The sequence below is a fragment of the Gopherus flavomarginatus genome, chromosome 2 (genome assembly GCF_025201925.1).
Source record: "Gopherus flavomarginatus isolate rGopFla2 chromosome 2, rGopFla2.mat.asm, whole genome shotgun sequence".
Lineage (NCBI taxonomy): Eukaryota > Metazoa > Chordata > Testudines > Testudinidae > Gopherus > Gopherus flavomarginatus.
Window position 1 is genome coordinate 218693787 of NC_066618.1, and position 121896 is coordinate 218815682.

The window sequence follows — 121896 nt, forward strand, 5'->3', positions numbered from 1 at the left end:
GGGTAGGTTTAGAAGATAAAATAAAAAAAGAGCAAGTAAAAAATCACTTAGAAAAGTTAGATGCCTGCAAGTCACCAGGGCCTGATGAAATGCATCCTAGAATACTTAAGGAGTTAATAGAGGAGGTATCTGAGCCTCTAGCTATTATCTTTGGGAAATCATGGGAGACGGGGGAGATTCCAGAGACTTGAAGGGGGCAAATATAGTGCCCATCTATAAAAAGGGAAATAAAAACAACCCAGGAAACTACAGACCAGTTAGTTTAACTTCTGTGCCAGGGAAGATAATGGAGCAGATAATTAAAGAAATCATCTGCAAACACTTGGAAGGTGGTAAGGTGATAGGGAATAGCCAGCATGGATTTGTAAAGAACAAATCGTGTCAAACTAATCTGATAGCGTTCTTTGATAGGATAACGAGCCTTGTGGATAAGGGAGAAGCGGTGGATGTGATATACCTAGACTTTAGTAAGGCATTTGATACGGTCTCACATGATATTCTTATAGATAAACTAGGAAAGTACAATTTAGATGGGGCTATTATAAGGGGGGTGCATAACTGGCTGGATAACCATACTCAGAGAGTAGTTATTAATGGCTCCCAATCCTGCTGGAAAGGTATAACAAGTGAGGTTCCGCAGGGGTCTGTTTTGGGACCGGCTCTGTTCAATATCTTCATCAACAATTTAGATGTTGGCAGAGAAAGTACACTTATTAAGTTTGCGGACGATACAAAACCGGGAGGGATTGCAACTGCTTTGGAGGACAGGGTCAAAATTCAAAACGATCTGGACAAATTGGAGAAATGGTCTGAGGTAAACAGGATGAAGTTCAATAAAGATAAATGCAAAGTGCTCCACTTAGAAAGGAACAATCAGTTTCACACATACAGAATGGGAGGAGACTGTCTAGGAAGGAGTATGGCAGAAAGAGATCTAGGGGTCATAGTGGACCACAAGCTTAATATGAGTCAACAGTGTGATACTGTTGCAAAAAAAGCAAATGTGATTCTGGGATGCATTAACAGGTGTGTTGTAAACAAGACACAAGAAGTCATTCTTCCGCTTTACTCTGCGCTGGTTAGGCGTCAATTGGAGTATTGTGTCCAGTTCTGGGCACCGCATTTCAAGAAAGATGTGGAGAAACTGGAGAGGGTCCAGAGAAGAGCAACGAGAATGATTAAATGTCTTGAGAACATGATCTATGAAGGAAGGCTGAAGGAATTAGGTTTGTTTAGTTTGGAAAAGAGAAGACTGAGAGGGGACATGATAGCAGTTTTCAGGTATCTAAAAGGGTGTCATCAGGAGGAGGGAGAAAACTTGTTCACCTTAGCCTCCAATGATAGAACAAGAAGCAATGGGCTTAAACTGCAGCAAGGGAGATTTAGGTTGGACATTAGGAAAAAGTTCCTAACTGTCAGGGTAGTTAAACACTGGAATAGATTGCCTAGGGACGTTGTGGAATCTCCATCTCTGGAGATATTTAAGAGTAGGTTAGATAAATGTCTATTAGGGATGGTCTAGACAGTACTTGGTCCTGCCATGAGGGCAGGGGACTGGACTCGATGACCTCTCGAGGTTCCTTCCAGTCCTAGAGTCTATGAGTCTATGAATCAACAGCACAGGAACCTCAGGAGAGAGAAACCAGTCACACAGAAGACCCCTGAGCAGTCTTCTTGACACTGCAAAGGCACTCTTTCCCCCCATCTTCTCTCTATCTAACCAGTTCTGATGTGTATACAGTTATGGTGGCTTCCACAGTGTCCCTGGATGAAATCTGGGTAGAAAGCATATACAAAAGTAGCCATATTTTCCCCTGTTCCCCAGCAGGTGTGGGCAAAGGTTCTTTTCCCCTCTGGAGCTTCTGTCCATCTTGAGTGCTGGGCAAATAACTTAGGCAGATGAAGCAACTCTGAATCTATTCTTCCTCCTGTTCATCAACAGATGGGAGCAGAGAGCTCCTTACCCTCTACAGCTTCAGGCCACTCAGCTTACAAATATAATGTGATAGATATGGCAATTCCCTGCAATATCTTTGGGAGATCTTACAGTATTGAGTTTCTGTATCATTGTGGGTCAGGGATTCCTTGGGGGAGGATGACCGCAGTGCCTCCAGAAATTAAGGACTGTAGGAGGTGACTAAGCAAATTCACTCAGGTTCTAACACCTCCAGAGAGATACCCCCACCTCAAGAGGCCAGCGTATACTGGTTCAATCTGGTTTCTCCAGAGACCAACAGACAAAGAAAGGACTTTTGGATAAATAGCCTGAATTTAAACTGACTCAGGGCCTTCCTTCTGATCCAGCAAATCGACAATATCTTCTGTCTAAGAAGGACCCCTCCGGTCCTTCCTGGGAGAGGTTGGAAGGACTTTGGCCTGCTGAGCCCCCATAAGACTGATGGTTGACCTCTGGTAAGCTTTTTGCATGCATATAGGATCTTTTATTGATTTTAATATGTTTTAATAGATTCATATATTCAAAGCCCAGAAGGGACCATTGTGATCATCTAGTCCAGGAATGACCAACCTGAGCCTGAGAAGGAGCCAGAATTTACCAATGAACATTGCCCAAGAGCCACAGTAATATGTCAGCAGCCCTCCATCCGCTACCCCACTCCAACCCCCAGCGCCTCCCGCCCACTGGCAGGTCCTCCAATCAGCACCTCCCCCTTCCTCCCCACGCCTCTCTCCCGCCGCAATCAGCTGTTTTTAGTGTGCAGGAGGCTCTGCTGGGGCGGGGGGAGGAGCGAAGGCATAGCATGCTTGGGGAAAGGGGAAGAGGCTTTGGGGGAAGGGGTGGAGTAGTGGCAAGACTGGGGCAGAGCAGGGGGTTGAGCAATGAGCACCCCACAGCACATTGGAAAGTTAGCATCTGTAGCTCCAGCCTCGGAGTCATGCCTATGCAAGGAGCTGCATATTAACCTCTGAAAAGCCGCATGCCACCCCTAATCTAGTCTGACCTCCTATAAAAAACAGGCCTCAAAATAATTCCTAATGCTTATCTTTTAGAAAAACAGACAATCTCAATTTAAAAATTGCCAGTGATAGAAAATCCACCGTGACCCTTGGTGAATTGCTCCAATGATTAACTACTCTCACCTTTAAAAATGTATGCCTTGTTTCCAGTCTGAATGTCTCTATAATTCTTTCAGTTTAAGAATAAATGTGCTTGCTTATAAAGAGCTGTGTAGTAACTTATAACTGCAGCAACTACATTGTTCATAGCTTTCAAAGAGGAATTAAATCACAGGTGCTGGCCTATTTAGGCAATCTAGATTGCTGAGGATATCACTGTATAGACTCATAGACTTTAAGACCATCATGATCATCTAGTTTGATCTCCTGCACATTGCAGGCCATCAACTTCTATAGTTGGCCATTACCTCTGACTGAGTTACTGAGGTCCACAAATCTTGATTTAAAGACTTCAAGTTACTGAGAATACATCATTTACTCTAATTCAAACCAGCAGGTGATCCATGCCCCATGGTGTAATAGAAGGGGAAAAGCCCCCAGGATGTCTGCCAATCAGATCTGAGCAGAAATTCCCTTCCAACCCCAAATATGGCAATCAGTTGGACCATGAGCATGTCAGTGAGACCCACCAGCCAGACATCTGGGAAAGAATTCTCTGTAGCAATTCAAGAACCCTCCCCATTTAATGTCCCATCTCCAGCTATCGGAGATATTTTTGCTAACAGCAGTCACAGATGTGCCACATGCTATTGTAGGCAACCTCATCATATCATACCCGCCATAATCAAGCTCAATCTTAAAACAAGTTAGTTTTTATGCCCCCACTACTCTCCTTGGGAGACTGTTCCAGAACTTCACTCCTATGATGGCTAAAAATGTTCATGTAATGTTAAGCCTAAACTTGATGGCCAGTTTATATTCGTTTGTTCCTGTGTCAACTTTGGGCCTTAACTCAAATAACTCCTCTTCCTCCCTGGTGCTTTTCCCTCTAATATATTTATGGAGAGCAAACATATCTCCTCTCAACCTTCATTTTGTTAGGCTTCTTCCACTCTATATGGAGTCACATAATGATTTCAAACTTCTTGGGAAAAGTGACTGGACAGTATGTGGCTCATTTTCAGGGCACTCAGAGCTCCAGTTGAAGTTAATGAGAGTTGTGAGTGCTGAAAATCAAGCCCTTGGAGGCTATAAATGCAAAAGCCCTTACCCAAATCTCCTCATTTTTACCTTTATTTCTGACATGGACTTTAGTGGATCCAAAACACCACATTGTTGGAGCATTGGAATGACCCTTCCACACATACTAGACTTCAAGCATTTTAATAAGTGTAAGTTCTTATGATGTTTTCTTGCTTGGATGTGTTTTTAATAAGGTTCTCTCTAAGAGACATATCTGTACCCTTGCTGACACTGAATATTTGCATTATTCTGTGTGTGGACCCACTGAATGGATTAAATTGCATCCCAAAGACTCAGCCAATAGCAAGGGACAGCACCTTGCCACTTCACCTCCAGAGCATCCTAAAGAAGGAACTGTGGTCCAGCGAGCCACAATTTATTCCTTTCGTCCCCCTGCTGATAGTAATTTCCTACTAGCCCATACCAACAGCAAATTCCTACCACTACACCCATCCCTAAGCCTGCACAACTTCCCCAATTCTCTCCCAATTCTTGCCCACATTGTCTGGAGCGTTGGGGATGGGCAACAGAGGATAGATCAATTGATAATTATCTCTTCTGTTAAATTCCCTCTGAAGCACCCGGCATTGGCCACGGTTGGAAGACAGGATACTGGGCTAGATGGGCCATTGGTCTGACTCAGTATGGCCAATCTTAATTTCTTATGTACAAAGCATTCCTCTCTGTATACCCAGACTCTAGTGCAGGAAGGATGCCCAAGTTCATAAGGAGGAGGAAAATTTATGCCCCATCATGAGACATCCTGCCTAAGTCGAAACATAGTCCAGTGAAACTATTCACAGATTAAAGGTACTACTTAGTGTGAGTTAGGATGCCAGATTCTAGTCCTCAGACTATGAGTTTCTAGGGGCGGGAGCATGTTTTCTATTGGATCTTGTACAGTTCTTTCTGGTTCTTAACAATTAATAATAATTTCGTAAAGTAGTCGAAAGTAATTATTAAGGAAAAAAGGGAGTAGACAATCATGAACTGCTCACATATTCTGAAATGTATACTGACTGTGCTAATTAAGCATGCAGAAGATGTTAAGATTATGAAATTACTTGTACTAAGGGGTGATCAGATTTTGTTGGGGCGAGAGATTGTGCTTTGTTTTGATTATCAATCTTTAGGCTAACTACTGGTGTATCTTAAAAATACGGAGACAGAAGTGTGATAGACTAATCCAGATTCTACAAAAGACATGCCACAATAGCATATGCAAAGTACACAGAAAAATGAACATGAGCAGTGCAATTAAAAGACAGCATTTTTAGAATTGTTAATTGTATGGTAATTAGAAGTCAAAGCAGAGTCTATTTAAAAATCCAAGAAGTCTATTAGGAGTCCACAGAACCAACAGCATGTCAACAAAAATTAGAAAAGGAGACCAGATTTTAATTGTAAATGGGATACTAATCATCAGCAGTTCAGTTTCCCAAGTGTAAGTCAGAGATAGTTGTTTGACATTTTACATTTTACTCTTCATTTTAAAAAAAGCACACAAGTGGCCTGCAGATGGGCAGGTTTCTATTACTTGGTTGCTAATATACAGTTAACCCAGATAAGGAAAGAACAAATAAGGCCAAATTTTCAGTGTAGCCTTTGATTGCGTACACCCAAATGCTGTAATCGGGGACATCATTGCATGTTGCATGAGTTTGGAAGCATGCAGTCAGAAGTTAAATCCAGGTGAAGATTTTTGACCGACACCCCACCCCAAGAGCCATAGGCAGGGACTAAAGTATTATGTGTAAGCAGAGTCAGGATAAGCTCTACCCTGACATCTGGTGGAAAGAATTTCAGAGAGTGTATTTGCATAGGCACGCCTACCCTATCCCAGACTGCTGAGCTGTGGGACTGCCTGGTGACAAATGACTCACCCTCAGTTGGGTGGTACTTGCTAGACAAGGGACATGGGTTCCAAAATCCAGTGAATTGAGAGAGGCTGGGGACAGGTATCTGTGCCTGGTGGTGCAGTCTCCTTGTGGAGCCAGAAGCACCAGTTCCACCCCCTCCTCTCTCCACTGTGGAATGTCAGAGTTGATTCTTTTTTAATTCCCTCAAGAATCTAAATACAGGTTACTGAGCTGAACTCACTTTGGGCTAATGGTGCACTAGCACTGGGGCTCCCCCACTAAGAGCTGAGATCACTAAGAGTTGAAATCACTAAAGAGCTGAAATAATTGAGCTGAGAGCACTGAGTACTGTGCTAACTAGTGGGGGAGCCTGAAGTTATACTGTGGAACAGAGCAGCTGGTGGAGTGGAGCAGTTGCGGGGACGGCTGGAGCGGACCACGGGACAGCTGATGGCAGCAGAATGGCTGGCAGAGCGGAGTAGCTGTGGGACGGGTGGAGCGGCCCACAGAGCAAGCGGAGCCGAGCAGTTTGCAGAGCAGCTCATGGAGCAGAGCAGCTGGTGGAGCGGAGCAGTTCCTGAGGACGGCTGGAGGAGCAGAGTGGAGCAGCTGGTAAAGTGGAGCAGTTCGTGGAGAAGGCAGAAGCAGAACCCACGGAGAGGCAGGGCAGTTGGCCCCGGACCACGTAAGGTGCCCCTTTCTACCCAGGCTGGGGGGAGGGACCTCTACAGATAAACTCTCGAACTCTGGGGTGGCATTGACCAGAGACTTTTGGGTTGTTGGACTTTGGGGTGATTGGACTTAAAACCCTAAGGGGAAAAAGGACAGTGCCAAACGTACTTGGAGGTGGTTTTTTGTTTATGGTTTGTGTTATAACCCTGTTTGTGGTGTTTCTCCAATGGGATGCCGCATTGATTCCTTCCTTTATTAAAAGATTTTGCTACACTCAGACTCCGTGCTTGCGAGAGGGGAAGTATTGCCTCCTAGAGGCGCCCAGGGGGGTGTGGTATGTGAGTGTCCCAGGTCACTGAGTGGGGGCTCGAGCCGGTTATGCATTGTGTTACTGAAACGGAACCCCTGGATACTGAACCCGACCCTTGTTGCTGCCAACTCAGAGGGGCAGAAGGGTTACATATGTAACACACTAGACCTTAGGTTCCACAATGAAAATGCCTTCTTTTTAGATAACTTTCAGATATTCATCTAGGTAAGGTGCAGATTCAGAAATGATTTAAGGTTGTCAAGGCAAGAATACATTCCTGCATTACAAAAGTGTTCAGGATAGTGACTTTTCCTGGTAAAGGTTACCATATGAGCACTTTGTATACCATATTAGTCTTCTGAAATAATCACTCAATAAAGATGGTGTTTCTCAGGTGCTAATTTATTTTTAGCATATGTAATGATGTCCTATGTGGTTATTGGCAGGGTTTGAACCCAGGATCTTCAATTCTATAGCACAGACTGTTGCCACTTCGACCAAATGAACAATTACATTAAGTTACAACAGTAGCAAGTTGCTAGCCTTGATATTGATTAACATTAACTAAAACCCAATTCACCGCAATAGGCAGGTGGCCGGGGATGAGTCTTTAGCCTGTTTTTAATTCTCCTTGGCAGGTCTTAGTTTAACCTGTGAACCAGGAGCATCTTCTGCGGGTGTGAGGCCCTTAAAAGGTTATCCCCAAGCTGCTTGTCAGTCTGCTGGAGAGAACAGACCCTTCCCTCGACTTCATTGTCATACCCCAGTGCCTGGTTGGGGCAGTTTGGGACTTCAGCTCTGAGTAGAGGGTGGGGGTTGGGACAGGTACTTAAGGCTCCCACAGCTGACCCTTAGGAAGAAATCCTCATCAGATTCACTTAAGCTTATGTCGGCAGAGAGTCCATCCAGACAATCCAGCTCCAGTAGGCTCAGACTTCAGAGGCAGCAGGACTGAGTATTTGTCCCTGCACCTGGAAATTCTAGCAAGACCATGAAGCTTCAGCAGACTTCACACCACAAAGCCATAAATGGTAAGGATTTCAACACCAAACACTTACATAGCTAGCAACACATTTTTTTCTAAGGTTGCATTATAACTACCACTTCTGCAGCTTGGCTCAAGTACTGTCAAAGCAGTGTCTGTGGAGCATTCATTCGCTCAGCTTCCATTTGGCTGCACAGATCCATCTACCTATATTGAACCTACTCACAAACATTTGTGCCAAAGGGATTGTAATGCTGATGGCTCTTAGGGAAGGGGGGCCATTAGCAGCCACAGGGATTGTACCTACATCCTCTAGATCTTAGTACACGAGCTTTTACTGCCTGAGCTAAAAGACCCACCTGTTTCTGCCAAGGTTGTAGCAAGTACATCAATCTTTACCTGGCTACCACTAGCATAAGACAGAGCACCATGTCACCTGGTCATGGCTTATTTACTCCCCGTGGCTAGGTGAAGTGCATTGCAAGCCTCAGATGTTTCCCAGTTCAATTCCACATGCAGAATGCCACCACCTTGTATGCATAGTCAGCAGCAGGATCTAACTTGGCACCTCGTGACTTTAATGCATGAGCCTCTATTGCATAAACTAGAAGACACAGCTCTCTCAGCCAAGAATGTAGCAGACTCATCAACCTCTACGTGGCCTAGCTATCATTAGATGGATACATCATGCCAAGTGGGTATGTTTTTTGGATTTTGTTCCCTATGAACATTTGGGGAATGGCTGGTCTTCATACAAATAGCTATATCCACATGCTAACAAAGGAATATGTGTGCAAACAATAATCATCATATTCAGTATCTGCTATTTATCATTTATACCTCTCCTGTTCAAAATGTTTCAGTCATGTAATCATGAGAAGTAGGTGACCAGTCACATAGCACATATAGTGAAAAGTCAAAGGCAAGCCTTACAGATCATGTACACATTTGAAGGCCACTGCCTAACACAATTGAGCACTGATCCTTGAGGGGGATTCCTAGGCATTACAGTAGTACAAAGGATGATAATAGAAATCAGGATTGGCTCGAGAACAAGTTTGCAGACATAAAAAGGACTGCATTCATCAAATAACTGATTCCAAATGTAATTGGCTTGTTTGTATAAGTGAGTTATGTTTGCTTTACTATTTCAAATAAATTTTCTTAATAATGTGTTATAAAGAAGTGAATACAATATTTCAAACATATGAGGAATGGGTTCAAGATGTAGACCTTTAAAATGTAATACTCATTTTGAATGATTCATACTTAACCCAAAATTTTCAAAGATGGGTGCCTAAAGCTATGCTGTTAGGTTCTGGTTTAGACACCCAAATATGTGACCTTATTTGTATAGGTGCTGAGTTTCCTGCAGCTCCCAAATGAAATCAGCAGGAGCTGGTAGGTGCTCAGTACATTTGAAGATAAGTCAAAAATATTGGTTTAGGAGCCTAACTTTAGGTTCCCATTTTGAAAATCTTATCCTAAGTAAACGTCTGGAAACTGGCTGTGATCTAAATGTAAGATCTAAAGAGTGCAAAACCCTGGTCAGATTTCTAAGGCGTGAGTACCCATGTCAAAACTAGCAAGAGAGAACAGAGCAGCAGTAGAGCAAATGGAATGAACTGGTTCTAAGAGATAAGGTTCATGGAATCCACTGCGGTACTAATATACCCTAATCTACGCAGTCATAGAAATGAGATGCTGTGATCACATGTGTCAAAAGCACAATAGATACTGAGTCACACAGGAAAGCTGCCATGTATTAAGAAGAAATTGTATGACTATAAATAGCCCTATAAAACTAGATCAGGGGAGAATGCAATAAGAGATACCTGCATATTTGTGTGTATGCTTCCTTCACAAGATATAAAACTAACACACCATCTGTTTGTTTGACTAATAGTGATTAGAGTCTGTGAATTAGTTTAAAAGGTGACTTTCAAAAATATTTAGCAGGAGGAAATGTTTTTCGGAGATAGCGTCTATCTTCCAGAGTTATTAAATTTGCTGTTAGGCTGTTGCATGGTCTCCACAGTCATCCAAAGTGGCAAATGTTTCCCAGAATTCTTAGGGAAACCTGACATACTGAACTAGTCTTTAATTTATTGATGTACTACTTCACTGAGAGATGTAGTATATCAATAAATGGCTTTAGTTAAGAAGCTCAGGTCTAAGAAGAAGTGGTAGGAGCTTGCAAAAGTAGATCAAGACTTGCAGAAAATGAAATCAAGAGCTAGTGGGAGAAAATTGATGTCTGAGAAGGACACAAGACCAAACAAATAGCACAAACTTTTAAGATCCACAGTAATGGTTTTCTATAAGGCAGCACTGTTGGAAATTTAAAATGTTACACTTTTTCATTCTTTTACATCCTTATCAATTGTCCTGCTTCTGTGAAAATACTATAATGGATTAATTAACAAACCAACTGTTGTCACACCAAAAAATAGGAAATAACTGCAGCACCGAGGACAATGTAGTGTGGTTAATGGGAGCTATTTAATGGAGGTCATTGGTGCATTACTACATTGTTAACATCCCACCACAATTGGCAGCACTTAGCAGCACCCTTGTTTGACTTGGTAACTGGCTCGGCAGAAAGGACAAAGGTTAAGAGCAAATCTGAGCTCACATATGTGAGCACATAGGACAATACTTGTGATGACACTGTTATCCCTTCATTTAAAAAAAAAAGTAGTGAGGGGCAAAAATACATGAAAATTCAGAGATGCATCCACAGAAACAATAGGAAAAATTGAATGCTAGGGTGACAAGGACTGTCCAAATATTTACACCTTTGCATTAATCTGAATTGTCATGAAACTCAGAAGACAGTCAAGCGGCATTGAGGAGCCCAGTGCCACAGCAGCAGTTGTGGGTCTCAGGACACCAGCTAATTACTGTGCAAATCAACAAAGGACACATAGTCATGCATAGTGTGGCCAAGGATATATCTTTCCTATGCACCAACGAGGGGGAGGGGCTGTCATAAGTTGATAGCACTGGCCTGTGTGTTTGAGGAAGTCAGTTTAACTTCCCTCAGAATAGCACAGACAGAGAGGTTAACAGAATGACATAGCGCTGGGATGCCAACAGGCCAAAAATTTTGCCAAAGAAACTTCTCAAAAGAAGGGACACATGCAGTACTGATGCTTAACAAAAACTGAAGAGAGGCAGCCATGGAAGAAGGATATTGAATAAGTCCCTTATGCAGATCGGGTGGGTGAATGTCAAGGGGTTGTGGCTGCAGCAGTATTGAAGCATCCTCCCTGTGGACTTTGTCAATTCACCCTCTCTCTGAGAAGTCACCTCCTATGATTCCAAGAGTGGAATTTGTTGGGAAAGGAACTGATGAAACCCGAAAATTTGGCAGAATTTCCTTGCTATAGACCAGGGGTAGGCAACCTATGGCACGCATGCCAAAGGCAGCACGTGAGCTGATTTTCAGTGGCACTCACACTGTCTGGGTCCTGGTCACCAGTCCGGGGGTCTCTGTATTTTAATTTAATTTGAAATGAAGCTTCTTAAACATTTTAAAAACCTTATTTACTTTACATACAACAATAGTTTAGTTATAGACTTATAGAAAGAGACCTTCTAAAAACTTCAAAATGTGTTACTGGCATGCAAAATCTTAAATTAGAGTGAATAAATGAAGACTCGGCACACCGCTTCTGAAAGGTTGCCGACCTCTGCTAGAGACAATAATAACACCACAACATCAATGGGATTAACCCCCTCAGGCACAGTACAAAGCTACCCATGAAGGTAGGGGAGTTTGGTGGTGGCTGGACGGCCACTGGAAGGCAAGTGAAGGGTTTGTACTGTCACTCCAGTAGAAGTCCTTGCTATGAGTACTGAGTGATGAGGTCTGTGATGATATAGTTTGCACATTAGGCCTGTAGGCCGCCTTGAGGCCTGAGGTAAACCTATGTGCAGAATAGCACCCAGGGCAATGTAAATTGTGCAACATCATAAAGCTGTCATGATAACACTGGCCTGTGTCTATGGGGAAGTCAATTTAATTCCCCTCAGAATAGTGCACAGAAGGGTCAGCAGAATGACTTAGCACTGGGATGGTCCATAGTTGCCAACAGGCCAAACATTTTACCAAAGACACTTCACAAAATAAGGCAGAAGTCTGGAGGCCATCAGGCTCCCACCCACAGTAGGGTCTTATATTCACCTTGTGAAGTTTTAGGCTATTATTTGAGAAAGGTGAGAGAAAAATAAACAGAGAAGAATGACCTAAAATTCCTCCACAATGAGCATAGACTATCCAGACTCCTAGCTTATTTGAAAAAAAATAATGCCCCCTCATCTCCTGTGATGACCCACATGTTTTCTCTGGCTCCTGCTATGCCCTTTATGATTTTTTTTAATTTCTCTTTTCTGCCCTTGCACTCTTCCCCATCACACATAGCTTCTTCCCCCAGAACTAACTCTCTCCCCACCCCTTAAAGTTCCTTCTCTGTCAGCAGCCAACTTCAGGTTGCCTCCAAAACAACAATTCCAAACCCATCAGCCAAGTGGGAAAGAATGTATGTTTGTCCCCACATACCCCTTAAAAATGGCTTGGTCAATGTGTCCTTGCAATATAGCTGGGGTGTGGAAGGCTCATACGTGGTAACTGCTACTGGTGCAAATTCTGGCACATGTTGTTTACACTCCAATGATTCCTTGAGCTCAGATATGGCCATTTAAAAATTCCTTGGTAGGTGCATTTTATAGGCTATACACATCTTGACAGATGCTCCCAGTTGCATTCTCCTTTGAAAATACTCAGCAGATGCAAACTCTGCTTATGCATAACTGTTACTGCCCATACTACAACCTGAATTAGTGTTGCAAATTCTTTGAAAATGTAGCCCTAAATGCGCATCGACAGTGGACTTCCCTCTTAGCCCCACAGGTGGTCCATCCATAACAAGACTGAGGCAATTGGTAAGACAGGAAGCTTGCTATTAATACAACACAAAGCAGCATGTGGAATCTTGCTACTTCTTTTGTACTTGTCCTGTGGATAAAAAACTACTTTGATCTCCCAAGCTATCATGTGCCTTTTACAAGTACTAAATTCATTTTAATTGTATTAGAACTCACTTTATCACTTTAAATCATTCCAACAATTAACATGTAGTACTAATTTGTACTAACTATAGGTTCTTCACAGTAGAGCCCCAACCTGGTACTTACTCAGGTAAAAATGCCCCTAAAAGCCAATGAGAGATTTGCCTGAGTAATGAATATCAGAGTAGGGCCTAGGTTAATAATATCATTGTTGAAGAAAGATGACAATAACCAAGTAGATACAGCACTCCTGTTAGCTCCCTGTCAAAAGAGTAAATATTTTATTCTGCAGATCTTTTAAAAAAGCCCCCTATCTTAAAATTTTCTCTGTAAAAAATCACAGGTTTAATTTGGCTTTTAAAAGAACAACAAAGAGGAAACTTTCAGCATCAGATTTGTTTCTGAAATGTATATTAAACAGAACAAATCTGAATCTTTCTAGTTCAGCCTTGATTGGGGCTCTGATTCCGAATCAGCGAGTATTTCAGAGCACTCATATTCTGCTATTTCCTCCAAAGTTTATGTTTTTTAATCTCAGGTTCCTCCACTAGCCTCTTTTACCCCCTACTCCTTGCCTCTCACTTGCGGTCAGTGTTTCTGTCTGATTCTATTCACAGACAACACTTGCGAAGTTTCAAGTTTGTGTTGAGATTTCTCAGTACAGCCTCAAAACCAGAAGTCTTAATATAACCTGGAATCTGAGCAAAGGCAGCTGTGAGTGACTGGAAGAGAAAGAAACACTGACTGTGAGCACTGAGGACTCATTATGTATTTTATAGTTGGTGTGCTAACCACAGCTGTAGTGAAAGGTGACCTGCAAAGACGAGGAAAATGGGTTTGTATCTTTATTTGCTTCTTTATGGCGTGCAAAGTAGGCCTGAAAATCATCTATGTTATTTAAATTTGCAGAGAGGGGGAGAGGTCTTCCTATTTTTTACATTAGAAATGAAGCCGTGTTTTTTTCCAGGAAGATTTGTGAAGAGCTAGTAGGTCACAGGTTCCAAAGAAGTGAAATTGAGCAATTAAGAGTGAGAAGGATTTTTAGTCGGACTATTTCAATTTTTTTAGTTTTCTGTTTTTATTAAAAGCTATTTACCAGGACTCAAATGCCTGATGAAGAGTTGGGAGAAAAGATCTCTTTGTTAAAGCTTTGTTCAATTAAGTGCTGAGAACTATGCCACTGTTCTACATAGGCCTTCTAGGGAAACTCCAGCACGAATAAGGAAGACAAGATTTTATACTACTGACATTTTTAAGAATGAGCAGAATAATATGGGAAGATTAAGAAAAACAAGATTTTTCATTTATTCTTTATATTTGATACATCACAAAGAAGGCCACAACCCTGCTCTTTCCATTTTGCAGGTCACCTTTAAGGATGCCAAAACATTTCCATTTAAAATGCCCGGTTTTCAATCACTCATTACTTTTTGAAGGTAGCAGGTAGAAATTTTCCAGGCTTTGCCTGCTGAGAAGTAAAAGTCTCAGCAAAACCCATTCCTATTTTTTGTGACAAGGCTAGTGGAAAACAATATATTTTCCCTATTATAAAAAAATAATAATAATGTGACCTTTATTTTTGGAACAGCTCTACCACTGAAATGGCTGGGAAAGAAAGCCAAAATCCAGAGTCCTGCTTGAGAAGTGCCTATGAGTGTTCTGCAGAGAAATGGTGGAAATTTGAATTATACTGCAATATACTGCGAGTGGAGTAAATGTTTAACAATGATAGTGATCTGCCAGCATTCAGTAAGGTAGGATGCACTGTGCATCCTGTCCAGTGAATGTCCACATCCCCAGAAGGCACAAAATGAGTGGGTCAGGGCTCAGAGTGATGTGCTTTAACCCAGACACAGACAGGCTGTCTTGAGGAAGGTAGCTCAGTGCTGTGGACGTTCATTATTTTTCCTATCTGCTCAGGCTGTCTACTAAGGTTCCAGTTCTGATTGAGGCTTTTGGTTTTTTATTACATGAAAACTAGTCCAGTTTGAGTTGATCCAAGGAGGGGAGAAGATAGCTCAGAGATTTGGTAAAAGCCCATAGAACATTTTGTGTAGTGAGTCCTGGTTACATCCAGTCCACACAGGCAGTCAGTGAATGATATCAACTATTTTATAGATGTTTAGCAGCTTTACAAAATGAGTGGGTGATGGTCTCAGTGGTCCCAGTTCCTACTGGAGACAACTGAGTGTCCTTATATTAAAACACCACCCCATTTTGTAGTCACAGAAAGAGAGGCCATAGGCTGAATGGGATTAAACAGCTAAAAGTGATTTCTTCATGTAAAAGTTGAGGTACATCTCCAGAGTATTGAACATAAGAACGGCCACACTGGGTCAGACAATTGGTCCACCTAGCCGAGTATCCTGTCTTCTGACAGTATCCAGTGCCAGGTGCTTTGGTAGGAATGAACAGAACAGGGCAATTAGTAAGTGATCCACCTTCTGCTGGCCCTCCCAGCTTCTGGCAGTCAGAGGCTTAGGGACACCCAGAGCACGGGGTTGCATCTCTGACCATCTTGTCTAATAGCCATTGATGGACCTACTCTGCAGGAACTTTTTTAATTCTTTTTTGAACCCAGTTATACTTTTGGCCTTCACAACATCCCCTAGCAACACAGTCCACAGGTTGACTGTGCGTTGTGACCGGAAGTATTTCCTTTAGTTTGTTTTAAACCTGCTGCCTATTAATTTTATTGGGTGACCCCTGGATCTTGTGTTATTTGAAGGGGTAAATAACACTTCTTTATTCATTTTCTCCATGCCATTGATCATTTAATAGAGTCCCATCGTATTCCCCCTTAGTCATCTCTTTTCTAAGCTGAACAGTCCCAGTCTTTTTAAACTCTCCTTATATGGAAACTGTTCCATACCCTTAATAATTTTTGTAGCCTTTCTCTGTACTTTTTCGAATTCTAATAAATCTTTTCTGAAATGGGGCAACTAGAACTGCATGCAGTACTCAAGGTGTGAGTGTACCATGGATTTATATGGTGGCATTATGATATTTACTGTATTTTTATCTATCCCTTTCCTAATGATTCTTGACATTCTGTTCACTTTTTTGACTGCTGCTGCACATTGAGCAGCTGTGTTCAGAGAACTAGCCACAATGACTCCAAGATCTCTTTCTTGAGTGGTAACAGCTAATTTTGACCCCTTCATTTTGTATGCATAGTTAGGATTATGTTTTCCAATGTGTATTACTTGCATTTATCAACATTAAATTTCATCTGCCATTTTGTTGCCCAGTCACCCAGTTTTGTGAGAGTCCTTTGTAACTTTTCACAGTCAGCTTTGGACTTAACTATCCTGAGTAATTCTGTATCATCTGCAAACTTTGCCACCTCACAGTTTACCCCTTTTTCCAGGTCACTGATGAATAGGTTGAACAGCCCTAATCCCAGTACAGACCCTTGGGGGACTCCACTATCTACCCCCTCTATTGTGAAAACTGACCATTTATTCCTACCCTTTGTTTTGTGTCTTTTAACTAGTAACTGATCCAGGAGAAGACCTTCCTTCTTATCCTATTACTGCTTAGTTTGCTTAAGAGGCTTTGGTGAGGGACCTTGTCCAAGGCTTTCTGAAAGTTCATGTACACTGAATGCATTGGATCATACTTGTCCACCTCTTTTGACCCCCACTCAAAGAATTCTAATAGTTTAGTAAGACATGATTTTTCTTTACAAAAGCCATGTCAACTCTTCCTCAACAAATTGTGTTTATCTATGTGTCTGATAATTCTGTTCTTTACTGCAGTTTCAACCAATTTGCCCATTCCTGAAGTTAGGCTTATCACCCTGTAATTGCCAGGATCGCTTCTGGAGCCTTTTTTAAAAATAGGTATTACATTAGCTACCCTCATTATTGTGGGGAGACTTACACTGCTTGTGCTGTACTGTTTTGGGGCTGTCAATATTACATGCTATTCAAATTCTAAAAATGTTACATTATAAATATACATCTATATTTTTGCAGTAGGTGCTGGGTTTTTTGCAATTATTTCTCTCATATGTGGAACATGCTTCCTGCTTATTCAGAATTCTCAGCCTGGGTCAGTAATTAAAGAAGGTAAAAGGTTTTTGGGGAAGAGGGGGTTGTTTTGTTTTCAGGAGGACGGATTTCTGTTGTGTTTGCTTTTAATCACTGATGCTTCATATTGCTATATGGTACAGTATCTTGCTCTACAACATTGCCAATTTGCTTTGTTGTCTCAATTCTTTGTCCCCATTTTTAAATCAGAACTAGATAAAGGCAACCAAAAAACCATCAGAGGCAACTTGTTCAGAAAAAAAGCAAATCTGGTCAATCTTGAGTTAGAAGTTTAAAGCTCTCTGGCCCACAGCCTCAAAAGTATTTAGATACCTAATTCCCATGGAAGTTAGGTGCCTAAACACCTTTGAGGATCCTGGGTTTTAAGCACAAGGGGCCAAATCCTAGTCCCACAAGCAAAGTAAATCTTCATCTCTTTTACCTCCTATCTGGAAGTAGAAAAGAGGGAACCAGCACAACTATCTACGCTCCATAGCTATGTCCTATGGGCAGAAGTAGGAGTAGAGTAGAAGTAGGGCAGAATTATGCAGCCTTTCGCACATCCTTCATGCAGTGTTTTGTGAGTTTGTGGTTCTGTGCTTTGTGCCACATCACCAGCCCAGCTTGAAAAAAAACCCTTGACAGTCATGTGCAGACAGCCAGGGTGCAGCTTGTGTCCATGGCACACAGAGAAGTGTGGAGTCACTTTGCTCAAGGTCTCTGTTGCCTGTCCCCTTTCATAATTTTTTTTAAAAGTGTTTCCACTATATATTGATCCATATTATAGGTGAGGACCTGCTTATTATTAAGACTACCCAGCATGTCCCATTTCAGTTGCTTATAACTTCGTCAAACTTTAACCCTTTGGGCTAAAATTTTCCATGATAAATGTCTGCCTTTGGCTGATTTTTAATTATTATTATTATTATTTTAACCGAAACAGTTCCACTGTTTCCAGGAATCACAGGGAAAAATACATTTTGCCCATGTTAAAAGATATTGGCAACTTTTTCTTTGAAATGTTCCAGCATCTCTATGCTTTCAAGCAAGGGCTTGAAATTTGGCAGGAAGGTGACCTTTGTGTCAGAGATGTGCCTTTTGCCTTCCCCATATAAATTCCCCAAATGTAGCAAAGTTATAAGCCTTTGCAAAATTGCAGTTCACACAGGCTCTGTAAAGATTTGCTAGACCAAAACTGCTAAAATCTTCAAAGATTCCACCCTCACTGAGCATGCTCAAGCCTCTCACAGCTCCTCGTGCTGACCAGACTGAGCATGTGCCAAACTCACAGAGCAACTGAGTATGCCCCGGTTCAGAGCTACAGGGGGCACAGTAGGACTGTCCCTGTAATTTATGAGACTGGGAATTGGAATATAGAGCAGAGAGTCTGTCTTTCCTATGCTCTCAATGACCCCACCACCCTACTGGACCCAGGCAGCTGTGCCATAATGCATATGCACAAGGGGCCCAAATTAAAGTTCCATGGACTACCTTAATTTTTTTTTATTTCTAGGGTGACCTGGACAGGCAGGGACCATCCCTTTTTTAAGCCCTGTCCTGGCTGTCCTAACTTTTTTTGGCAACAGTGAGCATTTGTCAAAAAGTGGGGTACAGAGAAGTGTGTGGGGTGGGGGGCGAGTGGCTTGGGCCAGCCCTGCACAGGTGTGGGAGGAGGCAGGGGGGGTTCAGACAAGCAGCTAGGGCCAGACCAGCATGGGGGTGGGGTGCAGGCTAGCCCCACACGGTTTCCCATTTTCCCTGTGGGAAATATGGTCACCCTATTCATTTCTCAACTTTTGAGTGCTTGACTTTGCAACCTTAATAATCTTCTTTTATCATAGTTTTTTGTGTGTAACATTATTTATGCTGTATTACATTAATATCTAGAGACACCTATTCAGATCAGGACTCCACTGTGTTAAACACTGTTCCAACACACAGGAAGAGACAATCGCTGAAAATCCCTGAAGCGCTTACCATTTAAATATACAAGACAGGCAAAGAAAGGATGGGAGGGGAAACAGAGATAAAGAAATCACCCACATACAAGGTTACTAGCAGAACCAGGAATAGAGCCCCTATTTCACACATTTCAAGTCAGCACCCTCTCTATAAGACCATTTAGCTTTTTACAGTGCTCTATAGGGAAGAGGATAATTACCATTTGGTTCTGTGCGTCCTTCCTCTGGTTCATCATAGTAAAGCTGATGCCTAGAGAGTAAGTTTTCTCCTGGTTTCTTTCGTGCATCTGGATATACTTCAAAGATGGATTTAATATTGATATTTTTGTAACTGAGACACATAAAAGTAAATCTGATGATGATGGATAGGGCATGCCCTAAGCCTAGTGTATTCAAAAAGAAACAAATCAGAAGGAAACCTCATCTAAGCTCTTCTTTCAGTGTATTCATTTCTGCAGCTGTAAAGTAGGTTTATGAACGAACTGAACCTATGACCTAGCAGTTCATCAGTGGAGGTGAGGTGGATGAGATGGAAGGAGAGCAAAACCTGAAAATAAACTTGAAATTATATTAGCAATGATAATACTTTGCATTCCTATCATGCTTTTCTTTTTTTAACCCCTGGATCTCAATGTTCTTTAAATCTCGGTGGCAGAAGGAAGTATTATCCTCCTCATTTTTCAGATGAGGAAAAAGAAGTGCCCAGAACTTCTGGTACTTGCGCAAATGTACATAGGCAGTCAGTGGTAAAAAAGGGGACCACAACCCAGAAATCGTAGTAACCCACTATTCAGTTATGCATCCTTCTCCCTCCCCATATGCGGCTGATGCACAGAGGATAGCAACCTGCTACTGCTCTCTGCTAAAGGCCTTTCATTCCGATGGTAGAAGTTTGCACTGCAGCACTGACCATCCCAAAATTCAAGCCCTGTCATCAGCTTTTGGTGGGGGTTGTTACCTGATCATCAGAGTCACATTTTAAGTAGGAGCCTGTAAAACAAAAGCCTTTCCCGCAAACCCAGAGTGATCAGGAAAAACATCCTGAGCCATGCAGTGTAGCTCCAGTACTAGCTGGAGGACACCTCATTAAAGAGCTGACTTAGTAGGTGATGCAGACAGGGTTTTCTCTTGAGGGGTCTGGGGGAAGGATCTTCTTATGTTCCTTTAGAAGGAGGAATAAAATTCTAAACAATGTTAAGAACATTTAGGTGTCCCCATTACAAAATAAGGAGTGAAGTATTTAAGTGTCCCGCCTCAGTGCTTTGTATATGAAGGAGTAAGAGAGCTGGGATTGTTTTTCGGAAGACAGTTATTCAATACTTCTTACGCTAACAGTTTGCTGTTCCAGAGAAAATCTTTGGAGACAGGAGAAGATGCAGAAAGACCAGCAGCAAATGTACTAACAGCAACAGACTCCTTACGTCTAGCTGACAGTTTTTGGAAAAGCAAAAGACCATCAGGGGTTAGAATGTCATCAGCTATTTCTGTTTGTTTATGTATTTATTTATTTATTTTGCATTTTTGCATTTTGAACAAGAAGAGAGACTAACAGCGTCTCATTATATACTATACGATGCATTTTTATCACTGTCATGTCCTCAACTCAGGCTAACCATTAACAAGAGCAGTGTGCATAAATTCCCTTCCCTGTTCCACACTCAAACTCCGCTCTTCCACAAGAGACACTGTTCCTGGGAGTTGCATATTATTTGGAGGGGGGAGCAGTGGCCATTTTTCTAGGGGAGAATCAAGATGAGTTTGCTCACCCGTTTGACTGGCATTGACTGACCTCCCATTGACCTTGTTGCAGAGTTGCAGACCACCGCTGAGATATACAAAGTCACCCTTCAAAATAAGACTGCTTGGGGAAGATCTCTGGAGGGAAAAAAATCACTTCTTGTCAGGTTTTTAACATTTTACAAACTTGCTAGAACAAGAAGAGAAGAGAAACTAAGTTGAGGGAGAGTGTCAGGCTGGTTTTTGTTTCCAGTGTCAACATGTATCAATTGTTTGTTAGCTTTTTAGTGTAAACTTTAAAAAAAAACAGTATTGTTCCAAAATTGAGATGGAAATTCCAGAGAAACCGAGGTGTCATTTAGTCATTGATACACTCAGCAAAACGGAGCATTCTTTTATACTTACATTTTTACAATGGAGTTCACAAAATCACTTGTCCTTACACAAAGTCTGGACAGACATGCTGATGATTTTTCCCCCATACTGCCCGAGACAAATTTGCTCACTCATTGAAGCCAGTTGGAGATCCATCACACTGAATTTGGTCCTCTGTATCTTAAAGCATCAATTACTCCCTTCATGATGGTAGGCCAGTATTCCCTGAATGACTGTCTCTTTTTAAACACCTGTTCTAGACAGCTTTATATGAAAATGTATTGTTTTATAATATCTTTAAATAGTTCCCCTCCCCTTCATTTCACACACACCCTGGTTCACCTTTCTGATAGCCAGGGACAAAGTGAGACAAATGTACTGAGCATATAGATACCCAGGAAATAGTTTCTATAGCAACAGCACCTCCATTAAAGCATTCTGAACTTTCTTCCTATTCATGATATTTTAAGGTTGCAAATATTACAATTATTGATACCAGACAAACTCAATGTCCTTTATACAGATCTCTGCCCTACTCATACACTGAGGCAAATTCTGCTCATTTACAGCACTATCAATCCAAAGTCCATTGATTGTAGTTGACAGCAGTGTAACTGAGAGCAGAATTTGATCTCTTGCTTCTGAACTATAAGACATGAAGCTACAGTTAGACTATTGTTAGAACAACACTTCTTTGCAGTGCCAAGGCTGGCTGCTGTTTCTGGCATCGCAGCAGGGTTGCAATGTGTGTGTGGTGCACAAAGATTACAGCCAAATTTAGCAGAACAGATATAAGACTGCTTTGTAAGCAGTTATCCTCCCCTGCCTATGATTTCTCTTGTTCACTGAGACCCTACATTCTTCTCCAGCCTCTCAGGCCATTTCTATGGGGGTATCTACTTCTACCACCTGCAAATGTTCACTCGCAATGTTAAGGACTGAGAGGAAGGAGAATTATTAAAAGTGATAACTAGGAATAGTGGCAATTAAACTCTAAAAAGGAAAATTTAAGCTGAAAAATCGGGGAAAAGTTCCCCAAAAGTGAGAACTAATAGGTCATGAAAGACTCCCAAAGAGAAATGGTAGAAATCTCATCACTTGGGACATTTAAAATCAGAATTGATAAAAATACCAGTAAATATACAAGAGGGAACAATTCTGCCTGGGTGGGAGCATGGGACGGGGGGAAGTAGATTAGAACAACCCAAGCAATATATTCCATCTTGAGGTACTAAAAGGCTGATGTTATTTGAAAATGCCCCATACTCCAGCATGAATCTTCTAAGGAAAGAGAAAGAATGGGCATTTGTGTAACTTAATATCTTACATTTGAGTACCATGGGTTTTTATTTAAATACTTTATTGTTCCATCTGTTTAGTAGCTGTACTGTATACGACAGACTAATAAACACAAAATAATACAAAAATGGGTATTTTATGTGGCATCCTCCTCCTTCAAAATCTTGCAGATGTTTCGGTCCCAGTGATATTTCTTACAGGATGGAGTTTGCAACTGCTATAATTAAGCAATACAGTACCATTAAGTCACTCGAGAGGAAATTAGGAACTAAACTAGCGTTATGTACCGAAGAAGCCAAGCTTGTGAGCTGAGATCTTTAGTCAGTACATGAAAGTCTGCTCCTTTCAAGTTTATTTTAAGATAGAAGTTATTCCTATTACACACCATCAGAAGATGTAAAAGGTGAATTAAATCTGTATTCAATGTTTATTTTACATGTAAGTTGGGATCTTAAATTGTGGGAAAAGATGTTTTTTGTCAACAGTGCTCTCTGTTTTGGTATTAGTTTTTAATGGGCAGGAGAAATGTGCAGATTTGGAGTTTTTCCAGGAATCTGACTGTATTCCACTGAATCAGCACTGAGTTAAAAAAAAAAAGATCTTAGTCCTTCTTGTTGCAATAAGAACTGGATAACAGTAATATCATTTCTCCGAGTTGTCCTTGCAAAACTCCATCTAAAGAGAGAGAGTTAGACCAAAAGAATCACAGTATGCTGTGTGGAAACGATATATGATAGCATATGAACTCCCAGTACCCTGCATAGAACACTGATACTAATACTCCTTATAAAAGTCAGTTTCAACAGCAAATATTCCACCATAGTCATAAGTGTCATATCTAATGGAACAAATGACTGTCTTACGGATAACACTGAACGATTAGATCTTGATTAATCCACTATCAAAAGTGCCTCACATCAGACAGACTGCTAGACCATATGGAGATTTACAAAGCCAAGGAAAGCTGTTCTGATTGCTGTTTCTTCACCTTTGATTTCATCTGCTTTAAGATACAGGAGGAAGCCCACCTTCACACAGACCTGTCTATTCACTCCCCTCTTCTTCATATCAAAAGTACAGCATCCCTGCTATATGACCATTTTCCACCTTATCCACTGCCTGCATCTCCTTCAAGGTTTTTGTTTTGGTTTGGTTTTGGCTGACAATGGGACACTTATCAAATGAAACTTTGACTTTGAAGATGTTTCTGTCCCTCAAAAGTCACACTCTATTTTGGCAGACTCCAAGAAGTCTTTGCAGACATTGACTTGTCAAAAACTATTGAATTTCCTCTCTTCTTTCAAGATGAACTGCCTTTACTCAGCTCTGTACTAAAACATCAACAAGATATTGATGTTGTATGTTTTCAATTTAGCCGTTAGACTAATCTTTCTGCACTTGAATTGCTGCTTCAATGAATTGCTCTTCTCCCCAGTCCTGACATGTATCTCCCCTGATCTCACAATCTGCTGCATTTTGGCAGCCCTAGTAGATGAAATTTTCTATTCTTCCAGTTTCTCTCCTAGCCATTTTGCTCGTTTTCCCTCCAATTGTCTAGCTTTAATCAGTTTTGATCTGGTAGGACTTACAAGCAGGGGATGTTATCAGTTGTTCTATAACTACAAAGTCAATAAATAATTCCATCTTCCAAAGTTTTTTTAGTTAACCATCTGCTGCATTTGTCATAGGCCACTCATTAACACACCATAACAAGACAATAGTTTACAGCAGGGGTAGGCAACCTATGGCATGCGTGCTGAATGAGCTGATTTTCAGTGGCACTCACACTGCCCGGGTCCTTGCCACTGGTCCAAGGAACTATGCATTTTAATTTAATTTTAAATGAAGCTTATTAAACATTTTTAAAATCTTATTTACTTTACATACAACAATAGTTTAGTTATATATAATAGACTTATAGAAAGAGACCTTCTAAAAACATTAAAATGTATTACTGGCACGCAAAACCTTAAATCAGAGTGAATAAATGAAGACTTGGCACACCACTTCTGAAAGGTTGCCAGCCCCTGGTTTACAGGATGCACCTCACTAGCTTACTGTTCCTAAGATCAGACTTCAGACTCTGTCTATTTTATTATTATTATGTATTAATTGTAATACAGTAGCACCTAGAGGCCCTAATTCAGATTGTTCCATTGTGTCCAGCCATGAAGACCTTACAATCTAAATTGGCAAGACTGATGAAGGGTGTTAGAAAGAGAGTATTGTTTTCCCCACTTTACAGAGGAGAAACTGAGGCACCAACAGATTAAGAGATTTGCCCAAGACCACACAATGAATCTGTAATAAAGTTAGGAATGGAACCCATGTTTCCTAAGTCTCAGTTCAGTCCCTTAATCGAAAGGTCACCCTTTCTCTCATCTTAGAGGGTATATTCATTTTAACTTCAAAAGAAAATAAAAACTTGTTGGTCATATTCTGCCATGCATGAGAGGATACAAACTACTGTTGGGTTTTTTTGTTGTTTTTTGTTTTGCTTTGTTTTGGTAAAGGTAGATTAATCACTTCGGTTATTGGAATGCCAAACACTGCTCAGGGATTCTCAAAAGGCACATCTGCTTTGTTTTTACAAATTCTCTGCAAGAAAAAAAAGGCGTCTGTTTGTCAGCTGCCTCCGTGATTATGTTCAATATGAGTACACAAGGATGGTTTATTTTCACGAGGCAATTTCTGTGTTGCTATGACTTCCCTAATCTTCAGTCCATAAATCATTTGAGTCAACAACACACCAACAAGCTAAAATCCAGAGGAAATTTCTCCAAGGCTACTTTTTTCATCTTTCTATTTCCATTCAGAACTCAAGAGGCTCTGCCTACATGGGGTGTCACCATCAGAGAAAGCTTCTGAACATTTCCCAGATATAGCCTTAAATCATATCATTAAGTGAAGATTTTAAGTGAATCAGGAATAGTGTTCTTTGGTCAGATTAATCTTTTCATTCTGTTCTCTCTTGACCCTTACATGAGGATCCTTCTGTTGACTAGAGGATCTCAGTTCCTCTTCCCACTTCAAAAGCCTTCCTCCTAGCAACAGAAAAACTATTGACATATGGAGGCTTTTAAGGCAGCCCAAGGTTGTGCTGTCTTGAATGTCAAAAGGGGTAGGGATCACAACTACAAATCAACCGTCATTTTAGTTAATAATATATTTTCTAGTGGTCTCAATCTAGTCTGTGTTGTACAGTTGCCCATATATCCTCCAGGGTTTTAAGTAAAATGGCTGCCCAGTGCCAATAACTCTGGGATTGTGAAAACATGCACCAGCTTCATATCACAACTTAAAGTACGGTTATCTCAGAGGTCAGAGGTAACATGTTATAGGAATCAAAAGGTGTTGGGGGAAAGAGCATGCAGAGATTTAACACTGTGATCTGTGAGGTGGGCCTAATTCTCCATAGCCTTTCACCTTCTTTGCCATTGACAGTTGTGCAAAATGAGTTCAAATCACCTGTAAAATAATGCCATATCAGAAGAGTATGGTTTTATGCTCATTTTTCCCAAGTGTGAATGACTATACAAGATATAAGTGACTGAAAAATCAGACCCAATCTAAACACCTAGCTAGGTGATGGACTAAGTTGCAGAAAGTGTGGTTTGAGGCTGCCAGTTACATTTTAGAATTCCTCCATGCTCATTGGTGTGGGCAGTATATTGCCATTTTATCATTTACATCCCCAGAAAAGAGATCTCTTTTATCTGTACATAATGTGTAAATTGGCAGGAAGGGACTGTGTCTGATGATTAGAGCATGGGATTGAGAGTAGAACTCCTAAAATTTGTGGCTGGCTCTGACACAGATTCACTGCATGATCTTGGCTCTCTGCACTTTACTTTACCTGTCTGTAAAATGGTGTTACAACTACTCATTGCAAAGCCTAATAAATAACATTTTTCTAGATAAAGTGGATCATGTTTTACTTTTGTTCCCAGTAGTTTCAGTAGAAAATACTCTGTAGATATACTGGGGTTATCGGTTGCTTCCTGACCTACACTGGATCCCCAGTTACTCACATTACAGGACCAGACCTCTCCATTTTCCTAGCAGCCTGTTAAAGCTTGATGTAGCAGGCAACAGCCTCAGAAGTGATGTTTGAAAGCTTTTGTTTTCAACTCCTCTGCTTGCATCTATGGCTCAAAAATCCCTTCATTCTCTGGCATAAATTCTTGTTTCTCTTCATCATGACTTCAGGCTTCCCATTTAGGGGTGTAGAGACTTTCCAGTTTGTCAGTTTTAGTGAGAATTTGCGCATATATCCTTGAAAGATTACTCTCTTCATTCTAGTCATGGAGAGGAATTCCTCATGCATGACAGTTCCAAGGACAGTAACAGGGTGGAGACCAACATTGCAGAAGCTCTAATTTTTAAAAATCCACAAAACACCAGTCTCTGGTTTGGATTTACTTTTAGGCTTAGATCCACTTTACTTTCTTTATTACATTGCTATCCTTTTTTAACATCCGAGATGATCTCGCAGGTAAAGTATTCTTTAAACTATCATCTGACGTTCATGCATCTCCTGTTGTCTATACCCAACAATAGAATTTGGTGCCATATTTATTATTTTCCTCTGTTGCCCACAATTAAACTGTTGGGCTGTTGTGAAATAAAGGTCCAGCTTTTTCAAAGTGCTTTCTGAAGATGAGTAAGCATTACCAGTCCCATTTACACATGGGGAACCGAGAGGTTAAGCTACTTACATGAGGCCACACAACAAGCCTGCGGCAGGGCTGGAGCTAGAACCCACATCTGACACCTCGTCCTGTGCTACAACCATTAAGATCGCTATCAAGTCTACATATTACACAAGTGTGAGTAGGAAAAGTAAAGATCCAGACCCAGATTCTCAAAGGAATTTAGGCTCAGGAAGTTAGGAGCCAAAACACCTCTGAGGGATCTGGGCCTCAGCCCTTAAATGTTTACTTTGCAGGTCACAACAATATCCTTGGAATCAGGTGATCCTTCAGTACTGTAACAAGTTCTCTCTCTCTCTTCTTTCACAAATATGAGACTGCATTGATTGAGTTGCTCATTATGATTTTGGGAAGATATTTCATTGAAACTTTCTTTTACTAGAGTCAACATTCTGTTTCTCTGAAAATGTCCCAATAGACACCTCTTTTGCATGTGGTAAGTCTTCTGTTGCAGGAGACTTCGCAGCTAAGCTCAAACAGAGCTCTGTGCAGCCTCTCCTAGGGAGTCAGTATAAGAGAAAATGTAAACATAATTATAATATTTAGACAGACTTCCTGCATCAGTAAAACTAAGGAAGAAATTAAGATTTAGATAAAAAGGTCTAACATTAACTATATCGTTCTGGAGCACTCTGTGTACTTTGTACATCTTATATACCCTTTCCTTGACCTCTCTCACCTACTTCCTAATTCCTCAAGATTCTGCCTCCCCCACCAAAACAGACATTTTAAAACCAAATTACCTCCTGACAGAGAAATGACAACTGATACATTCACAACACCCCCAACAAATAATATCACAACATTGTGTTAAAAGACATGCATAATAATCAGCTTCAGAAAAGTCTTAATAAAAGAAAAGTATTTTTCTACTTTAAAACAAAGTGTCCAACCTTTAGGCTAGACATGTAAAATATTTACAGTTAATTGTTTTTGTTAGTAATATAAACTTTGATCTGCTCCACCACCAGTTTGACACTGATATAATTTCATTCAGGTGAAAAATAAAAAAAACCTCACACACAAAATTCATATGTTGTATAGATTTTTAAAATAATTTTCTATTAAATTTTTATTTAAAAAAATGTTTATTTTCTGTTTTCAAAATGAATTTTCAAAAGTGAACATTTTAACATTTTAATTTTTTTTAATCACTATGTGATTAAGAACAATTCATTCATTTTTGAAAGTGTCATTTCAAAACTAGAAAATGATAAGCAATGAAATGATGAAAAAAATTTTAAAAATCAAGAAACTTTATTATAATTTCTAAAATGAACGATATACTAAATGAAAATTTGATAAAAATAATAATTTTGCCCATCACTGTTAAAACCAACTGTGACGTTCCCCCCCTCATGTTATCTGGACCGGTGATCTGGTAGGTCACTCCAATCCTTGACTCTGGGAGCCAGCCTTACCTTGCTCTACTGTGAGAACTCGCACTCCTGGGTGGGGGTTCTACTGCGAGAACCCCCACCCTCTGGCATGTAAGCTGCTCCCAGCTACTTGAAACTGAATGATGCTAGCCAATATCTCCGGTCCCAGACACAACCCTAGGAACCTCCATCTTGCACTGTCCAGTCATGCCTGCTGGATGCTGTAAGCTTATACAAGTTTGTCAATTTAACAAAGAAACTGATATCTCAAGGAGAGTCTCTGACATGCTTCAAACCAAACACACTGTTTCAGGTAGAATAAACAAACAGCTTTATTAACCATAAAGATAGATTTTAAGTGATTGTAAGTCAAAATATAAGAAGTCAGATTTGGTCAAATGAAATAAAAGCAAAATGCATTCTAAGTTGATTTTACCACTTTCAATGTCTTTACAAACTTAGATGCTTCTCACATTCATCCAGGCTCTCCCTTTTGATCAGTGCTTCAGTCGCTTGGTGTGGTGTCTGTAGGTGGAGGTGGAAGAAAAAGAAAGAGCAGGGCAAATATATTTCCCTTTTATCATGTCCTTTTTTCCCTCTTAACTTTGCCCTCCCCCCTTCAGAGGTGAGCATTACCTCATTACAGTTCAAACTGACCAAAGGAAGGGGGGTGACTCCCTCAAAAGTCCAACAGATTCTTCTGTTGCTGTCTAGGCCAGCATCCTTTATTCCTACACACCCTGATGAAGTGTGAACTGCCTCTCAGCTCTTGGAGAGTTTTTGCCTAAGCTTATTTTAAGCCATGAGGATGGATTTTCAGCCTCATAACTATATACATAGAATCATAGAATTATAATCTATAACATTATTATAACAATACTGTAACAATACTGTCTGAAGACACCTGACATGACAAACTTTGCACTGGATACTACACAATCATTTTACAAGGATGGACATGAGGGGGCTGGGTGTTCCCCCGAGGTACAGAGCATCACACCAACAATTTTAAATGAAAATATTGACAAATAAAAAAGACATTTTATGGCAAAAAATTATTCAAAAATGTTCAGCCAGCTCTACTAAGTACTGATTTACACTGGTGTAAGTAGAATCAGGCCCACAGTCACGGAAAGTTTGATTCCTTTACAGCAGTGGTTATCCTTATGCAAGCCAACGTGGCTTATCAGTATTTGTTGTTTACACAACCCTATGAGGTGTACATAGTGATTTACAGTTGGTCAAATGTACCCAAGAATAACTATGAGCAACCATTGAAATCAGTAGCATTATTACTTAGGATAGTAAAGTTAGTAATAGTACTAATAAAGTAAAGCACGTGTGTGTTTGCCTGAGGGCCCACCTCAGGAAGGCATATTCTCAACAAAACTTGAGAACATGCTTAACTTCAGACACATGTTATAATGAAATTTAAGCACATGCCTAAAGGTAAGCACATACTTAAGTGTGTGTTGAACTGGGGCCCAAAAAGCAGTAGATGGCACAATACACAATAGAAATAGTATGGCTTAAAAAGCAATTGCTGTGAAGGCTAACAGAGAGTGGTGAGCAATCACTGGCTTATAAAGTGTGTTTAGCTGTATCAAAGTCTTGTATAATCTAAACACAAGCACCAGAAACAATGGGCCTGATCCAAAGTTCATGAAAGTCAGTTAGAGGACTCCCACTAAGTTTAAGTGAGCTCTAAATCAGCAACTGAAAAAACCAAACACTGAAAACAATCTTAAAAGTACTAAGAGAATTACAGATCTGAAGATTGAATGGAAAGGCATTCCACCAGCTGGGAGCCAGAATCAAGAAAGCTCTGGTCTTGGATGTCGTGCAGGGTTCAGGTGGCATAATATGAAGTAGTTATCAAACATGCCCTTTGGTTGTACAATGAATGACACACACACATGCTTCACAAAGAATGACAGTGTTCTGCTTGGTATGCTCCAAAATTTGTTGCATGCCTATGTAGGGTGTCCAGATGTCCCGATTTTATAAGGGCAGTCCCAATTTTGGGGTCTTTTTCTTATATAGGCTCCTATTAGCCCCCACACCCTGTCCTGATCTTTTACATTTGCTGTCTGGTCACCCTATGCCTATGAGGTCCTAATAAAAGCAGTCTCCAATGTGCTTTTTTAAAAAGCTATCCATGCATCAAGAATACTTACTGTTATTAGGATTGCCAGCTTTCTAATGGCACAAAATCGAACACCCCAGCCCTGCCCCTTCCCCAAGGCCCAACCCTGCCCTGCCCCTTCTCTTAGGCCCCGCCCCTGCTCACTCCATTTCCCCTCCATCCGTCACTTTCTCTCCCCCACCCTCACTCACTTTCACTGGGCTGGGGCAGGGGGTTGAGGTGCAGGAGGGGGTGAGGGCTCTGGGGTGAGACCCTGGGGTGGAGCCAGGGATGAGAGGTTTGGGGTGTGGGGGAGGGCTCTGGTCTGGGGAAGGAGGTTGGGGTGCAGGGGAGGGATGTTGGGCTCCGGGCTCTGCATGCAGACTCCGGGTAAGGCCAGAATGAGGGGTTCAGGGTGTGGGAGAGCACTCTGGCCTGGGGCAATGGGTTGGGGGGTGAGGGGTCCAGCTGGCAGTGTGTGCTGTGGGGTGGGGCCGAGGATGAGAGGTTTGGCATGCAGGAGGAGACTCAGGGCTGGGGGAGGGGGTTGGGTGTAGCGGGCCTGGGGTAAGGGCTCTGGGAAGGAGTTTGGATGTGGGAGGGACTCGGGGCTGGGGAACGGGGTTGGGATGCGAGAGGGCGGTTGGGGTCCCAGCGGCACTTATTGAAGCTCCCAGGAAGGGACCACCAAGTCCCTGAAGCCCTTAGGCACATGGGTGGCCAGGGAGGCTCCGTGCACTGCCCTCGCACCAATGGGAGCTGCAGAGCCAGCACTGGTGGCGGAGGTAGCACACGGAGCCTTGCTGGCTGCCCATGTGCCTAGTGACCTCAAGGACCTGGCAGCCACTTCCAGGAGCTGCATGCAGCTAGGGCAGGGAGGGAGCCTGCCTTAGCCCCAGGCCCCCGCTGTGCCATCAACAGGACCTTTACTCGCCCCATTGGCAGTGTCAGTTGGAACCACCAAGGTCCCTTTTTGACCAGGCGTTCCAGTTGAAAACTGGATGCCTGGCAGCCATAACTGTTATTGATTGTTTACAGGGCACTATAAGTACACATGGCACTTCCCAAAACCCGTAATCACGACAAATGTGCAGATTTCTAAAGGTATTCAGGCGTTCCTGTGCTCAGTGTCACAATGCCTGACTGATTTAAAAGCCAAAATCTCATTTTTAAGAACTGATGTAGGCACTTAGTAGCCTAAATCCATCAATTGTCAATGGAATTTTGACGGCTAAATGCCAAAATCCCTTTTGAAAATGAAATTTAGGCTCCCAAATCAGTTAGGTGTTGCAACACTGAACACAACAATACCTAAATACCTTTAAAAATCTGGGCCAACATCCATGACTCACAAAGCTTGGCCACACAAATTCAGCACACAAGATGAAAATACACAGCAGTTCAAATGGCAGAGGCGATGGGGAACCTGGGCCAGATTTCACTTTTCGTGCGGCACATTACAAAAAGCACAGCCCAGGGAAGAAGGGACCAAAGCCGTCTTTACGCCTTTGTGCAGTCCCCACTAAGTTAGAGCAGCAGCTACGCATTGCGCCTATGCAAGAGGAATTCCCTTGCTGGCTGCTTTCTTCACTTTACAGCCCTGGTCACTGCTGGAGTGGTATCAAGGGGGCATGGCTGGGGCCAGAATCTTGCCCACTGTTGGTGATTAGTTCATGGCAGAAAATAAATGGTATTTAAAGGATTGTACTGTTCAACACCTTTGTTGCTTAAGCTGTCTCTAACAGATGACTCTGCTGCAGACTGCAGGACAGACAGTAACTCCACTGAAGACAATGGAACAACACCACTGGGAAACTGGGCCAGGCCCTTGCTGTCTAAACGGTCAAACATTGGTCCAGAACGTTCGGAAGGCTGAAGCTTCACCTACACTGAGTTTAAACTCTAACCCACCTTCCTGTTCCTGATATTGGCCAGAGACCATAACCAGTTAGGCTGGCTGCAGCAGCCATTTGTTGCCTCCTCCCAGTACTCTCCCTTCCCTTCCCTGGATGGGGAGGAACAGGTGCCATAGTGCTGCCTACGCTGCCTCTACACTACTCAAGGACTCCTCTGTGTCAGTGGGAATCCTTTGCCACCCATTTAAGCCAGCAAACCAGCCAGATCCCCCCTGCCTTCTTACAGTAACATTTTCAAAGACGTGCCATTTTCAAAAGTGATTGAGGGACCCATTGACTTTCAGTGACACTCCATCTCTTAAATGTGACTTAGGACTTAGGCTTGAAAATTAGAATCATAGAACCATAGGGTTAGAAGGAACTGCAAGGGTCATCTAGTCTAACCCCCTGCCAAGCTGCAGTATTTGTTGTGCCCAAAATTCCATTCTAGCTATCTGCAGTCTCACTGTAAAACTGTGGTTAGTCATTTAAGGCACTACTACATAAGGCACTTTACCCTTCAGATTGGGAGGGCATTGCCAGATTTCTGCTGAACTGCACTATTTCAGCTTTGTTTCACTATGAGGCCCATTGGTCCTCACAAAAAGTAAATTCAGATGGTGCGAGAGAAACTAAAGTGCAGATCACAAGCAGTAGTCTGTAGAGGAAAATACAATAATTCATTCTATTCTAGAAGGAAAAATACTGGTATCGGATTTTGCAAATAGAATTGCTGTAAACTAGGACAATTAACTTCTGTGTGTGGACCAATTTTGGAGAAATTTTTTTTAAAGATCATTAGTGGAATCGTACCATTCCCTAGCTGGCTGCTGCACCTGGAGAAACTTCCTGATATTAAAGATAATCACTTAGTCTCCTGGAGAATGAGAGCATTGAGAGTGAGGCTTGTATAACCTTAGCAAAATGAAATCAATCTCTCAAGTAATGGTTTTCCTAACTCTCCACTTATGATCCTCTCCAACTCAGAGCGTCTCTTTAAACCAATGTAAGGGGATATCATATATAAGTCCCGAAGGACAAGCATTTCATAAGTGTATTTGTAATTAAAAATTTGTCCAGATTTTATAAAAGCCTGTTGCATAGCCCTACCCCCCCCTTGCCCCACCCAAATGACTATAGGAATGGTTATATCACATACTGGTTTTACAACTGATGTCACCACATTCACTTCACTGGGAGTCGTGTGTGCTCGGTGCTTCTGAAAACCAAGCCAACTTTCTTTAGATGCCTACATATGGAATTAGGTGTGTAACTTTAGACAACCCAGTTTCAAGATTTAGGGCTTTCAGTCTGAATGAACACGTTCTAAACTAATGGAAATAGACTATGTGTTGAATGATGTCCTTTGCACATAGCTGAGATCCTGGATCTAAGTGCCTACTTTTTGATGTAGCCAAGTGTTGTAGGATTCAGTGGTCAAAAAATTCCATTTTAATTTACTGTTTGACTTCCCTTCATGAAGTCCCATGATGGCTCAACCCTGCCATAATTCCAACGTGAACTCTTCCCCCCCACACACACACAAAAACTTCATTCAGATGAGCTTAGGGCTGCAGGTGTATATTGTTGAGTGCAAATTATCTCCCAAGAATTTTAGAGTTTAAAGAAATAAAAACCCTTAGTTAGTGTTAGTGTCACGGAGTCACAAGGCTGAGTGCTATGTCCCCATCTTTTAACAGTCTCTTGGAGGAACCCCTTTGATGTGCCAGTCCCTGCAAAATGTCTCATGCTTCCTTTGGTCTAAGCCATGTAGCCTCACCACCTACTGAGCCTGAACCTCTGGGGCTTCTGCGTTCCTCCTGCAGCCGTGAGCTCAGCTCAGCAACTCAGACAGACTCCTGATAAAGAAGTGTACACTTGTCAGGGACTAATGCACCACGGCCAGTATTTGTGGTGACATCCCAAACAGCGTATGATTTATTTGTCATGTGGAACACAGCACTGGAAATCCTTGGGCTCGCATGGAGCAATGCAGGTTAAAGCACAGCCATTCTGGTCAGCCCAGTGAAATTCATCAGCCAAGTTGCAGTGAACACCATTGTCAGGCCCTGCGTCTCTCCCTCTGACTTCCTTCCTTAGTCTGTTCCCAAGTGAGAGCCCCCAGCTTCTTCCTGAAGCCAGCTCTTATCCCCCCACCTCACACTTCTCAGTCCTTTGTTCTTGACCTGGAGTCTCTGTTCTGCTTCCCTGCTGAGAGGCAGGGAAACCCTCCTCCCTCTGGGTCATTGGTTGCTAGGGGTCAGTGTCGTGGTGACTGGGTTTTCTATTCCCTTCTCAGATTTTCCACTGCTATGGATCGGCCTCAGTCAGTTCTTTTTTAATGACCAATTCAGTCCGGTCAGACAGCCAGTTGACACACACACTTCTGTGTATCTCAGCCTGCCCTGAGAGTAAACTTAATCCTTTTTCCCTCAGTGGGTAGCAATGTGAAGTATGGGGGAAACTGACGGGCACATCGGATTCATAAAAATAATTACAAAAAATTCCCACTTTGTTACAGCTAGAAACACCTGAAATGCAGAATCGGATTGCATTTCTCAAACATGGCACCCAAACAACATTAATTCTGTCTAGGGTTGCCAAGCATCCAGTTTTTCACCATAATGCCCAGTTGAAAAGGGACCCTGGTGGCTCCGGTTAGCACCACTGACCAGGCCGTTCTGATTCCAGTTGGAAGCGCAGCAGGGCTAAGGCAGGCTCCCTGCCTGCCCTGGCTCTGCACAGCTCCTGGAAGCAGCCGGCATGTCTGGCCCCTGCTGGAGCCTGCATCCCCTCAGCTGGAGCCCACAGCCCCTCACACACCCTAACCCTCTGCCCCAGCCCAGTGAAAGTGAGTGAGTGTGGGGGAGAGCGAGCAACCGAGGGAGGGGGGATGGAGCGATCAGGGCAGGGCAAGCATGTTCAGTTTTGTGCAGTTAAAAATTTGGCAACTCTAATTAAACTTTTGGGCACTCAGAAATAAATAAATACTATGGTATACCCTGCCACAGCTCAGGGAAAATGTTTACGGTGGTTGAGGGAAGACCAGACTCTCAGCTGCTAGCAAATGCATGTGTGAACCCAGAATTGCCTGATTTTGAGAGACTACCACCATCGTGGAAAGGAAGTGGAAGTAGATGTTAGTTGGCACCCTCAGTGGCAATCTCTCCTCCTACTGCAGTCTCTCCAACCTTTCCCAAGCCAGCAGGCCAGGGCTTGGGAGAGAAAGAAGCTCCTGTTCCCTCAGAGTGGCCTTCCCACATCCACCTAGTCTATTTTTTTTCTGGAGGAGCCTGGTGATGTCTAGAAGCAAGGATGTGAGGGCAGTGCCCTAGGCCTTCAAAGAGTAGCATACTGTTTATCCCTGATACCAGCAGGAGGGGTCGAGGTGCAGGAACAATTTATATAGTGGGGATGTTGGAAGCCATTGAACACAACTGTAAACCCTGTGTATGATGGAAACCACTTCAAGCCAGGGGGTCCTGCTGCACCCCAGGACCGCTAGTTCCAGTCCCCTGGGAGGGGCAGTGTTAAAGAGTCTATTGTGGGTGAGGAGTCTAGCAGTGAGGGCAAAACAACATGTAGCTTCCAGCTCTCGTGAAGGCCTTTCACCTAAATCATGCTGGCAATGCCCCATAACCAGGCAGCCACAGTGCAGGTCCTACCCACCATTTCATTAGCAAGTGACTCTAGACCAGAGGTCGGCAACCTTTCAGAAGTGGTGTGCAGAGTCTTCATTTATTCTCTCTGATTTAAGGTTTCGCGTGCCAGTAATACATTTTAATGTTTTTAGAAGGTCTCTTTCTATAAGTGTATAATATATAACTAAACTATTGTTGTATGTAAAGTAAATAAGGTTTTTTAAATGTTTAAGAAGCTTCTTTTAAAATTAAATTAAAACGCAGAGCCCCCCGGACTGTGGCCAGGACCAGGCAGTGTGAGTGCCACTGAAAATCAGCTTGCGTGCCACGTTCGGCATGCGTGCCATAGGTTGCCTACCCCTGTTCTAGGCTCTGCCCTTACATTGCGGATTTTACCAAGGGACTTTCTCTTATTTCAGAGCATTAGGGCTGGTGGAACCCTCTATGCTCTGCTCAACCCCTCTCATCAACAGAACAGCAGCTCCAGCCCCCACCTTCAATCTGGAAAGGAGACAGCAGCTGGAAATGCAAAACTCATTCTCAAACTTAAATATTATTTTCATACAAAACAATAGGGGAAATTGGCAGGATCCACACTCTAACTGCTACTCTTTGCTCTTCCAAGCATGAAGATGGTGTTTTTATAGGCTTTTGCGTGGTACTCATCACAGTAGTAGCTGAGTGCTTTCTGCTTTTCGGTACTGTTTCAGCTTTGCTTTCCATCCCTAACCTCAACCCTGGCACTATGAGCTCCCTCTCCTGCATCTGATCAGACTAAAAATAAACCATAAAACCCCCAGACAACTCAAATTGGAAATAAAATAAACTATTTTATCTCTTTGGACCAGCTGTTCCCTTGCAAACGACAGGAGAAGCATGATTCACAGAACTATGGTGAAAAACTTTGCGGGAAAATTGCCATGGATCTTTATACTGTTCTGCGCAGCGTTAGCTCCCCCATGGCGGCCTGTGGAGGGGGTTGTTATGCACAACTAGTCATGGTAGGGAAGACAATAGCATCATTGCATAAGATCCAGCCATGCCATCAGGGAAGGTTATGATGGCAGATCATTCAGAGAAATATTTGCTCCATGACTGAGGTCCAGGATGCAAGAGTTTGAGGATTGTGGATTCCATACATGATCAGCTTCCCCCCAATCTCATTCGGACAGGTCATACAACTTTCCTAATTCAGGGGGCAGTAAGTGGAATAACCACAAAAGGACAGTCACTCGTCTGTTGGAGTAATTTCCCCCTTCTGCGGTTATTTATGTCAAGGGGAATGATCAGGAGTATTATAAATAATATTGATTTGACCATAAAGAAATCAGCAGGAAATCTGCTCAGGTCCCCTGAACTCAGAAAACAACCGCTCGTCTCCCACGTAGTAGCTTGCAATGGGTAAACAGAGTTAAATGAAGTCTGTGAAACTGGATGCTGATTGCAAGGGCACAAGAGTTGTGAATTGTTATCCAAGTTGCATATTTGGGGGGTAGTCTGGCTTCATTTCATGCACGCAGCTTCACTAGTGGACAGTACAACCCTTAAAATATGTCACTGTTAAAGGTCTTCTGCTGCTTGTGGGAAGTCTTGAAAAAATATTCTACCTAGAAGCAATTTTGCTCCCACATCATATTAGCTGTATTTCCCTTCTGTGAGTGCTGTTCACAAGGATGTTGACATATAAGTGGCTGTTTGTTTTGTTGAACTCATCTTCTCTTGCTACTTTTCCCCCCATCTGAACTCACTAGGTGAATAACTTGCACTGAACAGTGTATTTGACTAATTTACTCATTTTTCCTTTTCACAAATTATCTATGAATGGACTTCAGTTTCTTAACTTTGTTCATTATCAGCATTCTTTGCCAAACTGTTTATAATGATATTTCAGCCTACAGATTGCGTCCAATCTGTCTGTTATTATTTAATTTTGCTTTTGTTCTTGTAATTTGTGGCAATGGCACCTGGAGTTCTCAATAGGCAGCCCTTTGTATCATTGCATAAATCTAAAGAAATTATTTATTTGCACGGCAGTAGTGACTAGGAGTCCTAGATGGACCAGGACCCCATTGTGCAAGGTGCTGTGCTGGCATAGAGCAAGAAGACAGTCCCTTCACCAAGGAGTTTACAATCTAAGTATAAGACAAGAGACAGCAGATGGATACAGAGAGACCAGGAAGCACAAGGAAACAATGAGGCAACATTGGTCATGTGCTGCCTAAGGCACATTGCACATACACTAAGAAGACACACACCAGCAGCCTAACCTCTGTCAAGCTCTTTTGTAGGTATCATGGCAAAGGAGAGTTTTAAGAAGGGAAGTGGAAGAGAACAAGTAGCTTATACAAATATGTAAATAAATAAAATAAATATTGTTATGAGTATTTGCTGTTCAAATTCATTATTCATCTCGTGATTGGCCACCTAAATACGTGGTATTGGTTTGTGCATCCAAGACCTTTTCGAATGGCCATGAGGACACTTCTCACATCCATACACAAGAGGGGGAAAAAAGACATACAAATATTTGTCATACTCTTTTTTAACAATTTTTAGAACAATATTTGCAGGAAGTGAAAAAGGATACAAATACAATCAAAGCAAACGTGCGGGGATTTTTGTTCAAAGGAAGTTTTTACAAACAATTTTGCAGTATTTGCTCATCAGTCATTCTCATAGCAACCTTGATGTCACAGAAGGCTATGGCTGTACCTCCTGTTTAAAAACAAGTGTGTCTGTTTTCCTACAAAATATCCTTAGCAACAAAGACAGTATAAGGAAAGGTTCAGAACACATAGAACAATGTTTTCCAATAAACAGCAATTCAATATATAAAATCAAGCATATAATATGTGGTTGTTGGGATTATATAACGGAGAAGCTCTCATTGATTTTTTTATGAAGTATTGGATCCTGGAGATTTTAAAATTAGGCACTGAGGTTGACCCAATTTGGGTGGAAAAAGCTTATAGAATCCCAGGAAAGAACACAGTCCAGGGAAAAGTCTCTGGAGATACAGTTATTTTTAACCTTTCAGACCTGCACGACAAAGAGTGAATTCTGAAAACTGAGAGTAGAAAAGAGAGATTTAGTTTAGGAATGTTAGTATCCTTTCCCCTCAGAACTGCCCTGGCACAGAATTTGTAAGGCAAACTTTACTTCAGATTAAGCAGGAATTTTTTTACTTTGAGATCGAAGATGCCATTTTATTCCCAGCAAAACAGTGTAAGAGACCACAGTAAAATGTATGTTCTGGAGCATGGCTCAGCTGACAAGTAGCTGGACCAGATCAAAAATACAAAGATAGAAAGTAAAAACAGTGATCTAAGATCAAGAAATTTGAGATGAAAAAGTCTTCAGCTGAGATCGTAATTGAATTTTCCTTCCACCGATTGCATGTTTCAGCTTTTTTTTAATATATGTAAAAGGACCAATGGCTAGAGAGATTTCATGATACTGGTTGGAAAGCATTTCAGATACATTGGTGGAGCAAAGCTAAACAGACTTCCCAATATTAATGGAGAGATAAGATCAGGCACCAATGTAAGTACCCTATCATATTGCCATATATATTTTCAGTTACTGTGTGAAATGCCAGGAGAGTTGAGTACAAATTCTTTTGAAGTCTATATATGATACCTGACTCTTATGGGGTGTGATCCTCACTATCGCTTTGGCCCCTTCATGCCAAGTTAAAGGGCAAGAGTTGTTAAAAAGGCTCTAAAAGCCCTTGATCTGGCCCAGAGTGGGAGTTCTCCCAGCACAGCACTGTAGAAAACAGACATAAGTTTGCCTTCTGAGGGCCTCCTCAAGCACCCTGGCATAGGTAGAACTGAGGCGAGGGAGGTGTGTCTCTCCTTAGGTTGAGTGTTATGCTGTACCATCACAGAATCTCATCCACAGATTTTAGGTCTGCCTTCTCTTTGGTGGGTACAGTAACTTTGCAGTACAGGGCTTTGTATTACTTCCACTGGCATGTCCAATTGCAACTAGGGGTATGTCTACACTACCCACCAGATGAACGGGCAGCAATAGATCCAGCAGGGATCGATTTATCACATCTAGTCTAGACACGATAAATCAACCCCTGAGCCCTCTCCCATGGACTCCTGTACTCCAGTGCAGCGAGAGGCGCAAGCAGAGTCAACGGGGGAGCGGCAGCAGTCGACTCACCGCAGTGAAGACACCACAATAAGTCAATCTAAGTATGTCGACTTCAGCTACGACCCCTGCACCCCAGTGTAGACCAGGTGTCATAAACAGATGGCTAAGGGTTAATGTCTCTTTTACCTGTAAAGGGTTAAGAAGCTCAGTAAACCTGGCTGACACCTGACCAGAGGACCAATAGGGGGACAAGATACTTTCAAATCTTGGTGGAGGGAAGTCTTTGTTTGTGCTTTTGTTTTGTTCGTTGTTCGCTCTTAGGGCTAAGAGGGACCAGATGTACACCCAGGCTTTCCCAATCTTTCTGAATCAGTCTTTCATGTTTCAAAATTGTAAGTAATAGCCAGGCAAGGTGGATTAGTCTTATGTTTGTTTTCTTAACTTGTAAATGTGTCTTTTTGCTGGAAGGATTTTTACCTCTGTTTGCTGTAACTTTAAATCTAAGGCTAGGGGAGAGGTCCCTCTAGTCTATAGAATCTGAGTACCCTGTAAAGCATTTTCCATCCTGATTTTATAGAGATAACTTTTACTTTTTTTCTTTCTTTAATTAAAAGCTTTCTTTTTAAGAACCTGATTGATTTTTCCATGTTTTAAGATCCAAGGGATTGGGTCTAAACTCACCAGGGATTGGTGGGGGGAAAGGAGGGGGGATGGTTAATTCCTCCTTGTTTTAAGATCCAAGGAGTTTGGATCGGTGTGAAGCCTCTCAAGGCAACCCAGGGAGAGGAAAGTCTGGCGGGGGGAAAGATGGGGATGGTTAATTTCTCCTTGTTTTAAGACCCAAGGGGTTTGGGTCTGGGTTCCCCAGGGAAGGTTTTGGGGGAACAGAAAGTGTGCCAGACACTAAATTCTGGCTGGTGGTAGCGTACCAGATTTAAGCTAGTAATTAAGCTTAAAAGTGTTCATGCAGGTCCCCACTTTTTGTACCCTAAAGCTCAAAGTGTGGGAAAAACCTTGACACCAGGGCTAGGAAAATTATATCTGGGTAATGAGTTCTTTCCTTGTGTGTTCCTCTTTGAGTCTCTCTTGCACCGTACCCCCTTAGGAAGTGGGCAGATTGTAATATTAGTACACTGCATCAGAGTGGCTGTGCTGCATAGAAAAAGAGCCTGTATCACAAAGCTTTGCATAATAATCTCTCTGATAAAATGAGGGGTGTATTTGTGAATTATGTACAAAAAAACTGTATTCAAAAATAAAACAATGTAAGTCTTTAGAACCTACAAGTCCATTCAGTCCTACTTCAGCCAATTGATCTGACAAACAGGTTTAGTTACATTTGCAGGAAACAATGCTGCCCGCTTCTTGTTTACAATGTTACCTGAAAGTGAGAACAGGCATTCATATGGAACTGTTGTAACTGGGGTCGCAAGCATAGGCGCCAACTTTCCTCAGTGCCAGTGGGTGCTCGCGCCTCCCCCCACCCCACCCTGACTCCACCCTTTTCCCACCCCACCCCCATTCCAACCCCTTCCCCAAAGTCCCTCCCCAACTCTGCCCCCTCCCTGCCCCATTGGACCCCTTCCTCAAATCCCCACCTCGGCTCTGCCTCCTCCCTGGAGCGCCGCATTCCCCCTCCTCCCCAGCTGTGTGAAACAGCTGTTTTGTGGTGCAAGCACCGGGAGCTAGGGGGGAAAAGCAGCACGCAGTGCACTCAGGGGAGGAGGTGGAGGCGGACCAGAGACAGAGGTGAGCTGGGCGAGGGGGAGGTGCGGGAGCTGCCAGTGGGTGCAGAGCACACATCAATTTTTCCCCATGGGTGCTCCAGCCCTGGAGCACCCACAGAGTCAGTGCCTATGGCTGCAAGATATTTATGTGCCAGATGGGCTAAAGATTCATATGTCCCTTCATGCTTCAACTACCATTCCAGAGGATGTGTCCATGCTGATGACGGGTTCTGCTCGATAACAATCCAAAGCAGAGAGGACCAACACATGTTCATTTTCATCATCTGAGTCAGATGCCACCAGCAGACTCTTTTTTTGGTGGTTCGGGTTCTGTAGTTTCCACATTGGAGTGTTACTGTTTTAAGACTTCTGAAAGCATGCTCCACACCTCATCCCTCTCAGATTTTGGAAGGCACTTCAGATTCTTAAATCTTGGGTCGAGTGCTGTAGCTACCTTCTTTGCATTTTGTCAAATCTGCAGTGACAGTGTTTGTAAATCAGACGTGCTGGGTCATCATCCGAGACTGCTATAATATGAAATATATGGCAGAATGTGGGTAAAACAGAGCAGAGGACATACAATTCTTCCCCAAGGAGTTCAGTCACAAACGTAATTAATGAACTATTTTTTTAACAAACATCATCAGCTTGGAAGCATGTCCTCCAGAATGGTGACTGAAGTATGAAGGGGCATACGAATGTTCAGTATATCTGGCACATAAATACCTTGCAATGATGGCTACACAAGTGTCATGCAAATACCTGTTCTCACTTTCAGGGGACATTGTAAATAAGAAGCAGGCAGCAGTATCTCCTGTAAATGTAAACAAACAAGTTTGTCTTATGATTGGCTAAAGTAGGATCGAGTGGACTTGTCAGCTGTAAAGTTTTACATTGTTTTATTTTTGAATGCAGTTATGTAACAACAAAAAATCTACATTTGTAAGTTACACTTTCACAATAGAGATTGCACTACAGTACTTGTATTGGGTGAATTGAAAAAATACTATTTCTTTTGCTTATCATTTTTTCAGTGCAAATATTTGTAATAAAAACTAATATAAAGTGAATATTGTACACTTTGTATGCTGTGTTGTAATAGAAATCAATATATTTGAAAATGTACAAAAACATCCACAAATATTTAATAATTTTCAATTGGTATTAAGAGTGCAATTAATCACAATTAATTTTTTTAATTGCAGTTAATTTTTTTCAGTTAATTGGGTGAGTTAACTGCGATTAATTGACAGCCCTCCTCAACATATATAATATAATCTCAAGGGAGTCCTGCGGGCAACATAATTTGGCTTTGCAGAGGTTGATCTCAAACAATATTTGGGCTTGTTATTACATTTTCTTCCCTCAAAGAACAACTTAGTTCTTATCATGAAGTGATGTGCCGAGTCTTCATTTATTCACTCTAACTTAAGTTTTTGTGTGCCAGTAATACATTTTAACGTTTTTAGATGGTTTCTTTCTCTAAGTCTATAATATATAACTAAACTATTGTTGTATGTAAAGTAAATAAGGTTTTTAAAATGTTTAAGAAGCTTCTTTTAAAATTGAATTAAAATGCAGAGCCCCCTGACTGGTGGCTAGGACCCAGGCAGTGTGAGTGCCACTGAAAATCAGCTTGCGTGCCACCTTTGGCATGAGTGTCATAGATTGCCTACCCCGATCAAATTAATCCTCACAAAACCACTACAAAGTTGCTAAAGGCCTGATCTACAGCCCATGGAAGTCAATAGGTACCTTCCCCAGGTATGAAACATTGACCCCATTTTATACATTGGAAACTGATACAAAGAAGTTAAGGGACTTGTCCAAGAGCACACATGAAGCCAGTGTCAGAGCTGGGATTAGCATTCTGATTCCCCCACCCTGTGCACTGGCAACTAGTCCATGGCTCTCTCCATATTAAATTGAACAAGAATCATCCTGGTTTGATGTCTTAGAAATTAAAATACAGATATCATGAAGATTATAATACTAGCTCTTATATAGCACTTTTCCTCCACTGATCTCAAAGTGCAACATTCATGAAACAGAGAAAATTGCAATCCTTTTAACACACAATCCCACTGATATCCAGCCTCATTCCATTAAAGATATTTAGAAGAATATCATGATATGCAGCACATGACCACAAAAATGAGCTTGGGAAGATTTCATTTGGAGGCATGAAAAGGAGTCAAGTTTCATTGATCTACAACCTCACATTCAATTCTTGCAGAACGAACAAGACATTTATAACTATTAAAAATCCAGGCTAGTTTTAGTCTTTTTGTTGGATAAGTCAGTCTCTCAGAATAACCTGAGAGTTGTGAATAAAGAAAAACTTTGCTGTGTTTATTTAGAGAATCTAACCCCTTGGAGCCAGAGTATACACTAATGCATTTTACATTAGTGGGCTGAATCAGAAAATCTTGATTTTTACTGCCAAGGGGGTAATTAATATCAGATCATGTTTGCAAAATGGTTGTGTTTATGTGGGAAAGAGGACTAAGCACTAACTTGTAGGGTTTTGATGTATTCAACTTTAATGTGGAGCTAGAGCTGGGTGAAGAGTGAAATACCGAAAATAAAGGACAGGAAGTAGGATTTCAATGGCTAGAAAATGCATTTCTGCTGACGGGGTGTCAGCCTTGGTGCTCTGCTCTTTCCCAAGGAATTTTGTATACACAGAGGATTGGTAGGTAGAAGCTAGAAAATGGTTCATGTGACCTTAGCAACATTTGTATACTATGATGCTTTCCTAGAGTGTCACCTCATAGTACACTGTTTTCCAAGTCTGCATGCTTATTGTTCAGCCAAGGTCAATATATGCTCAGAAAATATTTCTGTTAGGTGTGAACGATGTGCGTTGCCACACCATATAGCCATGGAGAAAACCCAACCTTCTGCATGATCTGATTCAGACACTGAGGAAAGTACTATCAACAAGGCATTGCTCTGAACTGAAATGTGCCTCGTTTATGTCTCCCAAAGTTTATAACAAACTGAACTAGGAACCTCAGCTCAACTTCCTAACACCAAACATTAGGTTCAGAGCTGCTCAGTCAGTTTTTCAGAGCACCAGCTGTGCTTGAAATACAGAAGTGCCGGCTTCCTTTCCCCAAGCCTGCCTTTAGTGCCTCCATCCCTCAGAAATACACCCATCACTGCCTTCTTACCCAGCCTGATCCCGGTGATGCCATGCTCCACAGACCCCACCCCTAAAAGAAACATCGGCTTCCATTCCCCAATGTCTCCCTTGTCTCTCTCCACATACTGCCCGTGTTCCCAGGAATACACCCTCACTCCCAAATCTCTCTCTCTCCTTCCCAGTTACACTTTTCAGGAATAACTCCATCCCCTCAAGTCCCTCCTTCATCTGCCACTATTCCCCAGCACTGCCCCCCAAATCAATTAAAGTCTTTTACTGAGCCCCCACAATCTCCCTAAAATGAATTGCTGCCGCCTCCGACTTTTTTTTTGTGGGGCTGCTGCTGCCCCACTTCCTAGTGATCTCTGTCCCAGCAGTCTCAGTTCCTTCTCGACTAGCTGCTGTACTGTTTGATTGCTCCCATCGCCCAACCCCTCACCATGAAGACTACGTGACTCCAAGCCCTGTGTGCTCTCTCACTACCTGCTCCTCCCTTCTGAAAGAAGCAGGAGCTCAGAGGCTGCTTTGCTCTTTATTGGGGAACACGTATTGAGTTTGTAATCACTGCACAAATACAAATTTTCTTGTTAACACAGATACCATTAGAGGCAACAGTGTTGGATAGCTCCAATTTAGTTTTACACATTGGAATGATATTGGGTTAAACAAACAGAGAAACTAGATAATTGTTCCTAAGTGTCCAATGAGTGTCAGGTTTTCCTTATAAAAAAGGACCTGATAAGATAACAATATTATTCAGTATTTATGAAGGGCCAGTTTAGTAAGTCTTGGGGTATCAGAAGCTACCTAGCGCATACCTAGTGATGGGTGGGGGGAGTGTCCACATGTGGATACCTCCAAATAATAAAAAAGGAGCGATGAACCTTATATTGTGCATGGGGCTGGTAATCCCACCTCATTAAGCAAATTTAGTACAGAAATGTATACCCAGAGTCATATCGTTACGCAGCAGGTTTGAACAAGAGACCAGCTTCAGGAAGAATATGATAGGCAACCCCCTAAGAAAGCCCAGGTCCTGAGAAGTCCCTAGCTCAAAGCCAGATCAACAATAAAAATTGGATTTTGGAATTTGAGAACAATATACAAAGCTACTAAGACTGCTCAAGTAATTATCATCTTGATGTCCTTGGAATCAGTGAATGTAGATGGGCAGGTTCAAATGAACTACACTTTAGAGAAACAAATAAGACCATCATCTACTCCAGGAATGCGGATGGTAGACATGAAGGTGGGAATCAGTCAAGCAAAGAATTATTAGAGTTTGCTTTCAGATTAGAGTCTTCAAAATAACAGTCATATCATACTATGCGTGAACCATTGAAAAGACAGATGAGGAAAAAAAGGTTATTTTTATGATTTATTAAAGAATGTGTTAACCAAGGTCCCAAAACACAATATCGTGACTAAACAATTAGTAGAATTTTGCAGTGTGAACAATCTAGTGGTAGGTGGAACAATATTTTCTCATAAAGTGACATGGAACTCCCCAGATGATAGAAGACAGAACCAGATAGATCATTTCTGCGTTACAAGAATGTTTCTCAGCTTGCTGGCAGATGTATGTTTGTACAGGAGAGCAGATGTGGCCAGTGACCAAATTTGTATAGCCAAATTGAAGATTAAGTTAAAGAGGATGAAGAAAGCTAAAAGAATACCATGCATCAATAGTGCACAATTAAAACACTGAAACACAAAAAGGGCTTTTCAGCTTAAACTGAAAAACAGGTTTGGTGTTCTAATGGAGTTAACTGAAGAAATCCAAGACATTGATATTCTGTGGGAAAATACCAGAGAGTGCTATCTAGAAAGGGCAAAAACAGCTCTTATAACAAAGAAATCTAAAATGGAAGAATGAATTAGTGGTGCTACCAGGGAAGCAGTGGAATAGAGAAGATGTGTAAAGCGATAACTCATGAATGCTAAGACATGTGAAGAGACAAGCAAGTAGAAAGAAGAATACAAGCTCAAGACAGAGAGGTAAAAAGGAGGGCTAGAGATAAAAGGACATATGTTGATAGAAAATGTCAAGAGACTAAAGATGCCAGCCAAACAGGTGACTTTATAACTTTGTATAAGACAATAAAACAGCTAACAGGAAAATCTGGCAGTATTGAAGGGCCTATTAAAGATGCAAACAGGAAGACTCTTAGTACAGAAGAAGAACAAAGGAAAAGATGGGTAGAACATTTTCAGGCTGTTTTAAATAGACCAAGCCCAACTAAACTATTAGAAATACATGAAGACCTATCACTAGAGCTTGAGATTGATGAGGTAGATATTACAATGGAAGAAGTTGGAAAAGCCATCAGTAAATTCAAAAAAGGGGAAAGCAGCTGGAGAGGATAACATTACTGGAGAGATGCTTAAAGCAAGAGATGAAAGAGCCCTCTAGACTTTCCCTGTGTTTTTTGATAGAATATGAAATGAAGAAAAGAACCTAACCCAGTGGAAGAGAGGCCTTATAATAAAATAGCCAAAGAACTGCAATAATTGGAGAGGAATCGGTGCCTGGGAAAATCATGTGCAACATCATCCTGGAACATATCAAGAAATTCATTATAGAGTGGCTTTTGAAGGGTTAAAAATAGAACATTTCAGCTAAATATTGGCAGGAGCTTGATACTGTCATGAGCAAGGAATTCACCTACATCCCCCAGCTTTATCCCTCCCTCCCCCCTGTTTCAGTGGAAGAGGATGGTTGGCAGGATGTTCTCTGTGAGGGAGTCTTCACACTGGAATTTACTCTGACCCATGCTCACACCTGTATTCTTAGCTGGAATTTCAGGGATATTGGGTGGAGGGAGAGGACTGAAGGCAAGAGATAGTCTGGTAAAGGGCCTGCGTGCCCTCTCGCACTCTTTCGGGCCAAGTGTGGCTCTGCAGCACCCTGCCTCAGTTTCCCCTTCTTTCAAGGCCCCTTAACAACTCCACACAGTCCAAAGGTATAATACCAAATCCCTTTTTGGGGGTTCTCCTTTATAAAGTCTAAATAAAGTTGAAATAAAATCTTTTCCACCCAGAGTAAAAATAATCCTTCAGTGCCTCCCTGGCAGGTAGCCTCCCCTTGAATTTACACAGCCCTCCTTTCTTGGGGCCTGTGTTTCTGGGCTTTCAGCAGCACCTTCAGCCGTTTCCTCAACTTCCTCAACTTCTCCCTTCCTTTCAGCAGCTCTCATGTAATATTTTTCCTTACCTCCCTGGGCTAATAAAGGTCCACAGCTAGCAGCCTGATGCTGTCTCCCCCTCTTTATATGGCCTAGGTGCCTTCCCTCAGGGGCGGCTCTAGGTATTTTGCCGCCCCAAGCATGGCAGGCAGGCTGCCTTTGGCAGCTTGCCTGCGGGAGGTCCCAAGTCCCAAGGATTCGGCGGCAGCCTGTGGGAGGTCCGCAAAACCGCGGGACCAGCGGACCCTCTGCAGTCATGCCGCCGAAGGCAACCTGCCTGCTGCCCTCATGGCAACCAGCAGAGTGCCACCCGTGGCTTGCCGCCCCAGACATGCGCTTGGCGTGCTGGTGCCTGGAGCTGCCCCTGCCTTCACTTAAGCTCTGTTGGGCAGCAGGTAATTAGTCACAGGTGCACTGGTCCTAGCTCCCTCATAAAGGAGCCAGTCATCCTATAACAGTCAGATATGAGATTGTTGTTATGCTAGGCAAGCATTATTGTGGATCACGTGGTTAGCCCGGTCCATATGATACATATTGTGAATTTTATGTTTTATTGACTATCTTAAAATGAATAAAGGGGCCTTGCTCCAGAAATCTGTGTCTAAATTATAAACTAACATTAATAAATGAACTAAATAAGTGAGAAACTAATTATGCCAACTTCTTAACCACTGGAAACTAAGCAACCTTGACTACATCACATAGGATAGCTAATTTCACATGAGCAGGCTTCTCTGAAGAAAGTGAACAACAGGAACCATTTTGTTTTGTCACAAGATACAACAAGGAGAACATTGGTGATGCCTGTACAGAAGTTCACTCTTTAAACCATGCCAGAAGGAAAATGATATTAAAATGAACTGTAGACTGATGCAAAAGATACCACTCTGAAAACAGCACAAGTGGGACAAAACACACACAAAAAGTAAAATTTAAACAAGTTCTATGTTAAGACAGTAAGGAGAAAATTGCATAAACTAGAATATGTTCTCCTTGACAGGGATGCAAAATGAATGGTAAGGTACTATATGTAGGGTGACTGTATTTCCCTATGCTGAATACAGACACCTGGTAAAATTACTTGTATTCAAGGGAGTTCAATGGTAATCAAACAGAATGATGCAGTACAAACATTCAAATTAGCATCAAGTTGACTGAGCCCCAGTTAAAAAGAAATACTGCATAGTTGGATTCTTTTTATTTACCATCTTACCTTTAATGCTTTAGTTTTCACACAGGGAGAGGTGACGCAGTGACACACACACACTCCTGTACATCCAGGGGTGGCTCTAGCGTTTTTGTCGCCCCCAAGCACAGCAGTCAGGCAGCCTTTGGCGGCATGCCTGCAGGAGGTCCCCAGTCCTGCGGATTCGGTGGTGCGCCTGTAGGAGATCGCCTATCCCACGGATTTGGCGGCTTGCCTGCGGGAGGTCTGGCAGTCCTGCGCCTTCAGCGTATCTGCTGCCAAATTGCCGCCGAAGCTGCGGGACGGGCGGACCTCCCGCAGGCAAGCCGCTGAAGGCTGCCTGACTGCTGCCCTCGCAGGGACCGACAGGGAGCTTGGAGCGCTGATGCCTGGAGCCGCTGCTGTGTACACCTCTCTCACACAGAGGGCATGATCAACCAATCGACCTGATCCTCCCTGTCCAGGTCTCTCCACCCTCCATGTCTGGCTGGGCCCCCGGGACAGACCTGCTGTCATAAAGAGATAGTTAAGGGTTAATGTCTCTTTTACCTGTAAAGGGTTACAAGCAGGGAACCTGAACCACCTGACCAGAGGACCAATCAGAAGACAAGATACTTTCAAATCTCGGTGGACGGAAGTCTTTGTTTCGTGTTGTTTGTTTGTCTGTTGTTCTCTCTGGGTTCTGAGAGTAACCAGACGTACCTACAGGCTCTCTAATTTTCTATTCAAATACTAAGTACCAGTAGAAGGCGGTTTAGTCTTTTTGATTGTTTTCTTTATTTGCAAATGTGTATTTTGCTGGAAGGATTTTAATTTGTATTTGTGCTGGGGGGAAGGCTTCTCTCTAGTGTCTATAAGCTGAAAGACCCTGTAACCCTTACCATCTTAATTACAATGACAACTTTTACTTTTTCCTTTCTTTTATTAAAAACTTTTCTTTTTTTAAGACCTGGTTGATTTTTTTCCCCTTGTTGAGGCTCAAGGGAATTGAGTCTGTACTCACCAGGGAATTGGTGGGAGACAGGGAGAGAAAGAGGAGGGGGGAAGGTGCATTTCCCTTTGTTGTAAGATTCAAGGAGTTTGAATCACAGTGATCTTCCAGGGTAACCCAGGGAGGGAAAGCCTGGGAGAGGCAATGATGGGGGAAAGGGTTTACTTTTCTTGTGTTAAGAACCAGGGGGTCTGGGTCTTAGGGTCCCCAGGGAAGGTTTTGGGGGAACCAGAGTGTACCAGGCACTCCAAATCCTGGTTGGTGGCAGCACTACAGGATCTAAGCTGGTAATTAAGCTTAGAGGAATTCATGCTGGTACCCCATCTTTGGATTCTAAGGTTCAGAGTGGGGATTGATACCATGACACCTGCCTCTCCTGATAACTGGTGCCACGTCTTCCCATAGCAACATGGGGTGGGCAGGGGGCAAGGAGGGTCACATTCCCTCCCCACCCCACCGATTTCTGCCAGGGTTCACACCAGAATGTGACCAGCAGCAGCCTTTCAGCACAGTGCATGAGGGAATGGATGGGAGCTGCTTCAAGTCGTAGAGGAGGAGGGTGGTCAGGAAGGGATGGCCTGGCACATGACTTTACAGAGCTCATCTCTTCTTCTCCCCCCACCCCCCGCAGCTGGAAGCAGCCTGTTACTTCCTGTCCGCACAATATGGAAAGGAAGCTAACATCTCCAGGCTGCTGCTGGCCACCAACGTAGCCCAGCTGCCTCCTGTCCCATTCCCCACCACCACCTCCCCGCACAATTACAGCATGGGCAGGAAGGGGTTAAGCCATAGGGGTGCCTTGTGCAGCAGAGCCCAGGGAACCTGACTGCAGGGGCTTCAGTGAACCCAGCCAGAGAGGTAGCTCAATGGGTGAGGGTGCCTAGGGGACAGAGCAGCCCCACGCTTCCTGGGGGCAGGACTTAGTGCAGGGGACTGGGTGCTGAGGAGAGTGCTAAGCCCCTGCCCTGGGCAGGGCCAGCTCCACCATTTTTGCTTCCCCAAGCAAAAAAAAAAAGCCGCTTGGACTGTGCCACCCCAAGATTGAACAGAATGCTGCCCCTTAGCATGTGCTGCCCCAGGCACATGCTTCCTCCACTGGTGCCTGGAGCCTGCCCTAGCCCTGGGGTCTGCTGTGGAGCCTGCAGGTTCAGGTCATAAACAGGATGGAAATCGCTTCCCCTCCCCCACCCTCCTCCACTCCAGAGCTTAGCTGATGGGCAGAGAGGCTGCCCGGTGTCATACTGTGCGGGGATTTAGCATATGCAGGTCTCGGCTTCTCCTGGCCAGCACCCTGGGACAGAGGGTCTTGGGCTTTCCCGGGGCACTGGCTCAGATAGAGGTGGTGGGGGAAGGAAGGAGCCTGCTGGCCAGGCTGTTGGTGAGCTGAGCGCTCTGACCAGGGGCTGGCTCTTCGAACAGTGGGGATATGGAGGAGCAGCGGGTCTGGGGAGACGAAGGGGCAAAGCAGGGAGAGGACAGTGAGAGGGGAGCACGTAAAGGGCCAATGGGTGGGCAACAGAAGCGACACGCAACTGGCTGCTGCCTGGAGCCTGCCTGCACTTACCGGCCACTGCAGCTCACGCACCAGCAGTGGGAGCGCCAGCCCTATGCACTGCCTCTTCGCCCCACCACCAGCCTTGCACATCCACCCCCATCGTTGGCCACTAGACCCCCCCCACTCACCACTGTGGGGAGCACGGCTGGCGAGCAGGGATCTAGCCAGTAGCAGGACCTGCCAGTACTGATGGGAGGGAGATGGGAAAATTTGCCCATTTTAAAGAAAAAGCCAGGACACCTGAAGGAGGACTTAAGTATGAGACTTCCCTTTAAAAACAAGATGTCTGGTCACTCTAGCTGTATGACATTGGGCAGAATTGGGGCTCTTGAGGCCATATGGAGCAACAACGGAATTTTTCAAGACTGTCAGACTTACCAGAACAGTCACTGTCCATGACAAAGTAATGATGGTGTTCATATCTGCCATTGTACGTGTGCTCCAGTGAATATAAGACAACGTTTGACTTGTCAGTGCACAGATGTGATTGCTAAGACTGATCAAAGATTTCCAGTTGCCTAATGGGAATCCATTTTCAGGCCTGAAAACAGCCATCTACCAGCAGTCAAAACCACACAGGACGTAGCAAAGGTTTCCAACTTTGCCACATATTTTGCTCTGTCTTTACATTACTCACTTCTGGGAGTACATGGATGTCTGAGGAGAGGACAAAAGTGCAGATTACTGCCAAGTTGGTTAGTAATTTGCTACACTTGGATGAAATAGTCCTCTGGTACAGAGAAGTTAAGAAAACCTTGTGAGAAGTATTTATAGCTGATATCCCTCTCCATGAACATTAATTATTTTTTTATATGCTATCTCATGGCAAAAGACAAATATTTCATCCGAGCTGAGGAAATGGCCTTGGGAGCAAACAGATAAGGGCAGTTATCTAGGCTCTCCAATAAAAACAGCTGGCTCTCAAAGGATCTACATCAGTGAGGAGGGGAACAACAAAAAACCAAGACACACAGCTCAGAGTTGGACACCTTGGAGACTGACATCTGATCCACATAACAATTTGACAAGAAGGTATCTCAAAAAGTAGGGCCATAACCAGAGTTTAGAAAGATACTGTAAGAAGCAGTGGCCCTTCATGAATGGTACTTCATGAAAAGGAGCAGAGCAACAATCTGAAGACTGTGTGCTGAGAATCAGCACTCAAAAGAGCAACCTTTACAATTGCATATCTAATTTTTTCTCTGGACTTAAAATTAGTTGAAAAACAACAAGGAGCTGGTGAATCCTAATGTACTGCAATTTCATAAAAATAAAATGGGTACATCCACTACTTAACCCGCCCCAACAAATTATCTTTTTCTATAAAATATTTTCAATGGATCTATTCATAGATTCCAGCGTCCTGGCAACACCCTCCTGAAGCAGTAAATTAGAAGTTATTAAGCTTAAAATTAACTTTTAGCCAAAGTAAAAATGATTTTAAAAAGTTTCTTTTTTTAAAAGGCTCCAAAGTGTGATTCACTTACACTGGTTGCTTTAAACAACAACCGCAAGTCAAGCAAACACAATACACTGTTCTGAAGTTTTCACAAACTGTAATAGCTTTGGTTAAACTAACAAAAAAGAGTGAGCTAATACGTTTCTATAATATTTATGAAGCTGCTGACATTCTTCATTTCTGATGAACAAGCGGTAAAGCAGTAGCAGCAGCTTAGAAAAAAGTTATGGGTTATTTTGCTTTTTATTTGCTGGGCACTGAGAAAAAAGAAAAGACCTACTTAAAAATGATTAAATCCCAGGCATGTATAAATCGCACATTCTGTTAAAATAGTCTAATGTTTTTCTTGTAAAAGGATATTTTTTCTCTTTTTTCAGGGAAGTTTCTCCATGGTCAAAAGAAAGCGGCACCAAACATGGATTAGAGCTTTTCCTCTCTTCCTGACTAAATTAAAAGTAGATGTTTTGTTTGCATTTAAATGGTCCCAACAAGGAGCTGGAAACTCTTCCCGGCTACACACCTCTCCCTTGTCATCCCCTTATAGGCTCAATTCCTGCAAGGTGCTGGGCACTTTGGCACTTTAAGCACATGAGTAGACCCAGGGGTTCTCAAACTGGGGGACAGGACCCCTCAGGGAGTCGTGAGGTTATTACATAGGGGGTCACGAGCTGTCAACTGCCACCCCACATCCTGCTTTGCCTCCAGAATTTATAATAGCGTTAAAAACATTTTTATATATTTTTAAATTATAAGGGGGGGGGTCGCACTCAGAGGCTTGCTATGTGAAGGGGGTCACCAGTACAAAAGTTTGAGAACCGTTGTGTTAAAGTTAATGAAACTCCTCGCAGGCTTGCTGGTCTGGGGCCAGCACGCTGGGCACCTTGAAGACTGGAGTCCTATGTGGGCCATAAAGGAGAGGGGGAGGGAAGTAGCTCTGCAGTTCATGCCTCTCTCTGTGAGAGACCATGGAAGCCTCTCTATGTGATCACTGCATTGTGAATTCTGAAGAGCGAAAGCTGAGACAATGGCTGCTCCAGGTGGCATGTTACCCCTCCAGAGAGCCCAATCCAACAGCAACTATAATCAATAAAGGTATTTTCACTGACTACAGAGAGCACTGGATCAAGCCCTAAACTAGCTAGTGTGACCCCACAGTGGCTTTGGCAAATAGCAACATGAATCCTCAGTAATCTACTGCCCACCACCCAAAAAACAAAACAAAAAATCTCCCACCCCCAAAGAGCTGCAGTTTCCAGAGCCCCCAGTGATCAGAGATTGAAATAAAGAAAAGACAATCTGCACATTATTAGCACGTTTCACAAAATGCTAGAGTTGGAAAGGTAATCATATACTTAAGAAATACTTAAATTTATCCTACAAAACTAATTAATGAGTTTTTGTAAAGTTAGAATCAAATATAAACTTACCGTTATACACATATCCACATCTACAGTACAGATTTCGCTCTTGTAGATTTACATCAAATCTGTACTTTATCATAAAAGCCACAAAATGATGTAAGGATTTCATGTTCAGAAATGGGTAAGAATTGCCATACTGGTTCAGAAATGGCCGGTACCAGACACGTCAGAAGAAGAGGATGAAAAAATAAAAAGTAACCCAAACCCACAATGGACAATGAGGGAAGTTTCTTCTTAACTCTAGTGGGTTAGTTGTTGTCTTATTACGACAGAGCACGAGGCTGTATATCCTTCTAAATAAACTGTTCAATCTGATCTAATGTAACTGGGGGTGTTCTCATCCATATAAAAATCTAATTTTTTTTTTTAAAAACCTACTAAACCTCTGGCCTCCGTGATATCTTGTGGATTGAGCAGTTATGCATTTCCTATTACCTGTTTTAAATGAGTTGCCTTTCAGTTCCATTGACTATTCCCCTTGTTCTTGCATTATCAGAAAAAAATGAGTGGGAATGCTCAATTTGCTTTCTCTTTTCTATTTATAATTTTATATACCTCTATCATATGCATCTCCGCTCTAAACTAAACAGTCCCACGCTTTTCAGTATCTCCTTATATTGAAGTTTTTCCCATACCTCTAATCACTTGTTGTTCACCTCTGGACCCCCTCCTATTTCTGCTATCCTTTTTTTGAGATGGGGTGATCAGAACTGACACAGCATTCCAGGTAAGGACAGAAAATGTAATATAATGGCAATCCCCTTCTTGACATTTTTGTTTGCTTTTTGACCCTGGCTGCATATTGAAAAGGTTTTCATTGAACTGTGCACAAAGGGGCTAGGAAGGGAGGGATAGCTCAGTGGCTTGCGCATTGGTCTCCTAAACCCAGGGTTGTGAGTTCAATCTTTGAGGGGCCTACTTAGGGATCTAGGGCAAAAATCAGTACTTGGTCCTGCTAGTGAAGGCAGGGGGCTGGACTCAATGACCCCAGGTCCCTTCCAGTTCTAGGGGATAGGTGTATATCTCCTGTTATTATATCTACACAGCAACTAGACACCAACAGCTGCCCATGCCAGCTGACTTGGGGTCATAGTTCACTGCTGTGTAGACTTCTGGGTGCAGCTGGAGCCCAGGCTCTAGGATCCTGCAAGGTGGGAGAGTTCCAGAGTTCAAGCTCCAGCCTGAGCCCAAAAGTCTACACTTAAACTGCCACACAGCCCGAGCCCCATGACCCCAAGTCAGCTGGCACAGGCCAGCCACAGGTTTTTCTTTGCTGTGCAGACATACCCAAAGGGGTCTAGGCCTTTCTCCTGAGCAGTTAACATAATGTATGAGTAGTATGTTATTCCTTCCAGTGTGCATTACCTTGCTTTTGTCAACACTGAATTTGATCTGCCATCATTGCTGCCTATTTGTTAGCTTCATTATGCCCCTATGAAGTTTCCCAAAATATCTAATCTTGATTAACCTAAATAATTTTGTGTATTTCAAAGCTGGCCACCTTCTTGGTCATCCCCTTTTCCAGACTATTTGAGAGATATAATAAACAGTCCTCTCAGAGAATCTTGGTGCACTCCAATGTTAAACTTTACCATGTTAAACATTTACACCTACTCTTTGTTTTCTCAATCTTAGCTAGTTTTCAAACTATGATGGTACTTCTTATCTTATGACTGGTTTTCTTAGGGTGATCTTTGTCAAGGTAATTTTTTTGAAAATCCAAATAAATATCAACTAGTTATTTATCCACTATATTGCTGAAACATTCAAAGAATTCTACTAGGCTAGGGAGGCACAATTTTCCTTTACAGAAAACACGCTTGCTTAGCATATCATATTCATCTAAGTGTTGTATAATTCTATTTTTAAATTACCACTTCAGCCAATTTGCCTGGTACTATAGTAAGGTTCATTGGCCTGTATTTCACAAGATCAGGCCTCCAGTCTTCTGGCACAGTAGCTGATGTTAATGAGAGAGCATATAAAAAGCAGCTCACAGTCACTTTATTCTCAAATTCCTTCTGAGCTATTGAATAAATTCCATGTGGGTCCTTGTGACTTGTTACTCTTTAATTCATCTAGTTTATTCACCCTGAAGATCACCTGAAAGTAATGGGTAATTCCTCAACATCCTCTGTGGCAAAAACTGTAGAGAAGCTGAAGGATATTTTTTTGCATCCATGTCCTTAACCTTCTTTACAGGAGCACCATCTATTTAAAAGTCACATCTACATGATTTTTAATGAACTTTTATTACAAGTAATATCTGAGATTACTTTAACTGAGAGCCTTTAGAGCAAAAGTGTATTCTTTCTCTATTTTTTCAGTTTGTTTACTTTGTTTATTTGACAGAACTTTGTATATGATCAGTTTCACCATTTTACTCCAAAACAATTAGTCAATTTTCTGTTTCTGAGACTCTCTCACACAGCAGCAAGGGAGAGAAAACCATTTTTTTTTTTAAAAGAGGAAAATGGTTGTTCAAATCAATCAATCACAGAAACTGTCCATGGACTAATGTGGAATCCGAAACTGCTTTTAACTCATTAATTGTCCTCTTTACTCTCAGGACATATTCTTTCACAGGCTTCCCGCATCTGATAAACTAATTATTTTTATGTTTCAAGTGGATGTTCAAATTCCTTATCAGCTCTCATATTTTCAACAATCCATTCTAAATCCAAGCTTAAGATCCTTTCTGTTGGCTTTACATGGGTTGGATTTCCATTTACTGATGGATACCTGACTCAAAAAATCTCTTGCACCTTGCCATTTTCATCTCCTCCTCTCCCACCCCAGCCCCCCCATATCTGGCATGCCTGCTTCCATTTTTGTTTAAGGGGATGTGAATAATGTATAGGTATAATTTAAATGGGAATACTAACTTTTACAGGGAACTACCTCCTCTCAAGTTGTTCTTCTAATGTGGTACCAGAGGAATAAAGTAATTTTTGTCATCATCAATTAAAAACTTTTACGAAACAGGACCGTTATAAAACAATTAAACTTGCAAATGCACTAGTCTCTAGGAGGAAACCCTGGAGGAAATTCTGCTTATTAAAATTGCAATTTTAGTTTCCATTAAAAAGGAGAATAAGACAACAGAAGATGGGTTGGCAAGACAAATTATTTCTTAATGTCAGTTGAGCTTATTTCAAATGAGATACCGTATCTTTACCAGGTTGGGTTCAGCACATTTTTTGTCTCTTCAACTCATTTATCTAATTCAGTCATCTTGATTATAGCCTCATGGACCTTCATTTTCAGAAGAAGAATTTTGTAACAAACAGCCTACACAACACGCTGATTACTGAACAGTTAATTCTAATTAACTTGGCTATGGCAAGAGAATTTTGATAAAGTCCTAGAATGCAAATATATTTTGGTTATCCTGGACCAACGTCTATAAAATAAAAACTCTCAGCAAAGGCCTCCAGATGAGACATCAGACTGATAGAAATCTAATTTAAAGAAACAAATGAGAAAATTAAAATCACAAATAATTTATTCTTCCTTTAGAGTTGATGGAATACAGTTTTAAATAGCAATGAAGTACACGGCGGTGGAAAATTGGCACAGAACCTACAAGCGTTTCATTCATAATAATGCTCCTCACACGTTATCTGTTCAAACCTTGATGTGCATTTTCTACCGATCAACTTTAAGCTTAAAAAAAAAAAAAGTTCTCCCTTTAAAAACAATGGACAAATGAAAAATTTGTTTTCCGTGTTTATTTTGCTCATTCAAATACTATGTATTACAATTGCTTTCTCCCTGTTGAAATATTATGGCCAACTGTGAAAAAAATATTATTTTACTCCTGGGCTAATTTTATTTTTAAGTTATGTCCTTCATAAAGGTTGCATGTATTCTTGCACAACAGAATATCCCTTTACATATCTGAACTACAGTCGCAGGATGGTCTCAAAACCAATTTGTCTACTATGTTATTGATCAGCGTGCTGCCTTTATCTCACATGCAACACTATAAGCATCAATGCAGTTCACAATAAAATTTGGCATTTACCTCACCAGCAGGTTTATATGTGATAATCTAAAACATACCTTGCTCTCATATTAACCAGTAAGAAAAATGGATACACTCAAAAAATGCCTCATTTCTAAGGGTATTAATTCCCAGTTAAGAAAGTTTAGATAGAGGTTTACAAATTCTTCTATGCTAGTTTGTTACATACAAATTATCCAACTAAAAGTTAAAATACACGTATACAATACAGTTTGACCTGTCTTCAGTATTAGTTTTTTAATTCTTCGCATATTCAAACCAGGTAAAATTAACATTGTCATATTCTTTGTTACTGCAATTAGAAAGGGATTACGGCTTGGTTTATGTTACGCTGTGACAAAACACCTACAGTTTGAACAATTTTTCCGGGTACCAAACCATGCTGCAAAAAATTGTCAAACTACATTAGAAACCTTCTTTACAAAAATGCTTCACTCAGAAAAATTGGAAAGCTTAAAAAATTAATTCTTTGCACAAGACTATATCATACTGTTTTTGATTACCTTCCTGTTTAGGTAACTGGGATTCAATTCTTTGTACAAGAGCCTATCGGTAATGTACAGTATACTATGTCTTTAGTCACTTTTATTATACACCATTTTGAGACCAACACAATCAAGCATTTACCATGCCCCCATCCATATTAACAGCAGATTTTTGATCCTGCCCAGTGAGTAGTGTACTGTCTTGCATATTCACCACATGAAAAACATAATATACAAAATATTGCTGCTGTAAAAAGTGTACATTTCCCCCTTCCCCTTACAAAAGAATTTGTGGAAAAAATATTAAATTCCCATAACCTTCATAAACATATAAAGCTGTTCACGCCTTTCAGTCTGTAACAGTCTGTTTGATGCACAGTTCCGAACTCAGAAAATTGGTTATGTCAATGCATTTTCTGTCCAATATTGCCATCTAGAGTATGGTTGTGAAATGAGAGTTTTTGAGAGGCTACAGCCTTTTATAACGAGCCCATACAGACTGTATATTGTAAAACAGCCATTTATCCACAATATTTTTCCAAAAGCTAGATGGAATGGGAGATTCTCTTCACAGGGAGATGTCCACAGTGCTGAGGAGACAATATGGCTGCTAACAGATACTGGAATGTAAGTACTTTTTCACTGCTGATAGTTTCCATATTGCCCCTAAAAAAGATAAAATTAAAAATATGATTAGATAATGATTTTGTTTTTATATAGTAAAAGTTGAAACAAGGCAGTATCCAAAAAACTCATACCACTAAGAATCAAACACACTCGAAAACATTCATTTATTGATATACATGGTATAGTGTTTCACCTCAGAAGTTCTCTAAATTTATCTGTAAATTACACTGCTGATTAAATGTTTATGGCCTGGAGTTTAATTCTGTCTGAACAATTTTTCTTGAATTGGCATTGGTAATTAATAAAAGATTAAATAAGAGACATTAAAAATTTAAGACAGATTATGGTAAAACTGTCTCTGTAACAAAGAATATAACAGAATGGCTGAATGCTAAATTGGAATTTGAGCAGCACTGCAAGAATTCAATTACATACAAAAGCACAGAAATTCAAAGTTAAGGTATCCACTCAGCCTGTAACTCATAACTATTGTCCACATATTTTCAGAGCACCACAGAATAGACTAACACATGTAGTTCAAAACTCTGTGTGTGATCCAACGCACATCTAGGCAATCATAAAGATATAGATGGCCAACTTGTCCTATAGGAATCATAGAATCGTAGGACTGGAAGGTACCTCAAGAGGTCATCTAGTCCAGTCCCCTGCACTCATGGCAGGACTAAGTTTTATCTAGACCATTCCTGACAGGTGTTTGTCTAACCTGCTCTTAAAAATCTCCAGTGATGGAGATTCCACAACCTCCTTGGGCAATTTATTCCAGCGTGTAAGCACCTTGAGTTAGGAAGCTTTTCCTAATGTCCAATCTAAACCGCCCTTGCTGCAGTTTAAGCCCATTGCTTCTTGTCGTACCCTCAAAGGTTAAGGCAGAGGTGGGCAAATTACAGCCCGCAGGACCGTCCTGCCCGGCCCCATAGCTCCTGGCCTGGGAGGCTAGCTCCCGGCCCCTTCCCTGCTGTCCCCTCTCCCCTGCAGCCTCAGCTCACTCGCTCCGCTGCAGACGCAATGCTCTGAGCGGCAGGGCTGTGAGCTTCTGGGGCAGCGCAGCTGCAGAGCCTGGCTTGACTCAGTGGGGGACAGTCAGGAAGGAGGGAGGGTTGGATGGGGAAGCAGGGGGTAGTCAGGAGCAGGGGATCCGAGGGAAGTCAGGAGACAGGGAGAAGGCATGGTTGGATGGGGCAAAGGTCCCAGGGGGGCCGTCAGGAATGAGAGGAGGGGTTGGATGGGGCGGCAGGAGGCCGGGGGCAGTCAGGGGACAGGGAGCAGAGATGTGTGGATGGGGCAGGGGTCCCAGAAGGGCCATCAAGGAACAGGGGAGGCTGGATGGGGCAGAAATCCTGTGGGGGGGAGATAGGAGGTGGGGGCTGGGCCACGACCCCCTCCCCTAACTGCCCTCCATACAATTTACGAAAAGTTTGCCTGCCCCTGGGTTAAGGAGAACACTTTTTCTCCCTCCTCTTTGTAACAACCTTTTATATACTTGAAAACTGTTATCATGTCCCCTCTCAGGGCAGGTCTACACCAGAAGCGCTACATCGGCGCAGCTGCACTGATGCGGCTGTGTCTCTGTAGTGTGTCTGGTGAAGATACTCTATGCCAACAGGAGAGTGCTCTCCCATCAGCATAATTACTCCACCCGCATGAGAGGTTGATGCTATGTCGGCAGGAGAACATCTCCCGCAGACACAGTGCTAGAGTGGACAGCGCTTAATTCGCTGTAAATTGAGTCTCTCAGGGGGGTGTCTTTTTCATACCCCTGAACAATATAAATTACATCAACTTAAGCGGTAGTGTGGACCTGCCCTCCATCTTCTCTTCTCCAGACTAAATAAATCCAATTTTTTCAATCTTCGCTCATAGGTCATATTTTCTAGACCTTTAATCATTTTCGTTGCTCTTCTCTTGACTTTTTCCAATTTGACCACATCTTTCCTGCAATGTGGTACCCAGAACTGGGCACAATACTCCAGTTGAGGCCTAATCAGCATGGAGTAGAGTGGAAGAATTACTTCTCGTGTCTTGCTTACAAAAGTCCTGCTAATACATCCTTAATCCACAGATTTGATGCATATGATGCATGGAAATACTGGCTTCATTACTTTCCTCCAATTCCTCTGATGGAGGAGATCTTTTGTGAACGGCAAAGGTTGGAGCAGAGACATCAGTAATGCTTCTCATGATCATTCACAAGCTCTCTGCATGTATACCATGGCGTTCAGGATTTGCAGAAAACGAGAGGGCATGTTTGGGAATGACCACTCTAACCAGCATTGTCACCCCTCAATCCCACCAAGGTAATGCAGCATAAAACACTTCTGATAATGCCACATTATACACATTAGCACAGTTCCTAAGGTAGTAGTGCTACTGTGGAGAACAGGGGAAGCCTTCCACAAATGGATTCCCATTGGGACTCGGATTATCAAGAAACTGGAGGACGAGAACCTTTGCAGAGGGAGGGAAGTTATCCCTGGCCCACACCAAAATGATCTGTAGGAAATTCAACAAATTAAAAAAAATTTTCCCCTCTGTTCCCCCTCCCTCTCTCTAAGCATTTTTCTATGCCTACTTCTTGCATTTGGAACTATGGCCCTTTGTACACTAAATTATTTTTGAAGACTTGGGGCTAAAAGGTAGTTGCACTTCTCAGGTTACCGAGTTTAACAAGGTTTTGTTGCATTCCCTGCCCTTTTTAACATATTTGTGCACAGAGAGAAATCTGTTCTCCCTGAAGGTACTCTAACCACTGTTACTCATGGGAAATATGTTTTTCTTGTTCAAAGTCTAAATAGTTGCTTATGGACAAATTATTAAGATTTTATTGTTAAAAAACACCTATCTGCGTAGTAATATTATTCAGTCATAACGTCCAGCTTCCTTATGCCCAGGAGAGTAAAGGTGTCTATTTTAATAAAGTTTACAATATAACATTCAGAGAGATATTAGGCAACATTTTCTGTTTTGTAGCTTGTAACACACAAATAGTAACTAGGCATATGTACAAGGAACAGAGAGGAAGAAATCAATTCTCCCTTCTCCATGGCCATTAAGCAGCTGCTGAGCCACTCTGGTCCAATGGCTGGAATAGCCTCTACAGGCTCTTACTCAGCTTCCTGGGGATCCTCTGCCTCCCCCTGTACACTGTCATGCAGGAAACCAGTACAAACTGAGCCTTCCAGTCTGCATGGGTCCCTCCCAACATCTATCCCAACACCTATACAGCATAATCACACTGCTTTGGGAGGCAAGGTGCCCTTTGCAGATGCCAAGGATGGGGGCTGGATTTGCCCCTAAGGGAATGCTTTTTAAACAAAAAAAAAGCATTCAGCCATGTTCAATACAGAGCAATAGTAAAATGTGATCCTGCAAGAGGCTTAGTACCCTCAACTTCCACTGAAGTCACTCTCATCACTAGGCTAAAATGGTTCACATTAATTTTGATACAATAGTGAGCTGTTTATAACACAAGAGCTTTGCAAAGTTTAGTATAGTCTGGCCAAATCAGAGAAGAGTGATATAGACTAATCAACTCTCCTAGCTGTATGTGAATAATTCCAATGGAAATAAAAGCTATGAGAGTTACATATTCCATCCAGGGGACACAATTCCCCAAAATTCATTAATAAAACAGTAAAATGAACACACAAGAATTAGTACATTTTACTAAACAAAGTTGTACCTGGTCATATCCATAAGGCCTCTGTTGTGGTGGCTGTGGTGGTCCAGGCTGTGTGGGCCTGTATGCTGCATACTGCTGGCCTTGCCCTTGTGGATAGTTAGGATACTGAGGTCCTGGACCACTCTGTGAAGGACCTACAAATCATTAAAACAAATCAAGAAAGGGGAGAAGTGAAGAACAGAATTGTAAATGGGGCTCCATGCCTGCAGACGCTGCAGGTAAACAAAATGACTATGTATTAGATATTCAATTCACTGATTCCATAGAGTGTAAAATCATCAAATTTTGGTGTAGACCTGTTTGTAAGCTGACCCCCGCTCTTTGATGCGTCACTTTTTTTACCAAAAATATTCGGCTTATGAACGAGTATATACAGCATTTAACAAGCTTAAATTAGGTCACCACATACATCAGGCAAATACAGAGAGTTACGTTATTTGGTGCCCGCCACTGGATCCCCTGAAGACCAGAAGGAGCCATAAAGTTCTACAACTGATGAACAGGTGCTTGCTCTTACACAAACAGGCAGATCTGTTTCTGGGGCGAAATGTGACTTGCGTAGACAGTAACTTGATTCAGTGCTGACAAGTGCACATTTTATCTAATCCCATTGATCACTGAGCAGCTATCAGATGGTAACAAATTTGGTAATTCTGGATCTGTGAGAGGTTCAAAGTGATTATCTTGAGGATAAAATCTTCATATTCCATTACCATTCTCCTCAGGCATCAAATCCACCTGAACTATGCTGCTTCAGCTCTCTGTGCTTCTCCTGGAGTGGGACAGATACCTGAAGATTCATAATAATTACTGGGGCGCTGATTGCAAATAATTGATTTTTTGCAAATTAATGAGTAAGCAGATAAATATTAAGTAAAGCAGGATACTACATCCCAAAATGTACTTTGTTCATCTCACAAATGTAGTTCAGTTTTATTTATGATAATTCTTTATGGTTTACTAGTAAACGTTCATAAGAGATTTTGTAAAAAAAGAGTTAAATATATTAATTTAAGACTTCATTATCTGCTTAAGAAACTGTACTTGAAAAGTGAGCTAGTTTGGGTGGGCAAATCATGGTGTGTGTGGATAAGGAGTTCTATTGTATTTGTTTCACCTGTTTCTTCTAATGTTTTTATTCTAAACCCCAGGTTTTGAAAAATGAATATATGGAAAAAATGAGTCAAATTTGTCAAATTTTATTTATTTACTTTTTTAATGCTTTGGGTACACATACAAATATTTCAAAACTGTAACACTCCAGTCCCAACTTCAAAAACAAACTCTCCCAAATCTAACTAGATCCTTTACAAAGCACTACCACTAACACAGCTAGGTCAGATGTGAAACTAGTATTTTCATGCACAATCATGATTGCATACACAATCTCACATACAAATTATGGAACTGGTTTTCACTGTCTCTTTTTGAGAGGATGTTTATTTTAAGATGAATGTGTAAGTATTTTTACAGTATGACAGCAAAGACAATTTAAAATGTATACTATGCTCTGTTCTGATTCAAAATCTTCAGAAAAAAACCACATCCACTCTGTGCTCATTGTTATGGAGCACGTCCTTGAATCCAAGGGGTTAACGTCCCTAATAATAATAATGTGGTTTCCCAATGCTACAATACATTAGTGTGGGGAAATTCTCAATACTAGCACAACATTATCTCTTAAGATTACAACTGTGCAAGTATTTTTTGTTACAGTAGTGGTACAAATATCATCAGAGAAAGTAAGAACTTAATGATCCAAGCTCGATCCCAATAAATAAACGTTAGGTGAGAGTCTATGCTGAGTCTCTAAGAGGTGAGAGTCTATGCTGAGTTTCTAAGAGGTGCAACACAGAACTGGAAGCTCAGCAGTACAGGGAGTTAAGATGGCTTCATGGTGTTAAGATGGCTATCTTTGCGCTCTCCTGATCCTAGGGTCCTGTATGGACTGGAAAGGCCCCCAGTATAACTTAGCTCTGGGACCAGCCTAAGTTACATATACCGCTCCTATGCGCCTCAACATAGTCTAGAATCTCTGCAGTGCTATATTCTGCCTCAACATCCCCCTCCTGGCCCCAGCTCCACCCCCTCAGGAACCTGTATTCTGCAGAGTCTGTGCTGGGGGACTTCTCCCCCAGCTGAATACAGGGATTTTAGGGCCCTGTTATATTGGTCCAGCCATTTCACCCATCATAAAGAGGCTGAAGAAGAGATGAGGATCTCACCCATAGTCTTCCTTGTGAGAACTAGCTTGTTGTCAGCTACTTACCATAACCCTGCTGTTGTCCTGGATAACCTTGCTGGCCTGTGTACTGCTGCTGTTGTGGAGGGTAACCCTGCTGCTGAGGAGGTCCTTGATATGCGTCTTGCTGCTGACCATACTGAGAGTTTCCTGCAAAATGGTTGCAAGAAAAAAAAACAATTAAAAATGTTTACTACACTTCTGTTTTTCTCTAAGATGGACAGCCAACAACACATGAACAAAATGAAAATGCAATCTTGAATTCAAAAACTTAATAAAACAAAGAAAACTCAAACCAAACAGAAGGAATTCGGCCAAACAAACTGCAGTTAAAGCCAAGTTTGCAAGGTTGAACTGCAGCTTTTTCAGCATCTCTGCCAAACAAGCAGTACATTTACTGGAACATCAGTCATAGGATCATGACTATGCTAAATAAAATAAAAAAAGACAAAATTAAAGACATCTACGAGAGCACAGACTAGCTACACAAGATCAGCAAGCTGTTTCCTAATGGCACTATATTTATATATACACATATATATATATATATATATATACACACACACACAAAAATATATATATATATACACACAAATGAACCAATGGATTTATGTTTAAATAAAAAATTTCCATTGGAAAAAAAAAGTTCTCTAACAGTGTTTTAGTCATTTTACTGTTGTTAGAAATGGCAAATTATGGTTATATATTTTAGATGTTTGCAAGAAATTATTTTGAATGCTTCAAGTTCCCTGCAATTTTCAAGACAGCCAGCAACTAGTATTCTACAAGAGCTTTGCATGGGCATAAATTGTTTTGTGCAAGAATTTTCGTTCCCATAGGAGGTGGGGGAGGGAAGGGAATGTATGTGCGTATGTGTGTGAAGGTATATAGATACCTCCTTCGTAGTAATGTTGTGAGGAATCCTCATAAGGCCTATCGTAGCCTTGTTCAGGATACGACGGTTGCTGATAACCGTAATCATTATGACCTACATCAATTCGACAAGAGACAGGAAGAAACGTTAATGGCCTCTGAGTGAAAACCCTAAAAATATTTCATCTTTCAGAAAAATCAAAAAAAAAGTCAACTGGAAATACATAAAAAAGATTTTTCAATTTTATTAGCCAAAGATTTACCAATATGATTTCCTTTCATGTTGAATTAACATGTGACAGGGAACAAAAGCTTAATGCATTCGTTTTAGCAATATCACAGCAAGGGATGGTCTTAACCTTCTGATAATCTTTGTTGGTGGGAAAAAGTACTTTATCTTTTATTTTTAAAAAATGAAAGCATTTAGGCCTTTCACATGTAAATAACCTGAATTAAATTAGAATGAACAAAGGAAGCAATTATCATACTTTGTCTAACACCTGTTCGGCTGATCTCCAATTCAAAAGCATATGCTAAAAGCAGTGTGAAATATAACAAAGCTCAATGAAGTTATGAATCACATATTTTTGTAGTAAATTTTGCTCTGAAGTGTCAAAGGAAAAACTTCTCAAGGCTGATTTTTTTTTCCCCCCACAAACACCATTCCTAACAATCTTAAGAAGACATTTTCCCTGGAGAATCTCATTCATCAGCACAATCATTAAAAAAGAAGCTTCAGTTTCAGAGGCTATGGGCCCCTCTGGTTTAGAAACCAAAACATGAGAAAAATAGCCTACCTGTTTGTTGTTTTAAGACTCAATATATTTCTCCTGCAGATTACTAAAATGTACTACATCATAGTGCCCTCTTGTGAAACTCAAGTCATGAGAACAAGCTTTCATTTTGTTAAAATTTTAGCACAAATTTTATGAAAGTGCCTAAATAAGGCAGAGAGCAAGAAGTTCTAAAAATAAATGGTCTTTGGTACAAATGAAGAACTAGACCCAAACTTCTTAAAAACTTACTCTGATGCTCCTACATTATTATTAGTTCACATTTTATAGATTATTATTTTAACATATCCACTGCTGTTTAACAATAATACTTGCCGAAGTTAACAGAATATGGTGGATCTTTGTAAATTCATCTATACTGTCATATAATTTTAACTGATAATGTTCAACTGTATGCATTAAATGCATGAATTACCTTTAACTATTTGAAAGTTATGAAAGTCATACAGCTAACTCTTTTTTGTACAGAGTAAATGAGGTCATGTGTATAACACAATATAAGTTTCAGAATTAAGACTGTATGTTATGATTTAACATAGATTGTGAAATATCTTTGAATGTACACAAATGAAAATCAGATGCCTACACCTATTTATAACAGCTTTAAGCCTGGCTAAAATATTGATTTAAAAAAATTAAAACTTTAAATTCAAAAAATAATTCATTTCAATAAGTATTTACAAATTTTGCTCTGAAATGTTGATAGGATTTGAGGGTTATTGAGCTACGAATGTTTTTTAAATTGTTACTATTACCATGTTCCTTGGACTTCCCAAAACACATCATTAAGTGGCAAGCAGGCTATCACAATAGCTATGAGTCAGCCAGTATTTTTCCACAAATACAGTTTGTTCACCTAACCTCTCCCTCAGCAAAACCAAAACAAATTCAAAAAGGAACCCCATCTTCTAATTTATAGTATAATCCCGATTCCCCTTGTTCAAATACACTATATACAGATCTCTTACTTCAAAGAGGAAGAAGGACTGATTTGTGTAATATTAATTTAGAGTCTGATCCTGAGAGCACTGAGAGAATTCCACAGGACCATGTCTTTCAACAAACAAGCTTCTCAGGACTGGGACTATCTTAGGGTATGGCTACACTAGAAATTTCAAAGCGCTGCCGCGGTAGCACTTTGAAGTGTGAGTGTGGTCGGAGCACCAGCGCTGGGAGAGAGCTCTCCAAGCGCTGCACGTAAACCACATCCCTTACGGGTGTAGCTTGCAGCACTGGGAGCCGCGCTCCCAGCGCTGCGGCACTGATTACACTGAGGCTTTACAGCGCTGTATCTTGCAGCGCTCAGGGGGGTGTTTTTTCACACCCCTAAGTGTGAAAGTTGCAGCACTGTAAAGTGCCAGTGTAGCCAAGCCCTCATGCCGTTATCAAACAGTATGTATGCTTAAGGCCCACACCACAGCAGCAACAAAACATTTGTGCAATTTGTTCTTAAAATCAAAAATAAATTATGTTATAGGATAAGAACAATCATAAAAAACCAAAACATTATGCTTATAAGCAAGTTTTTTTATTTCTGTATACTAGCTATAAAAAAATATATTACTCTGTCTCTTTCTACACATACAGTATCATAAAGCAGATGTATAACATGACTGCTTTAATTCAGATCAGATGTTCCACATACACTGAAGAACCCTCCATACTTGTAGCTAAATGAGAGGATTCTCATTATAGGATATGAAAGCCAATATGAGAATGTCAAAGTAGAAGTATTACAAATGATGTACTTTGAGCAAGTTGTAAAATTAGTTCTCTTTAGCATCTTAAATTATAGTAACAATTCTGAATTTAGAAGCTTTTATAAATACAAGATCTGTTATGGTGATCAATTACTAACTATTTTCACCCCATTCTATAGTTTTTGAGTAGCTCTCTACATTGATATTGGGCAGGTATAGAAAATGGGAAAGTTAACATTATGAGAGATTACCATCAGGGTAATATTGCTGGTTCATGCCTTCTGGAGGACCTTGTCCACCATGACTGTATTGGTCCCCATAATAGTCTTCCTGGCCTGAGTACTGCTGTGGTGGGCCTGAAAAACCACAACCAGTCAATACGTAAGTATCTTGTTTTCTCTGTTAACAAGCTTACTAATTTCTGGTTTTAGTATGAGAAATATTTCTCAAATGTACTCCCCACCCACCCTGTTGCATTTCAGACAACATATTTAATCTACTTGTTCAGTTGCACTAGACTCCATACAGTAGAATCTCAGAGTTACGAACACCTCATGAATGGAGGCTGTTCGTAACTCTGAAATGTTCACAACTCTGAACAAAACATTATGGTTGTTCTTTCAAACATTTACAACTGAACACTGACTTAAGATAGCTTTGAAACTTTACTATGCAGAAGAAAAATGCTGCTTTCCCTTTATTTTTTAGTAGTTTATGTTTAACACAGTACTGTACTGTACTGCCTCTGCTGCTGTCTGATTGTATACTTCCGGTTCCAAATGAGGTGTGTGGTTGACTGGTCAGTTCGTAACTCTGAGGTTCTACTGTATGTGAATCTAGCTCAGAGTTCATTTTAAGAACACATGTAAAACAGCAACAGCACTAAGCTATGCATCAAGAAAAATACAGACTATCTTTTAAAAAAGGACTGCAGTTAAGAAAAAAATTACAAGATTGTGGAATATAATTCTATTTTCTCTCACTTTCCTCTAGTGGTTGAGCAATTTTAGAACCAAATGGGTTATTTAATTATTTTCCATACATATCTTTGTGACAACAAACTGAATTCTACTTCATACAGCAGGTTCTCTGGGGTGTAAACTTTTTGGACACCCTTTTTATTCAGAAATGAGCTTGAAATAAAAGAGATATAAATCTCAAAATTCATGTCCAAACTAGTAGCTTTTCTGCTGCAAGAGCTACCTTTAAGAAGGAGGAAAAAATATGCTGGAGACAAAGAAATCTGAAATTGTGCACATAGCAATTTGGTTCAAATATGATGTAGACAAAAAACTATTTATAAAAATTTCCAAGATGGTTATTTAAACTAATCTAAGAAGTTCAATGTAGGGTCTTACCTTGCTGTGGTGGCCTATACGGAGGAATCTGTCTCTGACCCATCATGTGATTTCCTTGGTTAACTTGGCCCATCATTCCCATTGGTGGCTGCTGTCCCTGGTAATGTTGCCCACCTCCCTGTGGCATATTATATTGCTGGGAAGGAGGTGGCTGCTGGTGCATCATTGGACCTGTAGAAGAAAAACAAACAAACTATAATATCTTTTCTAAATTGTAATCTGGATTAAAATCCTTTAAAACACATAACAAATCAAATCTTAAACTATTAATAACCAAATCCACACAGATACGTCAAAAGCAGTACCATCAAGCATTGCTTAATTCTGGACCTATGCAAATTGGGGTAACCAATTCAGTCACGAATTTACAGAACAGAACTTCTCCAAAAGGATGAAGATAGTTGCATGAAGGTGTTGCGGCTTTTTAAAAAAACAAAAAAATGGGTATATTGTATTTTTCATTCCTATTTTCCTCATGCTCAAAGTTAATGGAACCATTTCCACTCTATTTCCATACTGGATCAGACCAAATGTCCATCTAGCCCAGTATCTTGTCTTCCGACACTGGCCAATGCCAGATGCTTCAAAGGGAATGAATAGAACAGGGCAATCATCATGTAATCCATCACATAGTCCAGTCTCAGCATCTGGCAGTCAGAGGCTAGGGACACCCAGAGCATGGGGAGGCATCCTTGAAATTCATGGACCTACCCTTCATGAACTTATTTAATTCTTTTTTTAGTCCAGTTATAGCTCTAGCATTCATAACACTCTTTGGCAACGAGTTCCACAGGTTGACTGTGCATTGTGTGAAATACTTCCTTTTGTTTGTTTTAAACTTGCTGTCTATTAATTCCATTGGGTGACCTCTGGTTCTTGTGTTAAGTGAAGAGGTAAATACACTTCCTTATTCACTTTCTCCACACCATTCGTGATTTTATAAAACTGTAACTGCAGAGGTCACTTTGCTCCTACAACAATACTCTCAGATTAAAACTACACTGCAGTTAAGGTGGAATTACACATCAGTTATTATGGTAATTTTTTTAAATGTATGTTACTTAGATTAAAAGCTGTCTAGAGCCAAGACAGTATTTTGGTTACATGTCTAGCACAATGGGGTTCTAGTTCACAACTGGGCCAAAAAGGCACTACCACAATACAAATAAATAAAAATAATTTTAATTATCCTAAAACAAAGCATTATAAACTGAGGAAATTCAGAGTCAAGGCTAAATTTGTAATAGCATTCAAACTTAACTTTGCCCTGTACTGACAATAACCATATGATTACGGTTACAGATTAGATTCAACTACTTTTTAAAGAAATATTAGAATCCCTTCTCCCTTCATGGTGTCATCACCGGGAGGTTAAGGTACCAGATTTCACTAAATCTTAACAAAATGTAAAATGTGAAGAGTCTACGTTATTCCACTATTAAGAGCATTAGGGCAAGAAAAGTCTAGCAAGGTGGTAAATTGTTTGTATGTCTGTTTCTTTTTCTTTTCTAAATCCTGACCTGTATTGAAATCCTTTAAAACAGTGCAACAAATCAAAACTTACACTATTACAAACCAATTTTTTCTCTCTTTTTTTTTTAAATGGGCAGGCGCTAAACTAGGAACAAATAGTATCATAGCAGAAATTTAATGGCGGAAAACTAGCTAAAAGCAGCCAATTTTAAGGATGGACTTATAAGAGGAGTATTACATGGTAACATTCAGGAAAGTTAAATCAAATGAACTGAAGATGTGATTGTACAGTGCATTAAACCCTTGTATGCATGCTCTCATTCAGAAGTGGCCAGACTTCAGTTTAGTTTAAACAAATTGTAATTAAATAAATTAAGAGCACTAGTAAGAGGGAGGCTATTCTAAGTGAGTTAGTGGGGGAGGTAACCAAAAAGTTTTCAACAAGAGGAGGCAAAAAAGCAGCATTATGGAGAAAACAGAGATATTCAGCATTTTCTTTTGAAGATAAATATAGATCATTAATTAAGATCACGGAATTCAAAATCCTACTTCTGTTCTCTAGTATGACAATTTCTATGTTCCAATTTTAAAGTACTGAATAAAAGCATTAAAATGAAGATGCTGAAATTATTTTCACTTAACTGAAACTGTATTTCATATTCTGGATTTTCTGAACAATTGGACAATTCAGACCATTACATTTCACTACAGCTCTGTCTGAACGTACTGAGAACAAGAACACAGTCTTGAAGAAACAAAAACTAGTTGCCATAATATTCCTAGATCTCAGGAAAGCTTGTTAATTAACAATATTAATATTAGTCACAATATAATGTGATAAAATGTGTTGGCTCCCCATGGTGCAATGTAGAGGTTTTCTATTTGCTTTTTTAATTAGAACTTCATTAATGCTTTGTAGAGCCACAATGAGAATCCACTACTCTGCATCAGCCTAACCGTCTATAATATTAATAACAGAGCACTTGGCTTCTTTCCAGTTTAGTCCAAGTCGCCTTTATGAGAATGGCACCAAGATGGTGAGCCATGAGTTCTATCAGTTTTCAGAATGGAACCATTTCATGCAGCGGGTTGGGGAGGTGTAGTTTTTTTGTTTGTTTTTTAAAGGGGTTGGAGGGTGGGGTCCAGTAGTGGTTTTTTGTTTGTTTTTCAGTTACAGTTTTATGCCATATTTAGTTTCACACTTAGTCAGAATACAAAACTGAATAAGACTATAACAAAAAAACAACCTCCACTCCACAAAAAAACCAAACTAAAATATTAGATGACAGGACTCCCATTTTGATGGGGTTTTCTTGCTATTGTTATTAATGATTTATTTACAGCTCATCAGCTCTAGAATATATTCCAATGACTGTGAATTGTTCATTTTGAAAGAGAAGCCTAGAATGGGGATGTCTGTAAGGACTATTGCTGACAGAGGTACAAGCTTGAGTTCCTTTAGTATGTTATACTTTAATTCTCAAAGACAGGAAGACTTAAGAATTTTTGAAGGAATAGTTAAAGACGCAGTCAACACCCAATGCTGCAATGGTTTCATCTATAGTTGCAGATAAGAGGTTACTTCACGGAAGAGGCCACAAGATTCCTTAGGGTGAAGAAAATCACGCTGATCTTTGTGGGCTCTCTTTCATATAGCAATCATAAGAATATTAGGGTTGGAAGAGACCTCAGAAGGTCATCTAGTCCAACCCCCTGCTCAAAGCAGGACTGATCCCCACACAGATTTTTACCCCAGTTCCCTAAATGGCCCCCTCAAGGATTGAGCTACACAACCCTGGGTTTAGCAGGCCAATGCTCAAACCACTGAGCTATCCCTCCTCCCACCTATAAGTGTTCCCTGATGCAAGAGGAATACTTGCATGCATGTTGTCTCCATGACCAGATATTTGGTGCTAAAGAGAGGCTGAAGGAAAATAATTTAAATTGGTAGAATTGTGTGTCTCATGGAAGAGCACAGATAATTTTGGTGAATCAGTCTGAAAGTCATGTGAAAACATGCACCTTTTAGGCTGACAGCTCCAAACCAGTTTTGCAGGGAAAAGGATTGGATGATGGAAGCCAGTCAGCATGTAGCATTTGAACTTTTTACTGAACAGTTCAATTTCCTTAGGTCCACAGTAAAATAACAGTGGTCTCTCTTTATTTTTGGAATTAGAAATAGTCTTATTAGAAGCCTCTCCCTCTTTACACTACTCTGGCAAGTTTTCTATGGCTCCCATCTTTGAAAAGGAACCCATCTCTGCTCTGAGCAATATCTCATTACATGGATCTGAGATGAAATGGAGGGAAGGGAGAGATGGAAGTCAGAATGGAATGGAATTAGATTGCATATCTGAACCAGATTATCTCCAACAGCCAATGATCAGTGGTAATTCCATGCCATGCCCATAGGAACTGACAGACTAATCTTAAAACATATGGGAAAAATGAAGAGTAAGATAAATGCAGACTGGAAGTGTGCTCCAGGACAACCTAACAAATTTAAGGCCAGGTGGGTACTGAGGATGAACAAACGATAGAAAAATTCAACTGTTTAAAGTGTTTCCTCACAGTTTTGTCTTCCACCGCTTCTTAGATATCAAAGTGAGAGGGTACAATATGACAAGAATACAATAGCTGCTGACATGGTTGAGACTGCTGGAGGAGAGATAAGGGAAAGAGGAACCAGAAGTAGGGAACTGTCTTTGGACCCAAAAAGACAACACCACTAGGTGAAACCCAAAGCCCATGCTGCAAGATGTAGTCTCTCTTCCATCTCCAGAATTTAATCAGTTTTGCTGCTCAATAAACCTCTGTTATTAAAGGGCAGATCTTTCACCTTTGAGCCTGAGCTTTAATAGGAAGGCCAGATGACCTAAGCCAGTGGTTTTCAACCTCTATTCATTTGCGGACCCCTAAAAATTTTTGAATGGAGAACTTCTTTTGAAATCCAACCTGCGGTCCAAGAAACTTTATTTGCATAGTCACCTTTCATGGACCCCTTAGACACAGTCTGCAGATCCTCAAAGGTCTGCAGACCACAAGCTGAAAACCACTAACCTATGCTAAGAATACCATCAGAAAGTGATCCCAGATGTCACAGTTCCGGACAGTGTACGCAGGGCATTATATGAAACACAGAGTGCATGTCTAGAGACAACGTGACATTCAGCAGACTTTTTCTACCTTATTTTGCTTCTCTGAGAGGTCACAAAATAAAGAGACTACTTGGTCACAAACCTGGAACTGACCGCTAGCCATGATGGGCTGATAACTGGTGATAAGAATTCCTACAACACAGTAGCTGTGCAGGAGCTGCTGCAGCATTTAGAAACTCCAGTGAAGCATACACTTAACTGCTAATGTCTTCTAGGATCTTTGCAGTTTAGAAACTCCACAGGTTTCTGGAAGCCCAGGAAAATGATAAACAGACAAAACTTCATACCTTTTGCAAGCCTTGCTAATGTTACAGGGGAAACTTGAAAGATTCTTCAGCAGGATCTCAAAAGCCTTGTAACATGTCAAGGGAGCAATTTGCTTTTCCTAATACACCAGAAATATCTTTCCAATATGTACCACTAATTGAAAAATAGCAGAAGGAACTACTGCTTTACAAGGCCTTCACCTTCCAAACTAGATCTGAAGTTTCTAGGTGTCCTCATTTTTGAGAGGACATTTAAGAAATAAAAACAATAATTTGACAGATGGGAAAACACCTAATATTTCTAATTCAAAGCAGTTCAAGTATTTAAACCTTTGCACTTGACAAGTAGAATGTGGCATCTGTTGAAAGCAGACTCTGTTCACAATCAGCCATGCCTTTGTTTATTCAAGGTATGATTTCCTATAGGAAGCTACTCTTTAAAACCATGTGAAATTGAAGTTAGTACAGAATGCAATGCATAAGTTTAAGGTGTTTGGGTTTTTTTACTTATGAATTCCAAATGGTTGGGTCTTGATTATATTTGAGACTGCCTTTCCTTGTGTGTTACACAATGGCAATTGCAATCAGCAGAGGTGTTCAAACTAACAGCCCCCTGTTTAAATGGGAAGGGGCTGGTAGCAGGGCATTCAGAGTGAAGGGTCCTCAACAATGGAAATCACTTCTTCCCTAGTGCCTGAATTGTGTGACAATCAGCACCCTATGTTAGGCTCATTTATCTTTTCAGTCTTTTACTGATTGGGCAGAACAGTGCTGTTTAGGGATAGACAGAAAGGGAGAAGTTTGCTTCAGTGGAGTCAGTGGTGTTTGTGATCTCTTATGTATTTGTTTGTAACTACTGCACAGTTGCCAGAAATCTGGAAGGGTATTTTATATATTTAAATAAATGAAAATGTCTTTAAAATCTTACCATCAGGTTCAGCAAACAATCCTGCAATGAGCCCTCAACAACTGGCAAGGCAAACATGACATTCAGAGCTATAGTTCTGCTGTTTAATTGGGCAGGCAACATGTGTCTAATGTTTAGTACATGGAAACTGGTGAGTCAGAGATACTTGGCTTTCATCTCAGCTCAGGCAGGGAATGGGGTCTACCACAGTGGTCTGCAGAGGGACATGAAAAACAGGATTCCTGAGAAGGCAGTGTTATTTATTTTGGCCTTTTTTTTTTTTTTTAAATCAAAGTATTTGAGTTCTGTAGTTTGTCACCATAATGCAGATGTGAAAAATTCCATTCAATCTACATAAGGAGTCCTTTCTAAGTAAATAAAGACTTCAGTTTGTTGAAAAATTCTGCTTGCAACAGTCTCCAGATAGCAAAAATGTCTTGTTAAAAATGGCAGAATATCTTATTCAGAATACTGTACCAATAAACTTGTAGGATTGTACACAAAAAAAAAGGGAGACAAAGGGTTTTTGTTCCACATTCGCTTAGCCACCTTACAGTCTCATATTCTTCATAAAGGTTGGCTAATATTCCTTGCCGTTTTCTCAGAGTGGTATAACAGCTTCATTACGAGAGTCACCTGTGGATCTTATTGTTTAACATTCATTTTCCACAACCCAAGAAGACTAAAATTTTCAGTTGCAACAGGACTGACCTTGTAAAACAATCTTGTGAAGGCTCTAGATTTTCATACACAACATTCCTTCAGAAGATGTCTTATAAATTAGTGCAAGTCAATGATTAATACAGTAGATACTGATAACAAATCACATTATTGGACTTTTTGCCATACTAAAAAGTATTTTCATTCCTTTCCTACTAATACCATCAGATTCAAATGATAACTTCTGTATGACCCCACACTAGTAACTGCACACACACAAAAAATATTTTAAAAGAACATTAATGTTGCAGATTCAGCACTCAAAAGTTAGCAAGTGCCATAATTAAAGGTTATCTATATGCAGCCTTAATTTAGCCCCTGACCGTATGCATTCTGATAGTCTTTAATAACATGATCACATACATTTTTCCACAAGATCACTCACTGCCTCATTCAGGGCACAGGATGGACAGTACTCATTGAACAAGCAGCTATATCATAATATTTTATCATCATTGTTCAGTGTGTGGCTCATGCCTTATTTCCATCACATTATTCAAACTCTGCTCTAAAGACTGAACTGTTAATTTCTTCGTTGGCTTTTCTATGGCACACATCACTATAGTATCGAACTATTTCACAAACGTTAATGAGTTTATTTTCACAACATCCCTGAGGTGAGATAGTATTATTATCTCCATTTTGCAGATAGTAGGGAACAGACGCACGGAGTGATTAAAGTAAAAAATAGCCACTAGTTTTGGGTGCTCTATTTCATAGATTCCACAGCCAGAGGAGACCATTGTGATAATCTAGTCTGACCTCCTGCATAACATAAGCCACAGAAGTCCCCTGTTTTAATCCCTGTTTGAACTAGCGTTTATCTTTTGAAAAACATCCAATCTTGATCTTAAAGTTGCCGGTAATAAAGAATCCACCACAACCCTTGATAAGTTGTTCCGATCATTTTTTATCCGCACTCTTAAAAATGTGTGCCTTATTTCCAGTCTGAATTTGTGTACCTTCAACTTCCAGACACTGGATCTTGTTATAACTTTGTCTGCTAGACTGAAGAAAATTTCCCCATGCAGGTATCAAATGTGATCAAGTCACTCCTTAACATTCTCTTTGTTAATAGATTGAGCACCTTAAGTCTATCTTTATAAAGCATGTTTTCTAACCCTTTATTCATTCTTATGGCTCTTCTCTGAATCCGCATCAGTTTATCAATATCCTTCTTGAACTGTGGACATCAGAAACGAACACAGTATTCCAGTAGCAGTTGCACTGATGCCAAAAACAGAGGTAATATAACCTCCATACTCCTACTTCAGAAATTGAATTAGCTCTTTTGATCAAAGCATTGCACTGGGAGCTCCTGTTCAGCTGACAGAGCCTTCATCCTGTAAATATGGCTCACTTTCTTTGTTCCTAGATGTGTAACTTTACGTTTGGCCATATTAAAAAGCATACATTGTTTACTTGTGCCCAGCTTAACACACAATCCAGATTGCTTTGTATCAGTGACATGTCCTCTTCAGTTTTTTACCATTCCCCCAAATCTTTGTATAATCTGCAAACTACATCAGTGATGATTTTATGTTTTCTTCAAGGTCACTGAGAAAAATGTTAAACGGCATAGGGCCCAGAATCGCTCCCTGAAGGACTCCTCTAGAAACACACCTGCTTGATGATTCCCTGTTTACAATTACATTTTGAGAACTGTCAGACAGTTTAAAATCCAATTAATGTGTGCCTTGTTGATCATTTCTAGTTTTTTAATCAAAACGTTGTGTGGTACAAAGTCAAAATCTAAGTATATTCCATCATTACTATTACCTTTATCAACCAAACTTGTAATCTCATCAAAAAAATATACCAAGTTAATTAGACAGGATCTGTTTTCCATAAACCCATGTTGATTGGTATTAATTATATTTCCCTCTTTTAATTCTTTGTTAATCAAATCCCATATTAGCTGTTCCGTTATGCTGCCTGGGATCAATGTTAGGCTGACAGGCCTATAATTAACTAAAGTCATCCCATTTACTCTTTTTAAATATTGTCATAACATTTGCTTTCTTCCAGTCTTCTGTAACTTTCTCAATTTTCCAAGAGTTAACAAAAATCAACATTAACTGTCTAGAGAGTTCCATGGCCAGCTGTGTGATACTAGCAGTGTTACCAGTGGCACCAATATAATTGTCTCAGCAACAGTTCCTGCTCCACAGTGAAGCAAAGTAATGATTTATTTAGATGCTGCTCCATCCCCTCTTTGAAAACCCATTAAAGTACTGATATTTGTTCAGTAATGGAACTACTATATCAGCTGCTTCAGCAATCAATTTAGAAAGTGTAATGTATTCCATCGAACTGCCACAACTTCTTATTAACTTATTGTTTCAAATACACCGCTACCCCGATATAACACGGTTGTGGGGAGCCAAAAATCCCTACCGCGTTATAAGTGAAACGCCGTTATATCGGGGTAGCGATGGTAGGGCTGCAGCGGTGATTTAAAGAGCCCGGGGCTCCGGCCGCGGGGAGTCCCAGGCCCTTTAAATCGCTGGCAGAGCCCCGCTGCCGCAGCCCTGGGGTAGCAGCAGTAGGGCTCCAGCGGTGATTTAAAGGGCCCGGGGTTCCCTGCAGCAGCCGGAGCCTCAGGCCCTTTAAATCTCTGGCAAGCCCTGCTGCTGCAGCCCCAGGGTAGCAGTGGCAGGGCTCCAGCGGTGATTTAAAGAGCTCCGGGCTCCGGCTGCTGCAGGGAGACCAGGCCCTGTAAATCGCAGGCCGAGCCCCGCCTCCGCAGCCCTGGGGTAGCAGTGGCAGGGCTTAGGCGGTGATTTAAAGATCTCTGGGCTCCGGCCACTGTGGGGAGCCCAGCCCCGCTGCTGCAGCCCCAGGGTAGCGGCAGCAGGGCTCTGGCGGTGACTTAAAGGGCCCAGGGCTCCCCGCAGCAGCCAGAGCCCCGGACCCTTTAAAGCACTGCCCAAGCCCTGCTGCCAGAGCCCTTGGGTAGCGGCAACAAGGCTCCAGCCGTGATTTAAAGGGCCCTGGGCTCCCCACAGCAGCAGGAGCCCTGGACCCTTTAAAGCACTGCCGCAGCCCTGCTGCTACCGCGCTGTATGCAAACCCGTGTTACATCGGGTCACGTTATAGCAGGGTAGCCGTGTAATTCTTTTACAGTCTTAACAAATCTACAATTGTTTTTGCAGTTTCTCATGATCAATTTCCAAGTCTGACTGACGGGGGGAAATAAATGTATTGGGAAAGTTTTATAGAACAAAGAATACTATGAAGAAATATGAAGTACACTACTTTGAAATAGGTGAATCACTAATTCCCTATGTTTAAAGTAGATCAATTACTTACAAAATAAACTGATTTTTGCACTGATAATCAGTTTAATTCTTTCCTTGAATTTACTTCTACCTACATCATTTACTTCACTTATTAAGAATCAAGTCTTCATAATTAAGGTAAATCTCAACTGCAGTATGTCCAATACTTTTCTAAAAAAATTCACAAATATTATAAAAAATGCTCCAGGACCCACTGCCTAACACACACACAAAATTTATCAATTTACAGCCAGAGGTATATTTGCTCCGATTTGAATATGCTGTGTGTCTATATGGATTTGCTCCGATTTGAATATGCAATCACAGCTGTGTGTCTACTGTACTTTTTCTTAACTACCAGATTTCTTAGAGCTGTGTAACTACGACTGTGGCTAATCTCAGAATCATCAGTTTTCTTGCTTTTGCTAACAGTAACCAAACTCGTGGTTGGACTGTCTTCTGTACTAATGCTGACTGGTTCTTCCTGTTGATTTGAACCTCTACCTGACCTAATAAAAAGAAAAAGTATTCCTTCATGGACATCAGCCAGATGTGCAACAAAACATGGAACAAAAGACACTATTGGAAAGCAAAACTCAATCTCAATTCACACTACAGTATTATGCATATTAGTGACCAAAGAGAGAGCCTTCCAAAATAAAAACCATTTTCCCTCATAGCAGAAGTAATAAAGGCAGCCCCACATGTATTCTTTAGTTGACTTATTTGCAACACAATCCAGATAGTAGATAGAAAACAAACATGTTTTAATTACTGCATTTACATTTTGGATTCTGTAGTTTGGCTTTTAGAGGACAGCATATTCAAATTAAATGCAGCAAGACTTCACAAGTGGTGTTCTGCCTGTCTGTTAAGAGCATTTGTGTGAATACGTAGCATAGAAACAAGGAAATAGTTTTGACCATTGTGGTAGTATCATATTTTTTATTGCAGTGTACTTGGCACTAACACAAGAACCACACTGTGAACAGGACAGAGCATCTCTGCTGTTTATTCTGGTCAAATATCTTAGACACAGAATCTGTTCTGAATTGTTACTTTATGCATAAAGACATCATCAGAAAATACTATGTAAAAACAGATTTGTATCTGAGACTGAAATTCTACTACTAATACAAAAGAAACAGGTATTCCAAATTAAAAACATATGTGTGATACAGAACAGGGATACATAAGATTAGATAGTCTGCTATAAATGTTTATTGGGACTATCTAATCTTAATTACTCCATTTATCCATGAGATTGAAGAGTGATTTGTGTGTCAGTACTTAAAAAGAAAAATGTATTGTTTTACCATGGTAAATTTCTACAAGAGACACATACAGCGAAGTAATAACTCTTCTATATCATGATCTTCACCAAATGCAGAATGTTACATAAATAAATAACACTACAAAAAAGACATAGGTTCCCTTCAGATCTGGCAAAAAACAGATTATTTCCAGTGGTTCACGTTGTCTGAATGGGGCCCAATGACTGAAAACACTGAAGAGACTGAAACACAGGAGAAAAGAAACAAAGAGTGGGATCCACAAAGGTACTTAGGTGCCTACTGCCCATTTTAGGCACCACTGCAATCCAGAAAACTCTAGCTCAGCTGCTGTCTAACTTCATAGGTACTTAAACTCACTTGGCACCTAAGCTTTTGTCTCTGGACATGCGAACTACAGCCTCGCTCCTGGGCACCTATCTCCTCCACAACTGCCCGCTCTAGGCAACCAGATGCCTGTCTCCCACCTAAGAACCAGAGTAATTCACAAACCAGAAAGACAGGCATTCAGCCACCTAAGCTTAATATAGGGGCCCTATTCATTAGATAGCATCTGAGCACATCTACTGGATCAGTCCTCCGGCTAGTTCACATAACATAGCCTGGGGGAAAAGGGGAAGAGAAAGAAAAGGAGGACCTCCCTCATAACCTTTAGCCGAGTGGATAGGGTATTCATCCAAGATGTGGGAGAGCCCCCAGTTCAAGTCCCCATCCTCCTGAAGGAGTGAAGGAATTCAAACAGGGATTGGCCACCTCTCAAGTGAGTACTCTAACCACTAGGACATAGAACAGTGGTTCCCAAACTTTAACAACCCATGAACCCCTTTCACTAAAATGCCAAGTCTCACAAACCCCCTCCTAAAAATGAATATTTCCAGGGGTTTTCTCCTTTACCTGAGTATAAATTATAAAAAGCAGTGATCTTAGAAATATAAAATTTGTTTTATGACATGCTTATTACACATTATTTATTATTAATTGTTATTTATCATTACAATATTTATATTATATTATGAAAACTCTTTCAAGATCTCACTTTCATAGCTTGTATCACTTTAAATAAGCCTGATATAAGACAAGGCTCCTACGTATCATCAAGGAGTATCAGATGTGAAACAGCATGAAGGTATTTAAGAAGCTAACTCAAAGAGTTCCTCCTACACACGCATTCAGGTCTTGAGCAGTCCAGGCAAACAACACACGTTACAACAAAGCTTAAACTTGTTCTTCATAATAATTTTAAAAACAGCAAAATATATCCACCTCCCTTTCCATTTCATATAAGAAGTCTTGAAGTTTAAATTTTCTCAGTGTGATAGATATGCTTGCTTTCATCTGCTTCGCTCTTGGAAGTCCAGGGGCTGCCTGTCCGCCATTAGGGATTTTTTTCCCTGAGAACCCCTGTAACATTTTGTGAACCCCAGTTTGGGAACCACTGATATAGAATCATTCTAACTCTATCTCTAGCCCAATTAATATTTAACTATTCAACTGTTTCATTAAAGTGGACCAACTTCAACAAGAGAGATTGAGGGACACGCATATCAGACTATTTCCACAGCCCAGTGGTTAGGGCACTCAACTGAGAGATGATCGACCCAGTTCAAATGACTTCTCCCACTCAGGTGCCTATCTCCAAGAAAGGAGAGGGGCTTAGCATACACCCCTCTGGACAGCATCTCCCATGGGCTAGCTTAGGCAGTTCCTCAGCTAATACGCTGGCTTTTGTAGATCATGTTCTTAGGTACCTATTTCTCCCCATTCATTCTATATGGAGTCTTTGTGCCTAACTCAAGCTTTGTGAACTCCGGCGGTTCTAATGATTTTCTAGGTGCCTGCTAGGTGCTGTGGTGCTCAGCACTGCTACACCTAAGTCCCCTCATGGATCCCACTCAAAGATCGTTAGGGACATAAAGAGAAATATATTTAGAGAAGGAAACACTTTAACTTGGAATAAAGGCTTTTTTCCACCTTTAAAGGCTTACATAAGAGGCCTCGTTTTCTAGCTGACCCCCACTTAATAGGAATTAAATTTCATTTACCTTGGTTTGGTTGCATGTTTATGTTTGGTCTGGGGCCATAGTTGCCCATGGGCTGTCCTTGGCTCAGAGTCATCTGATTCTGCACTGGCATGCTTTGTGAAGATGGCACTGAGTGATTATAACCGCTCATGGACCCATGGCTACTTGAAGGCATGTTCATGGAACTGTTTGTCATACTGAGTTGATTAGGCCCAGGTCCTTGCATAGGCATATGGTTAGGTCCTTTGGAGAGAAAAAACATGTTATGTTAAGTACCATTAAACAATCAACAGCAGTCACACTCAGTCACAACACTAATTATATTATGTTCATTTATTAAATCAATCAGCGAGTAGGCTTATGATTTGTTAACCTGATTAAATCATAAAACAGAGTTTGCAATGTCATTAGTTTAGTTCCACTGTGATTTTACATTCTCTCTTATATATTAGCTGAAACTTTTAAAATAAAAGTTGCAAATGATCATTCAGCCTTTCTTAAATCCATACTCTGTGCAAAGCTAGCCCTTTTAGCACTTAGCTCACAAACACCTTGATTTCAAAACACCCCTTATTGATCAGTGCAACAGTAGGATCTCTAGTTCAAGGGCCTGGCTATACAGATTTTAATTTATTCAGACTAGTTAATCTACATATTCTTTTGAAATTGGTATTTAATACTTGGGAAATAATAACAAGTACTGGCCTTCAGACAGTGCAAAGAAACACACACACACACAAAACACATGATTATAAGCATATTTAACATTAGGTTCTAACATCAACTACACAACCAAAAGTTTACAAATATATTTACAGATTACAGAAAAAAACAGTTAGCCTCTCACCATTTCTCCCAGTGAAGACCCAAAGGATGAACAACCTGGTCACACACCCATATGGCCAGTTATACCTCTTCACCCTTTACTCCTCCCTTCCTGGCAAGACAGGTTGGAGTTTGATCGATCTCTTGATTATACCCACTCTCAATGGATATTTTAAAAAAAGAGTATAAACATGACTGCTTGATAGGACACCATCTGATCAGTTTACCTATTCTTTTAGCTGGGAGATGTGAATTAAAGTCCCTTTTCTCCCAATCTGAATATCAGCTGTTCACATTCTAAATACTTATTTTTTGTAACTGGAAATTGCTTCTATAAAAAGATTTTTTTTGGTCTCTCTACAGTGGCAGTGGAAGACAATTTTATTTTGTACAGCTTTTTTCATATAGGCATTATCCCCAAAAACTTTACACAGTGTTAGATAATACAGTTATAAAGTTAAAATGAAAAAAAAAAAAAGCAGAGAGAGAAAAACAGGTAAGGGAGAATATTTTCTGATCAGATAGGAGGGTCGAAAAGGTAGTAAAATCAGGAAGGTTTACGTAAATGACAAGTACCCTAAGAGAGAAGTACTGTATGACATGCGGTACCTAAAAGTAGCCCCTATAACCCTCATATTCATAATTCGTATATGGTTGTAATATTTCATACAAAGCATGCCATGGAAGATACTACATGAAAGGTCATGATATGCTGAAACCCATTGTTCTCTCAAAATAAGTATATTGTTAGTGTGTATAATATTATTTGATTTTTCTGTATGGTTGTTATTGAAATATGCTGAGAGTTTGGGAGTCACCCATTGCTAGTTCTCCAGTGACAACAAAGGAGGTGACCCACACACAGGAAGGTGTTAAACAACCACTGATCAGCAGGAGAGCTGTAAACAAGAGATTTACAATTCTGTAACAGAGTTGTGTTACCACTACACAATGGGGATTGCTCAACTCTATTACTCAGTTGCAAAAGACCACACCAGGTGGACTGCTCAACTCTGTGACCCAGCAAGGCCCACCAGGACATATTTGGGCCAATATTTTCCAGGCACATGGACTGAGGGTATAAAATAACGGGCAGTGGCATCAAGCGATTACCTCTTTCCTGCCCCACTTACGCCGAATGCAACAAGAATGCTGGGAAGACAAAGACTTGAACTGAGGAGACTGGTCCCAGGCTGAGGGTATGGCTACACTTGCAGCTGTACAGCGCTGCCATGGGAGAGCTTCCACGGCAGCGCTTTGAAGTGCAAGTGTGGTCGCAGCGCCAGCGCTGGGAGAGCTCTCCCAGCGCTGCAGGTACTCCACCTCCCCGTGGGGATTAGCTTGCAGCGCTGGGGGTACTGTTGACACTGGCGCTTTGCAGCACTGTAACTTGTTGCACGTTTTTTCACACCTCTAAGCAAGAAAGTTGCAGTGCTGTAAAGCGCCAGTGTAGCCAGGGCCTGAGAAGGAAAGTCAGTCTGTGTATTAAGAACTAAAACCTACCTGCAACACCCAGTGGGGTGAGAAAAGCTGTTTGATTCACCTCTGGTTTAGTCTAAAAGTTCAGGATTTAGACTGCGTGTTTACTTTTTATTTTCTTAAGGTAACTATCTCTTACCTTTATGCTTACCACTTATAAACACTTAAAATCTATCTTTCTGTAGTTAAAAAAATTATTTTAATATTTTATCTTTACCATGGAGTTTGTCTAAAGTGCTTGGGGAAGCTGCTCAGGTTACAAAGGCTGGTGGCATGTCCATTTTCCTTTGATGAAGTGGCAAATTAATTAGTAAGTTTACACTGTTCAATGAAGGTCTTGAGCAGTGCAAGACAGTATATTTCTGGGGTGTAAGGCTGGGGGCTTAGGAGACTAGCTGTGTTTCTCTGCATGTAGCTCATGAATGGCTTGGAGAGCACTCAAATTGGCTTGGTGTGCCTCTGCATGCTGGTGGCTGAGTGATAACGGTGCCTGGAGGGGTTTGCTGCTTGTCACTAGCAAAGCATTGTGAGAGACAGCCCAGGCTGGAGAGTTAAGGAGGCACAGCAGTTCCACAGTTGCAGGTTGTACCCCAAGGAACCCATCACAGGAAGGAAGCCTATCATACTACCAGTAGCAAGATTATGTGACGGGGCAGAGAGGGGAGGCCAACGCTACACAAGCTGAGTGGGGAGTGTAGAAATGATAGGTCTATAAGTAGGCTACATCATGGCTAAGTAGGGTCAAGGCTTTAATTGTGAAATAAGCTGCATAAAGGATATAAAACAGAAGGCAATTTTGAAATGGATCCTAAAAGAAACACGGAACCAGTGGAGCAGTATGAAGACATAGGCAATTTGGTTGTATTTTTCTGGATGGTTGACATCAGCATTCTATATGTCTGGAGAGCCAGGTCGTGGCCAAGGAAACATAGCTACAATATTCAAAATCAGAAGAAACTAAGGCATAGATAAGGATTTTTAGATGAGGCAGTGTTATACACCAGAGGTTCTCAAACTGTGGTCCACGGATCACCAGTAGTCTCCGAGCTCCATTGAGGTGGTCCGCGGATAGTTCCCTCTAAGGTGTGAGCCTGGGTGGCTGCACATGAGAGAATGAAGGGCCACCCACCCAATTAGTGAAGCCATGCAGGTGTGGCTCCACTAATTAGGTGCCTGGACCCTGGAGAAGACACACATGTAAGATGAGGTGGTGGCCTTGGGGAGAATAGGGGGTAGGTGGGAGGAGCAGTGGGGTGAGAAGAAGGGGTGTGGGGAATTTGGGATGTGCAGGGCTGTGGCGGTCAGAGAAAGTGGCAACTTTCCCCAGTTCCAGGGCTGCGGCTTCCCGGGAGAGATGGCCTTCCTTCCCAGCCCCAGCTCTGGGGCTGCTGCAGCAGGGGAGAAGGGTAGAGACCCCCCCTTCCTTCCCAGCCCCAGCTTGGGGCTGCCACCGTGGGGGAGAAAGGGCACATCCATCGCATTAGAAAGGTAAGATGACTGATATTAAAATATGAGTTGTGTGCTTTTATTTGTAGAACAAAAAAAGTTAATTACTATTAAGTTTTTTTATATATATAGTGTTTTTATCGAAAGCGCTTTTCAATAGTTAGCTAATGATACAAACAACATTTGGAAAGATCATTACGTGGTCCACCGAGACCCTCAGCAATTTTCAAGTGGTCCAGAAATAGAAAGTTTGAGAACCACTGTTATACACAGCGTTACAGAGGCAGTTATTGGGATTTGCAAACAACAAGATGTATAAGAAAAAAATGAAGGTCAAGGATCATACACAAATAAAAAAGGCAAACGGGAAGAAAATATAGAAACTCACTCTTGAGGTGAGCTTGTTGTCTGGTTGGTTGGTGGTTTTTGTGTGCTTGCTTGATTGCCATGTGACTGCTTGATTGAAGTTTGTAGTGTGTTCTGTTTGGGGGAGCTGTGAGCTGTGTGCCATGCGGCCTGAAAGCTTCCTAACAAAGCTCTAGCCTGCTCTCCTTTGATCCCTAATCCCTTAAGGATCCCCTGGCAAGGGGGCCAGGGATACCTCAGTGAGAACAGGAGTTTAAAAAGCCAGCTCCTGTGCGACCAGAGGAGCTAGCAAGCAGGTGAGTTTTGTGAGGGAGATTAGAGCGGGAGCATAAGAGCCAGATACAACTAATGACCATTCTCTAAACTTAAGCCAATAAATGTCCCCCTCAAAAAAACAAAACAAAAACCCTCTGCAAGAGTAAAAATAATGCAGGCAGATTGTCCACCAGCAAAGCAGAGGCTATCTAGTTTATTGCCCTGAATGCAGCATGTATAATTACCTGCCTTGTGGGCAGGGGACATATGTGTGCATGCAGTGCAAGTAACTCATGAGATCACAGTGGCTGAATTGGAGGAGCTAAGGGAGACAGAGAGGTACACAGATGAGACTTTCTGGACACAGTAGAGTGGTCCCACCCTCACTCTGATGTGCTGTTGAGAAGGATGGAATTCTCACCAAAGGACAACATCAAGCTGGAGCAAAGGGAAACAAAACTATAGTTGGGACTGTCCTTCCAGATGGAGTCATGATATCCTATTTCACAAAGGCTACCCCTCCAGAGGGAAGAACCCCTGTTTTTTGGAAGAGACAGGTAATAGTAATGGGGGATTACATTATTAGAAATATCGATAGCTGGGTTTGTGATCACTGGGTGAACCACACGGTGAATTGCCTGACAGGTGCGAAGGTTGCAGACCTCTAGACAGATTTGTGTGCAGTGCTGGGGAAGAGCAGGTGGTTGTAGTACATGCAGGTACCAATGACACAGGGAAAAGTAGGAGAGCGGACCTTGAGACCAAATTTAGACTGCTAAGGAAGACATTAAAGTCCAGGATTTCCATGGTAGCATTCTTTGAAATGCACCAGTTCCACGCACAGGGCCAGTTAGACAGGCAGAACTGCAGGGTCTCAATGTGTGGATGAGACATAGTGTTGGAAGGAGGGACAAAGGAACTGGGGCACCTTTTGGGAACAAAGAATGGTATTCAGGAAGGATGGGCTCCACTTAAAACAAAACGGAACCAGATTGCTAGCTGGTAAATTGAAAAGGTCGTGGAGGAGTTTTTAAACTAAAGGCTGGGGAAACCGACAGTCACAGAAGAGCACATAGTTCAGACAGACACACCCCAAGGAGGAGGATTTATAAAAGGTCATACTCTGTATCCTAGTAAAGAGGCGAGGATAGAAGGTGATAAAGTACAGGTCAGAACTGAAGACAAACAGTCAAACAAAAGAGAGTCCTATTCAATTACATAACATGAAAGAAGACAACTAAATATTGACCAATTTTATAAGTGTTTGTATACAAATTCTAGAAGTCTAATTATTAAGATGGGTGACCTTGAGAGTCTGGTATTAAATGAGGATACTGACATAATAGGAATTACAGCAACATGGTGGAACAATGATAATCAACACCAGGGTACAAAATATATAGGAATGACAGAGTGAGTTGTGTTGGTGAAGGAGTGGCACAATATGTGAAAGAAAGCATACAATCAATATTGTAAATATCTTGAATAAACCAAACAGTATCACAGAATCTCTTTGGATTGAAATTCCATGCTTGAATAATACGAGTATAGCAGTAGGAATATACTACACCTCTACCCCGACATAATGCTGTCCTTGGAAGCCAAAAAATCTTACCGCATTATAGGTGAAACCGCGTTCTATCAAACTTGCTTTGATCCACCAGAGTGCACAGCCCTGCCCCCCAGGAGCGATGCTTTACCGCGTTATATCTGAATTTGTGTTATATCAGGTCGCATTGTATCGGGGTAGGGGTGTACTGATCACCTGACCAGGATGGTGACAGTGCTTGTGAAATACTCAAAGAATGTAGAGAGGCTACAAAAACAAAAAACCCCAATAATAATGGGGGATTTCAACTATCCCCATATTGACTGAATACATGTCACCTCAGGACGGGATGCAGAGATAAAATTTCTAGACACCACTAATGACTGCTTCTTGGAGAAGTTTGTCCTGAGACCCGCAAAGGGAAAGACAAGTCTTGATTTAATCCTAAGTGGCACACAGGATCTGGTCCAAGAGGTGAATATAGCTCAACCGCTTAGTAACAGTGAACATAATGTAATTAAATTTAACATCCCTGGGGCAGGGGATACCAAAGAAACCCACCACAGTAGCATTGAATTTCAAAAATGTGATCTATATAAAAACGGGGAGGCTAGTTAAATGGAAATTAAAAGGAACAGTCATCACAAGAGTGAAATGCTTGCAAGCTGCATGGAAACTACCTGAAACACCATAACAGAGGTTCCAACAATATGTATGCCTCAAATTAAAAAAAACAGTAAGAGGGCCAAAAAAAATGCCACCTTGGCTAAACAGCAGAATAAAAAGAGGTGGTTAGTGACAAAAGGGTATCTTTATAAATAGGAAGTCAAATACTAATGAGGAAAATAGAAAGGAACATAAACTCTAGCAAGTCAAGTGCAAAAGTATAATTAGGCAGGCCAAAGAATAATTTGAAGAGCAACCAGCAAAAGACACAGACTCTAACAGCAAAATTTTAATTACACCAGAAGCAGGAAACCTGCTAAACAACCAGTGGGGCCACTGGACCATCAAGGTGCTAAAGGAGCACTCAAGGAAGACAAGACTGTTGTGGAGAAGCTAAATGAATCAGTTTTCACTGTAGAGGATGTGAGGTAGATTCCCACACCTGAGTCATTCTTTTTAGGTGACAAACCTGAGGAACTGTCCCAGAATGAGGAGTCAATAGAGTTGGCTTTGGAACAAATTAATAAATCACCAGGACTAGGTGGCATTCACCCACGATTTTTGAAGGAATTCAAATATGAAACTGCACAACTATTAACTGTGGTATGTAACCTATCGCTTAAATCAGCCTCCGTACCAGAGAACTGGTAGACAGCCAATGTAACGCCAATTTTTTTTAAAGGCTGCAGAGGTGATCCTGGCAATTACAGGCCATTAAGCCTAACTTCAGTACCAGGCAAATCGGTTGAAACTATGATAAAGAACAGAATTATCAGACACATAGATTAACATGATATGATGGGGAAGAGTCAACATAGGTTCTGTAAAGGGAAACCATGCCTCACCAGTCTATTAGAATTCTTTGAGGAGGTCAACCAATAGGTAGAAAAGGGTGATCCAGTGGATATAGTGTACTTAGATTTTCAGAAAGCCTTTGACAAGGTCCCTCATCAAAGGATCTTAATCAAAGTAAGCAGTCATTGGATAAGAAGGAAGGTCCTCTCATGGATCAGTAACTAGTTAAAAGACAGGAAACAAAGAGTACGAATAAATGATCAGTCTTTACAATGTAGAGAGGTAAATAGCAGGGTCCTCCAAGGATCTGTACTGGGACCAGTGCTGTTCAACATATTCAGACATGATCTGGAAAAAGGGGTAAATTGAGTGGTAGCAAAATTTTGCAGACAATACAAAATTACTCAGGATAGTTAAGTCCAAAGCAAACTGCAAAGAATTACAAAGAGACCTCACAAAACTGGATGACTGTGCAACAAAATGGCAGATGAAATTCAATGTTGATAAATGCAAAGGAATGCACATTGGAAAACATAATCCCAACTATTACTTAATAATGAGTTCTAATATTACTTGTAATATTCAAGAAAGCGATCTTGCTGGAGTCATGGATAATTCTGAGAAAACATCTGCTCAATATGCAGCAGCAAAAAAAAGCTAACAGTTATGGGAATCATTAGGTAAGAGATAGATAAAAAGACAGCATGCATCAAACTAGCATTTTAGGAAGCCAAGGTACACTCACACCTTGAATACTGCATGCACTTCTGGTCACCTCATCTCAAAAAGATATATATTAGAATTGGAAAAAGCACAGAAAAAGACAGAAAACATGACAAGGGGTATGGAACAGCTTGCAAATGAGGATAAATTTAAAAGAATGGGATGGTTGAGCTTAGAAAAGAGACAACTAAGGGAGGAAATTATTGAGGTCTATAAAATCATGAATGCATGGAGAAAATGGATAAGTGTTATTTACCTCCCTTCAAATAACACAAGAATGAGGTTCACCCAATGAAATCAATAGGCAGCAGATTTAAAACAAAAATAAGGAAATATTTTTTCACAACAATGTGGAACTCATTGCCAGAGGATGTTCTGATGGCCAAAAGTATTTCTGGGCTCCAAAAAGAATTAGATAAATTCATGGAGGACAGGTCCATCAATGAACATTAGCCAAAATGTTCAGTGACTCAATACCGTGCTCAGAGCGTCCCTAACTTTTAACAGCCAGATGACAATGGATGGATCACTCAATAAGTTGCCCTGTTCAGTTCATTCCCTTTAAAACATCTGGCACCAGCCACTGTAAGAAGACAGGACACTAGTCCATTGGTCTGAACCTGTATGGCCATTGTTATGTTCTTATGGAGTTGTGTTTAAGGAAGTGCCTCTTACCCAAAAGAAGCAAAGCCATAAGTTTACTTGATCTGGCGGACAGAGATAATGAAAGGATGAAGTGTTAAAGGTGTCAGATGTGTGCAGTAAATAGCTACCTTTGTAGTGATGGTAAGGCTAAAGATAGAGAAGATAAGCGGAAAGATGGGAGACTCAGAATCAAGCTTTTGCAGGACTCCATAGAAGAGGGGTTCATGGCACAGAGTAAGATCCAGAAAGAATAATTTGGTAAGCAGGAGCCTGACCATGACAACACAGAACTGGAGAGGCCTGCATAATCACATCTCCAAGAAAATCAAGCACTGCTTAAGACTGTACTGGTGTCAAGGGGAAAAAAGCACATCATCAATAACTACACGTTGAAATAGGTTTCAAGGTGGTAGAGTAAAACTAACATTTGAAAGAAAACTCAAAGATATCATACAAGAAATTATTATAGGGATGACAAACGGCTACTTTCTCAAGTACAAACACTCCCCCACTTACGCAAGTGTTCTGTTCCGGAACGTCCTGGTAACTCGAATTTTGCCTAAGTCAGAAACGTATCTCCGACCATTATGCAAAAACAAAACAAAAAAACCTCCTATTTCTAGCTTACGGAACTTTTTCTGTAAGCTCGGATTTGCGTACATCGGGTTTACGTAACTCGGGGAGCGTCTGTACCTTATTGAAGGGAAGGACAGCAATAGGATAGAGAAATGTGTTGTCAGTAGGAGAACACTTCAACTTCTCTGGTCACTCAGTAATAGACTTAAAGATGGCAATTATGCAGCAGAAAAGCTTCAAAAACAGACTCCAATGAGAAACTGCTGGACTTGAATTAATATGCAAACTTGATACCTTTAATTTAGGCTTGAACAGAGACTGGGAATGGCTGAGTCATTACACAGATTGAATCTATTTTCCCATATTAAGTATCCTCACACCTCTTGTCAATTGTCTGAAATAGGCCATCTTGATTATCACTACAAAAGTTTTTTTTCTCCAGCTGATAATTGCTCATCTTAAATAATTAGCCTCTTACGAGTTGGTATGGCTACTTCCACCTTTTCATGTTCTGTATGTATATATATCTCCTTACTATATGTTCCATTCTATGCATCTGAAGAAGTGGGCTATAGCCCATGAAAGCTTATGCTAAGATAAATTTGTTAGTCTCTAAGGTGCCACAAGTACTCCTGTTCTTTCTTCGAACTGGTCTTCCATCAGACTGCAACCAGAGAAAGTTGGTTATGACTGCCTTCTGTGATCACAGGACAACAGGGCCAGTAAGCCAAATAATACAATTAAGGGTCTCTGTAGTACATAAAGCCTTTTGTTACCTAGGCCACAAGTTTTTGAGCAATCATTTTCTGCCTGATTTCCTTATCCAGCAGTTATGATCATCAAGGAATTGATCTAAAGTAAGTCCTTTGGTTTGCTCAGCACTGACCATTGTTGGGCAGGTCTTTTTCCATCACAGGATCCTGGCTGTGGAAGACATTTCCAATAGTAGGCCTTCCTGAATCCATAAGTTGGTGTTTTAAGGGCATGAATTCCATTTACTTCAGGTAGGTCTATTCTTGATAATTTCCCCCACAGCTCCCTTGGTTTTGCATGTTATTAAATGTGTACTGTATTTGGACTAATTATGTCTTCTTAGATTTTTAAAATGTTGTTTTTTGGTTCCTATTACAAAGTGTTTATTGGGATCTGTGACGGGGTGGATTAAACTGTGAGGCCCCCTGCTGGAGGCCTCATGACCCTGCCACATCCCACCCCAGGAAAAGGGGAGCAGAGGGAGTCCTCCAAGCAGCCAGGAGCAGCAGCAGCAGCATAGTATGCAACCAATCAGAGAGGGACTGCAGGGAGCAGCCAATCCTGACCTAGCAAACTTATATAAAAGGAGCTGCAGTGCAGTGCAGAGTTCAGTTCCTTGCTGGAACTGGAGGAGTGTGCATGCCGTATCTGTCTGGGGGTAAGTCTACACTGTAACGTAAACCTGAATTTGAGCCCCGGCTCAAGCCTGGTCCCCCCTGCATCTACATTGCAATTGTACTAACCCAGGGCTCAGATCCTGCAGGGCTGGAAGGTCCAAGCTTGATTTAAGTCAAGATGCAGAGTCCAAGCCCTAATGCTTTGCAGTGTGGATGCAGCCCCACTTGACTCGGGTCCCAGGAGTCAGTTGGAAGTATCCCACAATTTTATGGGACAACTTCCTTAGTCCTCTCTAGCCCAACAATCTGCAGTTCATTCTATTGAAAATGGAAGCCACTCAGGTCAGTATTAACCCATTCTCTTCTGATCATCAACCTGCAAGCACTCTATCAGAGAGCCTCCTGGATTCACAACGGAGACTGAACTGATAGAGCCTTTTGCACAGCAAGCTGCTTCCTGGTATCATGCAGGGCAGGTAAAGTTTTCCCACAGTGCACCACAGTCCTAGGGCTAGAATGTCCACATTTTGGGAGTGGGCGCTAGGAACTCTGTGATACGGTTACTTTAACTCTGATCTGCACACTTCAGTGTGGACACCACAACCCTAGGTTTGAACACAGGTTGGCTGAGGGAGCTACAGGACCTCGGACAGAGCAGTGCTGGCAGAGACTAGGGGGAACACGAAGGACTGCCGGGCTGGCTGCTGGGATTCAACCAGGACAAGGCCCCGAGGTAAGGGTGAAGAACGAGCTGGGGCCACAACAGCAACACAGTTTAACTAAAGGGATGTGATGGATGGCTGCTATATATAGGGTCCCTGGGCTGGGACCAGGATTAGAGAGTGGGCCCAGGTTCCCCCACCAACCACTGGGGAAGTGGCCTGGCCCTTGATGTGCCCCAGAAGGGGAACTGAACTCTTTTAGTGGCCCAGCAAGAGAGCTGGGGCCAGAAAGACCTAGAGAGGTGAAGAGTCTCTGGGTGACGTGGTCCCACACCGGGGCCAAAACTGCTTGAAGAGCAGGGACAATTTGAGAGTCCCAGAGGGGCTGAGAGACAGTTCAAACCAGGGTAATGCGATAGGCCCTACTGAGCTGATTGAGTGAGACCCAAGACAGGGCTGCAGATGGACAGATCTTACAGAGGGAACTGAGATAGGCCCCTGTTGGACTTCTATCCCAGAAGGGGTTTGGGCGTTCTGTTGTTTTTGTTTTGTTTTTTATAATCTCACATAGAGACTGTATGACTTGGCCAGAGGGCTGAATCACTGAAGACTCACCACAAACAGAGTGCAGGCATAAGTACCGGGGGAGGGATAGCTCAGTGGTTTGAGCATTGGCCTGCTAAACCTAGGGTTGTGAGTTCAGCCCTTGAGGGGGCCATTTGGGGATTGGTCCTGCTTTGAGCATAGGGTTGGACTAGTAGATGATCTTCTGAGGTCCCTTCCAACCCTAAAAATCTATGATTCTACGAGACAGGGGCCCTCAAAAGAGGTGTGTGTGATCTCATTACATGTACTTATTCTGAAATATCTAAATATATAAACATGTACACAAAATAAAGTAACTGACTGAAAGCATATATGTCAATTACTAAAGTTCTGAATATAGGGAGCCTTCTAGACTTCAAAAAAAATTGTTATATTTCAAAGTTGTACATTTAATATGATTTTTCCCCCTCTTTCTCCAAGATTTAGGAAAAAATATTCAGTGGATTCAGTGTCACCCCCAATATCAGAAAATGACCCATTGTAAACTGTTTATCTTCACATTCTCAGAGAATCTTTAACAGAGAGAAGGAGCAGATGTATAATTTAAAAAAAGGATATGTTGCGGTAGAGGGTAAATTAAAGCTTGGTTAGTAACCATATTTAAATATTCTCTCTATTGGGAGAATACCCAAACAAAATTTATTTACCTGTCACATATTTTCATAAGAGCTCTTTTTTGTAGTCTACCTAACTGGCAAAAGATGTACCTTTTTAAGCACAGTAACTTTCTCCCCCTTCGTTCTGCAGTGAAGTGTCAATGCTGACATTGTGACAATGATCTTTTCCAAGGAAACATATTACTATCATAAACACAACATTATGACTTTACTAGAGGCTCAAGAGACTGAATTGTGAAGGACAATGCCATTTTCAATGTGAGCAGATGGACGCTAGGAGGGGCATGAAACTCCCCACTGAGAATCCTTTGATTCCATTTAGGAAGTGAACATCATCATCATATATGACGAAGCAAAAGAGGTCTCTTCTGCCAAATGTGGCCTGTGCTACAAATAGATGATTTAACTAAATTCTGCTCCACGCATATGACATATGTCACTAAAGGACTGCTTCTCCTTCTCTAGAGGCTAGCAACCACTTTTCTCAAAAAGAAATCTGATCACTATCAGATCATTTGAAACCTAGAGTTGAGGGGAAGCTAGGGACTTGTTACTCTGACAGGAGCTGGAGCAATCACAAGATTTTTACCCTCATGTTTTAAATTCTATCCAATTTATTTATATATCTGTAGAGTTTATCCATGTGCTTGTTTGAGAGGGGTGAGTCTACAGAGAGCCTTTGACAGCAGCTTCCTTTCTCTGGAAGAATCATCATTTTAGAGCTTTGGTCTGAAGAGCTCACTTGCACCCACTGTGCAGAGAACTGAACAAAAGAAATCCTGGGAATGTAGCTTTTTAAGCTAAAAGCTACGCTATATGAGAAATAGGCACTAAGACTTTGAGACTAAATTCTGGGAAGCTGATTCCCAATAAAGAAATAAGCTTTTCCACAACTCTCTCCATTCTGCTCTTACTGCTAACAGGAGCACTTATCTCTGTAGCCAGGACTGGTGCAGTGTGGAATTTTATTATCTTATTTCATTGCTTTGTTTTTCTATTTCCCAAGTACAGACTTTCTGTTTGTTTTTTTCCACAATTAAATGACTTTAAAGTTACACCTGAAACAATAATCTTCAAGCAATTTCTTCACAAATTCCTTAACATTCAATGTCTTCAATAATAAATGGAATACAGAAAATTAGTGGAAATTAGATTATTTTTTATAAAGTGTTCTATTTTTAAAGCTTACCCCAGTTTGAAGCATTCTAAGTTATATTTACTTTATTACTCTTTTGTTATTTAGCTATGATGATTTTAGAGTCTTTCCTTTATGGAAGGATTTGTATTTCTTCAGCCACAGGCCAATACCTTTCCCCAATAAGTCTTCTAAAGCCAACTGTACTGCATGGTTTCAGACAGACTAAATTTAGCCAGTTCTGTTCATCAGAGGAATGCTGTATGTCAGCTACATCAAAGCCCAAGGGCAGCCTGATAAACACTGAATACAGGTCACGTAGCTCTGTAGCTAACAAACTCTAAGAAAGCCTGTACTCGGGGGCATTCAAAGCAGTTTTGTCATCAACAATCTAGTATCCCTTGAGCCCCCACGTCGTTTCAGTTGCTAAGCAACACTGGTGTTAATGTCTTAGAGGAGAAAAACTTACCAGGCATCTGGCCGTTCATCTGGTTCTGCATGTGTGGTGCAGGAGGGCCCCCACCTACCATACCATCTGAAGACATGTTGTGAGAACGTGGCGGTGGGGGAGGGCCACTCTGACTCATCCCTCCTGGACCCATAGGCATATTCTGTGTGGGTGGCTGAAAGGAGACAGTTTAGTCAAACAAGGGAAGCATTTAGTCTGACAAAAATATTATATGTACATATGGTACAACAGTTGCCTATATTGTTAAGTGGGCTATGAAGGAAAGCACTGGGAAAAGCATTTCTTGTCTCTTCTGATACATTTAACTCCTCTTAATATTAATTTTAGCAAAACATTTAATATTTTACATAATGTATTACATCAATTTTACATAATGTATTAGACACACAGAATCTTTCAGCCTGGCTATTAAATAAAATACAAACCAATGCCTCATTAAAAAAAAATATATCAGAACAGTTTAAGATTGCTTAAAAAAAAATTAACCCTCTACTCATCTACCCCAAAAAAGGGCATTTTAAAGAACCATCCCTTTATATCTGCTCTTTCAAAGCAACATTTGTTTGGTATAAAAATAAACATTCTATAATCTTTTCTCACCAACAGTTCCTGGTGCATCTACTGCTGCTAACAGACTTTGCACCAGTAAAAAAGTAGTTACAAAAAGAGATGAAAACCCCTAAATGCTGAAAGAATGCCAAAAATCTGCACTATTACAGAGAAATGTGGGTGTTAGAAGGTCTGACATCCCCTCTTTTCTATCCCTCTGAAGGTTCATAATTTTGTGCTGAACACCCCCTATGGACTGGAAGCACATTAGTGCTGCTCTCCAAAGGTCCAGAGACAGCTGCCTAGAAAGGATGTTTATGGCAAATTTCCTAGTGAAATTGTGAGGAAAATTGCTGAATAACCTTGAGAGTTCAAAGAAGGAAAGCAAGAAAAACAATATACATGAGCAGAAATTTACCACTGGACTCTACTGAGGAGGATGGGAACAGAAACTGCTGCTAGCTAGCTTCACTGTCCCATGCAACCCTCAGGAGACAATACCAGCTCCCTTGTACAGGTCAGCTGTGGGATAAAAATGCTCTCTACTATGAAAGAGCAAAGATTCTCTCATCTGGGGCTCCTCAGACAACCACCACGATACCCCATGCATGCTACCATGCTCTGGGGCACCCTCTCCTGTGACACAGGTATGTGGTTATTTTGCCAGATTCCCTTGTACAGAAAGAAATAAGGTGATCAATGAGTGACCTCCTGTGGGCTAATTCCTCTGCAGCCTTGTCCTTCTCTTCACTATGTCTATTCATCGAGGGTTCAGAAGATAGAACTGGAAGTGGCCACTGTCTTAAAAAAATGGATGTAAGCAGCCACCCCTCATTTTTCAGAGGAGAGGGCATTTAGTTTCTTGACAATTTCTTTAGGAAGTCAGCTAAAGTTCTTCTTTCTAGGCAGCTGTTTTTTACACCCTTGATGGCCAGCCCCAATGTACTTCCAGTAAGCAGGAGGAAGAAAAAAAAACGTGAAGGAGATGGCTTCCCTACTAAAACCCTTCACCTTCCTCTACAATGACAAAAAAGCAAAGAGGTAGATTTTCACAACCAACTTCTCTCTCACTGCAGCAAAAACAGCAGGAAATGGAGGGGGTAAAGTGTGGAAGGCAGCTACTGTTCTACAGCAGAACCTCAGGGTTACAAACACCAGAGTTAAAAACTGACCAGTCAACCACACACCTCATTTGCAACCGGAAGAACACAATCAAACAGCAGTGGAAACGAAAAAAAAAGCAAGTACAACACAGTTAAATGTAAGCTATTAAAATAAAAAGGGATAGCAGCATTTTTCTTCTGCATAGTAAGGTTTCCAAGCTGCATTAAGTCAATGTAGTTGTAAACTTTTGAAAGAACAACAATGATGTTTTGTTCTGAGTTAAGAACATTTCAGAGTTATGAACAACTTCCACTCCTGAGGTGTTGGTAACTCTGAAGTTCTACTGTACTTGATCTTCCTCCTCTATTAAAAAAGAGGGAGGAGGAAAGGCCTTTTAGGTGAAGCTCTTGCTTCCTTAAAATAAATGAAATAATAATTGGAGATATATGTATCTCCTAGAACTGGAAGGGACCTTGAAAGGTGATTGAGTCCAGCCCCGTGTCTTCACTAGCAGGACCAAGTACTAATTTTTGCCCCAGATCCCTAAGTAGCCCGCTCAAGGATTGAACTCACAACCCTGGGTTTAGCAGACCAATGCTCAAACCACTGAGCTATCTCCTCCCTCCCTTCCTTCTACTTCAAGAGGCTGACCTTTCCTCACTAAGGCTGTGAGACTCTCTGAATTGAGCAAACTAGCTCAAAAATATTTGTCAATAGACACAAGATAAGAAAACTCAAGATTTTATTTCTCATTTTATTTTAGATGGATTGCTTATCTGGAGTATGTGGAGCACTAATATAGGGTCAATAGCATCACATAATACAGGCGGAATTCTCTCAGGGCAGAACCACACAAGTTGAAAGAATTAACAATCTATGTCATTTTTTTTTCTTGTTAACACTTTCCCAGATAAAGATTAACTATGCTAATGATTTACAGTTGGATTTAGAAAGATTGAGAAAAGGTTAATGTTTACATAGCACTTTCAGGATGAAGATTATCATCAAGTTTCAGCTGTAATTAAGAATGAAGTGGTGAATTCCTTGTGGTGGTATTTGCAATAAAGCTAAAATATAACAATAGCCAAAGAGGTTTGCATACCCCTAAGCAAGAAAAAACTAACAGGAAACCGGGGGGGGGGGGGGCGTTATGGCTAAATCACATAGTTCCCAAGGCTATTTGAGCCAAACAGATACAATATTTCAGAAAATGGAAATCCTACTTTAGTGAAGCCAACAGAAAAGACCATAAACACAAACAGCTTAAAATGTAAGATATAAACTATCATGGCTAAGAGAGAATTTAAGCAAATAATCAAGGACACAAAAATGTAAATTATATTTGAAACAGGACCTACTGTGAATTAGTGGGTCCATTGAGAGTTAGCAGTTAAGGGATCAATTAAGGAGAATAAAGACATAGCCTCTCTGCAACAATGATTTCTTTGCAACAGTCTCTATCACAGAAAACACTGGGGAAAATGCACCTCAGGCCCACTCTTTTCAGAAGAAAACAATAAGGTACTGTCAGAAACTGAGCTGCCAGGAGGAGGTGCTAGAGAAAAATTGCTAAATTGAAGTGCAATACCAGAACCAGATGACATTCATCCAATAGTTCTGAGAGCAGTTAAGAACAAAGTGTCAAAGTTGTTAACATAAGCAACCTCTCATTACAATCAACTACTCTGTCAGAGGACTGAAGGGTAACAAATGTTATACCTAGCCTCAAAAAAAAAAAAAAAAAAAAAAAAAAAAAAAAAAAAAAAAAGACAGTGCAGCTGGATCTAGGAATTACAGACCAGTGAGCCTTATACTTCAGTATCAGGTAAACTGACTGAAATAATTAAAAACTGAATTATAAAACACCAAGATGGACACAGGATAATGACAAATTATCACAGCTTCTATAGAGGGAAATCATGTCTACCTAATCTATTCTCTGAACATGTCAACAAAAAAAGTAGATAAAGGAGACTTAACTGACTCAGTTTATTTAGAATTTCAAAAAGCCTTTGGCAATGTCCCTCATAATGGTCTACTGAGGAAACTAAGTAATGCTGATGAGCATACTGTCATGGATCAGAAGTTGGCTAAGAGAACAGAAATATTTAATAAATTTAAACATGGAAAAAGGCTACCAATGTGATGCACCAAGGTTCTCTAGAAGAACTGGGGTTTCACATATTTATTTATTGTACTGAAAAAAGGGGCATCTAGCTGACACTTTGCGGATGATACAAAATTATTTACATTATTCAACTCTAGAGAGGACTGTGAGGAAGGAATAAGCAATATGATGGCAGATTAAATTCAATATTGATAAAAATAAGATACCATAGATTGGAAGGAATGATTTGAGCAACTCAAATATTGTAGGGTTCTAACTGTAACTACTAACAAAAAAGGACCTGGATATCATTGTAGACAGTACAGTGAAAAATGTTCAAAATGCAGATGCAATCATAAAACAAGAAAAGAAAATGTTGATGTCTTTAGAATGGGATAAGAAAATATAATGCCATTATATTTATAAATGCTCAGTTCAATACCATGTTCAGTTTTTCACCCCATCTCAAAAAGATATGAGAAATAGAAGCACTTCAGAGATAGGCATCAGATGATTAGAGACCTGGAAAGTCTTTCTTATAAGAGGTTGAAAAGACTGATACTGTTAATTTTAGAGAGGAGACAAATACCAGGGGATATGATAGCAATACAACCTCATGAATGGTATGGAGCAGCTAAATTAGGAACTCCAATTTATCCTTTCATAGCAAAAAAGAAGGGGACATTCAATGAAACTGAATGGAAACAAATATATATAACTGATAAGTGGAAATTCCTTTTTATACAACACATAAATTGCTCAAGGAATTCACTAAGAAAGTTTAACAAGAAGTTGTAAGTAGGATTCATAAAACAATTACACATGTATATGGACAGTGATAACACACAGTTACATGAGATGGGACATACACCCTTCATACTGCAGGGCATAAGTTTACTACTAACTGATGGGGATTAGGAAGAAATTCCCCTACATATAATTATCATCCACGATGGTGTTTCTGGCACCTTCCTCCAGAGCATCTGGCACTGGCCATTATCAGAGGAAGCATACCGAACTAGATGGACTACTGGCTTGATCTAATAAAGCAACTTCCACGTTCCTATATGTGATACTACAAATAGTGGGACCTTATTCAACAGCCAATCACTTTCCAGACTGCTTCAAAAATAATTTAACCAGCGATCAGATTAACAGAATCATAGAATTGTAGGACTGGAAGGGACCTCAAAAGGTCATCTAGTCCAGTCCCCTGCATTCATGGCAGAACTAAGTATTATCTAGACCGTCCCTGACAGGTGTTTGTCTAACCTGCTCTTAAAAATCTCCAGTGATGGAGATTCCACCACCTTACTGGGCAATTTACTCCAGTGCTTAACCACCCTGACAGTTAGGAAATTTTTCCTAATGTCCAACCTAAATGGCCCTTTCTGCAATTTAAGCCCACAGCTTCTTGTCCTACCCTCTTAAGTTAAGGAGAACATTTTTTCTCCTTCCTCCTTGTAATAACTTTTTATGTACTTGAAAACTTTTATTGTGTCCTCTGTCTTCTCTTCTCCAAAGTAAACAAACCCAATTTTTTAAATCTTCACTCATAGGTCATGTTTTCTAGACCTTTAATCATTGTTGTTGCTCTTCTCTGGAATTTCTCCACATCTTTCCTGAAATGTGGTGCCCAGAACTGGACATAATATTCCAGCTGAGGCCTAATCAGTATGGAGTAGAGCAGAAGAATTACTTCTCTTGTCTGGCTTCCAATACTCCTGCTAATACATTTCAGAATGATATTTGCTCTTGTTGCAACATTATTCACTATTGACTCATATTTAGCTTGTCATCCACTCTGACCCTGCCCCGCAGCTCTCTTTCTGCAGTACTCCTTCCTAGGAAGTCATTTCTTTTTGTATGTGTGCAACTGACTGTTCCTTCCTTCTATTAAGTATTAAACCTTTCTGCTTAATATTAAGCTATAATGTTCTGTCTTCTAAACCCAGATGAAATCTAGGTCAATGGCCTCAATAATTCTTTCATAAGTTAGATCAACTATAAGCATCTTGACCACCTCCAGTAAGAGTACTAAAACATCAAACAGAAAGAACTTAAATACAAACTGACTTCATATTACTGAAAAGCTAAAACATTAAACATCTTCCAAGTTAATTTTTTTCTCTGAAAAGCAGACTGGCCCAACATGAAGCCCAGTCAACTTCATACTTTAGTCTTAGTGTAAATCCATGTTAAGAGGAAGTTCAGATCTGGAAAGAGTAAGGATGAAGGCTGCTTGGCATGGAAGGGTTTTTTCAGGATTAAATGCAGAAGGGAATTAGAGTTCATGTTGATTTTATTCCAATTACAAACTGGAATCAAATTCAGTATTTAAGGATAAAGATCTATTTTAAATTATATGATAACAGTAAATTAAGGAAGCCAAAAGTCATTCTGAGCTGTGCACTTATGCCAACAGTCATGCAGCACTCTTCAAAGCTGTAGTAAGGTTTTCTTCAGGGTTTTAATACAGGACAGAAACAAAGCAGCAAACAAGTGCAAGTCTTGAATTTTCTACTACGACTCTGACTCTTATCAATCTGAATTATTATAGCCTTCCTGCTGTTAGTAAAGGACAAAAGATTTGTTTGCAGAGGACTGACAAAGTTAAACAGGACTGAGATACAAGACTAACTATAGCAGAGACTCTGGAAGGGTTAAAACATGTAGGAGAGGAAGTAAGCATTGCTAAATCTTACTAAAACTTTATTGCTAATCTGTGGGGAACACAAAAGCATATTTTAAAGTCTGCTTTGAAAACCTTGTTTTTCATGTAATCCTTTTTTGGGGGGTTTATTATTGTTTGATATGCAATGTAAACAAACATTTCCCCACCCTCTTATGGGCAGAAGAGAAATGGAACTAAATCAGGGTTTAATAATTTGTGTTCAGGTCTCTGAAGCACAATTCTCTGTAATATAAGATCTCCCATCCCATAAACTACCCTAACCTGCCGTCCACTGCTAATATCTCAGCCTCTGTCTATTCTATTGATAGGTGGCAATGGCATCTGCAGTGCACTTACTGAGGTGTGAGAGTGGGAAATAAGGTGACAAAAAGCCTGAACTTCTGAGATTTGAATAAGCAAAATTGTGAAAAATGTAAATATAGTTATGTTTATTCTGCTACTTTCAAAGAAAAACAGTGGAAGTGTTAGGAAAAAAAGCATCCATTTTTTCAGCATGTGATTTTTTTTTCATATAACAAAGAATTTGTGACCATATGTAGCTGTGAAAATAAAGTTTAATTACAAGTGTAATTTATCATCACAATGTTGCTGATAATCCTACTTAAAAGTGATATTAGTGGTAAGAAAGTCCAAAGTAAGAATGACAACCAATTTCCAGCATGATTTTATATTAAAGTTTTTAATAGCAAAAGAGAGCTTCGATTTAAATATTTGGATAGAATGTTCACCATGTACACAATAAAATATTTCATCATTAAAATCAGCTGACCAATCAGAAGAACTTTATTAGAATACTTTAAATGCTTGCAGAGCAACCAGTTCTGCTGTTAAAAACAATATGAAATCAGGATAACAAATGGTTTATGATTATATTTTAGGCTCTAATCTGCTGTTAGTTGTAGCAGTTATGAATAAAATTCATACAGGACTTTTAAACTTCCTTTAAGACATTTATATTGCCACAGACAATAAGTGAACTTAGAGCACACTTCAGATTCAAAGCAGGATGGGTGTATGGGGTACTCCATGACAGCAGTGAAAAATGGGTGGATCACTTCTGTTTTTAAAAAACTGATCTTGTCCACCTAGAATAAACCTGTTTTTAAAAAGGCTTTCTTCAAGACACATGTAACCTTAGAACAGGTACCTTCTGCTCTTCAATTGTGCAGCTCCTTCTTCTTGGAGAATCAAGGAGGCTATTGCTGAGTTTAAGGCCCGTCTATACATGTTTTGTTGGCATGGGGGCGGGGGGAGGGTCAGTTGTTGGGGGCGAAAGCATATGTGTGTTTAAAAAAAAAAAAGCCATCCCTAACCAAAGTAGCTTCACTAAAAGCCCTAGTGTAGAAGCAGTTATACCAGCAAAGAAGCTGTTTTGCCAGTACAGCTCATTTCTTTCACTAGTGTATATGATGCTACTCCCCTAGGAGGGTTTGCTGGTGTAGGTATACTGGCACACTTCTTATAGCATAGATAAAGTCTAAGATATCGGCAAAAATTGATTTATTGTAGAAATGTTTTGATAGTATTGTGCAAGACTCCATGATTACTACTGAAGAATTTGCAATCACATAGGCCGGAGCATGAAGACAAGAATTAAGAGAGCGGTTTAGAATCTTCGTGATTAGAGAAAATAAGGCTCTCTGAAGCAGAATGGACAAACTGGTGAATACTGGGAGTCCATGGTACTCCTGAGCTAACTCATAGGCTAGATGATGGAGGTTTGAGTTTTTAAAAACACAGCGGGCCCAATTCTCCACTTTATACCAGTGTAAACTACACTAGCACCAACAGAAACATACCGGCATAAAACTGGTGTAGCACAGTAGATAATCAGGCACCAAATGGTAAAATGAGGGGCCTACTAAACTCAGTTTACAGCAGTGGTCTCCAACTTTAAGCATAAAATCACTTTTTGAATTTAAGTGCAACCCAGGATCCACCTCAAAGAAAATATAGCAATAACCATACTCACACAAACCCAAACATACTTGCCCTGTCCCTTCTCTGAGGCCCTGCCTCACTCACTCCATCCCCCCTCCCTCTGTCACTTGCTCTCCCCCACCCTCACTTACTTTCACCGGTCTGGGGCAGGGGGTTGGGGTGCAGGAGGGAGTGCAGGCTCTCGGCTGGGGCTGAGGGGTTCAGAGTGTGGAAGGGGCTCCAGGCTGAGCCTGAGGTAGGGGGTTGAGGTGCAGGAGGGGGTTCAGGGCGCAGGAGACGGCTCAGGACTGGGAATGGGGGGTTGGGGTGCAAGAGGGGCTGCAGGCTCTGGGAGGAGGTGAGGAGGGGGCTCAGGGCTGGGGCAAGGGCAGGGGGTTGTGATGCAGGATGCGTTCGGGATACAGGCTCTGGCTGGTCATTGCTTAGCTTAGGCAGCTCCCAGAAGGTGGCGCAGCAGGATGACAGACTTTATCCATTTGTTTTTAAACCATACATCTCAACATCTACCCTACTACAATCAAGATTGCTAGTTACAGCACAGGCACGCACCCAAAGAAATATATGTTATACTACCTAGAATATTATCAGACCTTACCAGCTATGAAGGGTCAGATCTGGTTATTGCTTATTCAAGGTTTAGTTTTGTTTTTAAAACTATATTTAATGTTTTGTTCTTTAATTATTAAATCTTTACAACTAGATACAATGATTAGAATCTAATATCAGAGGGGTAGCCGTGTTTGCTGATTTTACAGATCCAGACTAAGACTCCTGTGGCACCCTACAGACTAACAGACGTATTGGAGCATGGGCTTTCATGGGTGAATGCATCCAATAAAGTGGGTATTCACCCATGAAAGCTCATGCTCCAATATGTCTGTTAGTCTATAAGGTGCCACAGGACTCTTTGCTGCTTTTAGAGAATCTAACAGTTTACTAACTGTAGTCTTCCTTTCAGAATCCTAACATGCTTTTTATAAAGCAGGAGCCTTAAAACTATAACTTTGCCTAATCTGCACATAGTAGTCATGTCCCCATTCAATTTAAATACAGAATTTTCAGTGAGCAAAATTTTATTTGCCTCGTTCTGTCTTAAAATGTTGGAGTACTGCTATGTATGGATTCATTCTATGCAAAAAGTTGGTATATTTAAATTTCAGATGAAGCAACTCCTAGAGATGTCCGAGATCCTTCTGCCTGAACAGGAACTACAACTACAAAAGCAGTTTCTCCTCCCTTGGTGTTCACAACTCAACTGCAGAAAAGGGCCTGATTGAGCTAACTTCATTATCTCTAGACTGATTCTTGCCTGCATATTTATACCTGCCTCTGGAAATTTCCACTACATTCACTGACAAAGTGGATATTCACACACGAAAGCTTATGCTCCAATACGTCTGTTAGTCTATAAGATGCCACAGGACTCTGTCGCTTTTTACAGATCCAGACTAACATGGCTACCTTTCTGATATATGAATACAGTAAGTCCTCACAAAGTCGTCCCAGTTAACGTTGTAACCCTGCTAATCAATCAGAGAACATGCTCATTTAAAGTTGTGTAATGCTCCCTTATAACATTGTTTGGCAGCAGCCTGCTTTGTCCACTGCTTGCAGGAAAAGCAGCCTGTTGGGAGCTAGCTGGTGGGGGGCTTGGAACCAGGGTGGACCGGCAGTCCCCCCTATCAGCTCCCTGCTCCCCTAAGTTCCCTGTACAGCAGCTGCCCAATAGGCTATCAATTGCATTCTGCTTGCCGTGCAGGGACGGGGGGAAAGAAGGGGGCTAATGTCAGGGTGTCCCCCTTGCTCTTGCTCCTCTCCTCGCACTTACCCCATATCCATAGAGCAGGATGGGGGACACAACAGGGCTCACGACAGAGGGAGCTTCCTGGCAGCAGCTGCTGCCTCAACTTGCTGATCTACTTAAAAAGGCAATGTACTTAGAGTGGGCTCAGCATACTTAAAGGGGAATGCACATCTCTCTCTCTCTCTCTCTCACACACACACACACACACACACACACACACACACACACACACACACGGTGTGTGTCTATCTGCTATGCTGTCTCCCCTCCCTCCATTTGTACTGCCTTGTAGAGTGTAATGGCTACATTAACGTGTTAAACCTTGAGGGCTCAGCCAAGTGCTAGTTCATCATTTAGCAATAAGGCATTCCCCAGGAAATATCCCAGCCTCTTCCACCCTCTGACTTCACCACCTCAACCAAGCTTCACAATCATCACTGCTGTGTACAGTTTTAAACTGTTTGTTTAAAACTAATACTATCTGCCTATATATAAAATATACTCGCCTGGTGAAAAATATTTCCCTGGAACCTAACCCCTCTATTTACATTAATTCTTAAGGGGAAACTGGATTCGCTTAACTTCGTTTTGCTTGAAGTTGCATTTTTCAGGAACATAACTACAATGTCAAGCAAGGAGTTACTGGATAAGATTCTATTATATTAACATTAGCTTTCAGAACCAAAGCATTCATGCCTATGAAAGAACTGCATATATATCTGACTGCAACAGCTTTTTATCTAATATAACAATCATTAATTTGAGCTGAGAAACTTATAACAGTTTATTGAGGTGCTGCTTGTAGTGTTAGTAGTTTCCTCTTCTTGAAGAAGTTACACTAGAAGCAACTGATATTTCAGTGGCGGCTGCTGCTGCTGTCTGGATTTTTGGAAAAAGAAACCAGCACTCTGCATTTAAAAAGCTTTCTGCACTCATATAACAGCAGGGACCTGTACTACTGTTCTTTTTGAGCAGAATTCTCATATTTGACTAAGAGTATGTTTATACTATCCCCCAGATCGGCAGGCAGCGATTGATCCAGGGGGAGTTTGATTTATTGCGTCTAGTCTAGACGCGATAAATCGATCCGCGAGCACTCTCCCATCAACTCCTGTACTCCATCAGGCTGAGGCACAGGAGTAGTCGATGGGGGAGCATCAGCAGTCGACTCAACGCAGTAAGTAGATCTAAGTACATCGACTTCGGCTATGTTAAGCACCTTCAGCTACATGAATAACTTTAATTAACCCCCTTCCGCCACCCAGGTGTAGACCAGTGCTACATTTCATGAATGAAATGATTACACATCACATCCTCCAAAAATGTGTTAGCCTCAGGAGTCAATTTTCTCATGCTTCCACTACACACACATTCTTCTTATGTTATGTCTTCACTACTGGCCGGATCAGCGGGCAGCAATCGATCCAGCAAGGATCAATTTATCGCATCTAGACTAGACACGATACAAATCAATCCCCGAGCACTCTCCTGTCGAGTCCTGTACTCCAGTTCAGCAAGAGACGCAGGCTGAGTCACTGGGAAGCGGCAGCTGTCGACTCACCATAGTGAAGACACTGCGGTAAGTAGATCTCAGTACATTGACTTCAGCTATGTTATTCAAGTAGCTGAAGTTCCATAACTTAGATCAATTCCCCCCCAAGTGTAGACCAGGCCTTAGTGTTTTATTAAGCCTCTTCCCATCATTTGATATGGGATGAGGAAGATAAATGGATTTTAGTTAGAGCAGGAGTCGGCAACCTTTCAGAAGCAGTGTGCCAAGTCATTATTTATTCACTCTAATTTAAGGTTTCACGTGCCAGCAATATATTTTAACATTTTTAGAAGGTCTTTCTATAAGTCTATAATATCCATACAACAATAGTTTGTTTATAAAGTAAATAAGGTTTTTAAAAAGTTTAAGAAGCTTCATTTAAAATTAAATTAAAATGCAAAGCCCCGCAGACCGGTGGCCAGGATCTGGCCAGTGTGAGTGCCACTGAAAATCAGTTTGCACACTGCCTTCAGCACACGTGCCATAGGTTGCCTACCCCGACTGAGTTTCAAGGTTTTTCTTAGCATTTTAGAAATTCAAATATCTTCTTTTTGAGGAAAAGAGTCACTCCAAATGCAGAATATATAGTCTATCTTCTACTTCACTAAAAGGACTGAAGTTATGGCAATTTTAAAACTGAACAGGTGCACGTTGCTTTGATAAGTATGCAATGAAGTGAAATGCCCTGAATATTCAAATGCCAGTTTCACTACAGAAGAGGAAAAGGGCAATGACTGTGTGTACTAGGAAAGCTGGCTTTCCAGATTGTCTATAAACAATTAGGGAAAGGGCTGCACCTAAGAAGCAAGAAGCGTGGAAGAAGAGTTCCATTTAGTTTTTTCAAGGAGCTAAACAGTCAGACTTTGACAAAGACAAGAAGTTGGGTTTTTTTGTGAACTCTCTAGTCGAGTGGTCTCCAACCTTTACGCCCAAGATCACATTTTGAATCTAAGAGCAACCCAGGATCTACCCCATCCCTTCCCCAAAGCCCCAACCACTCCCTCCCGCTCCGTCACTTGCTCTCCCCCATTCTTACTCACTTTCACTGGGCTGGGGTAGTGGATTGGGACCAAGGGGATTGGGGTGCAGGAGGGGGCTCTGGGCTGGGGCAGTGTGTTGGGATGCAGGAGGGGGTACAGGGTGCTGGCTCTGGGAGGGGGTCAGAGCTGGGGTGCATCCTCCTGCAGGGCAGCACTTACCTCTGGCGGCTCCCGGTTAGCAGCAGGCGCAGTGAGGCTAAGGCAGGTTTCCTCCCTATCCTGGCCCCACACCACTCCTGGAAGGCGCCAATGTGCCCCTGGGGGGTGGGGGGCCCGCCACACACTGTCCCTCTCTGCAAGCACCACCCCCACAGCTCTCCCAGTCCATGGGAGCAGCATGAGGCCAGAGTAGGTAGGGAGTATATCTTAACAGTCACGCTGCACTGCCAGAGATCGTGATCAGCTGGGAGATCCTTTAAGATCAACCAGTCAATCACAATCGACCAGTTGGTGACCACTGCTCTAGCTCTTATTAGGTTTTTAAGAGATGCAGCTAGGGATAGTTCCAGGATCTCTCTGTCTCTCACTCACTCATTTCCTACAGCCAAGAGGGGTTAGTTCACCATTGCTTGTCACCCAGCTTTCCAATTGCCCTTCTTCCTACATTGGGCAGAAAATAGCAATCTTCGACCTCTGTTCATAGATCCATATTCCAATGTAGGACCCCACCCCATTCTTTACACGTGCCTCAGACCTCCCATGTCTGCTAGACTATACAGTCATATTACTGTCCACCACTGTCCAGGAAATAGGAGGAGGATCCCTGCAGGTGTCCAGGCAAAAAACAGCAGAGGCCAGAGGTCAATTCTACCATGTTTGGTCAAGTGGAAGAGAATCCAAGAGTAGCCCCACACCTAGAAGCACTGCTACTCCCTCCTCCATCAGATCAAGGGGCTGATGGTGGAGGAGAAGGATTGCACATGAGGGGTTTCTTTTCCTACATCTGCCTTGCTGTTGTGAGCAAAGGAAGTTTCGTGCCATTGATGTCACTGTTATTTAATAATTCAGCATTTTATGATGTTTGCAAAGATGCTAGGGGCCTTGATAGGTCATCACTGCTTCCCCCACCCACCATATCACTTCCCCTGACCTCTGAAACTGTACCTCTTGATCCACAGCCAGCAAAAGTGTTACTTTACCCCACTGCTGCTCCCCTTAGAAGAAGTTCCTCCCCCATTTCAGGAACACCACTCCTTCACCACACACTAAGAGATAAGGGTGGTAGATACACACCTACACTCTAGTCTGTCCCTGGATGGGAAACAAAGAAGGAATTAAAAAAAAAAGGTGAAATACATGCCTCTTGTGTCTAACTACAGCCGCTTAATTCTTTGAAAGCCTTCCCAGCTTTTTTAGCCAAAGTTATTGCCTCCCCTCTGCAATCTGGGAATGTTTAGTTCTTAAAAATAAAAATTAAAAACAGGGCTGTCAAGCGATTAAAAAAAGAATCACAATCACACTGTTAAACAATAACAATACCATTTATTAAAATTTTTGGAAGTTTTCCATATTTTCAAATATATTGATTTCAATTAAAACACAGAATACAAAGTGTATACTGTTCACTTTATATTTTTATTACAAATATTTGCACTGCAAAAAAAAAGTATTTTTCAATTCACTTAATTCAAGTATTGTAGTGCAATCACTTTATCGTGAAAGTTGCACTTACAAATGTAGAATTATGTATAAAAAATAACTGCATTCAAAAATAAAACAATTGAAAATTTTAGAGCTTACAAGTCCACTCAGTCCTATTTCTTGGTCAGCCAATCACTCAGACAAGTTTGTTTACATTTGCGGAGATAATGCTGCCCACTTCTTGTTCACAATGTCACCTGAAAGTGAGAACAGGCATTTGCATAGCACTGTTGTAACCGGTGTCGGAAGATATTTACATTCCAGATGTGCTAAAACTCATATCCCTTCATGCTTCAAATACTATTCCAGAGGACATGCGTCCCCGCTGATGACGGGTTCTGCTTGATAACAATCCAAAGCAGTGCAGACCGACGCATGTTCATTTTCATCATCTGAGTCAGATGCCACCAATAGAAGGCTGATTTTCTTTTTTGGTCGTTTGGGTTCTGTAATTTCTGCATTGGAGTGTTGCTCTTTTAAGACTTATGAAAGCAGGCGCCATACTTCATCCCTTTCAGATTTTGGAAGGCACTTCAGATTCTTAAACCTTGGGTTGAGTGCTGTGGTTATCTTTAGAAATCTAACATTGGTACCTTCTTTGCCTTTTGTCAGATCTGCAGCAAAAGTGTTCTTAAAATGAACATGTGCTGAGTCATCATCTGAGACTACTATAACATGAAATATATGGCAGAATGTGGGTAAAATAGAGCTGGAGACATAATTCGCCCCCAAGGAGTTCAATCACAAATTTAATTAACGCGTTATTTTTTTACACGAGCATCAGCACAGAAGCATGTCTCTGGAATGGTGGCCAAAGCATTAAGGGGCATATGAATGTTTAGCATATCTGGCATGTAAATACCTTGCAATGTCGGTTACAAAAGTGCCATGCGAATGCCTGTTCTCACTTTCTGCTGACATTGTCGCCTGTAACAAACTTGTTTGTCTTAGCGATTGGCTGAATGAGAAGTGGGACTGAATGGACTTGTAGGCTCTAAAGTTTTGCATTGTTTTATTTTTAAGAGCAGTTATGTAACAAACAAACAAAAATCCATATTTTAAGTTGTACTTCACCAATAAAGAGATTGCACTATAGCACTTGTATGAGGTGAACTGAAAAATAATGTTTCTTTTGTTTATTTTTACAGTGCAAATATTTGTAATAAAAAATATAAAGTGAACAGTATACACTTTGTATTCTGTGTTTTAATTGAAATCAATATATTTGAAAATGCAGAAAAACATCCAAAAGTACTTAATACATTTCAGTTGGTATTCTACTGTTTAACAGTGCATTTAAAACTGCGATTAATCATGATTAATTTTTTTAAATCACAATTGTGTGTTAACATGCGAGTTAACTGCAAATAATCAACAGCCCTAAAAACAACCTTATTCAGCATCAGACATATCTGTAAAAATGTTAATTTTAAATACTGAGTGAACTGTTTTCCATTATCTGGTCAAGTTACCACACAGCAAACCAAACCCTTGAAGATTTGGCTAAAACTTAAATCCACTTACGGGAGAATGAACTTACATTTGTTTTTACAGAATCAAATGAAATACAGATCAGTTCTTTGGGGAAAAAAAAAAAAAAAAGCAATCAAGAAGTTGTTTTTTCCCCTTAAGTGTAGCAGTCCTAAAAGGAAAAACACATTAGCTAGAAATAGGCACATTGTGGAAGCTTCAGCACACATCATTAGAAATGCACCTCAGTCCTGACCTGCAAACCCCCTCTTATCCCATTCCTCTTTCTTGAGTGCACACCACCACCACCACATCCACCTGTGCAAACAGGAAGTATCCACTAGGGACCAGCATTATGTTAAACTCATTTCCACTGTGATCAGAACCAAGTTACCAATCTACAATAGGTCTCCAGAAACGAAGAGGGTTAATACATTAATCTCCTACTACACACAGACCTCATAATTAAAGTGGCTCTAGTCAAGCTAAAATTTTACCTTTCCAATAGGATATTACCAGGGTAGCTTTATGAAAAATGCCTAAGGAGGCACTGTTTGGAGCTGAATACAACTCAACGCTTTATAGATACTCAATTGCAGGGATGCTTCATTATGGGAAGCACACTTCTCCAGAGCCTGAAGAAATAGTAATTTATTTTCACCAACTAAAACTGTATCTGGCAATGGATGTGTGTTTATCTTTGTGATTACAGAAGTGAAACAACACATATTGGAAAAAGCTTCAATGGTATATGAATTTCAAAGAGTTACATTACCAGAAATACAGTTCTTCACGATGACTTAATCAGACTTTTTGACTGGGGCTATGTTATGTGGAAGCTTGGCATGGAAAGTTAAGAGGAACCAGGCTACTATATCATCATTCAGTTCTTTTCTCGTTATATACATCAATCCCATCTCAGATTTTGTCATCACACACGCCTTTCAGGCATCTTATTTCTAATCCTAAGAACGTCCTCATGGTCTATTTACATTTTAGGAGAGCATGTGCACAGCACAAATCAATGCAAAATGTTTTTCCAGTGCATGTACTCAAGAATATGCACCTAAAGACTGCACTGTTCTGCACATATTTCTCAGCAGTCCGTATTTGTCTTTAAATTCTAAGAAGTTATAGATTTATAAAAATGTATACAAAAGATTTTTTTCTTGCATATGTACAATGCCTCAGATACCGGTGGTAAAGAAGTCAGCTGTTTAGAATACTGAAACAATACAGAGTAATCTGATGTAAATTTAAGCTGCACAAGAGAAATTGTTTTTAAAAATCGAACTCCGAAAACTGAACAATGTACAAGCCTGAAAACAGGCCTCATTGTAAAAGTAATTTGATTGAGATTGCTTCTTGCACATAAACATCATCAACATTCTTCACTCTGCTTCCTTTCCCTTACTATGGAGGTCAGATATTCATGGCCAGATTGAAGATCAGACGGGAAGAGTTAACACCTCATCTGAAAAAAGTTGCAAGTGTATCTATTCACAGGAGTTAAAACAATATAAAAAAACATTTTCAGTTAACATTAGAGTTAGAAACTGAAGCACTGAACATCCAGGAAATGGTGAAGATAAAGTAGCCTATGCAATCTTAGTTGAATCCTATGTGTTGTCATGATATGGTCTAGTTCAGGGGTCGGCAACCTGCGGCACATGTGCCAAACATGGCACGCGAGCCGATTTTGAGCAGTACGCAGCCGCCTGCTGTAGTCCTGGCCCCCAGCCCCACCCGCCCACCACTCTCCCTTGCGGGGGCAGGAGGCAGAAGCTTGGTTCCGTGGCAACCATGCTTCTCCCTCTCCCACTTCTTCCCCCAGCTTAGTGCTTTCCTGCCCTGCCCCCTCTCCTTCCCTGTGCCAATCAGCTGATGGCCCTAGCGAGGTGGAGGAGGGGAAGACCAACAGCATGCAGGCAGCTCCCTAGAGAGGACAGAGAGAGGTAGGGACGGAGCCTTGGGGCAAGAGGTGGAACAGGGCACATTCCTTCCAGCCCCTTGCCCTGAGCCGCTCAGGGCAGGGGGCTCGGAGCACCCCTATGAGCTGAGCACCCCAGCCCTCTGCCCTGATGCCCCCCCCCCACACACACACCGCATTCTGCCCTGCAGCCCCCATACCCCCCAGCCCTCTTCTCTGAACGTCCACACAGCCCTAGCCCTCTGCCCTGAACCTCAGTCCAGACTTCTGCCCTGAACCTCCTCCCCTAGCCCTCTGCCCTGACCCCTGAAACCTCCCCACCCAGGTCTGGGGTCCCAGCCGCAGGCCCTGCTCAGCCTGCTGCCGGCCTAGGTGAACAGAACCCCAGACTGGCAGCGAGCTGAGCAGGCTGGCGGTGTAAGATCATCATTTTAATTTAATTTTAAAAGATGCTTCTTAAACATTTTGAAAACCATATTTACTTTACGTACAATAGTTTAGTTACATAATATAGACTTATAGAAAGAGACCTTATAAAAACGTTAAAATGTATTACCAGCACGCAAAACCTTAAATCAGAGTGAATAAATGAAAGGTTGCCGACCACTGATCTAGTTACATAATCACATACTGGCACAAAAAGGGTAGAAGACATCAAGTAGCCAGTCTGCTCCATCTTCAGTCCTGGAGTGGCTTAGAGCCAGCTGGGGGCTGACTTAACTTACAACAGCCCAGACTGCCAGAGAGCAACACACTCTAGAAAGGAACCTTCCGTCACCTCCCCTCCACCCCCCAAAATAAATAAAAATAAATAAAAGGGTGGAGAGTGGGAGGACCACTGGTATAAGAACCAGCTACACTAGCTGGATAACTACTCTCATGCTTCAGGAATCCTTAGTTGAGGAGATATAGGGTCTTTCCACTGAGTTACACAAGGGACATCTGGATGCTATTTTTATCACAGCATCAATCTTTTTTTAGATAGCATAACGTGTGTGCAAAGCGACTCCAGCAGCAAGAGTTATTGGTCCCAAGGAGCTATGTGAAAAGACCTTACTTTTCTCACCCAGGGGAAAACTGAACTCAACTGTTCAAATCTTTGGGCCATCTTCAAGGACCTTCTCACAGTATCAAGAGCCCACATGAAAACTGCCTCAGTTTTAGTGTTTTACAGAGGTACTTACTGCTGGTAGTAGAGACTGCATGTTTTGATTGGAGTCTGCTATAGTGGCTAGGTAGACCAAGTTTGTATGCAACATCTGCTGATACCTAGCAAAATGAACAGAGCAAGACAGGTCCAAAAAATAGCTAAGGACACAATAATATTTAAATCCACCTCCTTTCAATTTACATACATAGGCAGAGTGAACTCTGATTTCAGTACATCAAGAAATTATGGGGATAGTTCTAGGAATCCCAAGCTTTCCACATATCCCTGCCCCCCTATGTTTTAACAATTCCCTTGCAAAAGTACTGGAACCACTCAGGCACATCCTCCTTGTAACTATTACAGAAGCAGCAACAGAGTGACCTTGTTCTTGTCTGTTTCATGCCCTGCTCCAGTTGAGTTACCCAGGAAATGTGTTGTGTATGAGCCCCTACATGACCATTTGATGCTGCCTGAGGCATGTATTAGCGACAAACAGCTCATTTCTCTCTCCTTCTGATGCATCCAGCAGCAAAAGATCATACCTATACATCAATCATATAATTAGAATAAGCAGCACATAATCAGGGCTCCATGTATTCCACAATTGCAAAATCACAAAGAATTCAATCCTTGCTGCAGAATAGTGCTCTAGTATCTCAACTTCCTTTTCTTAAAGGGAAATTACATTTCTAATCTTGGTTGCAAAGATAATCTTGAAAGCATGACCAGCATATAAGCCAATATCTACTGGAGTCTGCAAAAAGCCTCAAACATGGCTCATAGGTGTGGCACCCTCAGTCATCTCACTCAGGATCCCAGGGCTGAAAGACTCTGGAATTTGGCAATTTTCCAAGATACCACAGAACTCAGCATTTTGCTGCAGAATTTGTTGTTTAACAGAAAGAATGAAGTGTATTTAATGTGGATATAATAAATTAATACTGAGGCAGAATATGGCCCCATTGTAATACAGAGCACAGAAGACCTTGTAGAGTGCTTCCCCAGTAGCCTGACTGAAAATCAGAAATCAATTTCACACTTAAAGTTTACATGTAGAGGCACAGGCATAATCCTTGTTTGGGATGGTGCTCACCCAGGGATGTGGAGCAACCCTGACAGGAAAGTGAGCTGGCCTACTGGCAGGAAGCAGCTCATGACCACACCATGACCTTCACTCATGGCCTATCCATGCTTGTAAGTACCATTAAGTTAATGCATTCAGATTTCTGTTGGTATGCTTCTAACCAAAAGATCAGCATTGACTCACTTTAGAGCAGTGGTTCTCAGATTTTTGTACTGGCGACTCCTTTAACATAGCAAGCCTCTGAGTGCGGCCCTCAAATATATAAAAAAAGTGTTTTTAATTTAACACCATTATAAATACTGGAGGCAAATGGGGTTTGAGGTGGAGGCTGACAGTTCACAACCCCCATGGAATAACTTCGTGACCCCGAGGGGTCCTGACTCCCAGTTTGAGAACCCCTGCTCTAGAGGATGCATCCAAGCCTTCTTCATCAAACATCAGGCTTGTCATGATACATGGCCTTTTAGGCAGAGATTGGCTGCTTTGAGATAGGTGGAAGAGCATGAAGTTCTTGGATATGTCCCCAAAACAGCCTTCAAAATAGTGTCAGCTCCTCTCCCTACTACTTTGAATTACTAGGGAAGGTGTGAAGCAAGTAATCGAATTCCTCCCCAAAGTAATCAAAGCACTGACACGCACAATAGAAAAAAGTCTATACATTTTTATTATGAAATCCTTTTTTACCCTACATTACTGTTACTGTATGCTAATAAATTAAAACCAGCATTTCAATATTTCTAGAGCAGGAAGTTTTAATGATATTCATATACTCATTTAAAGGTACACTATCACTAGCAGTGTTTTTGTATGTTCGCTAGAACAATTCTCCAGTGAACTGATCTAAACAGACTGGGTTTCCAGTTAAATAACCGATATCACCAGGTACAAAATATATTTAGATTAAAATCTTACTGAGAGCATTCTGAGGTCTTTCCTTTGTTCTGATAGTCCATTATACACTGAATAAGATGGTTATTTTCATCCAACATCTGAAATAATAAAATAGAAGTCAGGAATAAGTTTCACACCCTTTTAATGAAAGTGAACTAAAAGTGAGACCAATCTCTGCTATCTACATTACATCAGCATTGAAAAAGTGCTTTTAAAAAAATTGTTTCTTATTTTGTTTTGCACAGACATCATTTTTAGAACTTTTCCCTCCTCCTATTCTTTTAATTCTCCATTTGTTTTATGGCTTTTAGTTTAGGGTTTTGGATTTAAGTCATTGCTATAGTTAAGGCTCCAAAAACATTTTTTTTCTAATTCCTATTCTTCCCTTGCCACAATTTTCTATAAGTTTCATTTTCCAAGTTTGGTCTCTGCTCAGAAATTTGTTTTAAATAGCTTAGACAAAAAAGTTTCTCTTCTCCTATTATGAAATGCTAGTGATTTGAAAAGAATAGCAACAGCAATGGGCAGAAAATTGAACGTTACTTCAAAATAAACCTCACTGCCTTTTAAAATGAGATTTGATTAACATATGAGCTTTTAGCACAGTTGCACTCTATGAGCATAGAAAATTATATACATTATTCTCTATCACATTTTAGAAGTATTCAAGATTGTGAATACATGTGTAACTAACTTACTTTTTAGTAAAAAAAAAAAAAAAAAAAAAAAGTTAGTCACATAAATGAAAGAGGCACACTTCCTAATTTTCCACAAAATGGATTTATTGTGAACTTCCCATGGTGTCCAAGACATCATTTTGGAGGTATCTGCAGGCAAATAGTATCTTATGTTTACCCCAAAGAAGGAGAAGAGCCACTGCCAGAGATTCCATTGAGACCATTAAGGACTTAGTGATAATCTATTTTATGTGGAAGGTGCTCAGATAGAACTTAGATAATATTTTTACTTCAAGGTCCCAGAGACACAGACAAGGTTTTTGGTCTTCTGGTCTCAAGATGAAAACATCAAGACACTTGATCGTGGCCTTGGAAAAGCCAAAAGACTAGTCACGCTTGATCTTAGCTCACCAAGAGCCGAGAAGCAGTACTATGAGACCCTAAAATAGATTTCTGAAATTTCCTGCTTAAAGGATATTGAACTCATACAATTAAGCAAACAGAAGTCAGGGAATGACAGTTAAAATTGCATGTGTACTGCTGCAGCTGCGCCACTGTAAGGGAGGGCTCTCTCCTGATGGCACAATTAAACCATCCCCAAAGAGCAGGGGTAGCTATGTAGGCATGAGGGGAGAGTGTTTCCTGCTGACAAAGTGCTGTCCACACCCGTGTTTTTGTCAGTGAAACTTCTGTCAGTCAGGGGTGTGGTTTTTTACACCCCGATCAACAAGTTTTTACTGACAAAAGTGCTAGTATAACCATAACCTTAAATATATGTATCTTGCTTCCCACCCCAATTCTTGTTTACTTACACAAGAACATACCAAAGTAGTGGCAGTGTCTAAAACAGTACCTGGAGACTCAAGCCCCAAGCCTCTATTCAAACCATAATCCCACTTCATTAAAATGCAAAAAAAAAAAAAAAAAAAAAAATCTTATCAATAAAACTAAGTTTAGAAACTGCAGTTTTGACTTACCTCACCAATAAGCACTAGACAAAGACCAAAATTATAAAAAATTACTTATCCACAAAGGTGAAGTATGATAATTAACTAATGAATACGTCTCATGCACAGAGTTAATTGTCTGACATATTACCCCAATTAGAAAGACATGGCGGGGGAAGGAGGAGGAAAGAGGAGTAATCTCTTTTATTGGACCAACTTCTCTTGGTGAGAGACAAGCTTTCAAGAAACAGAGCGCTCTTTTTCACATCTCGGAAAAGTATTTCCACCTCCCAAATCTGCATCCCCAACTTCTCCACAAGCCCACCCCCTCATCCCGCATCCCCAGCCCCCACGGGCCCCTCCATGTGCCCACCCCCTCATCCTGCATCCTCATCCCCCGATGTTCACCCCCCAATCCTGCATCCCCCACCACCCACAGGCACCTCCACGTGTCCACTCCCCAATCCTGCATCCCAACGCCTCCTGCCCACTCTTTCATCTTGCATGCCCACTCCCCACGCGCCCAGCCCCCAATCCTGCATCCCCGCACCCCACACACTCCCGCCCCTAACACCACAGCCCAGCCCTGCCCTTCACCCTCTGCCCTCAGACCCAGCGTGTTCCCAGCCCCGCCAGTCGCCGCCCCCCGGCCGGGCCGGAAGCAGCCCCGAGTCGGGCCTGGCCCCTCCCTCACCTTCTGGATGGCGGCCGGCGTGATCTCGCCCTTCCCCCGCTGCCTTGGGGCCGCGAATGCCACCGACATGTCGGGTCCCTGCGCGCAGGAGGATCCAGCACCCGGGCAGCGGACGAAGCAGCGGCGGGAGGAGGCAGCGGTCCGAGAAGAACATTCACCACCGCGAGGGGGAGGGGGCGTGACGGCTCGTGGGGCCAGCCCATCCCGGTCGCGAAGAGGGGGAGATAAGCCTCCCTGCCACTACATCCCCATTCTCTGACCGCAGGTGACAGCGCTAGCGACACTGGGACTCGCTCGCTCCGCTTAGCGAGAACGGCTCCACTGACGGGAGCGCCCTTTTGGCTGCTTTAAACGCGTCCTCTTCGTTACACATTCTGCGCCCCCCCGCGATTATGGTACATTCCTACCCAGAGCTCTCAGCCTGAGACAGGCTGTAAGTGGTACGGCCGGGAGCAGGGGGAGCCTGAAGTGCTCACTTTACAGGGGAGGCGAGTTCCACCCTGCCCCAGCCTTGGTTGCGC

General features: G+C 41.3%; 1 protein-coding gene across 5 annotated transcripts; it reads right to left on the reverse strand.

The window, feature by feature from the left end:
* Positions 1-58478: 58478 nt before the first annotated feature.
* SS18 (SS18 subunit of BAF chromatin remodeling complex) lies at positions 58479-121562 on the reverse strand. 5 transcript variants are annotated; one of them, XM_050942011.1, is made up of 11 exons: positions 121376-121562; positions 119079-119155; positions 117117-117201; positions 98100-98253; positions 83937-84158; positions 70798-70968; positions 69691-69795; positions 66968-67060; positions 66100-66222; positions 63831-63964; positions 58479-60169 (listed from the first exon to the last, which is right to left on the reverse strand). In XM_050942011.1, the coding sequence occupies exons 1-11, from the start codon at positions 121442-121444 to the stop codon at positions 60143-60145; spliced, it is 1260 nt and encodes a 419-aa protein (XP_050797968.1). In that variant the 5' UTR covers positions 121445-121562; the 3' UTR covers positions 58479-60142. The 5 variants fall into 5 exon arrangements, with proteins under 5 accessions (XP_050797968.1, XP_050797969.1, XP_050797970.1 ...); XM_050942012.1 differs by lacking the exon at positions 121376-121562 and adding an exon at positions 120712-121020; XM_050942013.1 differs by lacking the exon at positions 66968-67060 and having other exon boundaries at positions 121376-121560.
* Between the last annotated feature and the right edge of the window lie 334 nt (positions 121563-121896).

Excerpts from the sequence above, each read along its gene's own strand:
- SS18 (XM_050942011.1), bottom strand. The coding sequence starts at position 121,444 with ATGTCGGTGGCATTCGCGGCCCCAAGGCAGCGGGGGAAGGGCGAGATC. Across the intron at positions 98,254-117,116 it reads TGCAGTCTCTACTACCAGCA|CCACCCACACAGAATATGCC; the intron begins GTAAGTACCTCT and ends GTCTCCTTTCAG. Across the intron at positions 63,965-66,099 it reads AGGACAACAGCAGGGTTATG|GTCCTTCACAGAGTGGTCCA; the intron begins GTAAGTAGCTGA and ends AATGATTTGTAG.